General features: G+C 42.0%; 5 protein-coding genes across 9 annotated transcripts; 3 read left to right on the forward strand and 2 right to left on the reverse strand.

Moving 5' to 3' along the window:
* The first annotated feature begins 6,171 nt into the window (after nucleotides 1–6,171).
* On the forward strand, nucleotides 6,172–47,661 carry sema4ba (sema domain, immunoglobulin domain (Ig), transmembrane domain (TM) and short cytoplasmic domain, (semaphorin) 4Ba). Of its 3 annotated transcripts, XM_062562852.1 has the most exons (16): nucleotides 12,840–12,995; nucleotides 13,536–24,651; nucleotides 27,528–27,938; nucleotides 36,557–36,717; nucleotides 36,904–36,966; nucleotides 37,379–37,477; nucleotides 37,948–38,059; nucleotides 38,561–38,677; nucleotides 38,922–39,079; nucleotides 41,089–41,270; nucleotides 41,630–41,780; nucleotides 43,292–43,502; nucleotides 43,623–43,738; nucleotides 44,027–44,184; nucleotides 44,297–44,382; nucleotides 44,527–47,661. In XM_062562852.1, exons 3-16 carry the CDS (start codon nucleotides 27,830–27,832, stop codon nucleotides 45,297–45,299), a joined length of 2,496 nt encoding a protein of 831 aa, XP_062418836.1. In that variant the 5' UTR covers nucleotides 12,840–12,995; nucleotides 13,536–24,651; nucleotides 27,528–27,829; the 3' UTR covers nucleotides 45,300–47,661. The 3 variants fall into 3 exon arrangements, with proteins under 3 accessions (XP_062418837.1, XP_062418836.1, XP_037307299.2); XM_062562853.1 differs by lacking the exons at nucleotides 12,840–12,995; nucleotides 13,536–24,651 and adding an exon at nucleotides 6,172–6,495; XM_037451402.2 differs by lacking the exon at nucleotides 13,536–24,651.
* Nucleotides 47,662–48,147: 486 nt separating this feature from the next.
* rasef2 (RAS and EF-hand domain containing 2) lies at nucleotides 48,148–58,329 on the forward strand. Of its 2 annotated transcripts, none has more exons than XM_037452691.2 (17): nucleotides 48,148–48,588; nucleotides 49,978–50,130; nucleotides 53,832–53,922; nucleotides 54,192–54,287; nucleotides 54,577–54,654; nucleotides 54,735–54,850; nucleotides 54,951–55,019; nucleotides 55,566–55,647; nucleotides 55,768–55,841; nucleotides 55,941–56,130; nucleotides 56,223–56,321; nucleotides 56,750–56,894; nucleotides 56,979–57,060; nucleotides 57,158–57,272; nucleotides 57,370–57,483; nucleotides 57,592–57,668; nucleotides 57,737–58,329. In XM_037452691.2, exons 1-17 carry the CDS (start codon nucleotides 48,278–48,280, stop codon nucleotides 57,837–57,839), a joined length of 1,995 nt encoding a protein of 664 aa, XP_037308588.1. In that variant the 5' UTR covers nucleotides 48,148–48,277; the 3' UTR covers nucleotides 57,840–58,329. The 2 variants fall into 2 exon arrangements, with proteins under 2 accessions (XP_037308588.1, XP_037308589.1); XM_037452692.2 differs by having other exon boundaries at nucleotides 48,149–48,588; nucleotides 55,771–55,841; nucleotides 57,737–58,328.
* Nucleotides 58,330–58,336: 7 nt separating this feature from the next.
* Nucleotides 58,337–78,755, reverse strand: fkbp16 (FKBP prolyl isomerase 16). The gene is made up of 8 exons (XM_037452694.2): nucleotides 77,987–78,755; nucleotides 77,596–77,765; nucleotides 77,124–77,212; nucleotides 61,484–61,701; nucleotides 59,640–59,815; nucleotides 59,324–59,401; nucleotides 58,720–58,860; nucleotides 58,337–58,639 (listed from the first exon to the last, which is right to left on the reverse strand). Exons 1-8 carry the CDS (start codon nucleotides 78,411–78,413, stop codon nucleotides 58,553–58,555), a joined length of 1,386 nt encoding a protein of 461 aa, XP_037308591.2. The 5' UTR covers nucleotides 78,414–78,755; the 3' UTR covers nucleotides 58,337–58,552.
* Nucleotides 78,756–80,565: 1,810 nt separating this feature from the next.
* Nucleotides 80,566–107,454, forward strand: LOC119195922 (RNA polymerase II elongation factor ELL). The gene is made up of 12 exons (XM_037451245.2): nucleotides 80,566–80,745; nucleotides 83,337–83,384; nucleotides 92,030–92,157; nucleotides 92,616–92,770; nucleotides 98,192–98,433; nucleotides 99,080–99,204; nucleotides 100,576–100,690; nucleotides 102,143–102,599; nucleotides 103,063–103,126; nucleotides 103,492–103,663; nucleotides 103,775–103,819; nucleotides 104,331–107,454. The coding sequence occupies exons 1-12, from the start codon at nucleotides 80,608–80,610 to the stop codon at nucleotides 104,439–104,441; spliced, it is 1,800 nt and encodes a 599-aa protein (XP_037307142.1). The 5' UTR covers nucleotides 80,566–80,607; the 3' UTR covers nucleotides 104,442–107,454.
* A 45-nt stretch (nucleotides 107,455–107,499) lies between these two features.
* pex11a (peroxisomal biogenesis factor 11 alpha) lies at nucleotides 107,500–111,227 on the reverse strand. Of its 2 annotated transcripts, none has more exons than XM_037451246.2 (3): nucleotides 110,902–111,227; nucleotides 110,627–110,766; nucleotides 107,500–108,654 (listed from the first exon to the last, which is right to left on the reverse strand). In XM_037451246.2, the coding sequence occupies exons 1-3, from the start codon at nucleotides 110,955–110,957 to the stop codon at nucleotides 108,086–108,088; spliced, it is 765 nt and encodes a 254-aa protein (XP_037307143.1). In that variant the 5' UTR covers nucleotides 110,958–111,227; the 3' UTR covers nucleotides 107,500–108,085. The 2 variants fall into 2 exon arrangements, with proteins under 2 accessions (XP_037307143.1, XP_037307144.1); XM_037451247.2 differs by having other exon boundaries at nucleotides 110,651–110,766; nucleotides 110,902–111,223.
* Nucleotides 111,228–121,217: the final 9,990 nt, after the last annotated feature.

A 121,217-nucleotide genomic window follows, 5' to 3' on the forward strand; every position in this document is an offset into this window, starting at 1 on the left:
TTACAATACATTGCAGATGGAACTATTATTTTTGTAATAATGAAAACAACAAGTAGTTACGTTTAAGCTTGGGCTTGAACCTTCCACATGTATTCCTTTCTGGCCACTTTGTTTTCTTATGGGATAGAAAGGGAACAAACTCATAGACACAGAGGATTCAACATAGAGTAAATTCAAAATGTGTAAAATCTCAAAGCTGCAGGGACGGGTATCTATTTTCCATCATTTGTCCCACTTCTGTAAAAATACAAAGTACCCTCATTCAATGTTGATTGGAGCTGAAACAATAAAGTGCTAAATTGATTGACAGAATATTTTGATAGTGGGGGAAGTCAAAATAAACTGCACAACTGGTTGTAGTTGGCATAAACATATTTGCTTTTCCTTCTCATTTGATGTATTTAAGCCTGTTTCTATAACGTTTATGTACGTACATACTTGTATGTTTATCTTTGTGGGGAAGCATTTAGATCTGTGGTGCGTCAGCGTGTGTGTGGTTAACAGCTAACCACTGGGAATAGGGAATATATGGGTGGACTCTGGCTCCCAGATGTGCTCATAGCATTGGCATAGTCAAGCAGCAATTTTGACAAATTTGTTGTGATGGCTAACCTTAAATATAATCACTGTCCTAACTAGTATACAGGTCCACTGACGGCTCTTGCGTGAAATCTCAGATGACCTTTTGCAGAGGTTGAATAGCAGCATGCGCTTTGAGCACTGGTAGGCAAGCACTTGTCACGCAATCGAATTACCACAAAGAAAAGACTTTGTGTGGGCACTTCATACACACACACACGCACGCACACACATACTCGTGTTCCTCCTTTGTAGGGCCCGAACTTATTTTACCCAAATGTGGGATCCACCCTTTCTGGCAGTGCTACAACATTGTAAAAAATCCAGTAAGATGAAAAAAAAATCTATATAATTACCATCACTTTAATTTGTTAAAATTCAGAACTTTTTTTCTCTTGCTAGTTTTTTTGTCACTTTGTGGGGTTCTGTTTCTAACATTCAAAACTTGCGAGTCCCTCTTTCACACACACATACACAATCCTAGTTTTAATATCTTAGCAAGACAACCATTTCTAGACTTTGTATCTTCGCAAGACACAATGTCTTCTGATGGAAATAACATGTTTACATATTTTTTGTTGCTTATCAAAGACATTGTAGGGCTCGATGTCATTGTAACCAAAGATCATCATAAGGTATATGGGGCATTAAATTTCATTAATATAATGAACTCCAGCTCAACACTACTCAACGCTTTCCTAGTACCATTTCTCAAACGACATTGCATAAAATAAACTCCTTAACACATAATATGTTCTCTTGTCTTTATTAACTTAGTAAAGTAAAAGCTAAAATCTCCCCATGCGGGCGTTTGATTGTGGGGGCGCGGAATAGTTTCAGTTACTCATTGGACAATTGTTCAGTGTTCAGAAATAAAAGTCACTGGGACAAGATTAACTTTATCATTGCCTACAAAGAGGCCTCACAAGAAGAGACTGTTAACACTGTCAATATGACGGTGCATCAGCAAGTTCACACTTATACTTTCGTCTCAAAGTAGTGATTCTATATGCCTTCCAGTCTCGCATTCGGAGAGCTTCAGGGTCTGCATTAATGCACTGTTGACACTCCTCTTTGCCTGGAACACTGTTCATGGTAATGCATCTCCGTAGATGCCGGTTCACCGCTGCCGCTTCCTCGGGTGTCCAGGTTCTTTTGATAGCAGTTTGTTTACCTAAGTAGACATAAAAGGAGCACAGAATTGACTTGTTTAAGAATTGTACATTTTAATTGCCACTGAAACACTATTGCATCGATCATCAATTGCAGTAATGAATTAGTTGGAATTTGGATAGATTGTAGTTCAGATTACTGTATGCTTTCAGACTAGGGCGCAATTAGTCATTATAAGAAATGACTCCAAAATACATATTGATCTATGTTTAATAAAACAATTTCATCCTTGGAGCTCCTTAGTGCGCCATAGCATCGTCTCCCTACTGTACTGATTGACTATAGAACCTGAGGTTAGATCCTGAAATGTGTTGTTAAAAGTATTAAAAGTTACTTATAGTTTGGACAAAACGGAGAGCCCCATAAGGAGTGGACTAGAAACATGTGTGTGTAAAGTTGGAACCCTTCAACAACATTTTTGGGGCTGCAGTGCATCATGTTTAAAATACCCCTTTTAAACATGCATCAGCTCAGGAAGTGGACAATTACCCCTGTAAAAACCTGAGGTTAGATCCTGAAATGTGTTGTTAAAAGTATTAAAAGTTACTTATAGTTTGGACAAAACGGAGGGCCCCATAAAGGGTGGACTAGAAACATGTGGGTGTAAAGTTGGAACCCCTCAACAACATTTTTGGGGCTGCAGTGCATCATGTTTAAAATACCCCTTTTAAACATGCATCAGCTCAGGAAGTGGACAATTACCCCTGTAAAAACCTGAGGTTAGATCCTGAAATGTGTTGTTAAAAGTATTAAAAGTTACTTATAGTTTGGACAAAACGGAGGGCCCCATAAAGGGTGGACTAGAAACATGTGGGTGTAAAGTTGGAACCCCTCAACAACATTTTTGGGGCTGCAGTGCATCATGTTTAAAATACCCCTTTTAAACATGCATCAGCTCAGGAAGTGGACAATTACACATGTAAAAACCTGAGGTTAGATCCTGAAATGTGTTGTTAAAAGTATTTAAAAATACTTATAGTTTGGATAAAACGGAGGGCCCCATAAAGGGTGGACTAGAAACATTGGTGTGTGTGTGCGAGGTTAACTTTAAATTATTTAGAAGGAGATAAAGACAGGAGGACCCCATAAAGGACAGACTAGAAACAAAATGTGTAGGGTTGTTATGGGTCTGTTCCTTCAATTTAAAGTCTACAGAATAACCCAATGATGGTTTCTGACGGAAAGCTATAACACAAAAGCCATTTTGACACCATCATACCGTGATAATAGAATTGCATCGTGCAGAATTGCAGTGTGTACATTACATATTTACCTGGGCTATGGCTTCCTCTCCATTGGATTCCTCATGGGAAGACAGATTTGAAAGGGTGTCTTCTGTCTCTATAGCCACAGCAGGGGCCTCATAGTTTGTCACCTATAATTGAGATATTAAAAAAAGAACAGACTTAGAACTTCCCAATAGTATAGTTATCTCAACAACTCTGTCAAGAAAAGTGTCTGATTTACTCTTAACTATTGTACTGGCAACATTTATGTTTAATTTAATGATGTAAATGCAACATCCTTGTCTTTACTGACACAACCAAACCCTGATGGTTTCTCACCTGATATTAAAATAAAAAGCAATAACTAATATATATCAGCTATTATAGATCTGAGACTACACCATCAGTATCAGATACACTAGCTGAATTAATGAGCCAATTCAAACAGATTTCAAACTTTATAATCTCCCAGATTAACAAACCGATGAATCAGTAAACCTATAACCAACACACCTTTTGACGCGATGGCCATTGTGAATCACCACCATAGTTGTAATCAATTTTCCGATCACCAACTCTGAATCCCAGCTTTAAATCGAAAACCCAGACAAGTATGCTGTCAGCCAAGCGACACATATAAATGTACAACTATAATATTTGACAAAAGTGGAGAGGCTTAAAACATATATTCAGCCTGAAAGTAACTGCGTGCACACACACACACACGTCGTTTTAGCCAACCTTATCGGGATCTAGATGAAGCAGTGATATAATGAATCTATAAATTGACACACATTAGCACAGACAGTGATTTGTTGCCAGAAGTCTGTTTTTAAATCTGTTTAAACTGTGTTCCTTGGTCAGGATTTTGACTTTGACTACTTAGTATTTGTGTAATATTAACTACCGAACAAGAAAGCTCCACTTACTGATAAATGCTGTGAGTTGATCTCTTATTTCTAACATCACATTCTCTAGAGGAGGTTTTAAGTTCAGCATAAATGATCTTAGCAATTTACTGGGTAATAAGAGAATATCAGAAACCCAGAGTGAAACTGTTAGCCGTTACCCTGAATCCTGCTATATAGTACAGGGCCCTGGTTTCCTTAACACTTGTTATTGCAGAACCAAGTCTACAAACTAGATGAAAGCAAATAACAACACTATCAAAATGCACAAAGGAGAACATACACATTATTATCTACATGCTGGGATCAATTACCAAGGCTGAGTGTCTGACCAGTGCAATCCTTATATTATTCGGTCTGCATGGTTGGCATCGTAACTTCTGGCCCCATGAAAACCCCCCAAAACACAGCTATCTGCTTATTGAGCCCTTCTAGAAAATCCTCTAAATGATCACATTGTAACGTCTGCACACAACCCCACACTATTATATACACTGCAAATTATCCTTTAAAAAATCCTTTAACATCTTTTGAATGACTTCACACATCAAATCAAGTTTTACAGCACTGTTATCACGTCACGTCAGCTGTTTGAGATAGTTTGTTTACTCTCAGCGCTGCAACGCCAACAGACGTACACGTAAAACCCACGGGACAAACGGCGCAGATGTATACAGACACCGTCTGTTTCACGGAGGTTATCAGTTATGCATGTTTCCGGGCCTCCGGTTGAATTACATAGCCGCGAACGGAGTCGTAACTCTCCGTATGAAACAAACGTGTCCACCATCCTTTGCCGTCCTCAGTCAAACAACAAACCCAACTCATCAAAGCAGATGTATATAGACACCGACCCCCGTGTGTTAAGAAGTGACTCACGCTGCTAAAAAAACGCCGATTTCCGTGTTTCACGGAGGTTATCAGTTATACATGTTTCCGGGCCACCGGTTGAATTACGTAGCAGCGAACGGAGTCGTAACTCTCCGTATGAAACAAACGTGTCCACCATCCTTTTAGCAGTCATTTGCAGTCAGTCCATAACAATCCTTACTCACCAGCGCTGCACTCGTTATTCTAAGCCTTTGCAGTCAGTCAGACAGCCTAACTCATCAACATTGCATGCGTTCGTCTAAGCCACACTAACATGCTGTTGGACCCGCCCCACAGACATAAACAAAGCCTCCGATTGGCCGAAAGTGACGATCGCGGGAAAATCCTGTGATTGACAGTCACCCAAAGCGGCACACTTTTGCCGTTCAGAGTAACAAGATTACGGTTTTTGTGACTAAATAATGCGGCAGTAATCGCGTTGTCATAACAAATGTTAATATTATACTTATTCATCAGAAAAAATATCTTAAGTATAACAATGCTGTAGCTAACAGTTAGCATTTTCTGATCTAAAACTAACAGTAGAAGCTAGCAATATATAGCTAGCTAGCAGCTAGCAGCACCAAGAAATTGTAATTTACAGAATAAAGTGCTACTTTATTAATCCATTAATATACTGTGGGTACAGATTGAGAAACAGATAAAAAAAAAAGCAAAAACCTACCTTATTCTCTGCAAAGTTCCCAGTTGAGCAGCCAACACTGCATGGCTTTGGTATGCTGAGACATGAGATATCGCTAATGACTTCACGAAAAATCTCGCGAGATTTCATAGTGGCCCCTCATTGGCTGAACCCTTACACACACCAGGAAGTGTGTGTGTGTGATGTTATACCACCTTTCCAACACTTGGGGCACTAGTGAGTAAAAAATCCACACACACATCACACACACTTTTCCATACTTTCTGACTTTGTGAGACATGTGCTAAAAAAGCGACAGGCATGTCAGGGGAGGCTTGTGAGCCCATATATGATGATCATTCTAGTGGGGTCCCTCATTTTGGGCCCCACAAGGTTGCTGGGCCCCACAAGATTGGTGTTCTCCCTGTTACATGGCCCCACAAACTAACAACTGCAAGTGCGCACGCACACACACACACACACACACACACACACACACACACACACACACACACACGGTCTGTTTCCCCTGAAGGGATAAGCCACATTATAGTATACATCATATTATATCCATTCTGACAACAAACCCCAGTGATCATACGCAATTAAGAGCACTTGATCTGATTATTTCCCTGCTCTGCCTCTAACCACTGAGGGGCTTTTACAGTTACCAGTTCATGAATATTAGATTTGGATTTGTACATGCTCTGAAAAGAGCTCAGCGGTGACGGAGAGAATGCGGCTACGAGGAGCACCTCCCTTTTCTCCGTCCACTCCTCTCCCACCCTTGCACAGAGGCAGCCCATGATGTAATGTTCCTGCAGCTGATAGAGCAAACCCCTCTCCTGCTTTTTAAAAATATTTAATTCCCCTCCCTTTCCGATTTTCTGCTGCCGCTGCTGCTGCTCTCGCTGGTGGTGGTAGTGGTTGTGGATGCGTGGATGCGTGGATGCGTGCGTGCGTGCTTGCGGTGCCGGTTCAGCTGCCTCCCTGGGCATCTCTTGGGATCCCTGCAGAGCTTCTCCTCCTCTGTCACCCCTCGACACAGAGCCGCTCCTACATAGCACTGCAAGACCTTGTCCTCTGCTGATCAAAGGTAATCTTTCTGGGTCATGACAAATGAAATGTATTGTAAAAAAAAAAGAAAAAGAAAGGAAGAGGGCAGTAGAGAAGAGGAGAGTGAATTGGGGAGTGATAGGCAGAAGGTTTGACTGAGTGTCCAGTCAGCTGCTGAGTAAATTGGTACGGTCGCAGGAAGCTTCTTGTCGCCACGGTGCTGGATGCCATGGCAATTGCTCCCTCTGTGTGTGCATGTACTGTAGTATGATGTTGGTTTCCATGGTAAAGATGACACGGATCCCATGCTGGCTCAGAGGTAATTCAGCATGTGTTGTGGAAAGCTACAATTACGTTTTGGCGTGAAGTGGTTTCTCATCTCCTGTGGATCTTTTATCACAGATGAACTGAAGCTTTTTTGTTAATCCTTTTAAATATCACAGGAATGTTATACTTTTGGGGTAAAAACAAATTAACAATAGATTGCTTACTTCTTCAGAATACGTCTCACTTTGATTTGTCTGCTCGACAAAAACTGGGCGTGTGCAATGACATTCATGTAGCGAGATGAAGGATGCAGTGACTCTGAATGCAGATTTTTGAGTGCTACAGAAATGTAGCAATGATTTTCAGTGCGTTGCGTAGATGCTTTACCAACACTTTCATCATTGTCCTTCAACAGGATGTGTAGTTGTGGCAAAGGACCAGAGAGGGTTGGTTATAAATATAAAGTTGTGGATTTTTCAGGAGTTGTTTAACCTTAAATCTTGCACTCAATATTTCATGTCTCGTCTGCCCCACATGTAGATGGCCTCATAACTAATTTAAAACTAAGGATTTTCCTAGTGTTTAGTAGTTTCTCGTTTCCACTTCCTCTTTGTCTAATGCCATTTGTTCATCTCACCGGGCCGTAGAAGTATAACATTTCTCCTGTGTTGTAATCATCTAGATGGACTAATAACTCTCTTAATCACAATCTCATAAGCCCTTTGGGATCCAGATGTATTCTGGAAAAGTGTCCCAGCTTAGATTAAGTCAAGAGAAACCATGTGGTACTTTTGGGGTCATTTTATGATTTCCCCATAGGGACGGGATCATGTTTACAGTAAAGGTAATTGGTCTTTGAGACTCAGCAGACGCAGCATCCCGGAGATCATTACTCTTCTGCTTTGGATGAAAATGGGTTATCTTGCCACAGCACGTATGTTATTAATTGACAGCTGAAACTGAAAGCAAATATCCCACTGTCATTTTCACTAATATGCAAAAGTAGACGCAGTGGACTGTTATTACGGCCAATACTGCCAATTAGCTATGATTGTGTTTTTCTTTAAGTTCTTAGCATATTAAAATGAATATGTTGTGGTATATAAAATAACTGGAGACCGATTCTTTTGTTTTGTATTGTAAATCAATATTGTTTCGGCCCGCAATCAACAATTGTTTTCTTTCTCTGTTTAAGAATTTTTTCTTTCGCACATCAGAAAACTGACAAAATGGTGCTTTCCCTTTTTCTGCTTTACAATTTCTAAATGCCATGGCAACGTCAGCCTCATTTTGACAACTTAAAAGTCCCAAATTTTCTTGACAAAAAAACTATCCCATTTTTACGTCTGAGAAAATCAAACCATAGAATGTTTTTTGCTTGTATAATAATTTACCATTGACCCACATATTAAGCAATTAACAGCTTAAAGATATTTAACAAAGAAATTGTATACTAATAAAAACCAAGTTTCAGCTTTTTTCAATAGGTTTTGAAACAATGAATTAATTAATTCACCACTCTGTGGCACACAGAATGACATTTAGGTGTTAGTTTTGGGATCGGCCTCACTGGAAAGTTGAGCTGCCGCCCTGCAAGTGCAGGGCCTCCTGAGGAGCATCCGAGCTGTTCGTCTTGCTCTGTTCTGTTGAATTTCAAGCCAACCTACTTGCTTTGGAGCTTTGCCATTGGCTCTGGTTTGACAAATTGTTAATCCAATAAATAGCTTGGCAGTCAAAGACACTTTAAACATTTTTCTCTTGAAAAAGATGAACAGATCATGAAAGTATTGACAGAGAACTTGCCACATCCAGAAAAGGCACCTGACTGACAGCATGCTGTGATAAGTCACACTTTACAGTATGAGGTTGCTGTAGTCATGTGACGGGAATTACTGGGAAGTGCAGCAATGGGTTCAGACTAGTGAGTAATAAATAATATGGTGACATAGAGAAAATGAGCATGCATGCAACAGTATATAGGACCTGGGGTGAGTCATGTAGTTGGTTAAAAAGCTCTCACACACACTCCACAAGGGATTGCTCATTGGCATCACCTCCATGCCAGAGGGCACTCATCCCACAAACCCCCTCTGCTGGAGAGCCAGTATGTAGAGTAATGCTCTGCTTGTTTCATGCTATCAAATCACAGCTTCTCTATTTTCCCCGAACAAACAAAGCACAGGATGAAAAACCTCAACACGCCACATATCAACACCATCTGAGGAGAGCGTGATTGATCATATGCTACTTGTATCACACCACAGCCAACGTGCTGATCCTCTCACACTCAATATCTTAATGAGTCACTCGCCTCAATTTGAGGTCACTCTAAAGCACCGCCTCAGCTGGTGCTTTTTTTCTGACGGCTTAGTCACCCAAATAGGGTAAGATTGAAAATGTTTCTTATTTAGTTTAAAATAGGGTTTGATATTTGTGACTGTTCCCAGGCAATCATTGAAAAATGATGCTGTGTATCCAAACCCACCAAAAACCATTTAAAACATTTTCGAAACCAAAACGCTTTGTGTTTAAGCTGTGTAAGCTATGCAAAATTCAGATGTCAAAGTGGAAAAGGGCCATATAAAAGATTGCTTTAAAGTAGGGCTGTCAAAAATAGCGCGTTAACGGCGTTAATTAGCTGTTTGTTGTTAATTACGTCAATTTTTTTGACGCATTTCACGCATGCGCAGTGTGACAAATTATTCAGGTCAGTAAAGTGCCTCTTCCTCTAGGGAATGCACTTCATCCTATACAACACATTACTGCCACCTGCAGGCATATGTCAGGCCGTCAGGTTCAGCAAGTCGTTTGCGCCAGAGACCCGGACCCCGCCCCCCTCCCCCGGTTCTCGCGCAGCAGAACAGAGAAGAAAAAAAGCTCCGCCCAGCAGAGCTTTGCTAAGAAAAATAAATAAAGAGCAGCGCTGAGGTAGAGAAAAGACCATCGGAGAGACCCGTAATAGTGTTCTGAAACATGCGGAGGAAGAGAAGCCAATGCGATCTAAATCCTCCCAGGTATGGGAATATTTCACACTGAAATGGGGGGTGCTAGCGGATTTCTTTGCAGCGCCAGTCGTTCTAATCGCCGCGCTCGACTTCAAGGTGTAACCTTTATTATTGTTCGGTCTGAAACGGCGCGCCCAGTGACGGGTGGTGCAGCAATATTGTTGTTCGGGTGGAAATCGGGAGAAAGGTCGGTCCGGGAGATTTTCGGGAGGGGCTTTGAAACATCGGGAGGGTTGACATGTCTGGCCATGTCTGGTCATCGCAGCCCTGGACCATCAGGAGCACAAACTCACAGCAGAGTGGGATAAACTGCAGAGGCTCGAGACCCTTCTAGAGCCATGCAGGGAAATCAGTCTGTAACTTATCAAATTACATTGCTTTGATCCTTTCCTGGACGAATTAAAAAATCAAATATCAATAACATGTATTTATGTAAAAAATAATAATGATGATAATAATGATAATTATATATCTGTGTCCTGTTATTTATCTTTAGTATGCATTTCAGAAAGAAAAAATGGTTAGGATTCAGGTGTGATTAATCATGATTAATCCACTGAAAATTCGGATTAATTTGATTAAAATGTTTAATCATTTGACAGCCCTACTTTAAAGTTTTCCCCCCTGTCAGAGTCATTAGTGCCGGGTTTTACAGTGGCCTCTTTTTACATTAAGACTGAGGAAGAAAACCAGGCCAAAGGAGAAATGTAAGCTGCGTCAGGGAAGTTGTGACTTTGGCAGCAGTCTTGCTTTGCAACTCGCAGTGAGTTTCTCTACTGGGATTTTCTTTTACAGTAATAGGTAGCACTGCACAGATCGATAATCGATAACTACTGACAACCTGTGAGATGCTCAGCGGAGTTTTTGCTAAAGGGTGAAAAGCTTTCACTGTGCACTTAGTTGTCACAAGGTTATTGGAAGCCTAACCGTGGAAAACCAAAAGTGGATTTGCTTGCACAAACCAAGTGAACTACGCTTTTAGCTTGGCCTCACTTTTCTTTCACTTGAAAAAGTATGCGTTTCAACATATAGAACATAGGCACTACACTACTGCTGTAACACAAAGATCAGTTTAATGACAAAGTCAAAGAGTGTAATCGCTGAACACAGGAGGGATAACATGAGGCTGGGCGTTAAGGCTCGGGGCCGCTCTGCTGTTTTTAGTGCTCCTGTCGGCCTTAGTGACTCTCCATTTAGCTAATATGTGGAACATGAAGGCTTATCGCAGGGCTGTAATTCACAGACTGTTATTCATTCATATAGAATGCCCTGTCAGCACTTCTGCCAGATGTGTATTAAACATCTTAAGGAAAACAATAAAATTACAAAATACTGTTTGTATTTTTAGAACTTTGGATTTACAACTGAAAACAAATTATCATGAATACCAAGAATATAATAGTCTAACCACCCCTTGAAAATGTTCTCAAACCTTTCAAGCAACGCATTCTATACAATTTTAAACTATTTTTCCACTGTAGAAATGGCAGTATACTCAAATGTCTTCCATCTCTTAACATGGAAATATCTCATCATCCCCAAAACAGAATTTTTTAACCAGTTGCAACCAACGGACATTTGGGCTGTTTCGTGTTTGTAACAGGTTTGTGTTAAAATCAGGGAGAATGAAGGCAAGGAAATGCAACATTTTGAGAACAGCGAGTTTAACAAGGCAACGAGCAGTGAGCTGCACAGAATGTTTGACTGGACTGAGCCGTGTGCTCCTCATGCTCCATGGATTGTTTACAAAAGGCCGTCTGTATGACGCTGGCAGGTGATCCAAGTCAACAAGAGGTGTGTTATCAGTCCAGCAGGGGAGGGGATGTCTGACTGACATACGCTGTAAATAAGACATACACCGGGTAGCTTTTCTGTGGCAAAGTACATCTCAGATGACGGCAAGGAATCTAAACTCACAAAGCCGGCATTCAGAATCCCAACAGCGCAAGCTTGGCATCACGTCTCCCTCTTTAGCAGTTGCCTAAAGTGTATAATTAGCATATGCTATTTTAGACAGCGGCGTCCCCGTCTCAACACCCCGCTGTCTTACACCTTTCTATACTTAGCCTGTAAATATCTTTGGTTAATTTGGTGTCACTTCACTTTTGACAGGACTCAGTGGTGTAAATTCATTTTAGTGTCATCAAGCTTGCACGTCTGCTTTCGTTTTTACAACATTGAATAACACAATTGAGATTGTTTTAATAATATTAAGGCATAACAAGCAAACACGTATATAAAGCTTTTTTTGTAAATGACGCATAGAGGGGTTTGTGGTTCATGGGAGCTGAATGTTCCCTTTACAATGAATAAAACTGGGACTGGCTCATGCTATCAACTCTGCATTCCCTTCATTTTCCTTTTAAATCTAGAGTTAAATTTGAATCTCAGCAGATTTAAAGTTTTACTACTTTACACAGATGTTTACTGATAAAGACATAAGTGGCTAATTGATGATGTGTGATTTGGGAAAATCTGATTTCCTTTCCTCTGGTTGATTGGAGTTACTAGTAATCACAATAATTAAAGTCAGTCTTTATGGATACAGGCAGCGGGATGAGAGGTAAAAATCTGCAGCCCATAACAATGGAACCAACTCACATTAGAGCTAGAAAAATGAAAGGGTATACATTCAATATGATTTGTCTCATTTAAAAACCAAGCCTTGTGATGGTATGTTGCAGAAATACTTTTCTTGTGTAACCTTAAAATGACTCTTTCGCAATAAGTGGCAAGGATATCCTAAGAGTGGAATATCTGCAGTCTTGTGACCAAAATCACCAATCACCAATCACAAGAAACATCTGAAAAATGTATATGTGCATTTTAGAACAAGTCAAAGACTATTTTGTTCTTTTCACTTGCTCTTCATTGCCTCTGGACCATTAACCACTGTAACGTATCCTATAAAGGGCCATCACACTGCGCTGCTTTTTAACAAAATGAGCACTAGTCAATCTTACATACTGGTGGTTAAAGTGAAAAAGGAGTGACGCACAGCCTCGACAGGAGTCATCCGTGGCTGCTTCTGAATAGTGGGAGGAGCTCCCGTGTGTGGTGGGAGGGGCCTCGGTGTGTTGGGCGCCTGGAGGTAGAGCGCAGTGCGAGGCGGCGTCAGGCAGAGTGCGGACCAGCGGGCTCACAGCTGTCACCCGAGAGCTTTAGAAACTCTGGATTTTCTTCTGACAATTCATGGAGGAGGACTCTAAAGTTAAATCTTATTTTGATTTCTGCGGGAAGTTGTTGTTGCTCGGCTGCGTGAAATAGTGTAAGTACTGTGCTTGCAGAGACTACCCCCTGTGTTCATTAACTGAGTGGTGCTTTGGCTCTATAAATCATTGATGTGAGAACGCTGCAGTTTTGGTTACACATTGCAAAGCTGAGAGGATAACCTGTCATATCCCTGCTGGAGAACTATTTAAAGACATTTCATGACGAAGCCTGTGTGGGATTGGTGTAAGTTTCTCTCTTTAAAGGGAAAAGTGGGTGTGAGCGGACACAAAATAGACCTCTGCCCTCTCCAGCAGGTCTTTATCGCAAGGTGATAGCAGTGCAAAGGGTGTCATTACATACCAAGCTTCTGTGTGTGCTGCGCTTGTATTTGTGGGTGAACGTGTGTGTAAGAGCCACCCTTGCCATTAGAGATGTTGGTCTTGGACTTGTTCACTTTGGAAACACAGTTATTTACCCGGGTGTTTTCATATTTAAAGCTTCTGTGTGTGTGTGTGTGTGTGTGTGTGTGTGTGTGTGTGTGTGTGTGTGTGTGTGTGTGTGTGTCTGTGACTGGGACTGGGGCCTCTTTCCACAGATTGAAGCTTAGGCAAAGTGGCAGCCAGTGCACACACATGTTTTCCCAGCCTGGAAACTGTGTGTGAATCCAGAGCAGTGTGGAAAATCTGATGGGCGAGAGCAAGGACATAATTGTCCACACCAAGTCTTAATAGGCACAGTGAAATTAATTTTAATACAGCCACAAGACAGAAGCATCAGGTGTCATTGTGTGGAATTCTAATCTCTCACCCACACGCTGCGGGCAGCACAGATGAGGCTACTGTCAGGTGTGTGGGTGGTAGTTAATGGCTAGAGAGCATTAATGGAAAAGTTTGGTCAATTTAAAACTCGTTTTGACACGTAATGCCTTTTACTTGAAAGGCTCTCAGGCTCCTTCCCCAGTGTCATTAGAGTTTACAAAGCAAGTGTTTTGTGAAGAATTGCTTTTTTTTTTAGAGTTTTAGTGTTTGCATATCTTATACTTAAAGATAAATCCCAGTCTTGTCATAAAACATACAGATATGATGTGTTTTTATAACTGCAATTTGTTAAATTTTACTATTAATAGAACAACCCTTAACCTCAAATAAACAAATAAACTTATTTCCTGATTTGTGGGGAATTTCTTGTCTCCATCAGTTCTTTAAAATGAAAATAGGTATAAACCCACCCTCAGACACAGATCCTTGTGATCAACAAACAAACAGAGTTCATTTAGTGAGTGGTTGATATTTTTAGGAGGAATATAATCAGCCGTGCTATCTCGTTTGTGACAGAGGCCTTTTTGTTTTTTGGCCTCGTATATGGAGATTTATCACTCTGCTGTAGGAGAAAAGCCTGTCTGTGCTGACCTTGGCCTGCTGTTTTCTTTTGGTTTGATCCACAAAGAAAACAGCTGGCGGTTGCATTCTGGATACCAGCGGCCTTGACAATGAACTGCTTGTATGATGCTGTCAGGAAAGCTTTGGCTCGTTGGTAAAGCATGGTGCCCATAATATCAATACCGGACTGCTTTGAGAAAAAACATAAATCACAAAACATGGTGATGGTCACTTGCAGAGAAAGGATGAGTATATCATTGTTTTAAAGTTTTACTGGAACGCTAAATAATTTGCACACTGATGATTTATATGATCCAGGGCTGCTCTGCATCAAGTCTGCTGAAAAGAATTCAAGCAAATAATAAATCATGCTCAAAGCAGTGAGCAATCTGTTGCAGATAACTAAAATAAATCATACTGCATGTCACTGTTTTATCACAGGTGGATTCCCAATCCTGGACCCATATACACGTGGTTCCATTTTGTCAGCAAATATCCCAAGGGCATTTTCTCAGCATTATTTCTACTCTGATCCTTCTCCTTCATCTGTTCAAGTCGACTATCTCCCTGTAATTGCGCGCGTGAGGGAGAGACATTTTCTGGATTTTCTTTCAAATGCTGTTTTTCCCTCCATATGGTTTAGTGTTACGCATGTAAGTTTAGATTCCTAGGCTAGAATTTGTGTCACAAGAGCATAGCTCTGACTTGAAACTCGTACTGCTATTTCTCTCAAGAATTTCAAAGCATGTTTGTGTTAAGCATGCCGCCCAAAGATCGCGAACTTCCTTCAAGACCAGAGCAAAGCTTAGTGCAGTAACACATCAAGAGCGAGAGAGAGAGAGAGAGATATATAAAAACGACAATTGTTTTTAGCACAAACATTGTTTTTTGTTTGTCTGATAGTTGAGATTCAAAAATGATTTTGATTTTGGAAGTAGTCGTTGTCCAATGATCCAAAAAGTCTTTTTAGTAGCTGTTCTGAATCTTCAATAGTTTTGGACTGTGCTGACTAAAATGAGTGAGGGTCAAGAGCAGAGGAGGAGTAGGCAGTGGAGTGGCCATCCACTTGTAACCTAAAGGTTAAATACAGGCCATCAGGGAGTCCTATTACTGTGTACTCTCTGATGGGAACACAGCGGGTTCCTCTGTTTATTTCCAGTCCAGCACTATGACACGATATGGGAAATGACTGTGGCCATGGGCTGAGGCCAGATCTTTGTTTTTGTTTCAGTGACCAACATTCACCGAAAGTCATCTATGTATGAAGGGTTCCCGGATCTTGCCTTGTTTTAACTGTACACAATTCTTTGATAAGGCTTTAGGACACCAAGTGTTTTTGCATCTATTTCAGCGTTCGTTGTGTGATGGAACGCAAAAAAGTCATTTCAGAGTGTGTTTCCATAACATTTCCCCTCACACGTTATTCTTGCATGTCATATGTTCAATAAAGCCTATTTGAATCCTATTGGCTATGTGTAGGTCTGCACACCGCTGACACTGGACAGAAAGGATGACTGTGAAGTGCCACACGCAGCAAACGTGCATCAGGTTGTTGTTAGCGGTCGGATGTGTTTGTGTGCTTCCTGACATAAGTACGAGAGTAGGACTGATTAATGGGATCAGCCACCAACGGGCCTTGTTTAGCAGCCCGTCCCTCCCCCACCGCTGTGATTTGATATCTCTGAGCATTCCAGCTTGTGCCCTTTAATGTGCCAACGCTGCTGCTGAATCTTTCAGAGATTCCTGCCGTGACTCTCCGATCACACGTCTAGTTATCTCACTGTAAACAAACTGTTCTTCATTTTTCTTTATTAACAAGTCGGTTTCAGTGAAATTCTTGAGGCCCATTGCTTGTATTCCCTCTTCTGACCTTGGACACAAATAGTGTTGGGTGAGTCACATGCTTCTTAGTCAGACATCTTTGCTGAAAGAGAAACGTCTAGAGGAAGATGACAGGTGGGAGGAGTGATTTCAAGTTATTTCTAGATCCATAAAGGTTACGGGGGAAGGCAGGGGTAGTGTGAGTTTGCACCTTTCATCCCTTCCGAACACTTGTTCCTTTAATGTTGTGGAAGTATGCAATGTAACCTGCCCTGCGCCGTTTTGTGTTCGCCGCCCCCCCCTTGTTGATTTATCCCAGAGTTGGAATGCTAAACACTTCATCGCCGCAAAGTCTCTGTCAGATCGGACCTTTTCAGGGCAAAACAGGGAAAATCTGATTTTAGTTAGCCAGATGTTTAGTGTCTATGTTACACTTAGACATCATCCAAATTACTCATGACTAACCCTATGTTTGACTACTCATTAAATAATTCAACTTTAACTCCAATTTCTGAATGAAGGGGAAAATGACAATTATATATGACTCAATGAGAGATTGTCATGGGTCTAACGCATGGACTGTATATAAGAAGTGGTCATTGTCACGTCACCCATGTGTTTGTGCGCTGCCGTTTCGATGCCTCTAGTTCTGTATTTTTGCTGTGGCCATTGTGGCTTTTTGCCACCAGAAAAGATGACACTTCTCCAAAGATTTGTAGGAAAAAACCTCAATAAGAAAAAACACACTGCGTAGGTTTAAAGTTGTAAGACGAGAACGCAGACTCCCAAGACAGGACAATGCCAAAGTACCTTTCTCACTAGGTAGCTACACCCTAAAGCAACTCCTCTATTTCACTCAAAATAGGACCGTAAGCTACCACCATGCTGTATTTAAGAAGACTGCAAACAATAAATTGAGACCGTAAACACAGTTTGACTTAAAAATCAAGTCATGTTCTAGTAAGTAAGTTGTCTCTTGCTGGCTATTTGACAGAATGCGTGTTGAGGGCACTTCCACACAGCTTTACTTTTCAGAGCAGGACGTGGTCTTAATCACATTTGCTTCCTTGTCGGCCCTTTGCAGATGAGCCTTCAGTGTCACTACGCTTTCCTAACATGATACTCACTATCACTCGATACGTTGAACATACAGTGCCACCCGGATCAAATACTCAATTACTCACGCACCGCCCTACTTGAGCATACTTTTTATGAAGTGTTCCTGTTGAAATCTTGTACAGATGGATCTTTGACACTGTAACATGATCTCTCTTTCTCATTGATGCATTGCACCTCTAGTCCAAGAGATAGAAATAGAGATAGAGGAAGGGGGTTAAATGTAACAGAGACAGCAGGATAGCAGACTAAAAGCTTCCTGTGGCAGTACAGAGTGTAAGCCAGACATGGCAGACAGGCTGGCAGGGCAGATGTTTTAGGGGAGAGGCACAGTAGATCGCACAGTGTGAATAATTCATCATAAGGGATTGAAGATGTGATATATTAAGACACAGCACACAAGGCGTCTTACGGCCTCTTTCAGCACTTTTTGTGCAGCATGAGTGGCTGCAGGGCTCAGATCCCCTCTGTATCTCTGCTTTCTTTCTGGCAGTTATCCTGCAGAGTCTGGGCAGTCCAGGAGACAGTTATAGATGTGTGGCTCTTGGTCTAGCGAGGCCACGAGACATCTGGAGGGGATGAAGCTGTTCAGCATGCAGGTGCCGTTTAAGCTCACTAACTAACCCTGTCGGTGCTATCCTTCGCAGTATCACTTCTTCTGTGGTCACTGGTTTAGGTGACAGAATATATGTTACCTCGTCCATCTCTATTTTGACAGGGAGTAAATGCCGGATATGAAATTATGATCTTACACTTTTTCAGTGTCTTAACGGGACAATACTCCATAAAGTTGACTCTGTGGAATAAAAATGCATTAATATCTGCTGATAAGATAAAAGCGTTAACAGTCGGTATTCTAGTGTCTGTATTTGTCCTCTTTTGTTTAGTTGCGAGTTGTCATCATTCACTTGCCCCAGAGTAAAGTCAGAGTGCAGAAGGAACTTCAGTGCACCCTTTTGGGTTTGTGGAAATCAAGTGAGGAAAGATAAAAAAGGGTTAGAGGTTTACCAGCATGACTTGAATGTTTTCTTTAAACATTTAATCTTAGACATTTTTATAGAGAAATTCTAAATGGGCCTTCTTGTCTTAATACAGAATTCGTCCAAACCCTTTATTCTTTATTGAACTAAATCTGAAAGTAAAAAATAATGTTTTATCATCCAATCAATTGTGTTTTAGAACGTTTTGTCCATCTGGTGGCAACATCATTAACCATTTGTTACCCACGTAGTTGAAGATGTCTAAGGAGAGGTCACAGGCTCTGAAATCTCAGCATTTGAGTAACGGATCATTTCTTCTCCATCTTTCCATGACATCAGCTCCATCTACACGCATCCAGCTTTGAGGGCCTGGGCGCCGTGTGGACGTGTCAGGAGATTGTATCTCAGAATCACACGAGTGCATGAACTTCAAGGTTCCCTTTTCACATCATAAACACCGTTCCAGCTTTTAAAACTCTTAACCAACAATTTGGCACAAAAAAGGTTTTATTTTACTTGACTCCCTTTGGATGAACTACTTCATACCATGTGCACAGCGGAAGGAAATTATGCAATATATTATATCTGCCTGTATACCTGTATTCAAGCACACTGAAATCTGATGCTAATCCCCTTATTATGCCTCTCTGGTTAAATAGAACACTCAGCGGGCCAAAGATTCTACAATATGAGCCCCAAAAGTTTTCTCTGTGTTAGGCTACGTGCGACGTGTGATTAAACACAAATCAGAAAGGACATAAGGAGAAATGTTAAGTACGAACATATTAAATTAGATATAAAATGTGCAATGCTACCTTGAGAAAGTTGCCCTTGACAGCTGCATGTGCATTGTCTAAAGGGCGGTACTCTTGAGTGACACAAGCCCGCCCCCCTCCCGAATGGTGCAGCCGATAGGTCAAATCCCGTCTATTTGGATGTTGGTCAATGATTGGAATCTTTCCCAAATATCTGTGAGCTAAAGATTCACCAAATGGTTTGAATGACTGGGATACCAAGGCCTAAGTGACTCCTCAGGACTTGGAGGGAGGAATGTGCAGCTCACTATTGATCTTTACTAAGTGAGATCACTGCATGTGGGGGGCAGCCCGACCCACTCTGAGACCCCACATAAAGGCGACACACAACCCCCACAAAGATATTTTATTGTGGTGTATCTGCCTTATAGAGAGAACAAATTAACAGAATTCATGCTATATCAGCTATGAGGGAATATTAAGGATTATACATAGAGATGAGTAGTAAATACCACTGGTACACGAAAGCTGATTTTCTTCTTCTATTACTTCATGTCTTTAGTTCTTCCCATGGTTTAGATTTAGCGAGTACCAGACAGTCTTCACATGATCAGATTTTTGATTTCATCTTAATGTTGTTGGAAAACAGTACAATGTAATACCATCTGAATCCATTAAACTATGTCTCATAAGTATAATGTGACCATGAAGCGATGCTGGGTTCAGTGGCATGTTGAGGGAAGGGAATATATGCAACCAAGTTAGAAACATATCTGATACTATTTGTGTTTATTAACAAGTTGAGTACAGATTTCACTCTGCTCCTTGTAGAATGCCAATGTTGATGAAAATTACTTTGACCACAACTGGATTATCCTTGAAACGGTTCTCACAGGTGTCAATTGAATTAGGCTGTACAAAGAGTGATTGAACATGATTATATCTGCTGGGATGAACACACTGCTCCCTCTAATGAATCCTTGCTTTTGATTTTCAAAAGGGCCAAACAACATGACAGCTGTTTGGGATTCACACGGCCTTTAAATAAACAGTATTGAGTTTCAGTGGCACATAACATCTTGTTTGAAAAGCGATTCACATGTTTGAGGTTGCTTCCAGAGTTTGCAGCTATCCGGTGTAAAGACGAAAAGTATTACTATTCGTGTCTGATAAAGATGTACCAGCGTCTGCTTTTACAGTTACGGAGCGCACACCTGGGCTTTGGGTATCGGCCGATGCAAGTGTTTAATTAATCAGCTGGCTCAGTGTGCGGATTCCAGTGTGGGATCATTCTTCTGTGAGTAAGGCAATATCAGGCTTGACTTAAACACTAATGGATGGAGACCTGCCCCGTGTTGACGTAATACTTGATTCTGCCAATAACGTTGCACTAATCCACTGATCAACCATTAGATTATTTTATTAGCTGTTTTGTTAGATCTCAAGGATAAACTTAACGAGTCTGGGTGTAACACTGAATGTAAACAACTTATTTATTTACATGGGTCAACTAAACACCTCTGCAGTCAGACTTGTGACACCTTGAACATCGAGTCACCCACCAGTCCCAACTTTTGACTTGCATTGTCCTTCTCCCTAAACTCTTCAGTGTTATTTGAGTGGGGTCTGTGGTTGCCGTTGATTGGCATGTAGGGAAGCAGAACTTCTGAGCCTTTATCGGCCTCACGCAGTGATGGATGTGTGCAGCTCTTTGCCCAATGGCCTCTAGCCTGAGCTGCATAAGCCTCTAAGCTACTGGAATGTGTGCTGCGTCTTGCTTCGGACGCCAAGGGAGAGAGGCCACGTCACTTTGTTTACGCCTTCCATGAATGCAGCGCCAGCCTAATCAATTTGAAGCTAGTTACATATTTCAATGCACGCTTGTTGCTGATTGACTGGTGCATCATTAACATGGAACAAAATACTATTGTTTTACATTATCTTTTAGATAATAGACAATAATTAAATTTGAAGTCAACTGCAAAAAAGTGATGTGAAATATGCTGAATTCAAGGATTTCTTCGCATTTCAGAAATGTTGGCTTGTATTTTATTTTAAATGATTATTTGTCACGTTTTTATCTATTTAGTGTTTAATATATGCTGTGTGTTGAATACTATATCTATTAAACGCTATAGACGTTGGTTTGCATAATTACAAATAATGTCACAACAATTGTATAATTCCTTTAATGGTGTATTTATTATATTTTGACATAAAATAATATTCAATTGAACCTCTGCATAGCTGTTTATCATAGACTTATTTACTCTAACAAATGAAGATAATTAAGGTAAACAAGAAAAAGAGAGATAAAGTACCTCAGGTTGATGCCGTGTTATCAGGGGTTAATATTTCACTCCGGTGAATTCAACAGAATTTTATGGCAAACAAGTGGAGACATTTAGAATGAGAGTGAGTGTTTCAAAAGGCCTGACCTACTTAAAGCAGCCAGAGCAGAAACGGCTCCTCACATGTGTCTGTCAGACGGCAGGACACCTAAAGAAAAAACTCAGGCCCTCCATCTTAAACGGGATTTTACTGTATTTTATACATTAAACAATTTACTATGTGTTTACATTTCTTTCATAGAATATTTTGGTTTACAATCACACTTTCATTGGCTGGTCCAAACTACTTCACAACTTACTATGAAGTGACTTCTGTACATGACACTTCTGTTTATTTCCAGCATAATGCTAATGGAACGAAAACAACCAGTGTAGCCAATCTTAAAGCATTTTCTCCCTGTGTGTAAAGGAAAAACGGTCAAATACTGTAATTGCATTGCAAGAGATTCATATGTATATCTCATCACCGCCATGTAGTATTAGTCCTAAAAAAAGATTTTGACATAGAAAAGCCCTCAAAATGTCCTCCTCATCCTTATGCTGCCGCATAGATACACGTGAGACGTTAATTGTTAAGTTCGCATGCAGTGCTGAGAGGATTTTAATTTTCCAGCTGTAGCTGTTACTGAAAATGTAACCTGTATCAATTTGTAGGAAGTGTCAGATCATCACCTGGTGCTGCAACGTTGAGATTTAATTTGACATGTACTTGGAATGGGGAAATCAATTTTTAAGTAAAGTGAGGCACCAGGTTATTTATTAAAGACTGGTATACCCAAAGTCAAGGTATGGGTATCGGCACTCAAACATTTGGATTGTTGCCTCTTTAACATTTAGTAAGCTAATAAGAAGTGTAAAGAGTCTTAGAGGAAGAACCTAAAGATGAAGTCTAAACCTCTTCAACTTCAACTTTGTTCAAGTTAAACTTGACCAATAATCCAAGTATTGCTTGCACAGCCGTTGTGTTGTGTGTTTTATATGTCATAGTATAGATATTTATTATAGTACAAATAATTGTGGTATAAGGAAAGAGGGCCGCAATAGGGCTGGTTTTGCCAATCCAACAAAGGTCAGGATGTATCATGTTGCCTTTTTTATGAGCAATGTCAGAGATCGCAGCTGGAGCAGGATGCAGGGAGGACTCAAACGCAGGGTTTCCGATGACAAAGTGCTCTTTATTCCAAAATCAAGACGTGCACCAACGACGAGTGACAAAGACAATGACGCGACAAAGGACAACTGGCACACAGGGCTTAAATACACAAGGGAGGTGCAGGTGATTGGACACAGGTGGAATCAATCAGGCAATCACAGGACAAGGCAGGAAGTGTAGTCACCCAGGAACACAAGAGACATGAAAACTACAAAGTAAGACATAGAGCAGACCCAAACCGTGACAAGCAATACAGATCAGTTCTAATCATGGACTGAGTATCGAAATGCTACGGTGATTGATGAAGAAATCAGATGTCATTTGGATACTAAATGCATTCAAACCCTGAATGCTCTCTAAGATGTAGGTCGTGACAACAGTAACACCCACTGTAGAAAAGAAATAGGCCATTTCAGCACAATCAACAGGGCAGGCAGCTTCCTAAAAGTGGATCAGCTTACACTGGATTGTTAAAAACTGAAAATACTGCAACGAGAGAGAAAAGTACACTCAGCAAGTTTCTTACAAATGCCTCAGTGTTTACCGTGTTGAGGGGTTTATTAATGACAACACATGAATAGTTTTAAACCAGGTTTATGCCTTGTCTGATGTGTTTTGACAGGGAGACTTGGCTAGAGTGCCAGGGATTAGAGGGTACAAAGCCAAGCGAGGCAAAAGACCCTCACATAGTAGTGAAGAATTCATAGAATTCGTTAGTTAACCTCAGATGATTTCCATCTTCACAGATGCATACAAGTACCAAAAAACACATGTTGAGGTGCCTAGAAATACCTGTTATTGTCATTAGAAGCAGAAAAAGGTTTCTTTGCCCTTTCATTTGCCTCCCTGTCGTTCTTTCCCCTCTTGACTCTTAATGCACTGTTTCTGTCTGTCTCAGAGCCCCCGCTGCTCATTTTTCATCCACAGCATTGATAGTGTTAGCAGGCCCGAAGACAGACCAACTTTACATTTCATCAGCGAGCTGCTTCTGCTGGCTCCACATCTGTTATGGAAATTAGCACGGAGGGGAAATTGAATGAAATAGAATATCGTTTCAATTATATTCACTTCTGAAACCGGGTTGATTTAGGCACTTGTAAAGGTTTCAAAGGCAGAGGTGATGAAATATGCTCATCCACTTTCACAGCCATATAGTAATCTGATCTATCAATACATTTGTAGCGCCTGATAGCTTCATATTTGGGAAGTTTTAAGGAGCAGTGCTTGTGATGAAATTCACAACCTCTGACCGCGTGTCACAAACCCCAAGGGAGAAGCAAGCGTGATGAATTTAACTTCCCTGAACTGTTAAGTTCAAAATGTCCCTTATCTCTGTTCAATAGTTTAATAAGATTTTAATTAGGCAATTAAAAGTCTTTGGAATAGCATATGGTCATAATTACCGCTGTACGGTTCACTCAGGGATGAATGAGCCTTTAATTACTCTTAACTCGGTCTGGGGATTGGACTTAAAATGGGTCGAACAGGAAAAAGAGAGTCTTTTTTTTCATCTTCACAGTTCCCTAATCAGAAATACAGACTTCTGCATTAACGTTGGAGCAGGTTAGGTTGCGGCAGCTATTCAGGAATCCATTGCTATGTTTGTGCATAAAGTCTTGTTGTTCAGATCAGGTTGCACAATTCGTATGTAAGAAACGTGACAACTATTGAAGACATTATTAATGTTTAACGTTGCTAGGAACCACGAGTAGTATTCCTAATCTAAAGCAGTCAACTATGTAAACAGAACACGGTTTAATGAATACATCTATGTTTGAGGATTAGTCACATTAACGCATAGATGAGGCAGAAGTGCTGTAATGTCTTACTCCCAGATTGGTCTCTTTAGATCTGAATGAGTAGAGGTGCAGATCTGTGTCAACACCATATTCCCACAATGGTCACCTGTCACATCTGCCAGCCCGTCCACATGTGTGGGCCCGAGTCCTGCGTTGTCTGAGGGTTGTGGCGTAAGTGGCCAGCGTGCGTGCGTGTGTGCGTGCGTGTGTGAGTGTGTGTCAGTGCAGGTGGCTTCCTGGGATGGCGTGCAGGCCAAGAGGTCGTATTCATCCGTCAACACTATTCCAGTCAACAGGCTGTGTGTGGAATCCAGGCAGCCGTGACCCTCCTGCTCTACTCGGATGGCAAATGCTGATGTTGGTACCACCTGTTTCTGCTGCTATTAATAAGGCTCACAGGGTCATATAAGTAGTGCTGCAATTGGACAGTCTCTGCCATTCAGTGATATAGTGATATAAGGTTCTGTATACCAGGAATTGTTTCTATATTTGCAAAAGCGTAGTCTGGAAAATGATTACACATTGAGATATAATGAATTTCCCTCACTGTTCCCAGCCGAGCATTCATCATAGCTTCATTGAATGTTCTCTTCCCCTCTTCAGATAATTATTTTGACTTTACGGTCTCTCAGAAATATTGCTTATGCGGGTGATGGGCAAATGAGCAAATGGCCTGTCGGTCAGAAATGAGCCAGTTTTGTCTCACTTACACTCAATACAAAATGCACATTTGGGTCAACTTTGGTTCCCTATTTTTTTTTTAAAGCCCTAATTTTTCACTTACTGTGCCGTTCTGATCATTCAGGTGAGGGAAGAAGCCCTGATATGATGAATTCCTCAATCATTGCCATGCACAGATGCTTTGCAGGCAGCGTTGAGGTCCTGTTGAACTTTATTTGCCCCAGGTTTCGCCTCTCCAGCCACATGCAGGCTACCTCCCCCTCCCGCTGATTCATGGAACTGGTTGGTTTGGTCTCGGCTTTTACAGGAAACTCAGTTAACCTTCCTCAGAACAAAAAAACGCCCACTCTCGATTGCATTCTCGGTAAAAGACTTATGACATATCGGTTTTGATTGGAAGATCAAGATAAGCTGTAATTGTGTCACCTGGATGTAAATTCACCAGTGAGCATCGATCAAAGCTAAAGTTTCTGCCAACAGAATTGGTAATAAATGACTCAAACCAAACCCGAGCGTTTGATTTGAGCCTCAGTGTTTTATTATCTGTGGTAGGTAGGTGCGACAGAGATAGTGATTATGCTAACTGATCTGATGAGGCAGAAACGTTGCTGCAGGGGATGCAGAAAGAAACCATGCAAAGCATTAGGAGGAGATCATAGACAAATAGATGGGAGAGCATCGTCCATAGCTGGAGCACACTGTCACATCTGTGTTTGGAGTGAAAGGGATGATTCAGTTTATGCATCGTGCAGGAGAGAGCAGTGAAGAGCAGAGTTGCATATAGATTTTGTGGCTGTCAGAGGGGCCCTTGTTCTCTCACCACCTACCCGGTCGGATTCGGCTTGATGCATGCGGGACCTTCTTTTTCCAACTGTCACACAAACCCTGAATTAATGTTAGCTTCACAAACCGTGTCTCATTTTGAATTGCTTCCCACAAAGGACGATAATGACGCTCTTGCCCACCCTCCTCGTCGATTGCTTGTTACAGTCGGCTGACAAATCTCTCCAGCTGATGGCGGAGGGCATTATGCACAAAAAAGTTGTTTTAAAAGCTTTTGCAGTCACGACCATGAAGACTCACATTCCAGCCGCCCTTGAAACTCTTCAGTGTCCAGACTTGATCATATTTTGTATTATTACATTTTTCACATCTGGACTGCGCACCAGTGGTATTAGAAACAATGAATTTTAATATATTTGAACTCTGATTGACGTCTACATTTTTTTTTCAGAGACATTAAATAAAACGCGTGCTACAGACTATTTCAAACAACTTAACTCAAAGCAACAAGGCGCACTTTGTCCTTAGCCTCACTAAGTGTTCTTCAACCTTTTGGAGACTGCAAAAGAGAGCACGTCTGCCCCTATTTCTCAAAGTCCAGCATGTGCCTGTGCTGTAGAAATAACCCTCTTTCTGTCTTGTTCTCAGGCCTTTATCGCTCCTGCAAACGCCATCTTTCCTGCTGAGAGTGGGAGATGTCTATGTTTGTAATTAGAGTCCGACTGCTTATTGACGAGAGTCGGGAGCCCTTTGCTAGAAACCGGGAACCGCCTCACTCACTACCTTTTCACTATTGATTGAAATAAGCCGCATGAAAATGAATCTCCTGTTGGTTGCGTTTAATGAGGAGCTCCCTCTGGCAGTTGTAATGGAGTGATTGCAGCTGTAACAGAGATGTCTGTATTGAATTCTCCTTCACATCTAGGCTCATTTAATCAGCATTATAGGGACGATAGTTGTCTTGTGGCTTTGTTCAGATGTTTTCTTAAGAATTGCTTTTGAAGCTGAAGGGTGGGCGAAAAAACAGCAATTTTAGAAGTGAATTGGCAGTGATTGATTTGAGAAAATAACTGAGTTGCTGGCCTATGGAAATATTCAACCTATGTCCTTTGCCTTTTGGAATTCTTATTTCCAACTGCAAGCATTCATATCTAAAGGCTTGTGGGACCTACGGGTGTCAAACATTTTAAAGTATCAGGGGTTATTTTGTACAAACACCATATCACCACTCACTAATTAAACCAGGGTTCAACCAAGGAAAAGCGTGAGACAGAAACTCCTCTATTACCTGAGCTGTATTGGGTGTCGCAGGTACGTGCAGTTCTTTGAAGGAGATTTGGATACGGTTACTTTGACAGCCACCGACACATCAGGCAACCAGATCCAAGTGTTGTGCTCAAACACGTCCCATATTCTCTATTCTGTCCTTTTACAATTAAACTGTTGAATTTGATGTGGCATTTTGGATTGTTTTGTGTCACGAGAAAGACGTATTGTTCAGTTGTTCAGAATGGTACTAAAATATGAGGAACTGGAGGAGCCACCAATCATATTTGTCTTTAGTATTCAGCCGTACAATTTGTTTATTGCACAAATTGCACATTTTAAAGGTAATTAAATATGATAAAGAAGAGCGGAAACTGATTCATAATTTATGAGAGTAATTGCAGATGAGTTTGACAGATTCATGAATTAATTCCCCTTTTCTTTCTAGATCGGTAAAGAACTCTAAAATGCAAATGTATATGTTTTTACTCAATTCTTCACAGATCTCAGCTGAGACCCGGCAGTGCCGCGTTTGCATGGAGGCTGACCGGTGGAGACGTTCTGTCTTGTACTGAGGTCTCAGATCTTCCTTCGAGACCAGCATCATCCTCCGTGGGCCTCAGGGAGTTCCCCGGCTTCACCACAGTGCACAGGCCTCCCATTCAAGGAGCCTTGGGCTGCGGAAAGGGAGCGAGAGGGATAGAAAACAAACACGGCTTTAAAAAGACGCTCCTCATGAATTCCCCTAAAACCTGAAAGGCAATAACTGCAAGTTGGCTGGAGGTCCTACGGAAGTTTGAGGACAATGGGTATGGCTTGGCTCTATCTCACAGCCTACACTGTCTTCCTGGTTGGTTGCTTCCACGCAGCTGTCATGGAGAACGATGTCACGCCACGCCTCACCTTCTCCTACAGTAAGTTTTTAATTTAACTTCTAACTTCTGGACAGTTGAATTACTAAATATTTTCTTTTTGTACTGCTCTGGGAGTGTCTTTTTCACTATTTGAGCCTGTGAGGTCCCTCAGGCTTCAATGTCCTGGAATCTGACAAATTGAATGTCACCTAAATATCACAACAGAAACAGAAGCTGTTTTCTAAACTATTTACCATTTAGTGTTTCTACAATGCAACAAAGTAAAACTATTTTACCTTCACGTCCTGGCTACTGCACGGATTATGTAATCCCCAGTGGTGTCCCTGTTCATTAACTCTGTTAAGTAAAACGAAGCAAAACACTTGATATGCGTCACTTGTAGGAGCTAAAAGGATTTATATGGGTGAAATCGTGTTTGTCTACACCATAATGCTTATAAATCCCTACTGTGAATAGCAGGGTCGCTCTGTTGAGTACCTACAGGTCAGACATAATTACCAAATTAACAGGCCTATTGTGCTGCGATTTACTGAGGGCAGTCTGACATAGTCTGACAAGCCCTGAGAATTATTGCTCTTTTTTATTGTGTATGGCTGTGTCTTGTTGCAGAACGTCAGTACAATCTTGATAACACATATGCCATATGTCATATTTAATCTTTTAATATGGAGACATTGTTGAGTCCTGTGTGTTGGATTTCTGCACAGTATGATTGGATGAGTTTTCTTGGTAAATGGTTGCCATAGCCACTAGTGCTAAGTAGTGATTGCATCATCACTGATGCTATTATTCACTTGATGTAACATTGCACTTGAGATGACAAGTTGGACTTTGTATGTGTATTGTGCTTTGGCATCTCCATGGAACATTAAACAAAATGTTGGATTATGAGATAAATAAAGGCTTTCAATCATTGAACTGCGGTTAGTGAGTCACATCGATGCATCACAAGAGTCTCATCGTCAGGGTTGTGTTGATGGATATCTCTTACTAATCTATTATAAACACGGATAGCAATGGCAGAGTGGGGCTGTTTTTTGATCCGGGTAAGCTTTTCAAATAGGTTATCCATCTTGCCTGCCCGAGCCTGTGCCTTCCCTCACGAAGGACCTCTATAACCAACAGGTAATCCCTCTCACCTGCCACCCTCGACAAAGCCCACAGCTCGGTCCCTGGCGGAGCGTTTCACAACAACACACCATCACTCACTCACTGAAAAGAAGCTTTGCGTTCACACTTCTCTCTGTTCGGATGGAAAGATGTACTTTGGGGTCCTGCAGCTGTTGTTAGACTCCACAGTAAAACATTCAAAACCCACATGCCAGTAGCCTGGATTTTAGAAGGGACGAATGTGCTTTGGATGCAGTATGAGGCTAAGCAGGGGAGGAGCTAACCAGACTAACCCCTAACCTCAGTCACCGCCTTTTTTAAAAATATGATGTATGTCGCCGTAACTTTGATGAACAACCATGCATATTTCCAGGGAGTGATTGTATCAGGTCCCTTTAAAGGATATAAAAAAAAGTCTGATCGGTTTTCAATTGTGAAACAAAGAGCACGCTTCATCCCGCTGATGAAGATCACCTTGGCCCGGTGGTAGAAGTTGTCTTGCTGTTTCAATGTCAGTTCTGCTAGTCTGACATCTTCCAGGCTCGTTTTGTCACATTGTGCTTTCAGTATCAAAGCAGAAGGCAGAGCTGTGGCCCTCAGGGACCTGGACTTCATACGGCAAGAAGCCGTCTACACTGGTCATGGTTTCTGGTCCTCTCTGGATGTCAGTTAGCTTGCTCGGTGGTGTAAGCGGGGCCGGAGCTGCTTGGCTGCTCCTCATCCTGTAACACTTCTGTATATCTAGACTTCCCCATCTCTTCTTTCACGCTCCCAATGTCCCCTGCTCCCCGCCTCTGCCATAATGAAGAGGGTAATCCCCCGTGAATAATGAATGGGGGATTTGTATGTGTTATGGTGTGAATGCTTTTGTCGTTACGCACCTATCAGGATGGATCATGGGTTTAAGTAGAGCCTACATCTGCTTTCCTCTCTGCTTTTGTTCCAGGCTTTGATGGCTGGCTTAGTGGGCTGGGACACTACTTAAAGACACACCTATAAGCTGTTTATGTTGCCTGTCTTTGCCTGTTGATCGGTTCAACCTTCTGTTTAGACATTATTATGAGTGGCCATGCAGCCGCAGCCACACTGGGAGTAAATAATTTCAATTATTCAAAAGCTGACCAGTGCAATCAACCACTTTCAAGTAATTCAAAATGACAGCAGTGTTAAGTGAGATAACAGCACTGGGCTGCTGCCACAGTGCTGTTATCTCACCATTGTTAATGGTATTAAACACTGTTATTTACGAGAAAGTAACAGTAACTTTAACAAGGATTTTTCTTGCTTTTACATGCTGCATTTTATATCATCTTTGTTTTTATTAACTGAATAATTTTTGTTGGTTTAACGGAAAGTGGAAAAAATAGTTACTAGGTAGCCTGATCCAACTCCCGCACAGGGCACACTTCATTGCTTTTAACTTTAATTTTTTGTTTCATGAACTTAATTGCAATTACTTTGAAATGAACAAGGAAAACCAAATTCACTTCCTGTGGTTATTATATATCCTGTTTTATAGATTCACCTGGCTCAGAGGAATGTCAACTGACTTATTTGTACTTAAACGTAGAGCAGTAATGACAGGTGGGGCTTCCACGATGCCGTAATATGTAACACTCAGTAATGCACTGCTTGAGTGGTTGACCTGTCTCCCCTCAGTGATTGTTTTCAATCCATCATAAAATGACAGGTCATTGATCCTGATATTTCAGATGTTCAGCAGGACACAGATGAAACTCAGCAGACCCTGTGAAAGCACTTTCCTTGCATGTTCATTTTCAAGGTTGTGAGGACAGTCTTTCGGCTCCTGCTGTAAATACACATCATGGAGGCAGGTCAGAGTTCTGCTGTGCAGTTAAAAAACATGTCATGACCTCATGTTCAGTCTTTGTTCTCGATGCTCCCGCTTTGCTCAGAGTAAGGGGTAAAGGGTCATGGTGAGTTCCTAAAAACCCGCAGCTGGTTTACACTATTCTGGTTAATCCGTGGGTCAGTTTGTGTTGCTCCCTGACCAATAGATTTCCATGGGAAAATAGTTAGTTGCAGGCGCTGTTACTAAGTACAGGTTTTATTAGATTTGGAGGAAGGTGTTTTCTTTGAATGCTAACATATTAAGAAGTTTTAATCTCCTCAACAAATTTCACCACCAGAGCCTAGAGCCCATTACTGTGTCGATACGTAATGCACAGGCTCTATTTGTACACTCATTAATGGGCATTTAGTATGTGGAGCATTTACAATATGACATTCCAGCCTCTGTTTCCTGAAGCTGTGTTTAAATTTTCTACTAATCTCAGCATCAGCATGGTGCAGTGGAGAATGAATCCTGCTAACAAGGTGCAGTCCTAAGAGTTACCATTATAAACAGCAGGCTCACAGCTTGCCTAATGCATCGCCTGGTGAAGTGACCCCCTCGGCCTGTTGTCTTAATGCCTTCCAGATGCTTCAGTCTCTGTCCTTCAGGTTCCCGGGGCTATTCTCCCACACAATTACCCATTCAGCAGCAGCTCTTAATTAGTTTGGAATTACTTGGGGATAATTCAGTTAGCACTCCAATGGGGCCTGTTTTTTGTCTTGATGTCACCAGACAATGCAGCAGTAGTGGTAACTCTGGTGGGGCTCTGACACGCCCCTGGTGGGACTCTGTTGGCACTGCGCCTTCCTGACCCGGCGGTCAGTGCCTCCTCCCCGACGAAGGGTGGTGGTCACTTATTCTCAAAGCAAGTGTACTTACGACGAAGGTTAATCTGTTCTGTCTCAAAGTTAAGTCCTTGGACAAGTACAGTGGTCGGATGAAGATAAAGAAAAAACGGTTCGGTTCCGGGTGTCTCTCTAAAGTTTTTTTTTGTTCTTTTTTTTCCGCAAGCTTTTTATAATGTTGAGATGTCCAAGCTCAAATGTTAATCCTTTCTCCCTCAGACAATCCAAATTGACATAGGGAATACATCTTTGCCTGACCTTCTCTGTTGTCCCATTGTATCTGTGAGACGAAAAAGGAAACCTGTCTGAATGTTGGTGCAGATGAATTAAATAAGTATGGTTCTTTTAATCAAAGAAGTATCAAATCCAACTCTCTTCAAGTCAAAGGCTAGTTAATGACTGTTTGAGTATTCCTCAATGGTCTGTGGATACTTTGAAATAATTCTGTCCTGTGACAATGTTTTACCTTTCAGTCCTGGCCAGAGGCCTTATGATTTTACATTTGCATCCATGCAGTCTGTTCTAGTCAATGCGGTATCTCTCTGTGGTTGTTTTCCTGTTTTAGAGATTATATAACATTAATTATCAAGAAATGGAAAAGGACTGAATTCATATTTCAATATCAGATGAGTCCTTTCATTAAACAGCTTCTGATTAAAAGTTAGATACATTGTAAGGCGAATGTAGGTCATGTTTTTGGTCAGAGGATTGTAAAGAGGCCCTCTTACCATCCTCAAAGATGAGTCCTTTTGCTTACACTTCATCTCAATTCCTCCCTGAGCAAGCCGCCTAACCCCTAATTGCTCCCCAGGCAAAAATGTAATGCATGGGTTATAATGCAATGTATGTCGCTTTGGATAAAAGCGTCAGCTAAATAACATGTAATGTAATGTAATACAGAGGTGGTCCTTTTTATCTATTCGTAAACTACGACCAACACTAATCTACCTGAAATAAAAAACTTTTACCAAATCCCTGGAGGTTCGGGAGCTGATAAGAATTTTTAATGTATCCATATCTAAGAAGAAGTGTGCTAATATGCAGCCTTTATTCCAGTTCCAGGGTTGCATTCCTTTGACACTCATACAGTATATTGTATTTTATTTTAGTCCTGCAGAAAGTAAACAAGGGATGCTTTAAGATGCTTGGAAGTATGGAATGAGGAGTCCATGAAGCCGCTCCCTCATACCGCGGGGCACTGATTGAATGGGCCTGTTATAGTTGCCCTACAATGAAAGACAGTTAGATCTCTGTCACCAAAGGACAAATGACTGCACAGTTCCCCTCTAGCGGAGATGTTACAAGCTTTTAATAATCCTTTTTTTTGCACACAGACCCATCAGGAAATCAGATGTAAAAATGTAAAAGGATCCTTTAAGCCCAAAATAATTACTCTTCCCCCCCCTCCGAGAAAGAAATAGATTAGCAAGCCAGTCTAGGCGAGTATTTAAATTCATTTAGCTGTGTAATTTGCAGAAATTACTTGTAATTACTTAATAATGGCAATGATCTCACATTGCTTCCAGCTGCTAGAAGTTGAACTACTGAGTGTGCTGTTCATGCACTTCAACAGGGGGTCAAAGGGCGGCTTTGAAACCAACAAAGCTGCCCTCTCTGGGTCAGAGGTCTAGCAACGGCCACGTGGAATGGTGTAAAGTCCTCCAGCTGTGCCTGTGGGTTCCCTCTTTGGGAAGTGTGAACAGAGGGTCATATACCTGCTTGACCTGTGTTTCCATCATCAGTCAAGCAGCCAAGTGGAAAGGAGTTCAGTTGTTTCTTGTCGACACTTAAGTTACATATTATGTGATACATTTTTAAAAACAGCAGCGGTTACTTTGAAGATAAGTACAATTTAAAATCTACATGTATAGGCTAGACAATAGGAAAAATATGATAAAACCAAACAGCGATGTAGTTAATCCAAAAGTGATATCCCCTCCCAAACAATAATTAAGGTGGCTATAAGGATTTGAAAAAGTTGTGTCTTTTCCTTAAAAAATGTCCCAGAAAACAGGGACGTTCACAATTCACAGACCACATTCTTTAGTGGAAAATATTGTCTAAAATAGCTCCATCGTTCCGGAGTTTTTCAATTATAATTGTTTAATGCACTGAAGAAAGAAATCTTTCAGAAAGTATCTTCGTAAGATGTTGTGCCATTAACACCATCGTTGATTCCCCAGGTCTCTGAGTTATTCCCTAACTTTTCTCATTTAATGATTACTCCGGTAAGTTTGAAATCATTTTCATACGTATCAAAGCATTCAGTGACCCGTCCTGTACAGAACCATCTCACTGAACTTGATTCAGTCAGCGGCATAGAATCACTTCAATAATCACATGAAGACGGTACACTTCCACTACTGATGTTCTCCTTCCCTTGATCCTTCTATATTGCTCTAAAAGAGAAACATGGTGGTTGCTTTGACATTCAGAACCTCCTTTTCGGTCACTGTGAAAAGGCTCATGTTTCATTCTTCAGTTGTAAACATCTAATCATTATTAAAACACAAACACAAAGAAGACAAAAAGATCTCACAGAGAGAAGATGAACTACGGCTGTGCGTAGTTCTTCTCTAGTAGTTGACAGGCAGGTGACTTTCTGCCGCCGTGTCTCTGTGGCTGCAGCACGCAGAAGCTGCTCCTCCACCCTCAAGTGCTCCCTCACGTCTGTTTCTCCCTTTTTCTCAGGGATAAACCTCAATCAAACAACGAGAGAGAGGGGCTTCTTGAGTACTGTGGCATATGAGGAGGGGAGAGTAGGGTGAGTTCAAGGAGGGAGCGTCATCAGCTTGCGATGGGGGTATCGTTTTGGTGTTTAACAGTCCGAGCCGTGTTTCGACGTCTCGCTGTCCGTCTGTCTGGGGTTTGTGGTCTCAGGATTGTGTTGCTGTTCATGTCGAGAAAATTTAAAAGTCATCCGATCGTCAGACAGCGCTGCAGCAGGAATCTTCTTTGTTGCCTTCCCTGAGGAAGTTTGTGAGTCCACGTTTATGTTTGTTATGTCAGAAAATAATGAGTCCTCTCGAATTGCTTGTTAGGTGGGGAGGGACTAAATCCCAGACTTTTTAAATAATAGTAACAAAAATCCACACATTTCAGAGGCTGGAATGTTTAACATATTTGCTGACCTGAATGATTAAGTGATTATGGACAACACAGGCAAAGATGATGCTAAAAACACCATCTAGAAGAAAGCATTGTAAACAAATAGGTCTTCACTGAAGATGATTAATGTTTTCTTGACTTTGTGAATGGAAAGCTTTGTGTGGTTGCAAACCCTCCTGGATCTCTTTGATGATACTCATTTAGGGGTTCTATGGTTTTTCGTAGTCTGCTGTGGTCGTTAAGTTGAAATCCCTCAAAGCTTTTGTTTTGGTTCAGGTGTTGGCCAATGTCTCTCGTTGTGAATCGCTGTTAAACTTCTCAAGACTCCGCTGGGAGGTAAAAAAAGGGTCCGGGGGACTAAACGGCACAACCTATTTATCCAGTGATAATAGTGAATATTGTCCCAATGGGTCCATGTACTGTACAGCACAGTAACAGAGACTCTTGAGGTTTTACCGACAGATTTAACCACGGTCTGTTGCCATGGCGATGGATGTCTATTAACACATAGTTTTCCTAAGGGGGAGGAAGTCTCAACCTCCTGTACTTACCCACTGAGGCGAGGTTATATCAGGTCACATGTACTGCTGGGTACAGGCTACATAGTGTGCTTATTATACAACTTAATGACACCTTACCCTCTCTGGACTGGATTAGTTTTATGCCAGGAAGCGCTATAATTGTAATTATTACCACAAGCATCTTTGGTTGTAATCCAGTAGGCAGGTACACTATCTTGAATTCTGAGATTGGCATCTTTTTGGCGATTTATCATGAAATAGGTCCGTCACATTAGTTTAGTTTTTTTGGAGGGGAATTATTCTATATACAGTATACATTACAAAAGACAACATTTCTCTGCAAACATATAATATTAGATTACCTTCTTCAGAATAAATGTGCCTTCGTCTGTTATTTCTAAAAGTCTAAAAGACTAAATCAGTTTAGTACACATCAAGTTCCTAACAGCTCTCTGCTTCTGTTTATGCTGGCGTGCAATTAAGGCAAGTTGTGCAAGCTGGGCCAGCAGTGAAAGCCACCAAGCTGCTGCAAATCTGAGATACACAGGGGCTTTCACAGCCGTGATTAGGAGGGTGGATGATTTAACCCGTGGCTTTACTTGGTGGTTTGGAGAAAATAGTTACTTACTGCAGGTGAAATATGAGAAATGACCCCTGAGGAGGAGCTGACAGGATTCAGAAGTTGCAGCGGCACACAGAAACACAGACACGTTGATTTGTACTAATCAGTATTCATTCATCACACATCAGGGCTCATTATATACATCACGTACCCGGACTCTTAGCTGAGCTGCAGAGCTGATGTATTCAGTATGTAGCCCCACCAAGTCAAAGTCGAAGAACAGTGTGAGTAGTGAAGCTGAGTGAAATCACCTTGATAGCCAACAAGAATTATGTTTTAGGAGCGTCCTACAGATCTGACATGAAAATCCCCAATTTGAGTCTGGCGTCCGCCTCGCTCCCCTCCTTTCCTTTCATCTCTGTGCTCTGTACTGTCTGATGAAGGCAGACATGCTTAAAAGGTTTTCTAAAAGAGTATATGATATGAAAAAAGGTATATGGGTGTAATTCATGAAATCTAAATTCTCGTAAAAGCTGTTTCATCACCATTGACACACTATGCAGTTGTCGTGGGAAACAAGGCGACTCGGTGAGTCTTGCCAGATGGATCATCCACCACTTACACAATATTTTTATTTTCTTTGTGTTTCTGTCCAGATGCGAAGGAGAGGACAACCAGAAATGTTTCACCCAGTGGAGTCTTCAACTTCACCTCTCTTCTACTCAGCAGAGAGGACAACACGCTGTACGTTGGCGCAAGGGAGATCCTCTTTGCTCTCAGCCTCCCCGACCTCAGCGCCATCAAGCTACGAAGAAATGTAAGAGCCAAGCGTCCGTAAACACCAGCATTATATACAGTATATTGTATCAATAGGAATGCAGTTATATCCCAGAGGTACAATGTGGAAATGATTATGTCCCAGAAGTCCAATGTGAATTGAACCCACCTTATTATTCTCGTGTTATACCTCCAGTATTAGTGTGACAGCGTCTCTTTTCTGCAGCTCACGTGGGAAACTCCAGAGAGAAAAAGAGAAGAGTGCAGTTTCAAAGGCAAAGACCCGCTGGCAAGTAAACTGTTTATATAAAAGCTCAATTAGCTTAACTCAAATGGCCTAAATTGCATTAACATAAGTAGAGGTTCGCCTCGCTGGCCAAGTTGACCATTGTTGCAAAGCACTTTTGCGACAGACCAAGGGAAAAACCCTGGAAATATCCTGTCATGTTGTAACATTCCATTACACAACTACGGATTTTTCCTTTCCTTTCAAAGAAACTTAACCTTACTCCACTACCACTTTCAACAGTCAGACACAGAATTCTGATCACATATTTGTGCGAGGGGAGCACAATAGTAGGAGCAAGGTTTGGTGAAGTCTGCAGATCATTTGTGTTTTATACTTTTAAGTATGATAACAGCTGTAATGAAATGAAATTGAAATTGTTTTCATGACATTCTTTTCTGTGTTTCGAATGCAGACGGATTGTTTCAACTTCATCAAGATTTTACTCCGTATGAACAGCACTCATTTGTATGTGTGTGGAACATACGCCTTCAGCCCCACCTGTGCTTACATAGTAAGTGTTTATATGAACCACCCACATCCGCTGCATCGACCCACTGCGTGCAACCTGTGTCATTCCTTGTTTTGTTTTTAAAAGAAGCGTCCCTGGTGCTTGCCTTCATATGTGCCGTTAGTTCATTAAATTCAAGAGGAAGAGCATCTGATATGTTGTGCATGTGGCTTCCTGCCTCTCGGCTCACTTAGCAGCTGGCAGAGGCCCAGCTAGACACAATGTACTCCATGTACATTATTTCATTATCTCCTGTATAAACAGATCCAAATATTCAATGCACGTAAACAGGTTGTATAAGGATTGACCCAGTTTGTGCCCTTTTAAAGCCTTTTAAAACTGTCTACAAGCATACGGTGATGACCTGTGTCTCTTTAAACAAAGACTGACTCCTCACTGCAGACAGAAGGACGGCAATCACTGTCAGAGCAGGTTACAGTGTGACATTTGATGTGTGTGTTTGTGCTCACCAGAACACTGCAGACTTCTCCCTTGTCAAGAATGATGCCGGTGAGATTGTTACAGAAGATGGACGAGGCCGCTGCCCTTTTAACCCCGACTACAAGTCCACTGCTATCATGGCTGGTAGGTACCAGAGGCTTTGATTGAAGTCCTTCTGAAGCGAACCTTAGGACATCTTTAATATCCGTAATGTGATGTATTCCCCAGTGAATATTTGAGTGGTGTGCAGTTAAGAGATGGACAAAAATCAAGCGTATTGGGCTGCTCAGAAGTGTGCGGGCTTAGAATGTGGCGTGATATAGACTGTTGGCTCCACAAAAACACAAACACACAAACTTTTGCTAAAAGCCTACATGGATGGATGATGTCATGATACTTGTGGTTGAAATTGGTCTGTACTAGCGTATCTGAGCATATTTCATATTTTGTTTGTGTAAAATACAATTTTGGGTTATTCTTTGCATATATCAACTAAGTGTGCAATATATATATATATATATATATATATATATATATATATAAATATAACTAGGGGTATAATCTCTGGATTTCATCACTGTATGATGCAGCGGCCCGTACCCTCGTACTGAGCGCTGCGATCATGCTGCTCTTCTTGTGTTGCAGACGGAGAGCTGTACGCCGGTACAGTCAGTAATTTTCAAGGAAATGAACCCACCATTTACAAGAGTCTAAGCCAAGGAACTTCGCTAAAAACAGAAAACTCACTTAACTGGCTTCAAGGTAAATTGTGTTGGAAGGAATGCAATGCTTTTTCATTAAATCTTCATAAATGAAAAAATATATATATTATTTGATATCTAGATATATGGCCGTCCAATAATGTTGCCAGATATGCTGTATAAGAATGGAGTTTGACAAATTACATAGATCTGCCTAAGAGTCACTTTTTCTATTGAATGACATTGGATACCTACATTTCACAAACTGAAGGATGAATGCATTGTTCCTGTCGTCTTTCTTTCAGACCCAGCCTTTGTTGGCTCTGCCTACATTCAGGAGAGCCTGCCCAAAGGCAACCCAGTGGGCGATGACGATAAGATTTACTTCTTCTTCAGTGAAGCAGGAAAGGAGTTTGATTTCTTTGACAACACCATTGTGTCCCGCATTGCTCGTGTTTGCAAGGTGAGGAATGGCTGGAGGCTGATGGTCTCTGTAAAGGGAACTTTTTCCCCTTAAGCAACATATCCTGACACCCCTTCACCTCACTACCGGGATCTATCAGACCAGCGAAAGGGGGTTTGTTAGTGTATTTGTGCATTTCATGTTTTTTTTGTTCCTATACAGACACATGCCGTCGCCTGAAAGCTTCGTAAAGCTTTTTTCTGGGCAGGATCTCTTGTTACAGAAAAACATTCCTGCCACATGTTTCCCCTCTATTTGATTATTTTTCCCCAAATACTCTCTTTCCTCGATTCTTATCCTGTTTCACCAAATATTTGTGTTCATACAGGACTCTGCGGCCAGGCGAAAACGTAGCATACTGTAGCAACCAGTTCCGTGGGCAGAATTGGATTGTCACATGTTGAAATATTTTTAACTAAAATGCAGACCTCACACAGTCATTCCTTTCTTTACAGTTTGTCAGTGTCACCAGACGGTGACGTACTTGGACATTTGTTTGAATTTCAAACTTGTCTTGTGACGTAGTTTTTGTTTCTTTCTTGACATTTCTTTCATTATTTTTTTATCACAACTTTTGAAAGAGCCGGTTTGTTTTTTTGTGGCTGATTGAGTTTCAGTCAGACTCTACCCACAGCTTTTTTCTTTTTCTTTTTCTTCATCTCTTTCCATCCAAAATAAAACACTTTTTTAAATATTGACACAATGATACAGTCTTCTTGCATGTGGTTAAAATATTTGTTTGATATAGTATCCTGCTACAGAATACCCAACAGCAAATTATTGATAATATGTCACTTTTTGGGAGAGTGCTCGTGGACATATAAGGGATGCTTAAACAAGGGATTAATGAATGGGATGCATCTGCTTCAATTATTCAGAAGTTGGTTTAAGCACAGAGTGGCATTAAATTGAAAAAAAACGGGTCCGGCCAGGCGGACTGGAGAATATCCTGTATGTTGCTCATTATCTGCCTGGGTTACTGCAGTAAGTAGTTGCTTCAGAAGCTCAGCATTGGTCATGTGCCCTTCCCCCTCTGATCTGGGGCTACCATTTAGTCTGATTAATGTCATTCTAAAGTGGACCCGATTGAAGTTTCACGTTTAAAGGCTTTTACGTGGTTTAGATCATTTAGTAGTTTTCTTTGGTCCCCTGGACATTTTTAATTCTACTCATTTCTTCCAGCAGTCAACTTTCATCTTGTTAGATCTAAGACTGTGAGCAACCCGGAATAATTGTTTCCATGGACTGAATGTGAACAGACAGTATGGTTGCTGTTAAATGCGTAGTCTTTTTGCAGGAGTAGGCTTTTGTTGTTTGTTTGTAAAGCATTGGTAGCCATCTTTGTGAGGCTCGTAACTCCTTGTGGGTTTTATTCTGTTTTACAGCCATGCATCACACAATGTAGAACTTTTTCACATTGACGTTCAAAGAAGTAGTTGCATTCCGATTTGCACAGCTATCCTGTCGTACCCTTGTGTAGTCAAATTAGTCAGCATGTCTGGAGGTCCTGTGTCCCACACCACTTTGAAGGCTCGTGCCGAAGGCGCTGAATCACAGCGGTAGTGTCAGTAAAGAAGGATTGCCGGGGAACAAAGCGCTGTTTTCTTTTTCATTTAAAAGCATTTGCCCTCCCTCAAAGCCCCGAGTGATGATGTGTATTGTTTTCATGATCTACAAGTCTGCTGCCTCTGGGTACCGCTATGTTACTTTAGCTCATGATTTTATAATATGAGGTTAATGTTTTTTATTTCAAAAAGCTCAACCTCTGGAAATATTTGGGTATCTGTACATCATGGTATGTGAGGTATGCCACATACCATATGGTGCACATCATTATTTAATGACCTTTACAAGCCTGTCACATCCAATCATGTCACGCTTGAGTATCAAATCAAGTTTTTGTTTCAGAAGAATTTTCGTTCTCCTCAGACAGGTGTCAATCTTATATTGGTGCACCCTCTACTGGCCACATGTTAAACAGCTCCGCGCCTTCAATATGTGTGTTGCAGGGGGACATGGGAGGTGAGCGGGTTCTGCAGAAGAAATGGACGACCTTCCTGAAGGCTCAACTCTTGTGCTCTCTGCCGGGTGATGGCTTCCCCTTCAACATTATCCAAGATATGTTTGTGCTGACACCCAGCCCCGACGACTGGAAGAACACTGTATTTTATGGAGTCTTCACGTCTCAGTGGTGAGGACCGACCTCCACTACTTTGATTAATAATTCACCAAATGAATGTGGTGATACCATCAGATAGGTTATGTAAATATGGCATGGGCGAGGGATTCTTTGTCTGATGAATTCCATCGAAATGCTCTGATCAAAGTGCAGAGAGGAGATGCTTTGTGTCAGATTCAGCTGCTAGTTACCATCTTTCGTCCAATGGGCAGTTAAACACGGCCGCAGTGTTTCTGTAATCGGTTAGTCTTGTAGAGTTTAGTTTTTTTTTGTAAAACATTCCCTCTATAATCTCTTTACTCGATTACTCAAGATCGGACTGTAATAAATATCACTCAATATTGTTGAGATCCTTGTTTGTGTCTTTTAAGGTATAATGGCGCCTCAGGAAGCTCTGCAGTGTGTTCCTTCACCATGGACCAGGTGGAAAAGGCGTTCAGTGGGCGGTACCGGGAGGTCAACAGAGAGACTCAACAGTGGTACACATACAATCACCCGGTCCCTGAGCCTCGGCCTGGTGTGGTGAGTGAATACCTGCTGCCCTCTATTGGACAAATAGCTGCCAGTACTCAGCAGGATGTCATGTCAGATTACAGTTTTTCTCGATTGTTTACACACAAATACTGGTACTTGACACACAATGACCACAACATGTAACTCATGCACCAACCCCCTGAACCAATTCTGCTAAACTACAAGCACAATTCTTGCTTTACACTCAAATTGCAGTTCTAAAACACACTTTTTTCAAAACACTACACACAATTCTCTGCATTCTCTGCACAATTTTCATGAAGAAAATTTTGTTTTCACAAGGAAAACACTGTCATTCAAAATTCTAAAGTCAATTGTCCTACTGAGCACACTGACACGTCACATGGGCAAACACCGGTCTCACAGTGTTACAATTAGGAATTAGAGCTTTAGCATAAAAGGGCAAAAGGTGAGCTCTTCTGTTTTGGAGCAATGGATGCCAACATTAGAAACAGAGCCAGAGGAGCGAGAGTAAGAGGAGGAGGACGAGGAGGAGGACGAGGACGAGGAAGGCCAAGGACCGTAAACTCTGATGAGATCCGAGTCACTTTGGTTGACCAAAGCTATGGAGGAATTCTTTTCTGCCTGGAGATGGAAAGTGTTTGACCGAAATCCACAAACGCATATAACCCTTCTCTAAGCTATGGAAGACGCATGTGGAGATAAAGCAGTTGATGCTTTTCATGGCTGGATTGGACATGCTGAGCGATATTTCCCCCTCTGCTTGGCCAGTGAAAACATTGCTTGTGATGTGGATGAGGTTCTGTGGAACAGACCGGAACAGAAGAAAGGATGCAGCATAGTTTTTTACTGTAACTTATACAGTAAATTCTTCTGTTGTTTTGTATGTAGACCACTGTATGTGCAACTTTGTGTTGGTTGGGATGTACACTGTGTGCATTGTTTTCGTGGGGAAAATAAAATATATTTTTTACTGTGTATTTGTGTGTTCTGAGTATAAAAACAATATTCTAAAATATTTTACAACACATATGTATGTACTCTCTGTAGTAAGTGTAACACTGAAAAAAAAAAGGTCAAAGTCATTATGATGAATGGAGAAGTTTTTTTCCATTGATCATAGTGTTTTACATTGAGCACATCAGTGTTCAACTGGTTCTTACAAAAGTCTATGCATTTGATGGTTTGTGTTTGTCATTTGAAAACAAAATACCATTTTGAGAAGAAATTACATTGTTTTGAATGTAAAGTTTAATTTTGCAGGAGTATTTGCCCATTGTGTGTGTGTTTTTTGATTTGTGTGTAGAGTTCTGAGAGTATGAGGCATGATTTAGGAAAATGTGTGTAAACAATCGAGAAAAACTGTAACAAGCTTCATACGTTCCCCCTTCTGCTCACCAGTCAGTCCTAAACATTACTGTTGTTTTCATTTCCAGACCAGGCAAACTAAAGAAACATTGAGGTGCTGCACAGCTGCGGGATGTGACTTTATACAATGTGATTGGATGTTCCTAATGGACTCTATTTTGCTTTCACAGTGCATCACAAATGCTGCCAGGGAACAGGGCATCTCCTCCTCGCTACACATGCCGGACAAGGTGCTGAATTTCGTCAAAGACCACTTCCTGATGGACAGCGTGATCCGCAGCCAGCCTCTGCTGCTAAAACGTAATGTTCGCTACACGCAGATCGCCGTCCATCTTGTGCAGGCAATAAAAAAGGCATATCATGTGATCTTCATTGGCACAGGTAGGACACCCCTGACCCTTAATCACACAATCATATTTTATTGAATAGTATAATTTCTCAATATTCGTTTAATATAAAGAATTAAGTTTAATCTAATCTCAAGTTATTTCTGCCTTCTAGATGATGGGAGACTTCATAAAGCCATTAATGTCAACAACAAGATGCACATCATTGAGGAGATGGTGCTCTTCCGTGATAGCCAACCAGTACAACACATTGAGCTGGACACTGAAAAGGTATAGTGGAATGCTGAGAGGAAACTGTCCCAGCTTGTTTTATAGAGCTTTGGCATGGTGTGTAGAAGGAGCAAGGTCAGTAAAGGCATTCATGGCAGTTAGCAAATACCCTGAGCCAAAAAGATTAGCAGCCTAAAACAGACCTCATGTCCAATTAGCTCATTAAATGCAACATTTGCCTTAAGGCATGTGTTGCATTTCAGACAGAAAACATTTTCAAATAAATAAATAACCCTTTGTTTGGGGCTCGTCTTTTCCGTCCCCTGCTTTGTCATCTCTCCTCTACAGGGTCAGCTTTATGTTTCATCGTTCTCTGAATTGGCGGCGGTCCCAGTAGCTAACTGCACTAATTATCAGAGTTGCGGAGAGTGTATTCTCTCCAGGGATCCGTACTGTGCTTGGAACGGGAGGCAGTGTGTGGATGTCAGACAGGCTGCAGACAGCAGGTACGCATCCCTCTGCTCAACAATCTACTATTGAACAGATAGAGCTTTTGAGACAAATGTGTCCATCACATGTAAACATTAGATGGTTTCTGATTAATGACATGTGTTTCAGTGCCTTGCAGCAGGACGTAGACAAAGCTGATACATCAGCTATTTGCAACAAGGCGAGCCAACGGTCAGCCAATCCTCCACCTACACGTAAGTGAAATACTGTTATAGTTCACTCTTGAGTTTCGATTAAAAACATGCTCATTTATTATTTTGAATTCTACTCCAGACAAGGCATAGAGCTTATTTCACACTGCATCTGAAACCATCCACGTCTGCATTGACTTTCCACAGGAATGTCCTCGTGCCAGGTGATCGTTATCCCAGCCAACACGTTCAAGGTACTCCCTTGCAAGCTGCGCTCTAATTTGGCTGAAAGGCGCTGGGAGTTCAGTGAGAGTGCAGGTCACTTCCATTATCCCAGCCCACAGGGGGGATTGGTGGTGGTGGCTCAAGCTGACAGCCAGGAAACCTACGAGTGTTGGTCGGTGGAGGAAGGCTTCAGACAGCTGCTGGCAAACTTCTGCGTGAGGGGCGAGGCCAAGCAGCACGAGAGCACCACCCCGTGGGGGCGCTCCCGTTCGCCGCAGGTGCCCCAAGGGAAGAGGACGCTGCCGGAAGAGGCCCGCTCACCGCAGATCAACACCAAGACCTACTGGAATGAGCTAATTGTGGTGTGTTCCCTCCTGGCGTTTTCCCTGCTGGTGTTCTGTCTATTTGTGGTCTTCAGGAACCGCAGTGACATGAAGTCCATGCTCAAGGAGGGAGAGCGTGCCAACATGACTCAGAAGAAGCCCAGAATAGTGGGGAAGCCAGCGGAGAACTTGCCGCTGAACGGCAACGCGATCCCGGCGTCCGCGTCGGATCACAAAGGCTACCAGACCCTCAACGACAACTACATCTGCAGCACTCCGCCGCACGAGTGCCCATCGCCCGACAACAGCAGAAGCTTCTCACAACCGGAGAATAAGCCTTCGAATTTGAGAGAGAGCCATGTAGAGGTTTCCCCCACATGCCCACGGCCAAGAGTCCGACTGGGCTCCGAGATTAAAGACTCCATAGTTTAGAGGGCTCTCCGCTGTGTGGAGGGACTCGCCGTGGAACTGAGAGGAGAGAGTGCACTTGCAGAGAAAGACAAAACCCCGACAGGAGGGAAAACCGATGGTAATTGAACTTTTCATGGAGAGACATTTTATGTCACAGATTTTGCACTTTTTGTTCTGTCCCTATGGTCCATGTTCTTTTTATTTTCCTTATTCGAGTGCATTTAAAGCACACTGAAGATGTTCCAGATTGCCTTCAGACTTTTGATGCTGTCACTACGGCTCAAATAAATATTAACAAGTGAGGAGGTGGAGTCACTACTAAGATTCAGTGATTTAGCTTTACCTCTCAGTCCGTCCAAATAATCTACTGGTAATGCTTTGAAAGGCACAGTGATATTCAAACATGTTCCCCCCCAACCACTTATAGTGTTTAATGTTTTATTTGCATCCTGTTATCTGGTAAGAGCCAACCCTTTGCTGAGGTCATGCATTATGTACTAGACTGTAGCAAGGTAAGCACTCACACCAGATTATCTACCAACTACCAGTGGCAGGGGGGAACAGAAATAGATTTGTTTTTTGATGGCTAATTTGCATTCACAGAAGTATACTGATTATTTAGGCTTGAATAGAACACTGCAACAGAGGAATATTTGAGAGTAAAAGGGTTGTGCTAAAAGACTGAAAAGGTTTAACAAGAAAAACAATTATTTATAGAGAGAACATTAACATTAAGTCACCTCAGTGTTTTAGAAATTCTTACCACCTCAATCACTCGCACACCAAAAACACAAACATTATATGAATCATACGTTAAGACATTCTATACTATGTTTTTAAGTAATGGTATTATTAGTGGATACAAATATTCTTCCGTGGAAGCCTGAGGTTTTCTTTCACCAAATGTGATAAAGAGAAGAATGTCATTCCAGGTATTATCATGCTGCATGAGATATGCAGTCTATGCAAAGCAAATAATGTGAAGTAGACATTAACCTCACCCCGAGACTTGGTTAGCACCAAGGTGTTGGCGCTGTTAATTATTTTAGGATCAGTGGCCCTGCACACACACACACAAGCTGTCATGACAATAACGTTACGTATGCAACAGATTTGAGATATTTTGCTGTATTTTAGTGCAGAAATAAAAATAAATAAATAATACACCTATTCATAATCTGATTCAAAGAGCACATCTGTATAGCCTCAACTTTTATGTGAATTCAGCGCTTGCTTAAATGGTTTTTAAAGTCAACCATAAAAGCAATAATTTTGTCATCCAGTAATAAATATAATTGTGCATTTTAATAATAATCTTGATTAGTCATTTACCTAATTCACAAATAATAAATTATACACCATGTGTTTTGTCTGTCATGTGTTGGAATAACTTAATAGAATTTTAAACCCTAGTCTTACTTTGATGTGAGCCCTAGTCTTGTTATGTGGCCAGCAAAATGAATATTTCGTAAAAATGCAGGAAAGGCATTCTCCATAACTCATAGGATGCAGAGGATTTGCACATTATGTTGAAAAGCCTTAGTATAATGCAGGTTATGGATTTGATAACAAATCTTAAACGGATAATGCCTTCTGAAACAATAATCAAGAGTTGTGCCTCTTGGAATGACAAACGAAGCAGATAGTAGTGCTGTAGAGTCAAACGCCACATTGTAAGTGCGACAGGACGCTCAGACACGAGACAAGAGTGAAAAAAATGAATGAGTGGGATGAAATACTGTCAAGTTTGTACAGTACATGCTCACCAGGTGTTTGTTTTTTATTTAATTTTTGTCAGTGGCTTCAACGTTAGTCAGGGACAAAATTGTATTCTACAACTGTAGCACATGAAACACCACTGGCTTGTTTTAAAATACTGAATTATTGATATGTAATATGTTACATTATATTGTAAATGGCACTGAAAAAATGACTCAAAGACTGGTCAACTATAAAGGTTCAAGCTTAGACTGTTATTAAAAACTAAACAAACGGCAGCTTTTAGTGAAGTGGCTGTCAGAACAATATACAAATGCAGAAGAAATACTAAGTGACAGTGAAATATGTGCAGGTACTGAACATGCTTTTATTGAATACAAGCCTAAAATATTAATGCCACAGTGAGAGTATCGTTGTGTGTCATCTCTTAATAAACCACTATAGTCTGGCCTTTTATTTGTGACAGTTGCTCAGACTCTTGTCACCGTGTAAGAAAAAATATTTTTTTTATGTAAAATTGTTTTGTAAATTCAGCTGCCAATGTAAAATATTGTGAATTGTATTTTTTTGTATCATACATCACTAGTGTTTGTTTTTTCTTTTGTATTGTATATAAAAAGCACTTTATTTTTATTTTTCAAATAAAGATCAAATGGATCATTTATTTTTATTCCAGCGTCCCTTTATTATATAAAGCCCTACTGTTTATGCAGATAAATCCCCTACATCACATCCCTCTGTTAAGCAATTTGAAAGTGTTGATATTCCATTGTTCCTGACCTCATCAAAAAGGGTGGAGTCAAAAGGTGCAAACCAAGGGGAACAAAAAGGAGTGTCTGATAAAACCTGCACCACACACCTTAAAGGTAAACAGAGGCTAGCGTTTGCGTACCTGTGTGTGTGTGTGTGTGTGTGTGTGTGTGTGTGTGTGCGTGTGTGTACAATGTATGACAGCCGCACGCAGTGATGACATCCAACTCTTGACGAAACCAAATAACTACACGGTCGGTGGTTGCTGGGGTCACCTGACAGAGCCCCGGAGGGGCGTGGCACGTTGGGAGCGTTGATGCGGATGGGTCCCGCCCACACTCAGGTGTGGACCAATGAGCGGCTGGAAAACAACCTCCGTGAGACTTTAGCGCGCGTTGTTTTTTTTCTTATTTCAGCTGGCACGCTGCCGAAGTCACCTCGCGAATGAAGTCGGGCTGAGTTTTAACTTGACATTTTTTATATATTTTTAAAAATATTTTTGAGTGTGTTTTTTATCTTTAAAAAATAATATGGAGCGCCCGAGCCTCGGGAGATTATTTTCTGCGTGCGACGTGAACAAGTCCGGTAAAATAGAGTACGATGACTTCACTGTGGTCTGCCGGGAGCTCAACGTCTCCGAAACCGAGATCAAATCCCTGTTCGACAAGTTCGACCCGGACGAGGACGGAGGCATCGACTACGGCAGGTTTGCGTCCAGGTTCCAGGAGGTCTCGGAGACCCTGGACTTCGCGTCCCTCGGCGCGGGCTCGTCCCGGGGCCAAGGCAACCCGTGGGAAGACTTTGAAAGCAGGATAGATGCTGAGGCTTTCCTCTCCCAAAGGTAAACTCACATCCGGGGCCTCACCGCAGGTAAACCAGAGAACCGTTTGTTTGCTGTCGGAGAACTTGTGGCTGCCGCGGAAAAAACAGCTGATGTGGCACCTGTTCCTGGAGCCATTTTCTTATATCATTGACCAGCTGAAAATACGCACTTGTTCCATTGTTTTTTCAAGCGTGTCGGATTGTCCCTGCTGGTGACTCATAGACCCACGCCACTGTTACATTGAGTATCCTTAATGCTGCGTCACTTTGAATGCAGACATATCTGTAATGCAAACAGTAGCCAACGCCATTTGAACACCAATGATACATTTTGTTAGTAACTCACAGCGGTGTGTTCTCATTGACACTTTTTCCCCAAGTTCAAATGACGAAAGGACAAATCTTAACTCCAGTTGTGGCGGTTAAGGCTTTCCAAGAGCTTAACTTGGGCCCCGGAGGACAAGTTAACAGGTGATCAAGTAATGAGCCATGGTCCGGACAAACCATCAAAGCAGGATAGAACACCAGAGAAACTATTAAAACAGTTAAGATCTAGAGAATGAAAGCATCCTGTCATTCGTGCTTTCTTTTTTTTGTATGGTTACTTTTAAACATCAAAGATGGCTGTTGAAAACATAAATTCGATGTGTTCTTGCAACATTTGGGTGGGACAGATTGTAAATATTTGTCTCCAGTTGTTTTGGGCCTTACTTTTTGTGTGTTTTAGGTCATAAAGTATATTTTCCTCATTACGTCTGTAAAGTGAGTTTTTTTTGCTTGTTTGCCGAATAGTATGATGTTGACTATTTAGACAAACTGACCTTAATGTTTTTTTTTCATAAATTGTTGTTTCTGTTTACGTTTGTTCGATTTTTATACAGTGTTTTAATTCTACATTTGACTGCTTGTTTGTTTGATCTCATTTTTTGACCTTTACTTGCAGTGGAAGTCGCAACCACAATTTTAAATCGCTCTCGACAAATTGTTCGTGAGCGGTTGTCAAATAACATTCTGTCCTTTTCGTAAGTCCCAACATTTACAAGACTGACGCGACAAAGCTCCCTCTTCCATTATCAGCCCTGGAAAAACGTGTTTTTAGATTTCCAAGGCCAACCAGGCATTTTAGTTGGCATGGTCAATCAAATAATTCTTATCGTTGAGTCATAAGTCATGATAATACAAATTAATCAAATATAGTAGTAGTATGCGAGAAAATATGTATTTGAAATGGTCGGGGGAATTTATATTATACGCAAAAAAAAGGTCAAAGGTGTACACCATAAAATGCCACAATTGTAAAGGCCTGAACAATGTTTCATTAAAAATCTACAGTAAAGTACATGCAATAAAATAAAAATGTATAGAACGTCTGCGAGCAAACAAGTGACTATTTGTTCTTCTCCCACAGTCTCCGGGAGCAGCTGGCTCATCTCTATCAGACCATTCACTCTTCTGCGAACACAAATTTGCTGCAGCAGTATGAGGAAATCATCCACTCGCTGATCAGCCAGAGCCAGGACAACAGACTTGAGTGTGAACAGCTGGAGACCAGTATTAAGCGGTGAGGGATAGCTGTCAGTCTTTGGACTACGTGAGGTCCGTTCGGTTAAGAACACATGGCCTGTGAAACGGAAAAAAACCACATGATTATGAAGTAAAAGCCTATAATTGTAACCACATCACACAACTGTTAATGATGATTACAACTTTGCTCATGTGGCTTTAATGAGAGAAATGTCATCCAGTATTTTCATTTGAAAGTGGATGTTTACAATGACTAAAGTAAAGAATAAAGTTTTTTAGTTTTGTTAAATTTAAACTGCTGCCCTCTTGTGGCTGTAAACCATTGAATCGGTGGACAAACCTAAATTGAGTCCACTGCATCTACTCTGATTAACTGCTTGATTTTAAAGTCACCTCATTAGATTTCAGACCATTAGACTAGAGTACAGAAAAACATGGAACAAGCACACGGGTACAGAGCTGACATATTGCCGTAGTTTACATGGTTTCGTGCCGTGTTTTGGGACACGGGACCAACGTAAATCAAAGGTTTTTTTCTGTTTTTTTCGCCTCCAACTAAGCCTGAGCCTCGACCTTTATACCAGCCAGTTGACTGGGCCCATCTGCCTTTTGGGGTTTTCTCTGTTACGGAGAATTAGATTAGCTCAAAATAAAAACAGGCATATTTACTTATTCTCTGTGATTTGTCACTGAGCAATGCTTTCCGTTATTTGAGTCGATGTAAATATCGGTTCAAGTCTTAATTGCTATTGAGCCCCTCTGTTGCTGTGACGTAGTATACGTCCTGCCAGCTGGCAAATTCTAGGAACATAAAAATATATGATTACATTACTATTATATGAATACTTACATAACTATGATTATTGTCATTTAGCTGACTCTTTTATCCAAAGCGACGTACAATAAGTGCATTTCCACATAGATACAAACTCAGAAAACAAGTAACACGAAAGTACATTTTTCATCAAATAAGCAGTTACAAAACATGTTATAGAAAAGTGCCATTATAAGTACAATTTAAGTGCTATCATTTGTTAGTGCTACGGTTTGCTAGTGTTTTAGTCAAGGTAGAGTCTGAAAAGGTGTGTCTTGAGTTTTCGACGGAAGATGTAGAGGCTCTCTGTGGTCCTGATGTCATCGGAGAGCTCATTCCACCATCTGGGAGCCAGGACAGCAAAGAGTCGCGATCTCGTCGAGTGATTTTCTCTCAGTGAGGGAGGAACAAGCCGCTTGGCAGATGCAGATCGAAGTGTGCGGGTTGGGATGTAGGGTTTCACCATGTCCTGGATGTAGACTGGTCCCGATCCATTCACAGCATGGTACGTCAGTACCAATGTTTTGAACTGCGGGCAGCTGGATGCGGGCAGCTACTGGTAACCAATGAAGTGAACGGAGAAGCGGTGTGGGAGTATTTCGGAAGGTTGAAGACCAGTCGAGCTGCTGCATTCTGGATGAGCTGCAGTCGTATGGCGGTACCTGGGAGACCCGCCAGCAGAGAGTTGCAGTAGTCAAGGCGGGAGATGACAAGCGCCTGAATCAGTACCTGTGCCGCCTTCTGAGTGAGAAGGGGTCGTATTCTCCTGATGTTGTAGAGCGTGTATCTACAGGATCGTGTCGTCGCTGCAATGTTGGCAGTCAGGGAGAATTGGGAGTCAAGTGTCACGCCGAGGTTCCTGGCACTCTGAGTGGGCGTTAACACGGAGTCGCCGAAGTTAATGGTCAGGTCCTGGGTGGGGGAGGTTTTTCCAGGGAAGAAAAGTAGTTCGGTCTTGTCGGGGTTGATCTTCAGGTGATGAGCGGACATCCACTGGGAGATGTCAGTCAGACATGCAGAGATCCGTGCCGCCACCTGAGTGTCCGAGTCGGGGAAGGAGAGAATTAGTTGGGTGTCGTCGGCATAGCTGTGATAGGAAAAACTGTGCGAGGGAATGACGGAGCCAAGGGAGTTGGTGTAAATTTAGAAGAGGAGGGGACCCAGGGCGGAGCCCTGAGGAACTCCAGTTGTAAGGGGACAAGGTTCCGACACTGATCCTCCCCAAGTTACCCGGTAGGTCCAACCATCAAGGTAGGATGAGAGAAGAGACAGCGTGGATCCTGTGACACCAAGTTCCTGAAGGGCGGCGATAAGGATCTGGTGGTTTACTGTGTCGAATGCTGCAGAAAGGTCCAGTAGGATGAGCACGGAGGAGAGCGAGGCGCCTCTAGCAGCGTGGAGTTGTTTTCCGTGACAGCGAGGAGAGCAGTCTCTGTGGAATGTCCCGCCTTGAAGCCTGACTGGTGGGGATCTAGGAGGTTGTTACTATGGAGGTAGGAGAAGAGTTGGTTGAAGATGGCTCGTTCAATTGTTTTGGACAGGAAGGGAAGGAGGGATACCGGTCTGTAGTTGTTTACTTCCGAAGGGTTGAGGGTGGGTTTCTTCAGAAGTGGGTTAACTCTTGCTTCCTTCAAGGTGTTGGGGAAACAGCCAGATAACAGAGCATTGTTAATGAGACATGTGAGGAAGGGAAGAAGATCAGGGGCGATCGACTGTAGGATATGGGATGGGGTCAAGGGGGCAGGTGGTGGGACGGGCAGAGGTTATTAAGGTAAGGACTTTGTTAGGGGACAGGGGTGTGAAACAGGGAAGTGAGGGCGATTGGGGCGAGGTCTGTGCGATATAACTGGAAGGAGGTGGGTTGGAGAAGGAGGAGCGTATGTCATCTATTTATCTGGTAAAGTAGGTGACAACGTCTCCTGGGAGAAGGGTGGAGGGGGGACTGGGGGGTTCGAGGAGGTTAGTGAAGATGGAAAATAGTTTTTTGGGGTTGGAAAATGAGGACTCAATTCTGGATTGGTAGAAAGCACTTTTTGCAGCGGAGATGGAGGCAGAAAAAGATGACAGAAGCGACTGAAACGCATGCAGGTCATCAGGTTGTTTGTATTTTCGCCATTTCCTTTCAGATGCTCGCAGAGTGGCTCTCGTAGCACGCACCGGTTCAGTCAGCCACGGAGCTGGAGGGGAGCTGCCAGTATGATCAGCAATCAACAATGTTTCTGTGGTCACACCTAGTTCTAGCAGTACTGCATTTGGTCAGTTTGCATTAGAAAGATATACTCTTAGAAATACTTAAAGAGTTACTATAATATCTATAATCTCAGTGGTTATTGATATTCAAGCTACACAGTAGAAAGTGATTTTATACAGTACCATTTTATATTTTTATAATGTCAGTTTTGAATAATTTACCTTTGAGGAAATCTTTCTAACCTGCTTTTGTTAAACTTTCTGTGGTTCAGTAACTACGCAACATGAAAAGGTGACATTCCTTCTTCAAGGAAGTAAGAAGACATAAATATGCTGCTCCGCTTTGAGTTTAGCCTTATTTATTTAGATATATTGCAAGCTTTTGTAACTACGTTTCCACTACATTTAAATTATCAGACCCTTTGAAATATGGGCATTGAAGCTTAAACCAAACAAAATTAATACCATGTGAGGTATTTTTGCTTAATTTGTGTAACCGACAACATTTAGTACACCTGCGGAGCCTCTTCCTTCCTCCACTCCGGTTGGTTCGTGTGTTGCCTAACGACAGCGAAGAGGTGACAACTGCAGGACGTTTTTTGAAGTCTGGTATATTTGAGAAAATAGATAGAAGGTGAATTATTCCGGCAGTATCGGACTCCCGATTGGATAGCCGGCTCAGCTCCACTGCTTCGGTGAGACCAAACTCGAGCGTGCTTTTCTGCGTCAAACAGAGCCGAGGAGATGAACAACAGTCAGCTGTCAGAACTGGAGGAGGACCTACAGCAGCAGCTGGCCAAAACCGAGGAGAGGGTGAGAGACGAGGTAAGACCACTGCTAGTGCCTTTTTACCTACACAAGGGGAGATGAATCAAACTAAATAAAACTGCAGAATGAATTCAACGGCGCACTGAGAAACTGCCAAGTGTCCCTTCAGTGGCTCCTGTGTGCTACCTGCATGTTGGTGGTGCAGCGCATGGTATCCGGTTACAAGACTCCTCACAAAGATCCTTTGAATAGGCAGATGAAAGCCCCCTCTTCAAGCCCTGAGCCACTCTGCACCTTTTTTAACTACTTTGGTTTCATGTTTGTAGGAACGTAAAAAAATGGAAGGAGTTATGGCGGGTGTGCAAAGGAAGCATAAGAACGAGGTCATGGACCTGCATGCAACTGTGGACAGACTGTTAAAGGTAGGTTTTTACCCCGCAGCATGCATTTATTTTTATTCCTAGGATTCTGTGACTGGAAGGAGAGGAGGTTTTTAGGTCCAGTTTGTGAACCGTGCTAGTAAAATTATACTATTGGTAAAAATGGAACCTCATTAGTTGCAGATTGCAAACATCAAGCAATTTAAAGCAAACATTTCCATCTACATTTGACTAAATAAAACAATTGAAACCTAATAACTGTTTGGTGTATAATTAGGAGATTATAATTGCAGGTCTTTTAACAAAATGCTTGTAAACGTCTATTCTCAAGAGCCAAGAGGATTCTGAATTCAACCATTCAAAGGAGGAAATGGAAACGCTGAACAGACGTATCAGTGACCTCTCGCAGGTACTTCATGCCACAGTTGTCACACCGAGTCGAATGTATGTCGCTTAGTCGTTCCAGTTATTCACCTAATCTTCTCACAGCAAAATGAGGACCTGCGAACTTCTCTGCTTCAAGCCCAGACGGACAGCGCCGTGCTGCACTCGGAGCTGGACAAGCTGAAGAACATGTACGCGGACCAGAAAGCTCAACATAAAAGGTGAGGCAGTGTATTTGAGCTCTGCTCATGTCTGTTAACAAAGTGTAATCCAGCTTCCAGTAAAACATCAACAGCACACGTGGCTTTCATTCCTTTACAGAGAAAGCGATGAACTGAAGAGGATGGTTATGGAATACCAGTCGTATTCAAACCAGATTCAGATTCTCCAGTAAGTCACTTGTCTGACGTGGACCCCTTTTTTGGCAGAGTATAAATCAAGAATGCAGAGATTTGGTTATTTTATAGTAGACTGTTTCAGTGTAATAATGAACATCCTTTACTTTGAAGGTATGGTAATCCTCATTTCCATCGTTTATCTAGACAAGGTGGATAGCTTGGTTTTAATTGCTCAGGCTTTGAAAACACCAACCTATAGCCGATTAAATTGCATAATAAATGGTTTGTAATAAACTTAATTAATCAATGTCTTTTATTCTGGAAACTAAATATAAAAAGAATATACTTTAAGGAACATTTAAAGCTTGTTCTCTGTACAGCTACAGAATAATCTGGAAAAAAAAGGGGTATTTTATTTTTAAAGAATATGCTTATCAAAGTTAAGTGTACTACCCATTGACATACCTGGATTACCAGAAGATCAGGTTTTCGTCTGTTTACTGGACAATGCCAAGTGCAAGAGGTGGAGAGTAAAACTAAACTAGTCCCGTCTGTTAAATACCATTGATTTGGTCTGTTTCCTTGAACGCTTTATTAGGGAAACAAACAAAAAGCTGTATGACAGTAACGACGGGCTCCGCTCTGCGTTGGCCAGCGAAGCGGTTGCAGCTAAAAGGAGTGTGAGTCTTTTTTGTTTCCTCCTCACCCACTGGCTCTCAGTCAAATGGAAACATGCAGTAAATCGCTTTGGCTGGTTCCAAGTGTAAACGTTTCCTCCCTAACATTCCTTATCTGCTCAGCAGCTGTCTCCTCAAAATGAAATCCCAGCTCGCAGGATGAAGCCCCTCCGACAGAGCACGCTCAACCACGGCAGGTATATAAAGTTCTTTTTACACACTCCTGTGAATCTGCCCATTTGATCTTCCCGTGAATTAAATTGTCACAGCTAAAGCAAGTGTGTCGGCGCTTGCAGCCCGGAGCAGGATCCCAGCAAAAGCAGCTACTCTCATGTTGCCACCTGGGCCGATAAGTACCTGGACAGTGGCGTCTCCCTGCCGATGGACACAGCGGAGAGCTCGGGCAGTGACTACGACAGCGACGACGGCGGGGCCTCGGTGGAAACCATGCACCACAGTTACTCGTGTGTCCCGTCCGACGTGGAGGTGAGGAACGCACGCCGGGTGTCGATCCGGTGGGTCCGGTAATGCCGAGCTGGAAGTTAAAATGTGTGGGGTTTTTTTTTATTCCGTTGCAGATATCTGAAATGAAACCCGAAGCTCCAGAGAAAGCTCGTAGCAAGGCAAGCTCCCTTGCGTCATCTCTACGGAGACGTTTGTCAGCTTTTTCCACAAAGGTACAATGACTTTTTAATGCAGTGTCTTGTAGCCCCAAAGGAAGGTAGAGTTTACAAAGTGTGTGGCGCTCTCTCTGCGACTAATCATCTTTCGACCTTTTAATAATTAGACTGCATCCAGCAAGTTGGGAACAATTGAGCTGGTTTTAAGTCTATTTATTTCAGTAAACATTTGAACTTCCTGTGAAAATGGGGCTATTGAAATGCTGTACAGAGAGTTGTATACAACACAAAGCTATTTTTTCCAAATTATTTTGTAGTTAATCAACTACTGACACTTGATCTTAACTCCAGGTCTACTTACTAGGTTTTTATGGAGGTTTCCTCTACAGCTTTATCAGCAGATTGAGTTTGTTCAGATGAAAACTCACTGTTTTAACGCCACGAACACGAAGAATACATGGTTATCTTCTGCTGCGTTTCCAAAGCCGTTAGAAGCCGACCTCTCGGAAACCACAGAGCCCGCCCCAATGTTCCGCCTGGTTCTAGCCGGAGACGCGGGAGCCGGAAAGTCCAGCTTCCTGCTGAGGCTGACGCTCAACGACTTCAGGGGAGACATTCCGACAACGCTGGGTGAGTGCTACACAAAACACGTTGCGTTTCATCAGACACATTGTGGAGTTCAGATGTTTTGAATCTACTTTCTTGGTTCTGTAGGTGTGGATTTCCAAATTAAGAGGATGCTTGTGGATGGAGAGAAAACGAGCCTCCAGATCTGGGACACAGCCGGGCAGGAGAGGTATTGCACCAACTTTTTTTTTTTAATCAAAGAAGTAGCAAAAAAACCCCTGTTCTTTGAAGAATGGAGGAAATGGCTGTATTTCTTTGGGCCACAGGTTTCGCAGTATTGCAAGGTCTTACTTCCGTAAAGCTCACGGAGTCCTGCTCCTCTACGATGTCACTTCAGAAAGCAGCTTCCTTAACGTCAGAGCGTGGATGGAACAGATCCAGGTAACTGACCAAATGCTGCTTGACAAACGCTGGGAAGAAAAATGCGGCACCTTTAAAAAAGGGAGTAAAACTTGGTGTCCTTTTTGTTTTCATACAGGAGTCCACGGAAGACAAAATCCCCATGTGTGTTATTGGAAACAAGGTGGACCTGAGAGAGCAGCTCCCAGAAGGCAGCTGTGTGAGCAGTTTGCACGGAGAGAAGTTGGCCAAGGTGCGTAACCGTTCATTCCACCGGAAAAGGAAAGTAGAGACGCCCGGGCCTCCCCAGGTGTCCAAATAAACTGACTGCGGTCCGGCATGTTGATGCTTTTGCTTGCAGGCGTACGGCGCCTTGTTCTGCGAGACTAGTGCAAAGGAGGGAACCAACGTCGTGGAGACTGTGCTTCATCTGGCGAGGTAGGATTCCACAGAGAGTTATTCTCCACAAGCCACGGCAACACTTTGACTGGTTTTCCTTTCCGCAGAGAGGTCAAGAAAAGTGTCAAACTGAGGAGGCAGTCGGGCTCTGCGGTCCGACTAAGTCCATCCAACCCAAAGAAGACTCTGAATGCCTGCTGTGGACTGTAGAAGGTCCATATCAGTAGATACGATGGCGCAATGAAGGACACAAAGTGGTTTATATTTTGTGACAAAGGCAGATTTAACTTAATATTTAACTTAATATATTTTCATAAATGTTACTTCTGATCAAAATCAAGATTTCTATTGTTTGAAAATTGCACAATGACAAATAGAAATGTACGTGTTGTAATCATGCTTACTTTTGTTGGGGTTTTTATTTATTTGGTAGTAATTTTATTAATTAAATAAATAATAATGTTTTATTTGAGACTCATGTCAGTGTTTTTAAATGAATGTACCAGTTCTTAAGAAATCAAATGCATTTTTAACATTTTTATTAAGCATCAGCGTGATCAATATTACATTGCAGGTTCAAAACCTTTAATTATTGGAGCACTGATCAAATATTTTTAAGAATTGTGATGTTGAAAATGTCTGTTTACTAAGATTACATTCAAAACAAAAGTTCCTGGATCCCTTTTGTTGTTTTTATCACTTTTCCAAATAAAACAGACATCTGGAAAGATCTGGTGGTATTTACTTGATGCTTTACTATGTCAATTTTCAATAATACTGGACACTTTTTTTTTTTTAGGGTTACGGTTAACTTTTTCCTACAAGAAATACAACTTCACAGTAAAAAAAAAAAACTCTTTACAACTCAATTAATGAGGACTTGAGAACATGACAATTCTTCAAATTTCATCCCGCAGACGACTTCAGTTTCTTGCCGTCAGGATCATCGACGTCACTAAGCTGCTCAAGGCTATGACCAGCGCTCCGAGTATAAACTTCCAGGATATTCCCTGAAATGTAAGAAAGGAGTCAGTCAGAATCCAGTCTGCTGCCCATTACAATAAAGCATCGGAGACACTTTTGTTCTTACAGATGCTTTCTTCTTCTTCGAGGAAATCAAAAAAGGTGTGATATTCTCTCCGAGCAGCTCCGCTGGTTTAGGTTTCCACCCTTGAGTATCTCTGTCTCCTGATTGCCTTTTGACGAGTTTAGATAACTCAACGTGGATCGCCTGGAAACAAAAACAACCATTTAACAAGCGGTAAAAAACGCAGCTTTTTCTAGTTCTTTTGATGGAGTAAAGAACCATTTATATACTGATCTAAAGGGCTGCAGTTTTGAAAATATCCACCAGGGGAAAGCAGAGGTCTGAACACAGACTTTCTAAGAAGTTTTTGTTAAGATTTGACTTCATTAACAAATTCCATGTGAATTATAGAATATATACAGCCATACCATTTGTCTTTGAAGATGGTTATCAAGAATATTTTATGACATGGGTAACAATTTTAGAATAAGAGTGCATATTTTCTCGGTCACCATTACTTTGTGTTGATTGGTTTATCCAGTAGCTGTAATAGTAAATGCAGCCTGTTGTTATAGTGACCTTTTCCTCTGAGGGATGGACGGGATATCCCATCAGATTTGAAGGAAACTGGTGAGGGGGATTCACTGGCTGACCCACATAATCTCACCTTTGTGGCCGGCTCCAGTTTCAAGGCCCTTTTTAGCACCTCCATTGCCTCTTCGTATTCCCCCATATCTGACTGGAGCTGGAAGACAAACCCATCCAGTGTGAGCAGGGCCGCTGGACCCATGAATCAAATCAAGCAAAACGCAGAGCAATAACATGGCAGGTGTTTAAAAAAAAAAAGGATTAGATCTAATTCCACATTAAACAGATTATTAGTTCTTCCTAGGATTCTCCCTGTGACGTATGGCTCGATAAAGATCAAATTAGATGGAGGTACATTGTCTCCCGGTAATAAGACAGCCGCGCGGGGCCCTCACCTTTCCCAGCCTGAAAAGGGACTTGACGTTATTTGGCTCGAGGGTCAGGACGTCCCGGCTGGTGTGCAGCGCTTCGTCGTAGCGCTCCAGCTTGAGCTGCGCGGTGGCCAGGTTGTTCAAACACTTCACCCGGTAGTCCCGCACCTCCTCCTCCTCCTCAACCTTCTCGCCGCCATCTGTGCAAAGACCGAGACAAACGACCTCTGACTTCAGCTCCGCTATGGACGTCAAACGTGAAGCTCTTAATTGGTGACACAAAAAACACTTTTCGTGGAGATTAGTTATTTAATCTTGCGATTTGCAGAATATGGAAAATATTTGGTCTTTCGAAGAGAACTCCCATCGGGTGTCATAAGAACAGTTAACGGTCTGTTCTATTATTTAGATGGATATTGTATTACGGTGAGAACATCTGTATGGTTTCATCATTAGACCCAAGAATGTACAGCTGAATACAGTAGTCACCGCAGTAATTTCATACAAAGGAATTTTTACCCTTGGTAATGGGTGGTAAATGTCAGCACCTCTTGGAGCACATGTGTGTGGATGCACAAGCTTGTAATCACACCTTTATTATAACATTCAAGTTTAAAATAGATCAATTACTTTCGGGATGTGGTTTTGAGTGGGATTATTTAAGAACACTCACATTACTTTTCAGTTGATTAGGTAAATCTGTAAGCCATTTGCCTATTTACACATGCAGCAGATACAGAACATACATATTATTTCAATATTGTTTCATAATTACACAATTCTTTTCGTTTTAAAAGGTTTTGTGGGTTTCATGATTTAATGTGTTTTCACTTACAGCTATGGCATCTTTTTTAGGGCCTGAGCCGACTGAAAGTCGGGCGAAGCCCAATTGTTATTAATGCTTATTCTTGCAAACTATTTGTCAGAGACATGCTACTTTACAATCATTATATAGTGATTACCTTTATTGTGTAATCATTTTATTTTAGCATTGTGAATATTTATAATTGCTTTAAACTGTTACAAGATTGTGCTAGGCAGATTTTTAATGATTTAGTTGTAGTTAATTGTGCATTGGCATCATAAAAGGTATTATCAAAAAGCCTTTCTTAATTTTTTTTTGTTTGTAATGCTGTTAAAATGCTTTAGAATTTAATCCCTACTCCCTTTAAGATGGAAAAATGATTGTGACAAGTCTAATGTTAATGCAAGTAGCTGCACATGATACAGGTTAATCATTTGTAGTGGTTTATAATTTCCACATGTGATGAACGATTCTAGTAAAATATGTCTGATGGGCCCAAATGACTCAAAAAGAGTTAAGATGTTATTATTTTTTAAATGATCTTCTCATCCACTAACTACATGAGCTCGTCGCCCTGATCAACCTCTCTCCTCAGTGCCACACCGAGTTCACTCACTATCATTGAAGCATTATGATGCAATCCATGTTTTTCTCCTCATTGTTCAGTCCCATTTCCCTCTCGGGCCCTCCCTGGCTCGTCAATGATTAGAACGATTAAGGAGGTGGAAATCATCTGAATTTTGGTTGGCTTTGATTATGCAAAAGAATTAGCAAGAGCATTTATGGTGGCGCCGGGCTCAGATAGCTGTGGCCCTGCATGGTGACAGTGTGATTAGTGTGTTGGCAGACTGCAGGAGGGCACTAAACAGTTATGTCATTATGGGCTCAGATTGATGTGATTCATGTAGAACCTTAAGTTGTGTTTTTATATTTTGAATGGATATGTGCGTGAGATCATTTGCATCTGTTTTCTATTTCCTTTCTGTCTATTTCCCGTGAAGATAACATTGCAACACATTTCTGGTAAAGACGACAGAATAGAAATATATTTAGTTCTGAAGACCTCTTCTGCATGTGGTTAACACATCCAGAGCCATAGAATAGGCTCTGACAGCAATGCTGTATTCCTCCCTCTGGAAATGAAAGTTTCCCCGCTCTCGTTTCTGGTTGCCAATGCGGATGCGGTCTGCGATGGGCAGAGTTAACGGGTCCGGTTTCTCACTGACATCCAGCAGCTGGAGCTGGTAGAGTAACGGAGCCCAAGCTGGAATATCAGGCTCCCTGCATGTAAACAAAGACAAAAAAACAACACTTAATCACTATCACAACGGGGCAAAGACTGAAAGAGCCGAGAACATCAAAGATGAATTAAATCAATCAAGAACTCAATCTGAACATTGCAAGCTTCAAGAAAAGCAGACATAAGCAGGTCAACATCCTGCAGAAACTCAAGGCTTTTTCTAACTTGTGTATGAACTTTGATGACTGTGTTCATAACTGTGTTACGTTGATGGTGGCCGTATTGATGCATCTGCTGTGGTTGCATCAAAAACTACAAAATCAAGTGATGACTCCTTTTAGCAGAGGAGTTGAAATATTTCCATTTGGATTAGCACTAAATGTTTGAGGTTTTGTATCACAGCCTCTTTTTAAATGTTTTGACGGTAGTTCAACAAACATGTGAGCTAAATACAAAATAGTGGGGATATCACAATACAAAGTGCATAGGTATCTGGTATCTGGTCTCTTTTAGTCGCTCTCTGTGTCCATTACATTTTACTGTATCAGCTGCCAAAACAACACCTTTAACTCCGGCTTAAAAGCAGACAAGAATCTGAAATCGGTATGAATCTGTGAGCCGGTAAAGGCTTCAGTTTACCCGAGTGTCACTCAGAAGGAAAAGTTCATTTGGTTTTCAATCATCTGGCTCCTGTGACCACATGGTGCACAATGGTCCATTATCAGTTACTCTGTGGAGGCTCTGGCTCCAAAGGGAGCGAGTGAGGGGGGGGGGGGGGGGGGGTGTGTGAGTGTGTGTGGTGTAGGTTTGTAGGTAGAGAGAGAATTAGAGAGGAATGAATGCAATGACAGCTTGAGTACATTTTTGAAAAGCTAGTGGCCCGAAGAGAAAAAACTATTACTAGAACACAGACGTGATTCATTATTTGTTCACTGTAACAAAAAACTAACAACATGACCATAAAAGTTAAAGGGGATCCCATCAGTTTGATCAACAGTAATAATGCAGAAGGAAGTCCAGCTTCCTGCAGATCACACCCAGTGACTGCTGGAGTGCGTTTTGTCAACTTGAATTATTCAAACTGGTTGTGTCAATGGAACATTTTATGTCCCTCTAACAGAATTAGTTGTGTCACCAGTTACTGGAAGACTGTGGGATCAGATTACCTTTTCACCTCTCCTCTCTGGAGACCTTGTGCACTGTCACAGGCGTGTGAAAACAAGCCACTGAACCGAGGCCTGAGAAACCTGAGTCGGATCCGTGAGCACTGGACAGGAGAAAGTAGCGTCGAGAGCCACTAGCATATAGAGCCGTCAATAAGTAGATGCAGATCTTTTAGTAGCGACTTGTTTTTGCATACCACTGCATGTTATTAAGGATCAGGGCCGAATTGCATAACGGACAGAGAACAAGACAGTTGATTCGTCTTTGAAGGACAGACAGCACACAGCTTAGATCGCACCAGGTAATGTCTTTCTAAAAGGGCCTCATGCTCCACATCTGCCGATTAGATACAGATCCGTCTAACGTGCTTATGTTGTGTGTTTTGTTGGTTTACCAAGAATGTGAAATCTCCACTAAATGATTCACGGTACTGCTTGTGCAGCACATGGACATACTTTAGCTGCGTGTTGTCCATGCATGCTTTAATTTGCCCATATCTGCAAGTATTATGCAATATTCGGAGAGCTGCGCGTTGTGTCACAGTGTGCAGCATATAACAATCGCACACAGAGCGCCCTGGCTACTGCATTGCTGCAGATTAAATGGACTTCTGAGAATTCACCTCTAAAAGTTAACGAATAATGCACACTAAATATCTGGGCTTTGGAACAAGTACATACTGACATTTATGTCTTAACCAGGGCAGATGCAGTGGAACGAAAATCCTAGCTCTGTAGTATGTGTAGGTGAAAGAAAAAGTCTAAAATACTTTTTAATAATCTGTGAAATTTTGAGCTGGTAGCATTAGCAATAGTAATTTATCAATAAACCTTATAAATTATTTATTTATTGTTAAACAGAGAAAACAGCCACTTCAGTGATGACTCACACAGCAATGAGTCATTTAGTCGCAGGCACATCCATATGTGCCAACTCAGAACTTCATCACAAACAATGTGTTATCCTACAAAGGAAACACATTCTGTAGACATACTGCCTTCCAGCCCGACACATCCCTTTCCATGCAGTATTCAACAGCTTTGCGGCGTTACGCCTTCAAACCGCAGTATACAGAACACAGAGTTAGGATTTAAGTATGAAATCAAGTGAATCACTGACGGTCAAGCATCCCCCGAGAGAATAAACAAAATGGGCACGACTGGCAACTAATCTGAGAATGCATTGCGCTGACAGATCTATGAGGTTAATGGCGTCATGTGTGTCAGTGGTGATTAGCGCCACAATGTGCGCTTTGCTCATCCAATAAGCCCCCTGGGGCTTTATTAGTGAAAACAGGAAGCCAAGGCGGGTCATCAGGGGAGATACCTCCACAAGATCCCAGTGAAACTTCAACCTGCAACTTAAGTTTGGGCTTGAGTTTTCCCAAGAAGAAATTATCACCTGGTTATAAGTAGTGGATCATTTAGTGGAAATTTCACATTCTTGGTAAGCCACCAGAACACATGACATAAACCCTGAAAAACAGTATATAGTCAGTCAGAGGAAAATGAGTCAGGTGAACTACAGAATGTAAACATCTGATCTACATTTACGAGGCCCGTCGTGTCTTAAGACTGACTGAAGGGATCCCGTTAAAAGAGAAAAGTTTCCCTCCTCTTGTGTTCGTATGTGGCGATAAGGACGAGAAGCTTTTCCGTCCGGTGTCACGGGAAGACATTCATCATAGATGTGTTGTGGCTGAGCAAACTCCCCCGTCAAGGTGTACGATGGTGCCGATGACTCACCCTGTTATCTGTCAAGCATGGCCCTCGCCGCTCTGAATGAAAGGAAAAACTCCAACCGAGGGAAAACTGTGGTTACTTTGACGTCACGCCTCTCGTTTCAAACGAGGGGAAAGCCAGTGATGCACCTCAAACCTGTTTCCATGGTTACAACCTCAGATAGTGCAGTAATAAACTGTGATAAATGTGGTGTGCACCCTGTATGATAATACTAAATCCAAGAGGATTTATGAGGTTGTTGATTTTTTTTTTTTTTACTGCAGTGAAAACAGGTCTGCTGCTGACGTTCAGTGTTGTCTGTTCTGACTCTTGGATGGACACACCGCACCAATACCGTCGAGCAAAGGAGCTTAGCTTTAATCCGGGCATTGGTGAGACATCACAGCTGTTTTTCCTCGCTCGCTGCAATTCTAGTTAATTTGCAGAAAAGAAAGCCTTGCACAGGGGAATATTGAGAAACTAACAGTGTTAGACCCCTTCGGCTGCCGCCTGCAGCATGTGCTTTCCTCTCCTTTTTGTTTTTATTTCCTCCTTGGGCAATGAGCCAATGAAACTGTGCTTGCAGGGATCAAGGGCAGCTACTGCCTACCTCCTGGTTGCTGAGCATCTCAAAAGTCCCCATATAATCGACAGCAGGTTTTCTTAGCCTGTTAAAATGAATCCAATCTCAGCCCTGGACTACCTGCAGGGTATATAGTGGCTGCTTAAATAGTGGGGATATGCAGTTTGCATTCCATTAAGCAGACCCGCTGGTCACATGACATTATTCAACCTAGAAAACATACCATACCATCTGCAGTAGGCAGCGCAAAAACCAGTACAAGTGCCTTATTTGAAACGGGAACGTGCAAGTACAGCAAACATGGGAGAAAACCATTACAATCAAGTCAAGTTCATTTGTATTGAAGTGGAGTTGCAGATAGTAGGTAGTCCATAGTAGATAGATTGTACATAGTCTCTGGTAATGTTTGAGGAAACAGTCAGGAGTACCGTATGGGAACAAAGAAATGTACTGCTGTGGACGGGGGCGGCAGAAAGTTACAGTTACAGTTTGAGAATATTACTAGTACATGTATATTACTACTGTTAGCGGGGATTGAGATGAAAAGCAGCCCTGTGTTAATACAACACACACAGTGCTGTGGGAGCATCTTCGGGTATCAGTGAGATGGTTGATGAGTTGGAAGAACAACAAAAACATTGCATAGCAGTTTCTTACACTGTGAAACAATAACTACCCTTTTCCCGATGTTAGCGAACAGTAGAGGCACTCTGTCCTCAAAAGGTACAAAGACCATTTTTTCAAATCAAATAAAAATCCTCTCTCATCTCTCTGCTGTGAATGAGTAAATGAGTGAATGAATAAAACCAAAGCTTTTGCCTGACTCGCAGATGAGCAGGACAAGCTTCAGTTTCTACCTTATGCAATGATCTGAAACCGCTCGCAGGTTTGGGCTCTGATCTGTGGCTGAATCAAAAAAGTCCAAAGCTTTTGGTTTTCATTATGGTGGATGATAGCAATCTGTCTTACATCAAAATACATCTCCTGAGGTCATTATCTAGAATATCAGCCATGCTTTAATCCGTGGAAGATGTCTTATCCAAGGATTGACTCTAAATCCGAAATCAATCAATACGAACAAGCAGACGTCTCTGAGGTGTGAGCAGCGCTGTCAAATGGTCATTTCTCATGCGGCCGCGGGGACTGGGGTTTGGTTTCAGTGGATTCTCAGCGGGGTAAATGTGAAGCGGTGGTAAACGGCAATGACAGCTCGGATCTTTCTTTGCACAGACGTTGGGTCTACTGATTACACAAAACCAATCTCTGCCAGTTTAAGGTTTCACTTGTGAACTTCAAAGCTTTCTAAGTTCTCACAAATTCTGAGCTAGGAGCCAAAAATCCTGCCCTTTAAGAGATGAAAGTCATCTTTTTCCATTACGGTTATACTACACATAAAAGATTTGTCTACTTCGGGGGACATATGAATCCCTGAATTTTGCAGGAGGATTTTGTTCCTTCTGTTTCAACCCAGTCTCCAAAAAAAGCGTGAAATGGCTACGTTGGTCCACCGTGATAAACGTAGTCATGTTACGTTTTCCCCCAAAATAACGTTACTATGTTACGTTTCTTTTGGCCCATTCATTTACATTGCTTTGCAAATAGGTCACGTGACTATCAAGTTTCCCGGTAGCGAAAAGAAAAACATGGCGGACGGTCAGCATAATCTCCGTGAAAAACACAATATTTTAAGAAAGCATCAGCATTTGTATGCATTTCGATGGCATTTCTAGCGAGAAGTATGCGTTATTCTTTCATAATCTTCTATCAGAGACTGTAGAAGACCTTCCGTTTATTCGTTTCTGCGAAGATTTGAGTGTCCCTTTGGCAAAGCGTGGCTACGCAACGCCTTTAACGGCGCATTATTAAAAAAACACTTCCAGTGGGGGCGTTACCGTAAAGAAGCGTTCAGCCTTAAAGCCACTAATCGCCAAACAAAACAAACTCAAAGCACTCGAATCACATTATGACTTTTTAAACATAAATTCCGTTATTTTTATGAGTTTTCAATGAAAGAATGCATCATTTCCGGGGGTAGGCATGCCCGGGACATCCCGAATTATGGGCAATTTTGATTTGTCCAGCTTTTTGACAGCTCCAGTCCCGACTTCCAATCACAGCCTCCTAAATCAATGACGCGCCTAAAACTCTCGGATCGAACATTACGTCTTGTTTACATGGGAAAGGGGGGCGGGGCTTCGCCCTCAGAGCGGAGCGTCATTTCTCGCTCCACACGTCTCCTCTTTTTACTGGCCAGGAAAACGGGCGATCTATCCCACGTGGGTCTGGCTCCATTCCATTGGCTCTGACGAATCCATAGAGAGGCGGGACTTATAATTTGCCCGGCAAACGGAGAGATTTGAGCTGCATTGCTTCCACTGTGCGTGAAGTGGCCGTGAGGCCTCCACTAAAGTCTCTCTCTATTTGTTCTGCTTTACTCAATAAAAGTAAAACCTTTACAGATATACTGTCCACACACTAGGCTAACATAATGGAGACTTCCAGGCTTCGTCCTTTATGTTTTATGGGGATAAAGCCCCTGTAAGTAGTTTTTTCCCAAGCAAATCTGAGTTTCTTCTTTTTTTGTGTGTCCCATACAAATATCAAAATATATATACTGATTTTCACATCCAAACACACTCACTTATGTTCCCTTTTATCATGACAACAAGAAATTTCAAGATATACCTTTTGCTTTCATAAATCATACAGTGTGTAAATGCCCAGCAGTGTACGGTCCGGGGGCCCCTATCGGGCCACTTGTTAGATGGTTCGATTAGTCTATCACTACTATACTTTGATCTGACGACTAATTTGCACATCATGCTCGTACCGGCATGGCTTCGCCCTTCCCAGGCATAGTTCATCATCTTCCGGGGTCCTATAGCCAGTGTTGGGAAAGTTTACTTTCTACATTAACTAGTTCAAAGTTTAGTTTACAAATTTTAAAAAGGAACTAGTTCAGTTCATAATTCAAAATATTTGAACTAAGTTCACGGTTCCAAAAAATGAACTAGTTCAGTTCTTTTTTTCCATACGTTGCTGCGAGCTATTTTTTTTTTAAATTATTGCCACAGCCCAGAACCACAGACAGCAATTATTTTATCAGTTTTAACACTGAAGCTATGCATCAGATTTAATCTTCTTATCCAATTTGAATCCTTATCCAACCAGGGTTTACATTAGCATTGAGGGGACAGCATTTCCCTAATGATTCTTTGATGCTATGTTGCTGTCTATTCACTCCACACTAGCAGCAGTTGCAGAGTTTACCCCTACACTACATTCTCAAACACATGCTGCTTAAATGGTCTTTTTTAAATAAGGAATTATTAAAAGAAAAACAGGACAGTAATCATTAAGGTGCAAATGTTTGCAAAGAAAGGTCAGATTCCTCCCATCCTCACCGACCTTGTCAGTAACTTCATAAACTCTTTAAAATTATTATACGCCGCCTCTTTGCTACACTTATTAATGCGCGTTTATGGTGTGTTTTCTATAGAAATCTGGTACCCCATTGAACGATGTTAAGCTGAACGAACGCGCCGTTCATAGACACCAGAATGAACGAGAACAGTGACGTTCATCGGGCATTAATACAGTACGTTGAGTTCACGTTCGCCCAAAATATCAACAAGTTTATGAACGCGTTCAGGCACAACACTGTCCCAAAAGGGCCGGGATCGCACCTCACCCAGCATGCCTCGGCCTTCACTTTTTTCACTACAGAGTTTTGTTGCACCCTGTGACTCCGGCGTTAGACTCCTTCGACTGAGTTTTAAGATGGGTTGGATGGGTTACTGACTAAAATTTATGCCCCCACCCCCTAACTGCCTCAGGGAAACTTGTAAATATAATAAGTCAAATAAGTCAAACAAGCAAGTTGTATCTGGTTTAACCCTTTTATTCCTGTAGGCGTTTTTTAGGTCTCATGCTGGAAATTGCATTTACACACTAAAACTAGGATAACGCATGTCTGATGATAGTGACAGTGAGTCTGTCGATCAAGATGAGGATGGAGACATAGTAGAGGTTGAAAATCCTCCTTGTTGAACACCCCACAATACATTCTGTGCTCCCTCTGGCATAACATTTCTAATGATATCATGTCCCCCCCTTCAGTATTTTAAGACATTCTTCAGGTTATTGTAGGCCAGTTGAATGTGTATGCCATAAAATTTGACACAAACAAGCCCTTTAAGTTTACATGTTTTGTATGTGGATTTTGTACATACAGTGTTGGTCATTTCATTTCTTTGTTTAATATTTTTGAATTTATGTTTGAATCCATTTGTGGTTAATGTGCTCAAAATGCACTACTTTCTTAATGCTTACATTGCTTGTTTGACTTATTATATTTACAAGTTACCCTGAGGCAACAGACCTAAATCAAGTTAGGGGGTGGGGGCATATATTTTAGTCGGTAACCCATCAAACCCATCTAACAAGTGGCCCGATAGGGGCCCTCGGACCGTACACTGCTGGGCATTTACACACTAAAACTGTATGATTTATGAAAGCAAAAGGTATATCTTGAAATTTCTTGTTGTCATGATAAAAGGGAACATAAGTGAGTGTGTTTGGATGTGAAAATCAGTATATATATTTTGATATTTGTATGGGACACACAAAAAAAGAAGAAACTCAGATTTGCTTGGGAAAAAACTACTTACAGGGGCTTTATCCCCATAAAACATAAAGGACGAAGCCTGGAAGTCTCCATTATGTTAGCCTAGTGTGTGGACAGTATATCTGTAAAGGTTTTACTTTTATTGAGTAAAGCAGAACAAATAGAGAGAGACTTTAGTGGAGGCCTCACGGCCACTTCACGCACAGTGGAAGCAATGCAGCTCAAATCTCTCCGTTTGCCGGGCAAATTATAAGTCCCGCCTCTCTATGGATTCGTCAGAGCCAATGGAATGGAGCCAGACCCACGTGGGATAGATCGCCCGTTTTCCTGGCCAGTAAAAAGAGGAGACGTGTGGAGCGAGAAATGACGCTCCGCTCTGAGGGCGAAGCCCCGCCCCCCTTTCCCATGTAAACAAGACGTAATGTTCGATCCGAGAGTTTTAGGCGCGTCATTGATTTAGGAGGCTGTGATTGGAAGTCGGGACTGGAGCTGTCAAAAAGCTGGACAAATCAAAATTGCCCATAATTCGGGATGTCCCGGGCATGCCTACCCCCGGAAATGATGCATTCTTTCATTGAAAACTCATAAAAATAACGGAATTTATGTTTAAAAAGTCATAATGTGATTCGAGTGCTTTGAGTTTGTTTTGTTTGGCGATTAGTGGCTTTAAGGCTGAACGCTTCTTTACGGTAACGCCCCCACTGGAAGTGTTTTTTTAATAATGCGCCGTTAAAGGCGTTGCGTAGCCACGCTTTGCCAAAGGGACACTCAAATCTTCGCAGAAACGAATAAACGGAAGGTCTTCTACAGTCTCTGATAGAAGATTATGAAAGAATAACGCATACTTCTCGCTAGAAATGCCATCGAAATGCATACAAATGCTGATGCTTTCTTAAAATATTGTGTTTTTCACGGAGATTATGCTGACCGTCCGCCATGTTTTTCTTTTCGCTACCGGGAAACTTGATAGTCACGTGACCTATTTGCAAAGCAATGTAAATGAATGGGCCAAAAGAAACGTAACATAGTAACGTTATTTTGGGGGAAAACGTAACATGACTACGTTTATCACGGTGGACCAACGTAGCCATTTCACGCTTTTTTTGGAGACTGGGTTGTCTGTTTAGATAAGCAATTTAATTTGAAGTCAGATAAAGAAAATTAAAAAAATTCCCAGAAAAAGAGTTTGGCATGACGTATTAGTATCATCACCATTCTAAAGGGTTGCTGATGGACTCCCTTTGAGGTTACACAGTTGTAAACATTACATTTTGTGATCACGAGCTGCTCATTGCTTTGTTTATGACATTCAGGTAGGGGAATAAATGTCATGGAGAGATATTGATCAGAAATTCATTTCCCTTCCAAGTCGGAGCTGTCACACATGCGTGTGCCGAAACCAGATTACTCTCACTGAGAAATGTCAGTGTCTCGAATGTTGTTCTGCAAATTGAGTGCCCAACAAACGGACAGCAGCTATCACGCTCCCTGACAGATCATTTAATGAGATGCAACGTTAAAGCAGCATTTGCCACTGTACAGACAAACCTGACCTTCGTGTCTTTAATGGTGGAATTATCTGAGAAGTCATTTACAAGCGCATAAATTATGTGCACATGTTGGCTTCCTGATGTTGGGTACACGAAACGAAAAAAAACATCATTATCATTCATTCACCTCTGTCATATCACTGCCCCCGAGAAATAGGACTGCCTCTGTATGTGTTCGTTATCTAACCAATAAAGATCCAGCTTCCTTCCAGCAGCAGCCTGCTCAACCTCCTTGTGCAGCCCACGAATCAATAGCAGCCCACTGAACTCCTGACTTATTAGTCAGGTTGTCACGGAGGAGCAGCCGGCGCTGGCTGGCTGAGTAAAAAAAATGTAGCGGGGCCATTAGCACAATCCTTTAGTCTCGCTCTCTTCGATGGCTGAGCAGAGCAATGAGACACGCAGCATCCATCCTCTGGAAGAGCTGTGTTTCTGAAGAACGAACTCTACTTGAACAGAGCCAGTGGTTATGACACAGGTCACCATTGAGAAAGCACAAGTAACACAGCATAGCAGAAATTTCAGTCATTTGCTGTTTGTGTTTCTGGCACAGATAATGACAGTATGAAACACAACCCCAGTGCACCTGATCCCGTTAGTGCCATTACCAACTGAGAATTTTTCATTTAGAATGGAGTTTACTTGGTAAATTAGTTGAGCTCAATCATCACACATCTGATTTAGATTTTGCATGAGAGCGTGGGTGAGTCGTCCAGTGATTAACTTCAAGAAGAATATTTTGAAAGCCTATTAGACATATCTGTGTGTGTGTATCTGAAAATACTGCTGCAGACGACTGATGACGGAGCAGTGACGTCTCTGCGAGATGACTCACGCGCCACGTCCCTTCTGACGGTACCTCTTCTTCCACACACACACACACACACACACACACACACACACACGTGCCCCTTGTCTCCATCCTCTGGCTTATGTTGCGTGCCTCCACAGCAGCAGCACCCCACTGATCTATTCACGTATGTTCATTTCCTGAGATAAACAGTTGTCACTACTTGTGCTACATGATACATTTGGTATCAATACAGAATCATTTTAAGTATATGTGTGTCGAAATTGTTTCACTTTATTCTCCCAGTCTCCCATGTGCTCCAATTCCACTGGGAAAATGCTATGAATACAAAGCCATGGACACATGAATAAAACAGGAGAGTCAAGGCTGGTTGATGCTTGAAACAAACTAACTCCTATGTTCTACGAGTCTATATAGCTGTTGACATGCAAAGGAGCGTGACGCAATAACTGCTAATAAATATAAACGCCATCTTTCAGCGAATATAAGACCTATGCATGAACAGTTATTAAAATAGTTTTGAAAGCAACATAAAAAGGGGGTACAGTCATGCACACTTTGAGCTAGATGCTAAAATCAGCATGCTAACATGACACAATCACAAGGCAGAGCTAAAATTCTGTTGCTAAGTAGTGCTAAGTAGTACTAAACAGCTGATGCTGATAGAAATGCCATAAACCCAAATGATTGGGCTTGATGACAGGGCTGGAACAAAGTGCAATTCCTCCCGAGGGGGGGGACACCAAATGGGTGCGTGCAAAGACTTCTTGCCGAGCATCCAGTAAGCTCAAGCCACACATGTCTTCATCACAGTGGTGCTATGGAACGATGGGTATAGGGCTAGCTGGTAAACAATAATGCATCAACAATACTTCAAAATACGTTTCGTAGTACATTAATAAAAATAGGGAGCTATAAAAAATGTTGGGTTTGGGGGAAAGCCGCTACAGCTGGTTTGTGCTGATTTGCTGATCTCCAAAGATTTTATATATTTTAGTTTGGACAACTCTGATTGATGTCCTGTTCGCTATTATTTGTTGCCTTATGTAGCGTTGTTTTGACATTTAACTGCACAATATTGAGGGTTTTAATTACATTAAAATAATGCATGTCTAAAACACACAGACTGCAATGATTGATACATTTTAACAAAGCAATGTAAAATTAAAGCACCTCCACATACAGAGCTCCAAGAGTTGTGGTATCGTAATGGAAAAACAACTTTACTCCACCAGTAAAGAGTTATTAATACACTATCCACCTTAAATTCAATAAAAGCACATTTCAGTTGAGGAGATTTACTGTTCCACTAGATACCCCCTGACCACACAAAGCAGAACTAGATATAACTGAGACCAGTGCTGTAACATGACTGTCGATGAGAGAGATAAGTCTGCTGGCGGGGGGGGGGTAAACATCCAGGGAGATTAGATGCACAGTTCAAACACTGGTCTTAGTGGAAAAATAATGTTGATGACAGCCCAAAACAACCCATGTAATTTTTGGAATTTGGAAAAACAAAGAGTATTTTGATCAGGGTCAACACATGAAGCTCCAGACTAATGTGGCCGTGGCCTTGGCAAAGACGAGAGGCAGAAGAGCCTAAGCCTGATTTTATCTGGGGCGTGCTACAGCTGTCGCTGCTTGCTGGTTGCCGCTGGAGCTCTGGGTGGGGCTTCTTGTCAGCCTGCAGCGTCGGCAAAGAGACACGGAACACACGGAAGGAAAGAGCTACAGTCAAACTTGTTTAGGTCACATGACCGTGCAACATGTTGCTGCTGGAATCCGGGCTCAATGACACACACAGTTACTCCAAAATGGTGAAGTTGCACTGAGAGGAAACGGCAACGTTAAGCAGAATGCTTCAGTTTCTCGCTTTTTTTGTTTTACACAGCTCTCAAAGGTCAGATTATTAATTTGACCAAGGCGGTGATACAACGTGAGTCACACTACCGCCAGCACGGTGAGGAACTTCACCTCACAGATCTCATAGCTGGACAGCATGCTTACGTATCTGGACACAGGGGGAGGAGGGCTCGTACACATAAGTGACAGACACCAAGACAACTCGGTGTCCAGTGAGTCACTGTACCTGTCTGCTGGCGAGCGCTCCATGTAATGAATGGCGTTGCCTCTCGCTCTGTAAATCTCTTGGCCTGCATGCCTTTCTCCGCTGTCAAATCAGGAGGGAAGTAACAAGTTGTTCGAGACAAATGCTCCGTCTCGTTAAACACAAGATATTGAATCTTAGATTTATGAACAATGCATATATATATCAACACTTCCAATCGTGGTGGTGGAAAGGGTCGGAGGACACTTTAATCTGTTTGTTCACACCATGGATGTACAAGAAGAATGTCTCTTTCCCAAAGTAGACTAACTGTGGGGCAAATTGCCATATTCACATATTTATATATGTACAATAGTGACAATATTCTCCATTTTTATCTTTTTTTTATCTTATTTTACAGAATATCACTTGTGGTTGCACTAGACTTCAGGTTTTATCATACATCTCACACAATCCTATTGTGCAACATTAGAAGGCTTAAGTCGTTGACACTGTACATCTGGACTTGGATAAAACTATTAGTTCAACTATGACAAAACCCAGAGGTCGAAATAACTTCAGTTCAACATGTGCCACTGAGGTAGTTCTCATTCGTGATTTAAAGTACACCAACACCTTTGCATTTGAGCAGCGAGATTTAAGCCTCCGTTTGTGTGTTGACAGCCAAAGCTAACCTCATCATTTCTATTCTTGAAAGTTGTTTTGTGGCGTTTCACATATGGCTAAAAAAATCATTTATTCCCAATATAAAGCCTCGACCCTTTGACCCTTAACGTTGTTGACTTTGGGGTGGTGCAGAGCTGACAGTCATGGAGGCTTTAGAGGGGGTTCATGTCCACCACTGCTCTCCGTATGTCTCGCTTTCTTACTATCAAATACTTTAATCTCACAGGAAACACGTCAGAGATTCTCACTGTGGATTCAGTCCCCACCTGCTTCTCCGTTGTAATCCATCAGGTAAAAGCTTCAGACCTTTAAGGGGGTTTTGTTGTTTCTGTATTCATATTTTCAAGGAGTTACTGCTCTACAACACGGACAGATTTGTACACTGTACTGATAATAATAATAAGCACAATAATAATTGTGAAGTGCTCTTGAAGTGCACCACTGTTTGCAACAGGCAACTGACAGACTTCAATCAATGCCTCTGTTAGAAAAACGCAAATAGGCTGATGAGATTTCCCTCATCGTGTCTGGTCTCACAGCACAGACGTGCCGCAGTTGAAACATGATTGACAACTGCCTCAGGTCAGCAAGGTGATTGAAGATAGAGCAAGCAGGCCGTTATCTTAGCTTAAGACAAAAGAGTGGAGACGGGTGGAAAGTCCCAGAGTAAATTTCTTAAAAGGTATCATAGTTTTTTTGTTTTTGGGGAATTATTAGCCGCAGCCATTGAGTCTCTAGAAAAAAATAAGGTTTATAGTTTAAAACAAATAATTAAATCAAAATTGGGTACTCTCTAGTTTTCATCAAGATACAACATGGTTATTGAAAGAGCCGCATTTAGCCATTTTTCTTGTTCTTCCTCATCATGCTAAGGTAAACTGGCCTGCATTAAAAAAATGGCATATATAACTTCAGTGAGTGGGGAGAATTGCATTGAGAGCACCAGCTGCCTCTGTGACACAGTCACGTTTAAGGAGTAGGCATATGAAGCTCTGACTGTCTACCTTCTGGGGCATGGCTGAATTTGACTCCACAGCACACAACCCTAATCAGCTGCTTAAAAACAATCATTAACTAACCTCCCGTTGCCTCCTTCTTTTCCTCTGCCTCCTTCTCTAACAGACAACAGAGGGCAATAGTCTAGACGATCTCTCTCTCTCTCTCTCTCTCTCTCTCTCTCTCTCTCTCTCTCTCTCATCCCGCACGCCCCCCCCCCCCTTTTGCAACACAACCTCCAGCACATTTGCACATTATATTGTCAACATCATGTTCAGGTGGAATGTGTTTTACTTTCAGTAAAAATGGAGCCAAAGTATTAATTCAGCCCTGAATCCTGCACCCTTTTAAGGCTTTTACGGCCACATGACAAATGTGAGTTCATGTTTGTTTTCATGCATTACTCCTCTACTCTGTTAATGGTACAGCATGTCCTACATGCAGCTGAATGAACAATTTCATATAACTGCTCAGCAAATGTCCTCTAAAATGATAGCAGATTCTTTATTTATTTATTTTTTGCCCTGGCGCTTTATATTTACAACGCTTTGTGCAGTGCACTAACGAGAGCATACGCTTTTAATCTGGTGTGTGTGGACTTGCGTGTGAACAGTGGCGTTGAGTTGATATAATTACTTTCAGAAATAAATGTTTGGCAACATTTCAGCTGTTTACAAAAGAGTCTTTTAACAGCCATAACCAGCAAAAGTAATTTGCTACAACATTATAAACCAGCAAATCAATTAAATAAAATTGAACACATTTGCTTTTTTGTTTTTTCCTCTTGTCACATACAAAAATCCTTTGATGTTAGTATACAGAATCTCATCAAATCACTGTTGTACATTAACATCTCCTTCTCACGTTACGGTTATCTTAAGTAACCATTAAAACTGTAAAGGGTGTAAAGGGTCTTCTTTAGTAAGACACCAATCTCCTCTGTGTTTATACTGGCTCTTTAATGGCCTAAAGGGTTATAAACCTGAGCCATTGGCCGTTATATAAGTAGTATCCTCCCATAGGTTGTGAGGTTACAAGCACGCCATTCATAGGCTGCCTGTGAATGGTGTTTGGAGGAAGCCATCTGCTTTTGTTTATGGTTCATTAACCTCCTGGACTACCAGGCTGCCCCCACAGCAACAGGTACACGAAGCCAACTGGAATAAAAGAACAATAGAACTGACCCAAAAAAATAGCACTGACTTGTCTCTGCTTCAACATACTCCTCAATTCAATATTTCACCACTAAACAGCATTAACTAGAGGATCCTTACCGTCCTAAGAGTCCATAGGCATACAAAGAATCCGCCAGGAGTAATGTGATCTCACCCTTTTGCATGGACATGACACACTCCTCCAGCGCCTACAGGTGTCAAAACACAACATGGTACTTAGAGGACTGACTTTTAACATTATTGCACTAAATCATTAATCATATCAAGCATGTGGACCAGCTCAATAACCGTGATCTCCAAGGGCGACAAGTGTGATCTTGTGTAAAACGCTGTTCCCACAAGATTAAACATGATCGATTGATTTTGGTTGATCTTGTGACTTTTCAGCTAGCACCACCATGATATTATATTATTATATTCTACAAATATCTCCAACAGTGTTAGATGCACTTCATGTTTTGTACTAATTAGTAAATGCTAGCATGCTTGTGCTGAGATGTGGTATTTGGCTCAAAGCACCATTGCATCAAGACAACCTCCATGCGACCCAATAAAACACCCCAAGATTTACCTGGTTTACATCCCCCTCTCCAATAACAAGGGCGAGCCTGCAGTCCTTCTCCACCACGGTGCGGTCCTCCAGGACACATTGCATCTTCACAGTAACTGCTTGGCCCCAGGTGGGGCTGAGTGTGTCCGGGGCCCCGAACTCCACTACCTTCTTTCTCAACAGACGATCCTCTGTGTGGGGCAAGAAGAGAAGGTCATGCTGGAGGAAGCGGAGTTAATCTGCATGTTGGTGGTAAACACATGCTCATAAACTCGCCATGCTTGAATTCATCCCCAATTGAGGTCAATTTATTTCTTTCGTGGTCTGAATGCAAACTAAAACATAACGTTTGGCTTTAATTCAAGGTGAAGCACTAATTACAAACGGATTATCCACTAAAATGCATTCTCACCTGTGATGTCTTGCCAATCGTCTGCCACAAACAGGTCTTCAAAGGAGGAGGAGATCCACTCAGCCGTCACACATTCTGGAAAGAGACTCTCTGCCGCGCTGTCTCTCTCCAGGACATCATCCTCCGTTGACGGCTCTTGAAATCTCACAATCTTCCAGCTGTTTGTTTTTCTCAGTTTCCTCTTCTCCTTGCATCCCGTGTCTACACTTTTCTCAGGGTCAGCGGGGGCTTCTACCTCTACGTTTTTACTCTCATCGTCACAGCTCTCCGTTTTGGCCGGCTCCTTCCCACTCAGCTCCTTGCCTTCCTCTGCAGGCCCACAGGGCAGCTTGGCGGGACTGTCTCCACCAGCGAGCTGGTAAACGGACTCCCTCACCTCAGGCACGGCAGGATCCTCGCGCTTCTCACGGCATGGCTCGGTTTCCATTTCACTGCCGAGGAGCGATGGACGCCACCTGCATTAGCCTCCAAAAAGAGATGATCCTGCTAGTCGGAGCCAATGTTCCACTCGCGCGCAAGTTAGTAGTTTGGTTGTGAAACCAACTTCTGCCACCTTCAGTCTCTCAAACTAAAGAGAATATCTCCCAGAGGTGAAAATCCATGTTGTGTTATATTAAATCCAACTCAGAAGACATCCCTAAATCCTGCCTTCGTGCGTGTACAGTTTTTGGAATAAGCTTTTCTCGCCTGAAGTTTTGTGATTTCTGTTGTTCTGTTGCTCCTTGACCTCCTCTTGCTACCCCCTTATGCCAGTCCTACGTAGTCCAGTGATGTGACAGCGACCAAAAATGATCAATGTTGAGAAACTGCAGCGCAAAAAAAAAAAAACGCAGTCCCAGTCAGCAGACTCGTGCATTGGTAATCTGCAGGATTAGAAGAGAAAAACCTAATCTGCCAGAACGTCTGTAAGCTTCTTAATGACTTCACCGGCGTGCCCCACAACACAGTTTCCATGAATGCACTTGACCAATAACATCTCAGGAGATATGAAATTCCTTTGAGTTACATTGAGAGATCTTTATTTTTGCTTTTTAGTAATTGACACCATATTAATTACCCGCAGCCTGTCAAACTGAAAGTAGAAAACAGATTTAGGGTTCAAAACTATAAAATTATCTTAACTTGAGTATAGTTAATTTGGACATTTCACAATTGATCTTAAAGAATGAAAACATCCGTTTGTTTTTAACCCATGAAGGTAACTTAATTATTTTCTTTAGTCAGCTTTATCCAGAAATGTAATTATATGTTTTTCTAATAGAGATAAGTGTTGAACTATTAAGTACTTAACTACAAAGGTTTTTTTTTATTATCATTATTGCATATTTAAGTGCAACTCAAATGTAAAAACATCTATGGTTTAGTTGGAGTGCAAGCTAATCAAGTTAGTAATTAAGTTGTAGGTAATTAATTAAGACGCATCACTCATTAACATAAAATCTGAAGTCTTCTGGCCCAAAGCTTACGTTTAATAAAAAACATCCTGTTAACGAGGGTGATGAAATGATGTTGGTTAAAGACATGAATGGACATTGAGAATGTGTCATTTTAAATAACAAAATATCACATATGATAACAAGTATATGTTGGTTGTGGCACTGAGGGAGCAGATTACTTTAGATAGAAAACTTCTATGCAGCCATATGAAAGAAAACAGCTTTTCTGTGGGGCTGTTTAATCTACAGCCAAAGCATGGTGTCTATCAGAGATTAAGTTAATCCAAATTCCATATTTGGGTACTTTCATTAAACTGTTTTTGACTTATTCTCTCCTACATTTAAGAGACAAACAACCTCCTTTTCATACATACTAGTTTAAAACAATATTACACTTCAGATGAATAGATTCATAATTTTATACAAATTCTTTATACAAATTTCTGAAATGTGATGATTATATCCAATTCTAAGACTGTATTTTTTTGCTGTCTATTGGTTTATTGTAAACTGAATATCTTTAGATTGTCGACTGCTGTTTGAAGAAAACAAGAGATATTAATATGTTTTGAGTATGGCATGTTGTGACCGGCATATCTTTTACAGATATTTAGATAATACAATAAGCCTTTTAAACACTTAAAAGGTTTTTTTGTAAATACTGCAAACCCATTATTTGCTACATGTAATATAGTACTTTTATATTGTTGATTGTATTCATTGGAACGCTACATTGTCCACTTCTTACAGCACCGACATATTTCAGTAATAAGTAATGTTTTAAATTGGTTTGGCTTTCATTGCAATGATTATACAAAGTTTCTCTACACAAACAAACATGAACGCTGGCATAGATGTCTCACTCAGGTGCGATAACGCTTTCTCCCTGGTGTGTCATGCAGAAACACATCGAGTGCAGCCTTTTAAACCGGTTGGATTGTATCTTGGACCAGAGAAAGATAAACGACGCATGAACCACCTACATGCTGGAAACCCCGAGGGCACAAATGGACAACTCGTACGTGTGTGTGTATGTGTGTGTGTGTGTGCTGTGAAACGAAAGTAGTTTTGTTTCCACACGCTATGTGCGTGCGTGTACGTGTGTATGCGCGCTAGCCCCGCCCACAGCCTCGCTCCTCCGTGACGTAGCAGGCACCATGTCGCCAATAGTCGTCAGTTGTAGAAATGGCAGCGTTGAGACAGGAGCATCGGTATGGGCTCTCCTGTGGCCAAATCAACAAAAACAACCCGAATCAAACTCTTTTTCACGTCAAACTCACGGACACTGCCATCCGGACCCTCGAAGCCTACCAGAACCTCAAGGTAGGAAAACAGTATCGTGTTGAACTTTGGAGCTTGTGTGGGGTTTTCCTTTTTTTCAGCTATATTTTCATTTTCTTGAATCTTCTCTCAACTATGGTAACTGTATAATCGCGATTTGGAAAAAAAGCCTTTTTTTATCTTCTCTTTTTCATATAAAAAAAAAAGTTGGGGCAGATCACGTCGACAGAAGCGTTGGTGGTTGATACAGGTTTTGGGTTTTTATACAGCAGAGAGAGAACCTTTATTATTTATGAACATATATTTAAAAAATCCATTAGGCTTTAATGAATGAAATTATTTTATTGCCCCCCCCCCCCCCCCTCCTCTAAGACCTGGATAAAATGTGTTTTGTGCGGAAAAGGAGAGGCTCAGACTCTTTTCAATTATGCGTGTCTACTTGTTTTTCCAAGCGTAATCTCCCGAAAAACCAAACGGAATGAAAGTTCCCATATGAGAGATTAACAAGTATGCCCTGAGCTTTAGCAGCGTGTTGTTTTCATCTGCTTTTCCACACATACATTGAATCTGAAATGCATTGTTTTAGAGTACGGGCGACTACGAATGATTATCAGTCATTTTTTTTATATTCAGCTTGTTTTGCTCACGTGAATAAATCAATGAAAAAGCTATCAAGCACATTATTCGAGTGCTCCGAATCAGACGGTTTTGTCACTGCGACGATCCATTGGATTAGACCCAGATAATTTAAGTTTCTCCAAATTGTCCTTCCCAGAGCAGCGTTTGATAAATCACTTTAAGCCCCACAGTTATGATTGCAGCTAGAGATCCATATTGGTTTTTTTCTAGTTTTTAATTTGCAAGTGTTGCCACAGGGCAGAAATGACCTGGATATGAGACGGTAAAGTCCACATCGGGCTCGGTGGCAAAGCTCGACAAGTTGTCGCTGTGCTCCTGTGTATTATTGTTGTTTGCCCTTTACACGCCCTGGAAGCCCGCCCCTCTGCGCAGCCCATTGGTCCGCGAGGCGGAGTGAAATCCGGAGCCTGACAGCTTCCTCCAGGCACGAGAGGGGTTGCTGAAAAACTTTTTCCAAGTGAAAGACCACTCCACAAAATATTGTTGTGGCCCGCTGGACCCCCACTGAGATTTTGTCCTCAGGAATCTCTCAGACTGAAATACGTTGCTTTATTAGATGGGATGTATTTGTTAAAATGAAATACCCTTTATTGCAAATTAAGGTTGCAACTAACAATGTATTGGCATATTATACTTCTCAAGTTATGGAAGGAGTTGTTTGGTCGATGAAATTACAGAAAGAACAGGAAAAAAGCGATAAATGTTCTTATTTAAAAGTCAAATATATGAATTCACTCATATAAGACTCAGAACTTTCGAATACTACACTTCAGAACCAGTAAAACTTTGACCATATGTTAAAAAAAATAACTTTAACAATCAAGAGATTATCTAAATAGATGCTAAGTAACGTTCTGCTGATTCATCAATTTTTTTCATAATTTTCGTAATTTTTGTTTTGTATAACAAACAGAAGCTGTTAATTCATCTTCTATTAATCCTGTGATTCCTTAAACTTTACTACTATCTAATGAGACAGTCGTTTTACAATTATTGAAAGTGATTCTTTCGGGTTGCTAGGTGGTAAAATATCCATTTGGCTATTCATGTTTTCGATTTTAGAATATTGCATTTAGTATGCATTGATAAATGTACTATGGTCGAGGGTATTGGCCAACCCCAAAATTTAAATTCTTATTAATACAAATTACTAATACATAACCTATAACTGACATCTATAAATCAATTACACAACCATTGTAAAATGGCCTTCAATAAACAGTGGTAACAATTAATTGGCATATTGTTTCAGCTCCAGTGAACACTCAAAATATCCCAAAATTGTTGGAATATTTTTGGTTGTGATAAAAAACAGGCTCCCTACTTGTGATAAGCCCCATGAGTGTGTTGATAATAAATATTACTCCATTCAATATTAAAACTATGGAACGACGAAGAAAATCAGTTCTCTTCGATGGGGAAGACATTTCCCCAAACAATTAATAATAAATCAAGAGCGCTGTCTATCACGTGCTCAGCTGTACTTCACAGATAAATGTCTCAATCTATTAACTATGCATCATGTTGCCCTGAAGGCATGCTATATTTTATGATATCAATATTTATTTATCAGTTTGGTAGAAGAACAATGTGGTGTTCTGATGCGTAACACGGTGTTCTTGGTGGCACTACAGTTGTAAACCACAGTGCAGGGCTCGTCAAAAAATGCATTAAAAGAAATGTTACTTTTGACTTTGGATTGATTTTAGCTTTTATTGACTTGTTCTTTTAGAAGGAAAATCAGCTGAAACCCTCAAACATGCAGAGTCAGTTTGACTGACAAAACCTAACTGGTCTGTATGAATTGATTAATCACACATTGCTCTGAATATTATGGAAACCCCTCGACTGTAGACATCCTATTTAGAGAAAGGCACTGAGTGGGGCTAGAACAATGGCAATATAGTTTACTCATAATGTGTGAGCTGTCCATTAGATTAGACATGATTCCTGAATGCGTTACCATTTTCTACTTTTTCTCTTTCTTTCTTCAGGCATCACTATCAAATCAGCCAGCGATTTGCTTCAAGGGGAGCCAGGGGGTAAGATGTTTTGCATATTCTCCTTAATGCCTGAGCATGTGAATGCTCTAATTGGTTCTCATGTGCTGTGGAGTGCACTTGTGACAGTTCTTTTGGACATCTTATAGCTTTCTTGAGCATTTGATATGCGCATGGAAGCAAGTAGAAAATCCACGGACTGTGGATCTATTTGGTTGGATTTTGTTGCCGGTTTTCTTCCTTAAAAGGGTGTTGAAACATCCACATCTGAAGGGAAGGTGTCACTAATTTGCTCAGCTGTACATTGTCGTGTTAACTAGCCTGGACACATAGAGACAAAGTACAGAATACACAAAAATACATGGCACTGAAACCCCGAGGGCATTCCTGTAAAGTGTCCGTTAAGAAGAGGGATGCCGGTGTCGGGCCAGGTTGTCCGGGTCACTATTACACGCTGACTCTGCCTGCTGGGCTCATCCACATCTACCACAAAACAGGCCCGTCTAAAAAGAGCCATTCTAATCCCCGCAAGAGCTGATTGCATTGACGAAAGTGACTTTGCACTGTACACAAACGCCGGCCCTGTGCGCTCACACAGGCCCTGGAAGCCCAAAGACAGGGTACGCTATAACCCCAGGCTGCCAGCCAGGTTACTGGGTCAGGCTTGCAACTGGGGAAGCTTTGTTCAGGAAAGGGGGAGGAGGTATAAGGGGGTTGGCGAACCCCAGGGAGCTCCCACATCTCTATGCTGACATGAAAGATTTGAAATACGGGAATGATACATGAGCGGTGGTATTTTTTTTTTTTGCTTGGCAGGAATGCTAAACGTGTGCAAAACACAAATAATGCAAACATGTAATGAAACATCTGTAAAAACAAGCCGCAGATTAACCTGCTTATGAGAGGTTTTCTGTGAAGAAATGTTAAGTGAGTGCAATTTAAGTGTTCTTTAATCACTGAATAGGATTTGGTGATTATATCACGTTTGGAACATTACATATTCAAATTGCTTTGCGGAATTCAAGCACAAGCTCCCTCCCCCTCTGACAATGGTCCCCGAGCTGGACGATTGGGCATTAATGAGGTAGCTGCAACCATTGCTAGTGGGGGAGGCCGGATTAAGCCGTTAGTGGGGGGAGGTTGTTGGTGAACATGGCAGTCTGGCATAAAACAGAACGAGGAGATAACCAGTTTGTGCGTCTCTATTGTGGAGGTGTACAGCGCCACAGATGAAGCCAGTTTACGCAGCTAATTTTTTATCCTGCTCAAGCTCATTTCTTCCCCAAAAGCAAGCACGAGCGTCGGGAGGTCACGCTTGTGTGGTTGGTTGGTCGGTTGGTCCATCACAGAAGCCATGACTGTCTCTCTCTGATCTTTGTCATCGCTCATGATACATTTCCTGTCAGCGGGACACTTTCAGGGCCACAAAAAAATGGAGGAATTTTTTAAAACACTGTACTGGCAGCTCTCCAGGGCTCAGCGGTATCAGGGGCCAAGACTCCTATCACGAAAGAGCATGCCGAGGCTTTTCGGCTGCCATTCACTCCGACGCTGTGATATTTAGCCCTACTATTGTGTGTCTGCCGAGCTGGTTATCATATGATGAAACACACAAGCTCTCAGAAGCTTCTAAAACATGTGCAGGGCTACTGTGAAATTTAAAAATTACAATCTAAGAAATTGAAATTGAGCTAATCTCTTTTTATACAGGCATAAACTCAAAACTAAAAGTTATTGCGGGAAACTGAATAGGTTCGATCAATAACTAGCGTTTGGCGAAGTGTAATATATATTATGAAAAGAATTTCCCCTCGTACTGCTCATTTTCTTTTAGTAACAACAACACAGCCAGCTTGTTGGCATGATCTGTATCTGTTTACTGAGAAATGAAGTCAATTTTAGTTATGTATCACATACAAGCTGCAAGAGATGTTCTATCCATCACTATAGTTTTACACAGCTTTTTCTTGATATTTCCAATCAAACATCTGTAGGGGTTACTGAGCACTTCAACTCACCTGTTACACCGCAAAGTTGTGCCATTGAGTTATTCAGTATTTCTTTGTACCACTGAACATAACTTTTAAGGTGTAATGCTGTTTCGGTAAACATGAATATTACATTTTGTTGTGCTGTGTCAGGTGTGAAAGCAGTTTAATTTCCTCCTCCTCATAAATGTTGAACTGCAGTTGCCAGAGCAATTGTTTATCTTCATGGCGCTGTCTGTATTCATGTCCACAGCTGTCACATGAAGGCAGTGGTGTCGGGATGAGGGGAAAGCAGAGGTGCTGTTAAAGATATTCTCATGGCGACCGTGTGTAAAGGCTGAGCTTCCCCTGGGCTACCTCCCACCGGCCTGCTTGATTATTTTGCCATTTCACCCCATGTCTTGGCTGAATCCTTGTGAGACTTCAGGGCCTCTATCTCACACGCGGCTGCTCCGACTCTACCCCCCGCCACCTCGCCGCTTTGCTTCGCCTCCCGCTCGCTCTGCAAATAAGCTTTTGCAGTGTGCAAATGTGTGTGTGCGCACATCTTTTTTTCTCATTTTTTTTTCTTTCCTGGAAGCTAATTAGAATAACAATAACAGGAATGTGGTTTGAGAGCAGTCTTCTCCCAGTGGCATAGCAGTGAGAGGGAGAGTTGTCCCACGTGTTTCTGAAAGGGCACACGCCGCTCTATTCATCCAGATGTGTTAAGCGAGGCAAAAGTCTCTGTGTTCTCTGCTCGTCTGAGGCAGAGTTTGTTTATGCAGAGTTATTTGGCTTTTCACATCATACAGTATATTTTAGGAACAAACCTCATGAGATCCTTTAGTTGAAGAGGAATTTTCTTCACTTAGCCCCTCTGTCATTATTGTGCTCTTTTGCTTTTCAAAGTATGCCAAAGTGACCATGCAAGGTTTGGGTTGAGTATTTTATAGTATTTATAGTTGCAATAATGCTGTTAAAGATTAGAAATAAATGACACAAATAATTGTGTGATGAAAACCACTAAGTGCAAAAGGAAAAAACACATGCAGTTGTGCTTTCTTGTTTTGGCTTTGTGTTGCTTGTTTACATTCCGTGCTAATTCGGAAACATCAAGACGAAAGAGGGAACGATCAGCTGGGGACACTGGAAAAGGCAGTGAGAAAAAGATCTAAATAAGAACTGCTTTTGAAAAGGTTAGATTGGCTTGTTATCCCACAAGTCAGGCAGGAAAGGCTTGAAAGATCCAATTCAAACAAACCCTTAAATATTTCCAGCGAGCACCAACCTGGTAGCTTTTTTAATATTCACATAATTGTATAAATCTTTCAAGGGAACAAGGCCCCATTTTGACATCTAAATATGTTCAAACAAACATACATACATATTAAATATTTAGATTGCTCTAAGGAAGTTGCCATTTAAATGGCTTCTGATGCGGTCCATTTTTAAATTAAACAGTACACACAGTAAACGCACTGGAATTCTTATCACAAACGTTTTATTCTTATATTTGAAAAATGCGACACTACAGAATATGAGCAATACCAGCATGCAAGTAAGCATGGCAGTGTTTGTGTGTACAGTAGAGAGACAGCTTACATCCAAGAGGTTGAAACTAACACCAGAGAGCTATTCTTAACACATAGACCTCGTATAATCATTTATTTGTTTATTCTGTATGCTGTATTTATAAATGCTTTTTGCCCAAGGGACGGGGACACTTTTAACCTCGGAGCCAACCCCTTGAAACATCTGTCTTTTCTTACACCTGTATGATACTGAGTCTGTGGATTTGAGCACAATGAGTGCACTATTTGGCCCAGCTTTTGCCACCTCATTTTACACATCACACCTCTATGCTTTTTGTTTGGATGTGCCTCTCTTATGTCCTATAGGTATAACTCTGCAGGTTTATCCGGTTTGGAAATACATTCCAAGACACAATCTGCAAACCGTAGAAGCATTTCAGATGGAAAAGTCCAGTAATTTTCCGTAAGTTTAGCGCAATGCTCCACGTGGTTTGTGGGATTTCTGCTGTGAAACAGGCATGCTATCGTGAAGGGAAACACATTACTAGTGTCAGTGTATGCGAAGTCTAATAACTAGCGTGTAATGGGAATATTTCCTAACCGCCATCATCTAATGTCAATTAGGCACGGTTAAGATCAGGCTTTTATCTATATTGCAAATACAGCAAACAGTGGCCTAACATTTAACATTTGAAAAAAAAAACTCCATCCCCTAAAGAGGAAGACACCTACCGTTAGGAGCGATGGGCAATCGGGGGAAGGGAGACAGTGTGTGTTTGTTAAGGTTGACAGATTAGCCCCAGCCTCTTGGAAAAAGACTGATTCTGCTTGGCATAACAGGCGGTACCTTGGGGGATGCTCGTCAGTTGCCCATCCCCATATCCCCACGCTACGCCCCCCCCCCCACCCCCATTTTGCTTTCCTGTCTCTACCAACCCCCCTCAATAAATAGATCCTCAAGCAGAGGAACCACATCCAACCAAGGCTCACTGGAAGCTCGACGTAGACTGGAAGTGGGGACGTCACATGTTTTGTTTTTAACAAAGGAGTCACGAGGAGATTGTTGATCACACGGCAGATAGATTGGGGACAGTGAATTGGCATGAATGGTTTTTCTGAGACCCCGCACTGACTTGTCTGACACTGTAACGTGACTGATGGTTGTTATCATTATGGAGCCCGTTATGTGATGTTTGATCGCAACTTTGCACCAGCTCTGAATGTAAATAAAGAGAAACACTTGCTCACGCCCGGGATCCATCCCCCTCTTCTCTGCCGACTTGCTCATCACATTCCTAAAGGAAGACTTTTCAGGGCCGTCCCCTCATGCATTGGTTCTACTGGGAGTCATCGCCGCCCACTGTCCCCTTCCTCCATTAGGACTCGAACCCCCCCCCCCGAATCCCTCCCTTTACCCTCCAACGACACACAGCCACACGTCCCCGCTGTTCATGAATAATCCAGGCGGCCCGGCAGGCCATTGCACTCAGCTTTGTGGGGGAAGAAGCTAGAACAAAAGACGGGCAGCTCACAGAGCAGCTATGGCTGAGTAGACTTCGATGAGAAGACAATGGTAACTAGTATCAGTGCAGACAGGGGCAGGGGGCAAAGGCTTGGGAGTAAATCACGTATCCAGGCGCCTGCTCCCATCTGAGCTTTGCCACGCCAAAAAACCTTTGCCTGCGCTTCCGTCCGGAGAGCGAAGAAAAGGAAAGACGGGGAGATAATCTGTCCCCTAGTCTTCCCCCTGTGGATGTTTGGACTGGAGCGAAGAGTAGATCTCTTTTAGGGAGGCGCTTTTCTTCCGCGCCGCAGATCGGGGTTAAGACCTTTGTTTTAATCTCATCAAAAGACGAGCAGGTTAAACGTCGGCGGGGGTAGTCAAAAGACAAAGTTTTACAAGGACGTCAGCGATGGTGTCCTTTGTCCTCGTTCAACTGCTGACCCCCTGCCAAGGCTTTCTGTTCTAGTCCAGTTCACACCTTACAACAGCCTGAAAGTATTTGACATCGGCCAACACACGGGGCCTGAAGTAGCACATGTGGCAGGGCTGAGGCCACAGAGGCAGTTATTGTGGGGGGGGGGGGGGGGGGGCACACTGAGGAGGTGTTAAGGATTGTCCTGATGCTATTAGGTTGCTTTTACTGTAACTGTCCAACGGCTCGACTTTACTCACAACGTGGTAACAAGGCGGCGCCGCTGCGCCCAGGTCTCGGTTATACATTTCATTTGAAAGACACACTCTTATGATAATAATACCTCATTAGGCTTTTCTCATATTCATTAATCATCAGATTAAAGGATTCACACTATCATTACTATAAAATGGAGCATAACCAATTAAATTAATTATTTCACTGGGTCAGAGCTAGACAAATAACCCAGATTTCATAATTATTTCCATAATAATTCAAAACTACAGTCGGAATAGATATTCTTTAAAAATGTAAATGTCTTTTAAATAAATACTTGAGTATATTCAAGCATGTAAGCATAACATTTGAAATGCACTTACTTATAGGAATAAATGCAGTGTGAGTTATTTATCTGAATAGATGTGTTTAGACAACCCACAAGTCCTCTTCTAACTGACTCTACTGGAAGTATATTTTTGAGCTGTAACTACTGTTAGCCAGTATTACAGCGTCCATGTGTACTTATTGAAACGAATATTTAAACTTAGGATTGCAAGTTCAGTGTTTTTGCTTTGATTTCTTGTTTGCTTATTGATAATTGCAGATGGGGATTCCAAAATGTTTGAGTTGCGGCCTTTGACATATGGGTTCAGGCCACTAAAGCAAAACGAGTGACACATAATTATCATTCTCTTCTTGCTACTATTACACAACAGTTTAGTGGCCAATGTCTAGTCAAACTTGTCTATGATTGGTTTAACAGCACATTTTTACTGGGATGTTTACATTAAATCTTAAACTAGACATCCATGCTATCCATTTCCCTGTTTCCAGTCTTTTGGCAAAATTGAGCATACTAGGAAGTTGGCTTTAGCATTATATTTATCATACAGGCATGACATGAGAGTATTATTCCTCTAAACAAACTCTCAACAGAAAGCGAATGCGAGATTAGTTCCTGTCTGACGTTGGACTGACAGCCTCTGCTTTAGGAGTCAGAAACTGGAAACTAATGGGTTAAATGACATATGGTTATGAAGCTGGAGACGGAAGCTGTGAATAAAACGGGGTCGACCTCTGAACAGTCTGACCTGAGTGACATCGATTAGAATTAGAATGTGAAGTGTGCGGTGGTGTGGACGGGGGGGGGGATAAAACTAATGCATGACTGGAGGGGGTTCATACTGCTGCCATCGACTGAAAGAGGGGAGGTGGTGGCACTATTTTGATGCTAAATGTGTACACGTTTGCTCTTATCTCATCTTGGGCTAGCTTTTGTTTTTCGCAGGATCTCTCTGCAGGTCGACGTCGATAACATGAGTGACTTGTTGCTTCTATCTGTGGTTGAAGTTCCTACTACTTTACTAAAGTATTAGGTCCTGAAGACAGGGCTCGCCCCTGCTCACTTCGATGCTTTTTTGGTTGATTTAATTAGCGTAAAAACCCAAAGCAGACATACGTGGGACTCGGCTTTACCACTTCACCAGAACGGTCAGACATAAATAGGTCAGAATTAATGGTCAGCTGTGCGTCTCAAGTGTTCGCGGCCTTGTGAGCTTCTTGGCGTTTTGTGTTGACATGGGTGGGCTTGTGCGCATGAAGGAAAGCTGGAGGCTGATGGGGGTGGGGTGAATGGCATGCATTTGGGTTTTAGAAGAGGAGGAGGGGTGCCGAGGCGAGGAGCTGTTTGTTGGCTACGTGCTGCTGCTGCTGCAAAAAAAAACTGCTTATGGCTCTGCTGCATGACTGGGCATTTGTGACAGCTATAGTCCTGCCTGCCACATCTGCCAGGGACACTGTGCTCTCAGCAAGTCAGTTTATAATCAATCACTTATAACTGATAACTAAAGTGGCAGCTTCAAGTCTATCTGACTGGGATTGTTTTCGAGACCTGCAGTGGAAAAGGGTCCTGTGTGGTTGCAGCCATCTCACGTTAAGAAAGTCTATCAGTGCGCATGTATCCACGCTTGTAAAGAATAGGATGCTAATTATTGTGTATCTAGGACAGATCAACAAAAGTACTAAATTGTCTTTTTTAGGACGGGAACACAGCTGCAGGCATCGTTGAAAAGAGCCCCTGCTAAATGAGTTTTAAGGGACAAATTACCTGTTGGTTAATGAGTTTCCATGTTGAACTGTCTTTTTGGTGGAAATAGGTTTTTGGGTCATTTTATGTAAGAGGTTTTTGACTTCACCCTGCTGGTTTGTTTGTTGCTAGGGAGCGGTGGACAGTCTGTGATAGAGGAGGTTAACGTCTCAGTGAAAAAGCTGTCTGCTATACTATTGTTATGTTTTGCCTTTCAGACAGGCTCCCCCCACGACTGGCTACAGGTCATCATCCCTGACCTGGGAGGTGCAATGTAGACTCTGCGATTGGCCCAAGTGGAAGATTATTTAGGTCACAATTTTTTTGTGGCGAAAAATCGAAAAGAAAACAAAAGACAGTGAGTCGGGGTTGGCTCTAATCAGTTTCAATGAAAAATCTGCAGGTTTGTTTTCCCCATTTTGAGATGACCATGAATCAGATCCGGTTACATCTGGGAAAAATAAAACATGCTCATTACACAACACACCACTCAAATTAGCAGTGTGAGTGGACGCCGTACTCTGAAGCATGTGAAAGTGAGGTCAGTCATAGTTAAAGACGGGTGGGTCGCAGGACATTTGATTCAATTTGCCAAATCATTTTGCAGAATTTATATGAAAGACTACATTCACTTAAACATATTAACAGTATCTAGTCCACTTTAGTATTAAGTATTCATGATGTGTGAAACATCATAAAACATGGTTGTGATTTATGAAAAGTATATTGGACGTCATAGATCATTTAAAATTATGTGTAAATCATTTCAGGGCACAAAGTTACTTGTCTCACAATTTATAAATAAGACTCATTTTTAATTGGGTCTCGATGAACTGCCATTTTTCTAAAGTAGGTCTCCAAGTGATAAAGCACAGTGCTAGAGAACACTGTAAAATGACCACAACTTGCCTCCTTGTAAACAGAGATTACTAAAAGAAAATGTTCTCTGTATTTCTCCCGACAGTACGTTAAGATCCCGGCGCCGACACCAGAGTCTCCTGATGAATTCAGAGTCTTCTCGTTCTACCTTTCCAGCGACAGCAAAGACAAACCTCAGTCCAGCTTCGACTGCATTCACCAGTATGTCTCAGGGTAAGCTGCACTCATAACTCTTCCCACAGTCAAACACAGATGTAATTCTGCAGTAAAGTTGGTGTCGGACCGGCTTCTCTCTTCAGTGCAACAACGGCCGCTGACAATGTCAGGCTATATTCAAACAAGACTGCAGTAACACCAAAAGGCGCCATGTTGCAACTGACTACACAGGTTTGACCAGTAATAATTGAGAACAGAGAAGTAGTAACCGTGGCTGCAGTGTCAGAGGATCAAAGGATAGAGTTGTGCCTTTCTAGTCGATTTATAACACAGGACTAGACTTTACAAGCTAGGCGCAAGTCACAAGACCGCTTGTCTTTATCAGAAACCATTTGAACGGTTTGTATGACAGCAAGAATCTTCACTGCGTTTGGCAACTGGTCCGTTAATTGAGCCGAGCCAGATTACATGCAACTGTCTGAGGTTTTCTCTCTTCTCCTTTCTCCCACCCGCAGGGAGGGCAGGGATCATCTGGAGGGCCAGGGCAGCATTCAGGATAAGATCACAGTGTGTGCCACCGATGACTCCTACCAGGCGACCCGGGAGCGCATGTCTCAGGTGGAGAAGGACATTTGGAGCCGCTCAGCAATTGAGATAAAGCCGGGACCAAGTAAGCTTTGGCTTAATAGCTGTATCTACATTCTGGTGCATCTTCGGGCCTCCGTGTCTACGTAGCAGACTTCATGCACGTAGGGATCAAGGAAAGATAACAGGAGAGTTCCCCTGTTCACAGAGAGCTTCTAAACCATTGCTCCTTCCCTTTTGATCCTATTGATAATTGCCATATGGTGTGGAAGTTCACATAATTGATCAAAGGGCTGCGTTGCAATTATTAATGCGAGTGGGATGTCTCTGTCTTGTAATTTTCCTTTCATTCTGACCAGATTGCTCAGGCGCTGTGCCAGCTTGCCTGCCAGCACCATTAATGGGATTGAGTTTGCCAGAAGTATGCGCTAACAGTCTCATGTTGATGAAGTTTTGCTTAAAATGTAATTGCACTGACTGGAATTTGATTAATGTTTAATTGATGACCTCAATTATAGTTTAACCTGGAATGATTTGCGTCTTGGATTGAGATTTTCTACTTGGATGTCATTTTTCCTATTCACTGCCATCATCTTCTCTTCACCTTTATCCTTACATTCATTTTCAATTAAATTGACCATGCATATAAATGATCTGATATATATGCTTTACGACATTTAGATGTCCTGTGCGGATTCAAATGCTTGTGTGAATCATATTGTATGCATGATCACATGTTCTGAAGACCAACGCTACTAATTACTGCTGGAGCTATGTCACTCTTTTGCTGCCGCTCAGAGGCTTTTACAAAATAATCTTAATTTGGCAAATACATGCACTTAATGCAGCTGTAAGAAAAGTTAAAAGTTAAAAGTATGCAGTTACAGGCATCCCATTTTACTTGAACGTGTCATTTTCCATTCAATTCAATTCATTTTATTTTGTATAGCCCAAAATCGCAAATTACAAATTTGCCTCAGAGGGCTTTACAGTCTGTACACATGCAACATCCTCTGTCCCGAAACCCTCACATCGGCACAGGAAAAACTCCCCAAAATATGAAAAAACCCTTGAATGGGGAAAAAAGGGAAGAAACCTTAGGGAGAACGTCAGAGGAGGGATCCCTCTCCCGGGATGGACAGACTGCAATGGATGTCATGTGTACAGAATCAACAATGTAAAAGATGTACAATACATTCAATTTCTCTAACTGAAATGATACAAGTAATTGCAAGTAGCAGAAGAGGTGTACGGCAGGACCACTGCAGGGACAACCTCCATCAGATCGAACCACCATCCACAGAGGCTTCTGTGGGGAGGGAGAGCAGAAAGATGTTGGTTTTTGATGACAGTAATATGAATCATATTTAAAGTAATGATGATGGCAGCAGCAGGTGTCAGCAGAGCCATGAGCCAGCAGTCAGAACCGGGGTCCGCACGAAACTATGATCCACGGAGACCTGCTAGGCGAGAAAGCACAAAAAACTCCCGGAAAGAAGCTTAATTAGTGATGTACATTAATAAAACAAAACATGGATGATTGTGGGAGGAGAGAGTGAGAGTGTGAGAGTGAAAGAGGGGCTCGGTGTGTCCTAAGAAGTCCCCCGGCAGTCTAAGCCTAGAGCAGCAGCGGCTGGTCCAGGCTAACCTGAGCCAGCCCTAACTATAAGCAATATCAAAGAGGAACGTTTTAAGCTTTATCTTAAATGAACTGACCGAGTCTGCCCCCCGGACTGAAAGTGGAAGCTGGTTCCACAAAAGAGGAGCTTGATAACTGAAGGCTCTGGCCCCCATCCTACTTTTTAAAACTCTAGGAACCACAAGTAGCCCAGCATCTATGGAGCGTAGATGCCTTGTAGGGCAATACGGTGTAACAAGCTCTTTAAGATAAGACGGTGCCTCACCAGCAAGTGCCTTGTAGGTGAGGAGAAGTACCTTAAATTCTATTCTTGATTTAACAGGAAGCCAGTGCAGAGAAGTTAATACAGGAGTTATATGATCCCATTTCTTAGTTCTTGTTAATACACGTGCTGCAGCATTCTGAATCAGTTGGAGAGGTTTAAGCGATTTACAAGAGCAGCCTGATAACAAAGAATTACAGTAATCCAGTCTAGAAGTAACAAATGCATGAACTAGTTTTTCTGCATCACTTTGAGACAGGAAGTTCCTGATTTTCGATATATTCCGTAGATGAAAATAGGCAGTCCTTGAAGTCTTCTTTATATGAGAGTTGAAGGACATATCCTGGTCGAAGAGAACTCCAAGATTTCTGACGGTGCTGTTGGATACCAGAGCAGTTCCATCCATAGAGACTGTATCACGTGACAGCTGACTTCGAAGGCGCTCTGGGCCTATCATGATAACTTCAGTTTTTTCCGAGTTTAACATCAGGAAGTTGCAGGTCATCCACGTTTTGATGTCTCCAAGACAGTCCTGAAGTCTAACAAGTTGGTTGGTGTCTTCTGGCTTGATCGATAGATACAGTTGAGTATCGTCTGCATAACAATGGAAGTTTATGCGGTGTTTTCTGATAACGTCGCCCAAAGGAAGCATGTACAGGGTAAATAGAATCGGTCCAAGCACAGAACCTTGTGGGACTCCGTGACCAACATTCGTGGTCCTCGATGATTCACCGTTCACAAACACAAACTGGGATCGATCCGATAAATAAGATTTAAACCAGCTGAGTGCAGTTCCTTTGATGCCAATCAAGTATTCCAGTCTCTGCAGCAGGATACGGTGATCGACAGTGTCAAATGCAGCACTGAGGTCCAGCAATACAAGAAAAGATACAAGTCCTTGGTCCGATGCAAGTAGAAGATCATTTGTAATTTTCACCAGTGCCGTTTCTGTGCTGTGATGCATTCGAAATCCTGACTGGAAATCCTCGAACAAAGCATTGTTTTGTAGAAAGTCACATAATTGATTCGCGACAGATTTCTCCAGGATCTTAGCGAGGAAGGGAAGATTAGAGATGGGTCTGTAGTTAGCCAACACCTCTGGAGCTAGGGTAGGTTTCTTCAGAAGAGGTTTAATTACAGCTACCTTGAAGGACTGTGGTACATGTCCTGTCAACAAAGACAGATTCATATTATCCAGTAGGGATGTGCTAATTAACGGAAAAACTTCCTTAAGCAGCTTAGTTGGAATCGGATCCAGGAGACAAGTGGAAGAGTTGGATTTCAAAATTGTAGAAGTCAGTTGATCAAGGTTGATGGAAGAGAAACCATCCAAGTAGGTATCAGGGCCCACGGCTGCATCCAAGGATCCTACATCCGCGGACGGGTTGGCTCCGGTTGGGGGTAGTAGACCATCAATTCTCTCTTTGATAGTCAGAATCTTATTATTGAAGAAGTTCATAAAGTCGTTACTACTGAGGTCCACAGGAATACACGGCTCGACAGCGCTGTGACTCTCTGTCAGTCTGGCTACAGTGCTGAAGAGAAACCTGGAGTTGTTTTTATTTTTCTCGATTAATGATGAGTAATAGGATGCTCTTGCGTTACGGAGAGCCTTCTTATATGTTTTAACGCTGTCTTGCCAAGTTAGCCTAGATCCTTCTGATTTGGTGGAACGCCATAACCGCTCAAGTTTCCGCACAGTTTGCTTTAGGTTCCAGGTTTGAGAGTTATACCAAGGGGCGAACTTCCTTCTTGTTGCCATTCTTCTTTTGAGGGGAGCAATACCGTCCAGTGCCATTCTCAAAGAGCCTGTGGCAGTATCGACAAGATGGTCGATTTGTGACGGACTGAAGTTTTCACAGGAGTCTTCTGATATCTTGAGACAGGACACTGAACTTAGAGCAGAGGGAATGGTTTCTTTAAATGAGGCTACAGCGGTGTCCGATAAACATCGACTGTAGAAACCCTTGGCAGGAGGAGGAGATTCTGGCAGTAGAAATTCAAAGGTTATCAGACAATGGTCGGACAGGAGAGGGTTCTGTGGAAAGATTGTTAAGTGTTCTATCACAATACCATACACAAGAACCAAGTCGAGGGTGTGGTTAAAACAATGAGTTGGTTTGTTTACAGTCTGACAGAAACCAATTGATTCCAGCAAAGAGAGAAATGAAGTACCAAGGCTGTCGTTATCGACATCCACATGAATGTTAAAGTCACCCACTATAATTACCTTGTCCGTTTTAAGGACCAAACTCGTTAAGAACTGTGAAAATTCACATAAAACATTTCTGTTCTCTTGGACGCCAGAGAGGGAAACAAACGGGTCATGATCCCAGTTTCTTGTGCCGTGGACAGTAGACAGTGGTTATGTGGTGACTGAAGGTCTTTTTATGTTGCAGTAATGCTATACTCATAAAGGAACAAAAATCCATACACTAAGTCTTAATTACAGGTTTCAGAGTAGAAGAATGTCCATAAACTATATAATAATGTATGATTTAAAGTTCAGTCGCAACAGGGGAAAGAAGCCAGACAAACGGACACCCAATGTGCACACATTTCAGCTGCCTAACTCCTTGTCAAAATCATATGTTTGAAGTCATTCATGTCCTGCGTAAGCATATAGATACATTATTACAAACTGTGGTTAATTTTCTTGTTTTGTTTTTCATAAATCCCTCCAAGTATGTCAGTTAACTGAGACATCATTGTCATCAATGCAAATATAAAGAAATCAGCGGTTGCATTGAGAGGGGAAGGCTTCCCAAGCTGCTTCTAACTACTGACATCCGTTGTAGTTGCAGCTTATTTGAAATGTGGCAGTACGGGTTATTTCAGTGCAGTAGGGATAGTTGCATGCCATCACCTGGTTCAAGGTAGATGTATGAACAAACTCCTGCAACACTTTAATATTTTGCACAGTACTCTATATTTAAAGTGACTTTGTTTGAATTGTACAAGGAACACTGACCACTGCTAAAAATACATTCTAAAATGTACAGTACTTGACCTATATCAACCTCCAAAGTATGGCTTAAGGTTGTAAGGAGATTATAATCTGTGGATATCTATAAGCACCGCCTGAACAGGTCTAACTGCAAAAGGAAAAAAGGGCCTCTGTGTTAGTTGCTCTGGTTTCCGGACTATTCTGTTTACTCAGCAGTAGGCCACCCCTACGGTTGACCCCTTTTCACTGTTCTCCACTCACAACAACACTTCACAGAAGTGCCCAAGGTATTTTCATCAAGCTTTTTCAAACGTGGATAAAAGTGTTGCTTGTCCGTAAAAAAGATGGTATGACAACAGAGCGATACAACAGAGACAATATGTATTTGTGCGTCTCTTTTAAAATGTAGGTGTGATTTGTATGACTGGCGCGAAGACTGGATTAGGAATGTTATGTTGGCTACGCTGTTCGAATCCGGTTGTCAGATCAGTTACAATCTCTCGGTCTTCTCTAGTTTTCTCAATTGTGGCAACAGCACGGCCATTCAAAACAGCTTTAAATTAGTGCACTGATCACGATTGATTCAAAAACTTGCTGGTGCCTTTTAAAGAATCAGCTGTTGAAACTCTGCCATGTGTCCCTTTTGTTTTGATCTTAGGTAAGTGCGTGAAGGTCCAGAGGAAACAGGGTTTGGTATCAGGCTCAGATAGCAACAACAAGCACTCCCCCAGCAATAAGAGGAACCTGGTTCCCAGCCCTGTGGCACACCGGCCCTTAAGGGATCGCATCATTCATCTCTTGGCCTTAAAGCCCTACAGGAAACCTGAGCTGCTACTGTGGTTGGAGAGGGAGCGCTCCAGTCCAAAGGACAAGGCTGACCTGACCTCCGTGCTGGATGAGGTGAGACATCCGGCACATTGCTATGCCAACTCATTCGATAATTGAGGAAATATACTCAGAAGGAAGGTAAAATAAGTGTACCAAAAATAGTATAAGTTGATATCAGGTCAAGGATTGCAACTACCAATGTAAATTAGTCCCTAATTGGGGTGGTGGTGGGGCATGGAGTAGCATAGCATGCTGGGAACTGCAAGGTTGGTGGTTTGAATCCCTGCTGCTCCGTGTGCCATGTCGAAGTGTCCCTGAGCAAGACACCTAACCCCGAATTGCTCCCCAGCCAAAAAATGTAATGCATGGCTTATAATGCAATGTAAGTGCAGTTAGATGACATGTAATGTAAATTGCTATTTTGCTAATTCTACTAATGACCAGAGCACCGCTGTGCAGCTATCAAAAGGTAAAGTCTAAAATATTGTGTATAAAATATTTGAGTGTCTCACTGCAGTCATGAAGTGCAAACTGTGCCTCCCCTGGTTTCAGCAATTAGGACTTTGCTTTAATTCTCTTTGAAGGAAAAGATTGTGTTTTGATAGTGAGGGGTGGGGTAACTCCAGCTGGGCTCTGACTAATTTCAGAATTGAAAGTGGTGGTGCACTCTGATCTCTTTTTGTGTATTTATTAAGATGGGGAACTGTTTGTTTTTTAGGTTGGTAAGCTAATCCCTAAAGACCAAAGCTACTCCCTCAAGGATGAGCTCTACAGAAACGTCCAGAGAGAATGGCCCGGATATCTAGAGGAGGAGAAGCAACTCATCCATAGGCTCTTGCTCAGGTGGGTTTTGAGTTCGCCATGATGCACAGATTTCATTGTTTTGCTTCACAGAGAAAGTTGCAATCACTTGTTTTTGTCCAGTTAGACGAGACGGTCGAGTTTCATGTCGCACAGCTAACCTTTGACATTATATACTATTCAGCACCTTTATGGCCGACTAATTAAAACATTATTTCAAGTCTGTGCAATCCATACTAACACAGATGTTTAGAGATGGTACTAATAGATGGTCTTTGTGCCTTTTAGACAGAGTCAAGCTAGCTGTTTCCAGTCTTTGTGCTAAACTAATCACCTGCAGGCTGTTGCTCTGCATCTTTTCATCCAACTTTGTTGAATCAATACTGCAAGTTTATTTTTTTTAGAGACCCATTTGGGCAAGAGTCTAAGGGATGGATGCATTTTGAAATCGCTGGCGTTATTACAGAAAGGCTGCTTAATTAATATTGAGGTCTGCATAGATCATGTTGAAAGGGGGAGCTTCTAGTTCGCTCCTTTTCTGCACTGATGAATCACTTAATGGACACATCAAAGCAGAGGGAAATATTTCCTGAACCATATTGCCAAATGGTATTAGAATAGAAGGTTCACAGCAGCAAGGCAGAGCTTTTAAGGGTGATTTTCATCCTCTTGTACATTTCCTCTGCCTGCCAGTGAACATGCAGGCCATGTGCTTCATGAGCGTTTTGGAAAAAGCTCAAATCCTTTTGGCTGATTGCACAACCCCCTCTTTTCTCCACCCCTGCTAAGCGCAAAAAGCTTACAATTGTAGTCTTTAAATTGTTTTTTGATAGAACTATTCTACACGGTAAATCGAATAAACTCTGTAATTGCTGTAGTTTATTCATTTGTTGGAGTAGATTCCTCTTGTTCTCACGTCTTTCATTTCACTGAGAGTAATGTCTAATTGTTTCCAAGTCCTCTCACACTGGCGATGATTAAGGTTGCATGAATCCATTCTGGGGTGTGACTTGTAGAAGCGTCTGTTTGAGGAAGGAGCTGTAGGAAGCAGATTACCAGAGAGGAGGGTTTGGTCCTACAGAGGTTAAATCTGCTGCTATTGTTCTGCTCATTGGATGTGTTTAGTATCGGTGCTTGCCTCGTGTAGACTGCATCACCAGAGAAAACACAAACTACACAGACTAACCTTCCAAAAACTTTTGATACAGTTTAAAAGATCATTTATTTTATGTCGTTGATGTCAAACTGTGGAGAAGCTGCCCCCTGCTGTCTTCTCTCTGACAAGCCATGTCCTAATACATGATGAATGTTCAACTCAGAAATCTATAACCTACACACTGCCCTTTTATGTTTAGCTTCACAGGCCTCAGTCAGTGTCCGACTAAAGGTGCTGTGTTTGGCGTCTTTCTACAGGAAACTTCAGCCACTCGGCAATAGCCAGTTGAGGAGTCCCCAGTCCAACCATTCACTCCTCAAAACTCCCGGGGACTCTCCTTCACATCTTAGTCCTGCCAAGAGTCTCCCCGTGGTAATTATTATCACCTTGAATCATTTATATTCTTCTACTCTCTCTTACTTATGTGACTGAAAACAGATACAAACTGCAATATTTTTGTAAAGTTTTCATAGTAAGCAAATATATTATGAGATAATGTGGGGAAATTACTCATTCCATTAGAGTGTAACACTGTCATGTGTCTCGTACGATAAATAAAGTACCGTAAATCCTCAAATAAAGACCGGGATTCAATTAGTGGCCGGGCTTCAGATAGTAGCCAGGGGCGTGGTCGATACAGACAAATAAAGGCCGGGCCCCAAATACAGGCCGGGGGTAAAAAAAAAAGTTTTAAAAAAAGTAATATTTCATAAATACATGTTCTCCTTATGTTTAATGTTATTGGCTAATTTCATGGACTGTTGGCAACAAAAAAAGACATTTTACCACGTAGGCCTACTAGGCGAATTTGTTATTGTTCATGAAGGCGCGTCTCATCCATTGCTTCAAAGCGGGCCAGCCATGCGCCGCTGATAGGGATGCGCTGGCTCAGCTCCGGCAGCAGGGGAGAGGAGAACCGCACGCAAGTAGCCCAGGACGAGGAGAACAACTAGGAGGAGCTGCTTAATAATGAACTTGTTGTTCTCGATGATGAGGATGGGAAAGAGGATGTTGAGGGGGACGCCGAATAGCTGTACAGATGTTGCCTCATTAGGCTACTGGTGAGCTTCGGAGGTAGACCTATTATGTTTAGATGTAGATCTATTTTGCAAGGTACATTTAGTTCGGAGTTCCTGGCCATTTGGTTTAATTTTGGTTGTCTCCTGTTCGTTACGTTGACACTGCAAATAAAGCGCTATACGCGCTAAACTTTTTTTTGGGCCGAGTGAAATTTTTGACTTGCTTGATTGTAATTGAGAACATTGGAAAATATCTGCAATTAACAATGTATCTTAAGACTGACGCTATGGTTTATTACTGATTCATTTCTAAATGGTTAGTCTCCAGAAAGTTGATTAGCTATAGGTCTACCGGTTTCATTCTACCGGTAGCCTATCGGTAAATAGTTGCAGGAAGTGCTGAACGCATATGCAATGAATGATATTAGCCTACTGTAATTATGCCCATTATTTTATTTAAATAATACAATTCTATAACAGAACATACCGGTAAGTAAGGAATAAAGGCCTGCCCCAAATACAGGCCGGTGCGCTGTGCAGCCTCTGTAAATAAAAGCCCCGGCCACTATTTGAGGATTTACGGTATGTGAAAACCAGCTCAACATGCAATGTGACACATTATTTCTTGACAGGGGTCTTTAGTCAATCCTCTCATCCAACTTCCTGCAAAAAAATATAAAAATATATATATATACACATATATATTTGTAACTATTCCTTTAAAATAAATATCTATTCATGTACACAATACAGGCTGTCAGGAGTAGATCTAATCATTTACCATGTTCACCTTTTTCCAATGTAGAAACGTCCATTGCCCTCAGATTCATCCAACTGCCAGACCCCCAAAAAACAAAGACTATTAGACCAGTGTTTGCCTCTGTATTCGCCGTCTCATGCAGAGTACGGCACCAATGGGGCTCTTAGTTCCTCCAGTCATGGAAACTCTAGAGTACAGATTAAACTGGAGTTCGACAAAACCAGCAATCATCTCCAGGGGAGTCCAAACGGTCTGTACTCGCCACACAAACTCAGCGGGTCATCTGCTATTCCCAAACTGGAGAGGACAGGGCCAGCTCCTACTACAACAAGCCCTAAGCCCCCACAAACTGACTCGTCCCTTTGCACTGATCAACAACCTACCAACGGACAACATAAGAAGAAGAGGTCCAAAAAGCACAAAGACAAAGAACGAGAGCGCTTAAAACCAGACTGGATTGAGAAAAGCCCGAACCTGAAGCAGAACCGAGAAAATCTTAAAGGTAAATGGCCTTAAAACCATGAAACTCTGTCTGTATTCTGCTGTCATGGGTCTGTTTCACTGTTATTTAGTTGGGCCACAACATTATCTTCTTTACTTAAGCAAAAAGAAAACAGGTTGGAGTCAAAGTTGCAGCTGGAGGCCCATATATTTACATTTCAAAAAGCAGTGAGTGTCTCTTGGCACTCTGTCAGCTCTGCAGTCCTCCCTCCCGGCTCCAGTCTGTTGATGATTGACCGGCAAACAGCTGGGTGACCTACGGTCCAGCGACTCAGCAGGCAGCGTTGCCTCCTACTCTGGGGCTACAGACGTCATTGCTTGCCTTGGATCTCATCTCTTATCGGAAGGAGTGATGAATTATTCTGTCAGCTTTGATATGATGGCTACATCATTGAATTTGCATTGGCAGATTTCCCTAACCGTTTTTCTTTCGATGTCTGTGTGTTTTTTTTTTCTATTAACAGACCAGGAAAGAGAGAAAACACCTGTCAATCGGACCTCCGCAGAGGAACTTCCCGACTATTTAATGTGAGGTTCAAACACAATCTCTGCCCTGCGTTTCATACAAATCGAAAAGGGATTTGCGATTCAGGAATTAAATCTAATTGATTGTCCAATTGTCCTCATAAGTTGTTATTGATATCGGTCACTGTGAAGTTTAGGTTTTAAAGTCTAACCCACTGTTGTTGAGAGGAGAAACCTCAACTTGTCAGCTAACATTTACATGAATAGAGTCAGAGCTTTGATCTTATGTCTTACATTAATACATCTGGGGAACACATCTTGGGGTTTTAATCAGTGACGTGTCAGGCCTTCGGCCCCTTCTGCAGTACCATCTACTGGGAGAAGTTACAAACAACGTCTTATGGGTTGTTTTTTGTTTCGTTTTTCAGAAAATACAGCGCCATAAAAGCACTGGAGCAGCGCCAAGAGTATAAAGACGACTTCTGTGCAGAGTATGACGAATACAGAGCTCTCCATGATCGGATTGGGGCGATCACAGAAATGTTTGTTCAGTTGGGCTCAAAGATCAACACCCTCTCTCCAGGAACACAAGAGTACAAGGTACTGTCTGGACCAGGAGTCTCAGGCCGCTGCGTTCCTGATCCAATACCAAACGATGAACTGATCAGATACATGGCAACCCTAACACTGCCTTTTTTATTATCTTTTCAGCTTATGGAGGTCCAAATACTACAAAAGTACCGCAAGTATAAGAAAGTAAGAGTTTTCAAATAAGCATAATCTATTATCAATATTATATTTACCATAACAGTGTAATGTGACTCGCCACATCACTTAGATTTTAGACTTATTCTTTTTGATTTTATTAATGGAAAGAAATATAAGTAATTCTGCCTCTGACGTGATTATATTAATAGCTGTTACCTGAGAAACACTTCCCTGAGACAACGGCTTTTGTTATCTATCGTGTTGTGTCCTCTGGTGAGCCTCAGTCATCGACTGTTTTGATTTTGCAAGAAATCTGGCACTTACTTAACATCAATAAATGAATAATTCAGCTGCCGATACATCATGTCTTATTATTCCATTATGAGTGAAGTCGAATTGAATAACGAATTGATGAGAAAAATTATCCTTATGTAACAATTTGGCGGCTTTGATTATGCCACAAAAACACACAAGAGACATTTATGATGCTATTCGAAACATGTATGACACTGACATACGTTACCTAAAGCTCACCTGTGCCTCCTTTTTATCTTTTCAGAGGTTTCCTGGCTATCGGGAAGAGAAGAAGCGATGCGAGTTCCTCCATCAGAAACTGTCGCATATCAAAGGCCTGATCACAGATTACGACCAAGCACAGGGACTCTCCTAGTAACCGGTTTCTACCCCTGCAGGGGTAATATGACTGGACAAAAAAAAGACTCCTAATGGACCCAAAGACTTCCCAACTTGGTCCTGCAGTCGCTGAGACACTGTTCACTTTACTTCTCCGAGTGTAAATGGAATCGAGGAGCGAGGTTCTTTTTCATGAGTGGTTTTCGACCACCGACTCGTGATCAAATGTTGCCCTTTAATGTTACTAGGATTATTGCTGGATTTTCTTCTGCTGTAAAAGTGAAAGCCAAATCTATTTTTCTGAAAGGCAAAGCAGATGTGATCCTTCCTGCTCAATTGCATTTTTATTTGATCCTTTATGTTGTCGGAACTAGGAAGAAATGTGTTTAAAAAAACAGAGTATTAAATTAATGGTACAATCAATCATAGGTGGAAACAAATGCTACTAAAGTCTTTATATTTAACACACAAAGGAATCTATTCATTTGCTGTTTGCTGACCAAAAGTCAACACCTTCAGTCACTTAATTGACCTTAATTGTCCGTTTGTAACAATGTATCCTCCTTCAGACCAAAATGGTATCTCCCTTCAGACCAAATGCTTACACAATGTTATTGGCCATGGAAAAAATGTTTAAAAAGACACACAAAAAAGATCCCAAAATGAACTTTGAAGCAATATAAACAAAGTCCTGTGGGCTTTGACCATAAGGAATTTCACCATGTAGCTTTCTGCCAACGTCCTATGTAATTTCTAAGGAATGTTGGAATGTCACAAAACCACTCCTCCCAGTACCTGAATGCTGGTTTCAAGATGGTGATTGTGCACATCTAGTTAAATTCACCCACATGTAGCCTATCACAAACTGCCTTTTCTTTATCAACTCCGTCAAGTGTTGTTTACTGGTTACAGGCCCGTAAGTAATCATGCGATATTTATGCTTAACGACTACAAGCTCTATGAAACTTAACCCTTTACTTTACATGCAGTTTTAAACAAAAGAAGCTTAGAGGGCATTTTATCTTGTTAACGCATCGATTCACTACTACTTTGCTTGAGTTAAAGTATTGGGATGGATTGCAGTGGAGAGGCCCACGGGTACAGCGAGCACCACTTGGGTTCACTTTGGTGCAAGGAGCAGGCCAACCTCCAGAGGCTGCTAGCAACACGTTTGGTGAGACCCATTTCAGACTTTCCCACATCTGAAGAACCCCAAACTGTACATTTATTTCTCCTTGTAATTAGCTGTAGCCTTAAGTAGGAAATAGAGATCAAATTTCAGTGTTCTCTGTTTTCTCTCTGACATTTGCATTAATGTAGCTGCCCTCACAACAGTTGTCTTAATGATGGCTCAAAATATGAGATGATGAAGCTAATATTTGCCTTAACATGTATGCCGGACATTTCCAACATTTCTCAGACCTTGCCTGTAAATGTCTCTTAAGTTTGAAGGAATTTCAGTTACTGGATAGTTGTTACTGGCTAGTCGTTGTTTGGTCTATTGATTTTCTTTGTGTGTTCGTGAATCGGTTTCTACTTCTGTCAGATAATCATGAACTGTTGAGGAATATAATTTAATGTTTAATCCAGTCAAGCACCACTATCAAAAGAAAAAATCATTGCACAATAATGTGCTCTTCAATGAAAATACTGGGATTATTGTCAAATATTTAACCGCTTTTTTGAAAGACGTAAATGTACTTTTAACTTTTTTACATTTGGTTGGTTACTTCTGGTTTGTTTGAAGGATTTGAGACTAGCAACAGTTGTTGTGTCTTGGCACATATGAACAATTTGAGGAAAGAAATATTTATTAGCACTGACTATTTGAAATATTAGAATTGTTAGGACAGATTTTGACCTTTTAAGTATCATAAAAGCTAAAAATGCTGGATTCTTGAAACTCCAATACAACTACAGACATATTTTGGCTGTGAATCTTTTCTCGGGACCAGAGGTCGCACTATTTTACAAATCTTTTCTCAGTATGCTGTTTGACGAGCTCAGCGAATGTGCCACAAAGCTCCACCCAGCTAGAGGAAAAGGTCTGATCAGTCGTAAAGTATAAAAAGTACAGTGTTTGGTACTGGAACTGGAAATCCATGGCTGCAATTATTTTAAAAAAAAGAAAAGAGCACAAGGCCTGCTCTGATGAACAAAGTAATTTATTTGCTCCACGGAAAGTTTCATTCAAAACAGAAAGATACTGAAACAGCGTTTTGAGGCTGTTGGGATGTCAAAATATCAGTCTAATCAGTATGAAGATACCATTCATGTTAATATAATGTTTCGGGGAACTAGACTCTTGGTGTCAGAGGCCCCTCAAGTGCTAACTGTGATGTTGTTGTTTTTTACTGTTGAGGGAGCGAACTACTGACTGTGCCTTTTTCATTCAAAGAGCAGCATGTAACTATCATTGGTATTCTGGAAAGAAATCAACATTGGCCAACAGTATTTACACATCTGTAGTTTCACACTGGTGCCAATTTTCAAAGTGCTTTTTTCAACGTTTTTTTAAATTTGATTTGATATGAGATGCCTTTAAAATGTACAGTGTATTCACACTTACATTTTGGAAGCATTTTAGAAATGTGAGGTTTTCTGGGACACAAATTAAACAGCATTTAATGTAAGCTATTGGGAAGTATATTTGGAAGAATGAGTAGGATTTGGTTTGCATTTTTTTCCAGCCCAGTAAACTATCTACACAGATGTAATAATGGTAAATTGAACTGGTTTGTTGGTACTGGAAAAATGGAAAACAATTGTGTCAAAAGAAATGTGAAATCAACTATGTTGCCTATTATTAACCCCTGCGATTGATCTACTTAGAACAAATGAGTGTATTTATTGCTTTGTATGCATTTGTCCTTTTATGGGATTCATCTTCATTCTCTTCAACAAAACTCAAAGTACGGTTAAAGGGAAATTGAATATATTTTTGCAATTTTTGATGGTGGATGATTTATCAATCATCTTCTTGAGAAAAGCTTTCAGAAAAACAGGTGTATTGTTGTCTCTGTCTTAATAAATAATAAAGCTCTTTTGAATTCAACGATTTAATGATGCCTCAAGAGGGCAGTGTTCAACTGAACGGTTTCCCATTCATCCCTGCAGTTACATCGTAAACAAATTATTTTCCATAGAAGTTAAAGGTTTTTCATTGGTTGTGGCACTTATTTTGTCCGTGTCAGAGATTAAAAAAATAACATCCAGCAATATATTAAGAATGTATTTGTAATCACATTATCAGGGGTGTTTTAGCTCATTAAATTAGGATCACCATATGCTTGCATAGTAAACTTGCACACAATTTCATGGTCACAGTTTGGATTTCAGGGACATGGTATTGTGCAGGCTGACACACAGTCACTCTCGCACAAACACTTGGATACAACAGAGCCATTGATTGTGTTATTGGTAACGTGTATTTTTCCTACAATGGCTGCCTGCTATTATTTGTTGAGGTAAAACTTTGAGCAGCCTCTTCTTACAGAGCAAAGAAAAGAAAAGTGTAAAAAAGCTACTAAAGTGGTTACAAAAGTGCTGGTGTTGGAAAAGACAGGAATGCACAGTGGTTTTACTTAGAATCTTAAATTATGAAAAATTAACAATACTGCTAGGTAACCCGTTATTAAATGTTGAATCTCCAGTTAGTACGGTGTAATTGCACCCTTGTTGTCATGATTTAAGTGTTAACTTGGGCTCCAAGAGGGTTACAATCCCAATAACTGAGGACATCAAACCACAGAAGCCCACCACCCCTGGATTGGACTTATATATACCCAACCTGTCTAGGGGAATGAAGAGGTCACATGCATTTTTCAGCATGTCCAAGGCAACGGCGGGATGCGATTTTAGGCTCTCCAACAGCAGAAAGAGAAACGCATCCAAGTGAGGAACGACAGCTTCAGCCACTTCACAACTCTCGCTGAGATGCGCCTCCATTTTCTGTCTGAATTGTTTATCTTTCGCCCTCTGTGCCATTAACTGGAGGACCACATAAACATCTCTGGTCAGACTCATGACCAGCGAGAGGAAGTAGCAGCGGGAGGAATTTAGGCTCCAGCGTTCCTTGTTGATATCACGGATAAGACCCACACTTCTGGCCCAAAGTACATTGTCGAGGAGAAAGTAGAGGGCGCGGTTGAGGTTGGCCGCAGTGAGGCACAGGCTCAGCACTCTGTCAGAGAGCTGCAGGGTTCGCTTGGCAGCCGCAACGGAGTTTACTGTGTTCCCCAGCCTCAACACTGATAAAGGAGGAAGAAAGAGGGGCATTAGAGCAATGTGTCACGTCAACATTTCACAGCAGCGGGCTGCTAAGGAGAGCAGTTAAGCTAAAGTACCAGAGTTAAGCTAAAGTACCAGTCAAAGGTTTGAACACACCTTTTGAATGGTACTTCATATTCTCCTGTGGGGGAAAGTGTGCGCTCGTCACCTTCTCAGCATTTGTGTACCGTGGTTGGATATATTAGACCAAAGTCCAACATGCCGATTATGATTAAGATTATTTTTAATTCTATATTCCTCTGGTTTCTTTTCTTCTATTTTATTCGGTAGATTTAAATTCTATATGAATGTTTTGAACATTGCACTGTGTTATTTGTCTTGTTGTCCATTGTTCTACTGTCTGCTGTAATGCACTAACCGCCATGTCAGATTCCTTGCATGTCTAACATACTTTGGCAATAAACGTTCCTGATTCCTGATTCAAAAGCGCAGTTCACAAATCCTCATCATCACTACGATGTCCACGACTCATACAGTCTTGCCTAAACCGGGGTAAAGTCGGACCAGTTAACTCGCAGGTATGTGTTACTCATGCAAAACTTTACAATGCAAAAGCACCACGTCTAATACTTATTCGCTGTGCATATCTGAAGAAACCTGACTGGGATATATTAAAGTACTACTAAAATAATAGAGAGCCCTTCCCTGAAAAGTTCCTTCACACACACACACACACACACACACACACACACACACACACACACACACACACACACACACACACACACACACACACACACACACACACACACACACACACACACACCTTCAGTGAGCCATGAATAACTTGGTTATTTGTATGACGTACATCTGTATTTTGAATAAAATTAGATCGATCATAGAACTATTGCAAAAAGAAGATAATTCAAAGCACAATTTTAGAGTTACTATTGAAGAGAAGATTTTTTGGGGGGGACTTTGCTCGTGATGTTTTGTCTGTGCCAAACGAGGAGCCAAACATTTCCCATGAAGCTGTTGCTGACGGGCTGCCTGGAATGGCTTAACCGGAGGAATCGGCGTCACCTTTGATATTTGTTGTACTTTTAAGTGACACAAACATTTTAGCACTTGAAGCTATCTTTGATTAACGAAGACTGAAGGGTCAGGAACGAAATGCGACGTGCTTTATCATTTATGGGGAAGAGACAACTTTAGTTATCTCTCTCGGTTTTCAAATGTTGACACCTGCTTGTCGCCACAATTACTGAAGCCAGATGGACCAGATATGGGAGGCAGGAGAGCCCTGTGACTGCCACTGATGCACAGAAGAGCTCGGTTCACTTTGACCCTGAGCGCTTAAAGATTTATGGAACAACTTGCACATATTTCAAGAATGCATCAATCCGAATATAATGGTAAATTGGAAAAGTAACCTGCCATCCAAACTCATCACATAGACCAAACTAGAACCTCTTTATAAAGTTGTATTAAAATGTAAAATACATCACAAGTCTTTTCGTAGCAGAACAAAATGAAAAACAACACAGATTCAATTATAGAATGTCAGAGTTCAAAATGTTTCGGCGAGGGTTGTAAAGTAAACCTATCTGTGCGCTGTCAAGGCCGGTTTAAGTGTAATCAGTTAGAGCCTCAGTGGGAGCCGGTCAGTGTCTTTCTCAGCTCACACGTGGACATCCAACAGACTCCAACACAGCCACAATCAGCAGTGTGTGGTACGCGATGTAAGACCATGACTGACTGATATAGATGCCACAGAGAAGACTGAATTGCCAAAGAGCACTCAACTTGTCAACGTTTAGAGGAATTGGTACTGCACTTTAACTGAACCGGATTAAATCTGACCCTCACACACTTTTCTTAACCTCTTTCAGTAGTTTGGTAATGTGCTGCATATAGAGAATAAAAGGTATTTTGGTAGCCACAAACAATTATGGCAAAACATGAAAAATTTAACCCTCCCTCTCACCTTACCGTCACAGGTAACGTTAAACTCACATTTACGTCCAGCGCTCATGTTGCTTTCCAGACTTCGAAGTTTCGCCACAAGGTCCTTTCTTTCCGAGTGGTTTCGTAGTATGTATGTAGACAGTGCACATGCGTATTGCACTGCCCTAAAATAAATAAGACAAATATTAAGAAGACGTAGAAAGTTGACGTTCACTGAAATGCCGTCTGCACTTTTTCTGTAAATACAGGACGAGGTGGACAGTTTGAAAGCAGGTCAAATACACTTTCAAAAGTTTCACCTGAATATTCGGTCCCTTCCTTGGCTTTGGTTCGTGAATCGTACCACCGCGTCCATGGTTAAATCGAACAAGGACAGCTTGTTCTTGTCAGCTAATAGTCGCACCCTCGTTCAGACACGTTACCCGGACAATGTGCTAATGTCGGCAAGCGTTACTTGTGTTCACTTTTATCAATTTTAATGTCGGCAATGGTGCTTCACCTCATGTCGCCGCTTGAAACTCAACTAGATAATCTGAATTGTGAAACTTCCTGCACGTTTATACTTAAATCAGACAATTTCCTAGTGGGTTAGCGGAACCGAAGAGAGTTGAGCCAAATGTGCTTGTTTCACTACGGACGGCTTTACAAACGGACGAAAAGCCGAACGGGTTTTGCTCACGGACCAGCGCGTTACCCTTGGTTACTGTGGACATTTTCCTGAATTGTAATCCCACATAAAGGCCTTGGCCGTTTCTCAATATGCGTTCTTGTGTGGACTTTTGTTCTCGTGGACTCGTGAAACGTCATCAGTCGCAGCCCGAGTACTGTTCCAATTCTCAAGTCCGCATCTGGCCGAGAACGGTCATAATACCCGGATGTGGCTCGCCCCGCCCATTTTACCGGGCATGCATCGGAGCAGGCTCGTCTGTTCTTGTGAGAGACATATATCCCAGAATGCATTTCACCTCAGCAACAGGCAACAACGACAGAGGAAAATAAACACAACTTTATGTCGAAGTTTATAAATACTACTTTTTTTAAGTAACGTAATGTAATTTTCTGACTGAATAGAAAAATGTTTAAGTCAAAAACTAAAATAAAAACGTATTAGCAAGACCAGCTGACGTGGTGACGTCATCAAGTCAGCTGCTGTTCCAACTGCGGAAATGACCGTTCTCCGTTCTCCCGAAACTGCGAGTCAGGACTCCCGAGTCTGTCTCCCGAGTCTATTCTCGCGGGAACGCGAGTCCGTTCTCGCCGTCTTAGGTATTGAGAAACGGCCCTTTTCTCTCTTTATTAGGTACCCCATGCTAGTAACGGGTTGGACCCCCTTTTGCCTTCAGAACTGCCTCAATTCTTCGTGGCATAGATTCAACAAGGTGCTGGAAGCATTCCTCAGGGAGTTTGGTCCATATTGACATGATGGCATCACACAGTTGCCGCAGATTTGTCGGCTGCACATCCATGATGCGAATCTCCCGTTCCACCACATCCCAAAGATGCTCTATTGGATTGAGATCTGGTGATTGTGGAGGCCATTTGAGTACAGCGAACTCATTGTCATGTTCAAGAAACCAGTCTGAGATGATTCCAGCTTTATGACATGGCGCATTATCCTGCTGAAAGTAGCCATCAGAAGTTGGGTACATTGTGGTCATAAAGGGATGGACATGGTCAGCAACAATACTCAGGTAGGCTGTGGCGTTGCAACGATGCTCAATTGGTACCAAGGGGCCCAAAGAGTGCCAAGAAAATATTCCCCACACCATGACACCACCACCACCAGCCTGAACCGTTGATACAAGGCAGGATGGATCCATGCTTTCATGTTGTAGACGCCAAATTCTGACCCTACCATCCGAATGTCGCAGCAGAAATCGAGACTCATCAGACCAGGCAACGTTTTTCCAATCTTCTATTGTCCAATTTCGATGAGCTTGTGCAAATTGTAGCCTCAGTTTCCTGTTCTTAGCTGAAAGGAGTGGCACCCGGTGTGGTCTTCTGCTGCTGTAACCCATCTGCCTCAAAGTTCGACGTACTGTGCGTTCAGAGATGCTCTTATGCCCACCTTGGTTGTAACGGGTGGTTATTTGAGTCACTGTTGCCCTTCTATCAGCTCGAACCAGTCTGGCCATTCTCCTTTGACCTCTGGCATCAACAAGGCATTTCAGCCCACAGAACTGCCGCTCACTGGATGTTTTTTCTTTTTCGGACCATTCTCTGTAAACCCTAGAGATGGTTGTGCGTGAAAATCCCAGTAGATTAGCAGTTTCTGAAATACTCAGACCAGCCCTTCTGGCACCAACAATCATGCCACGTTCAAAGTCACTCAAATCACCTTGCTGATGCTCGGTTTGAACTGCAGGAGATTGTCTTGACAATGTCTACATGCCTAAATGCACTGAGTTGCCGCCATGTGATTGGCTGCTTAGAAATTAAGTGTTAACGAGCAGTTGGACAGGTGTACATAATAAAGTGGCCGGTGAGTGTATATATATATATATATATATATATATACACTCACCGGCCACTTTATACAGTATATATATAATATCAGTCATAAAATAATTAGCATTTATCATTTTAGGAGGAGGAGGTTGGATACAGTAACAAAAAATTAACTATTATAAAAAAATATTAATGCTGTCACACTCCGGCTGGGGCATGCTGCATTGAGGACTCAGGCGCAGAGTTTCTTCAATCAAAGTGCTCTTTATTCTCAAACCAAATAACGCGCTCCAACGACGAGGGACATATAGACAATGACGCGACAAAGGACAACAGGCACACAGGGCTTAAATACACAAGGGAGGTGCAGGTGATTGGACACAGGTGGAGACAATCACGCAATCACAAGACAAGGCAGGAAGTGAAGTTAACCCAGGACCACAAGAGACATGAAACTTCAAACTAAAACAGGAAGCGAGGCCAAACCGTGACAAATGCACACACACCTACCGTTTGTCTTGTTACTTCAAGAGGCTGATAATCAGTGTAATGGTCGTCGTACAGCAAGCTGCTGACCACACATCAAAGATCTTACAGAGAACTATAAAATAATTCATATGTGGAATTTTTTTATTCATTATTATTATTATTCCGAGCTTCAGAGTTTCTTTGAAGCTGAAGTTCTGGTGCCGATTTAGAGTCTCGATGACGGTCCCCTCTTGTCCTTTAATTAAAACATCGTTCGTTTTAATGCACAATGATGGACAATAAACAAGCTGCACTCTGCGGATACAGACAAAATGTTAAAGTTACATTTAACCATGAAGTTATGAATCTAAACTCTGTCCTCAAACACGTTACCGGTGAACAACATCAGTCTCAGACACCACATTAAAACTTATGAAGACTCGTTATAGTACAGTTAAACCTCATGTATAACCGCTATGGAGACGTGAAAACCAGCGGAGCATTTCACAGAAGACTCGCCGAAAACAGGCTGTTTTCTGCGGGCTGAGATGAGCTGACCGCCCGGTGCTGGAGGGTCTGACGGTCCGTTAACTACACTTCACATCTCCATCTACGGGGCACATTGTTACGAAGGCTGAATGTTGACAAACCGACCGCAGAAAAGTTGCTTTAACAACTAACTTCAGTCATAAAATTACATTACGTTACTTAAATAAAGTAGTATTTATAAACTTCGACATAAAGTTGTGTTTATTTTCCTCTGTCGTTGTTGCCTGTTGCTGAGGTGAAATGCATTCTGGGATATTTGGCTCTCACAAGAACAGACGAGCCTGCTCCGATGCATGCCCGGTAAAATGGGCGGGGCGAGTCACATCCGGGTATTATGACCGTTCTCGGCCAGATGCGGACTTTAGAATTGGAACAGTACTCGGGCTGCGACTGATGACGTTTCACGAGTCCACGAGAACAAAAGTCCACACAAGAACGCATATTGAGAAAGGGCCAAAAAAAGAAACCAACATTTTAAAGCAGGGCTGGACTGTTAATCTGGCATACCGGGTGGGCCGGCCTATAATTTTTTCTATAGTTTTTTTTCGACCGGCCCATAAAGCATGGACAGCGGTCCATTGGTTCATTTTCCATACTGACACTGGGCTGGCCCAATCATCTCTTAGCAGGCTCCACCCCTCCCTCTCCGTGTGTCAGTGTCACGGTTTGGGTCTGCTTGTCTTATTTTGTAGCTTTCTTGTGTCTCATCTGGGTGAGCTTCACTTCCTGTCCTGTGATTGCCTGATTGCTTCCACCTGTGTCCAATCACCTGCACCTCCCTTGTGTATTTAAGCCCTGTGTGCCTGTTGTCCCTTGTCGCGTCATTGTCTATTGTTAGTTCCCGTTGGTGCACGTTCCGTTCCTAATAAAGAGCACTTCTGGAAGAATTCTGCACCTGAGTCCTCCCTTCCGCCTGCACCAGGATCCCATTCTGACAGAATGACGCGACCACAAAAGGACTCAGCAGGTTTCGGCTCTGACAGCCCTTTTTGGGGAACTCGCCTCGCTCGTGGGGGTCCACGCAGCGTTCAGCGGGCTGCCCGGCGCAACACCGGCACCGGTTTGCCAGCGGACTCCTGGAGCGACCTGGGGCCCGACTACCTCGACTTGAGAAGCCCATTTTTTCAATGGAAAACAAATGTCGTTGTTGGCCCCAGAAGCTACCAGGAGGAATGCTTCAGGCTCCGGGATCTCCTTAATCCAAGGAGAAGGAGCCCGGGGGGGAGGAGACGACGAACCCCCCGAGTCCCGGCCCCCAGAGTCCTGTCTCCGCCCGTCCCGGCCCCCAGAGTCCTGTCTCCGCCCGTCCCGGCCCCCAGACGCCCGTCAGCGCCCGTCCCGGCCCTGAGAACCACGCCCCCGGTCCCGCCCTGAGAACCACGCCCCCGGTCCCGGCCCCGCGGCGCCCGACCATGACCCCTCCCTCCCACCCTCTTGGGACCGCCTGGAAGTCGGTCCTTGAAGGGGGGGTGGGGTCAGGGGTGGGGCCGGAGCCCCACGCCATGCAGCCGGAGCCGCACAGCTCGGCGCCCCCCGCCACGACGACGCCGGAGCCGCACCGCACGGCGCCCCCCGCCACGACGACGCCGGAGCCGCACCGCACGGCGCCCCCCGAGACCCTGAAGCCCGGTCGCCGTAGCGGCCGGCCCCCCGAGACCCTGAAGCCCGGTCGCCGTAGCGGCCGGCCCCCCGAGACCCTGAAGCCCGGTCGCCGTAGCGGCCGGCCCCCCGAGACCCTGAAGTCCGGTCGCCGTAGCGGCCGGCCCCCCGAGATCCCGAGGTCCGACCGTCATCCCGGCCGGAGGGACCCGGCACCGTGCCGCCGACCCTTGGAGTTCCCTGGGCGGCCGGGGGTTGTCGGGTTCCACCGCCCTCCCTCCCTTGTCTGTTTTTCTGGGTTCCACCCTCCTTTAGGACCGTCTGGAATTCGGTCCTTGAGGGGGGGGTTCTGTCACGGTTTGGGTCTGCTTGTCTTATTTTGTAGCTTTCTTGTGTCTCGTGTCTCTGGGTGAGCTTCACTTCCTGTCCTGTGATTGCCTGATTGCTTCCACCTGTGTCCAATCACCTGCACCTCCCTTGTGTATTTAAGCCCTGTGTGCCTGTTGTCCCTTGTCGCGTCATTGTCTATTGTTAGTTCCCGTTGGTGCACGTTCCGTTCCTAATAAAGAGCACTTCTGGAAGAATTCTGCACCTGAGTCCTCCCTTCCGCCTGCACCAGCATCCCATTCTGACAGTCAGTCCGATGCATTCAGTGGCTCAGAGCCAGAAAGAAATGTGTGGATTAGGATGGAGAAACAAAAACGTAAGAGCAAGGGGGATGCGGAGAAATTGCGGGCCAAAAAAAAATCTAGAGGTTGATGCCTCAACATGTTAAAAAATAACCGACATGTTTAGTGCTGTAGCTTCAGTTGTCAAAACTACTACAGTACCTGATGACATGTTGCAGAAACAGCAGGTGAACATAGCATGGAGGAGGAGAGGTGACTAGCCATAGCGATAGGGTTGCCAACTCTCCCAACCCCAAATCAGGGACACTTTCGTGGGCTGACAGGGGGGGGTGCTAGCGGTCGGCGGCCGGGCTTGCACAATGAGCAGCGCACAACTTCACAACAACCCGGAGTATTTTGCGCGTCATTGACTTAGGAGGCTGTGATTGGAAATCAGGACTGGAGCTGTCAATCAAAATTGCCCATAATTCGGGATGTCCCGGGTAATACGGGACGGTTGGCAACCCTACAGAAACAGCAGGTGAACATAGCACATGGAGGAGGAGAGGTGACTAGCCATAGCGATAGCGGTGCTTGCGACTTGCAGGCAGCAGAGGAGATTGTGCATCTCTTCTACCAGATCTTCAGACTTCCAGGAGACTTGAAATCGGATTGAGTATATTTTATTTAACCAAGCTAGTCTGCTAAACTTGTTGTTGCTTGTGCTGTTTTTAAGTGAAACTTGACTGCTACTGCTTTATATGTTACAGTTTCTTGTTTTAAGCTAACTAGACTGCCAGTTGTTGTTATTGTTGTCCACTGATTAGGGTGTCAACGTGCTTGCTGCTTTGCATTTGGACGAGTTTCGGCTGAGGGCAATCAACCTGTTTACTAACGACGGGGGAGTGGTCAGCGCAGCCGTGTAGGGTTATATTCGGAGTTCTGGACTGGAACTGATCATTGTGCATCTCTTCTACCAGATCTTCAGACTTCCAGGAGACTTGAAATCGGATTGAGTATATTTTCTTTAACCAAGCTAGTCTGCTAAACTTGTTGTTGCTTGTGCTGTTTTTAAGTGAAACTTGACTGCTACTGCTTTATATGTTAGCCAGCTGCTCTCTCCTCTGCCTTCTCCTTCAGCCACACACCCAGACCCACTGGCAGGGGTGGCGGGACAGGTTTATTGATTTCACCCAAATGGACCTTCTCCCCGTACCCCATACCTTCCCCCACCCTACTGTCTTTTGAATTCCATGCTGCACTGTACACACGAATTAGTTGACTTTATTCGCAAATCGCGTGGAAACCCGTTGCCTTATCCCACTTTAGTTTTTACACCAGCTGAAACTAGAAATGTTGAGTTGTATTAATGTGGAACCGTAAGCTTTTACACCAGCTGAAACTAGAAATGTTGAGTTGTATTAACATGGAACCGTAAGCTTTTACACCAGCTGAAACTAGAAATGTTGAGTTGTATTAACATGGAACCGTAAGCTTTTACACCAGCTGAAACTAGAAATGTTGAGTTGTGTTAACATGGAACCGTAAGCTTTTACACCAGCTGAAACTAGAAATGTTGAGTTTACTTTACTCGCAAATCGCGTGGAAACCCGTTGCCCTATCCCACTTTAGTTTTTACACATTTATTAGTAGTGTGTACTCAAAATCATTAGATAAAACTAACTATTATGACTTGTTATTGAATAACTATGATATTAAACATTGTTTCAATTAAATTGGATTAAAAAAAACAAACACTTGTAAATGCTCCAATGCATTTTACTTTTAAGAAAAATGGCCAAACACAGCTAATCTTATTATGAAAAACTTCACATCAGGTCAACATCAACACGGTCAACCTAAAATGATTAATCTGAAAAAGTTAAATTTCAAATAAATTAAAAACAATTCTGTGTGTGGGTGTTGTCCGTGTTTGTGGGTTTTGTCTGTGTCTGTGCTGTGTGTGTGTGTCTGCATTTTATGCGTCTGTTTGTCCACCTGTTTTACAGAAAATAAATACGTTTACCCCACAGGTAAGAAAAAAAAATTGTCAACAGTTTCATCTCTTTACATTGCAAGCTGATTTTTCAAAGTCTGTAGCTCTGGCTTTAGGTCAGTGTGGCCTAACAAGAGCAATACCTGTTGGATGAACTGAAATGTGAGCTTCATAGACTTGGGGTAGTTAAGATGGAGTGCATACAGTCCAAACAGAATGCACATTGCTTTTGGCAGATCTTGAATGTTGTCCATCACGACTTCTCCCTCAATGATGATTTTCAACGAGGCTGGACTGAGATGCTGGGAAGATGTGAGCACAGCACCTTCACGCTCAATAAGAAGTATCCCAATGTCAAGGTCACGAAAAGAATCGTCATCGTTAGATTCCTAAATAAAGAAAAACAGAAGAGAACAATCATTACATTATATTTCTCATTTGAAAAAAAACTTTAATCAATAGAAGAGTGTCATGGTGAAAAATAAACAATATTAAAAATGATAAGAAAGCAAGAGCTTACTTACAAAGCCTGCTTTGAAGAAGTCTGTGGGGTTGTCCCCAAGGATGATAGGAAGCCCTCTGAGCACTTGTGTCTGGATCGCAGTTGGCTCTGTAGTCTTTTGGGAATTAAACAGTTAGATAGCTAAAATGAAAAACAAATAATGATCTCTAAGAAAGCTTAAACAGGCAGAGCAATGTTTGGATACAATTATACACCTAATAGGGTAGCAGTGTGATATGATGTTTATACCTAATCTAAGAAAAACAATGCCAAGTACATCATGTGTATGGACTTACATCGGTCTGTTGTAAAATATGTGTCTGACTGTCCAACATTCCCTCTTGGATCGAAATAACTCGAGGAGACGAGGAATGTGCCGGTCGATGCTCTCATAGAATTCCGTCTTGAGGTTCTTGCCCACAATCCTGCTGAACTCCATGAACACCTGAAAAATACAGAGAACAATAAAAATCAGAATTTAGATCAACTGAACTATACAAGGCAACTAAGCCATCTGCAAAGTAGTGCTGTCCTGACAAACATCCATGAATGTCCTTTTTATACATGCATTCTGTACATGTGCATTTGAAAATCGATTTTTTTTTTAAAATTACATTTGTATACCTGCATTTATTTCATAAACTCGAGACTTTCAAACATTAACATGCCATTTATTAATATGTATTCGTGTCAAAATGAAATATAATAATATATCTTGCGTGTGGCGTGACAAATAGCCGTCGGTCCCATTTCTAGCAGGCAGTGTGTAAGATCTATCCGTTTAACATGGGAGCCTAAATATAAACAGACACGCCACGCAGCCATTGTGTAGAGAGGGAAATGCGCTGCAAGTAGCTGTTGACGGTTGAATAAGTGATACAGTCGAGCAAACTAACAGTATATGAGCCGTCCTCAGACTGTTAACACTAAGTTAACTTTAAGTTCAGCTGACACTTTTTTGAGTAGCTAGCTAGCTAGTTTTAGCAATAAGCATGTATTAACACCATGCCCAGGGGCCTGTTTCAATAAGGAGGTTCAACCAACTCTGAGTTAAAACTTGAACTCTGAGTTGACTTACCCTGAGATGGGAAACTCTGAGTTTTCGGTTACAGAACAGCTGAAATGAGTTAGTTCAATCAACTCTGAGTTGACCTACTCTGAGTTAAGCGCGTGCACCACAACTATAAAAAGCCATTATCAATGGAGCGCAGATATTACGAGTCACCATGGCAACAGCGCCAGACAAAAAGAGGTCTTCATATTTTTCACCAGCAGAACTGGATGTGCTTATGCAAGCATATGGAGAGTACGAACATATATTTTAAAAAAAAGCAACACGGCTGCAGCGGCGAAGGACAGAGAGTTAGCTTGGGAGAAAATAGCTGCTCGAGTCAATGCGTAAGTTTACATTTGAATTACTGTTATACAGTGTTGTGTGTAATTAATTTCTATGTAATCTAAAAACTGTAATTTAATTCCGTAATTTAAAGTAAAATCTGATGTAATTGCATTAAATGCTGCATAAACTATAAAGCAATTCTGTATAAAACAATAGTGGATTTAACATCAAATTTTAAAAGATATTTTTTCAAGAATAATTCATGCAATTGTATAATGTTTATTTGAAAGCATTAAAAGTGCAGTTTCTTGTCTCTCCTTGTATTGTTCAAGTGGTTGAAGTTGATATGGGATTTAGAAAGTAATTAGTAATAAGTAGACCAATACTTTCTAGAGATAGTCATTATTACATTAATCTAATTACACTGTTGAAGAAGCCAGTTGTAGTTAGTAATATAAGTGACTTGCCCAACTGTTATAATATCAGAAGTGAAACTGGAAGAACAGTGTGTTATTCAACCTAATTTTAATTTTCATGTAGGTGCAATCCTGCAGGCATTAAAAGAACATGGCAGCAGCTGAAAATGAAATATAAAAACATAATTCAATCAGGTAAGGCTTGAACATATCATGGTTGTAGTCTACCTGACTTTACAAACATTTGACATATAAATAACTAAATAGCATCCAGTGTCTAGCAGTGCAGCAGCATTTTTGACATGGGTCTAAATGTTCATTCTCATTTGACTACTCAGCCAACAGAAAGAAGGCAGAGGCGTAAGAAACGTAATGCATCTGCTCGGATGTTAGAGCACGGCCGCGATGGCTGATGTTTCTGATGTAAGGATGGATGAGATTATGGATGTATCTTATTGACTGTAAAGAAAAACGGTACCGCTCAAATAAAAATGAATATGGATATGAGAAAAAATTCACTCTGGGTCTCAAAATCCTCTCCCGACGTAAATGCAACTCCCTACGGATTAATGCAGCCTCTTCATCCACAGGATCGTCCATAAAAGGACATGCCATTTCATTCACTTGATTTGATGCGCTCTGCGTGACTGAAATGTGCGCGATGAATGAATACCGAAAGAATGAATGAGG

This window comes from Pungitius pungitius, chromosome 6, assembly GCF_949316345.1.
Source record: "Pungitius pungitius chromosome 6, fPunPun2.1, whole genome shotgun sequence".
Taxonomy (NCBI): domain Eukaryota; kingdom Metazoa; phylum Chordata; class Actinopteri; order Perciformes; family Gasterosteidae; genus Pungitius; species Pungitius pungitius.

What these genes read in the sequence shown, in the direction of transcription:
- rasef2 (XM_037452691.2), top strand. Translation starts at nt 48,278, where the DNA reads ATGGAGCGCCCGAGCCTCGGGAGATTATTTTCTGCGTGCGACGTGAAC. An exon ending in GTATCAGTGACCTCTCGCAG is followed by an intron (nt 54,655 to 54,734) that starts GTACTTCATGCC and finishes ATCTTCTCACAG; the next exon opens with CAAAATGAGGACCTGCGAAC. An exon ending in CAGAAAGCTCAACATAAAAG is followed by an intron (nt 54,851 to 54,950) that starts GTGAGGCAGTGT and finishes ATTCCTTTACAG; the next exon opens with AGAAAGCGATGAACTGAAGA.
- LOC119195922 (XM_037451245.2), top strand. Translation starts at nt 80,608, where the DNA reads ATGGCAGCGTTGAGACAGGAGCATCGGTATGGGCTCTCCTGTGGCCAA. An exon ending in TGAGATAAAGCCGGGACCAA is followed by an intron (nt 92,771 to 98,191) that starts GTAAGCTTTGGC and finishes TTTTGATCTTAG; the next exon opens with GTAAGTGCGTGAAGGTCCAG. An exon ending in CAGGAACACAAGAGTACAAG is followed by an intron (nt 103,664 to 103,774) that starts GTACTGTCTGGA and finishes TTATCTTTTCAG; the next exon opens with CTTATGGAGGTCCAAATACT.
- pex11a (XM_037451246.2), bottom strand. Translation starts at nt 110,957, where the DNA reads ATGGACGCGGTGGTACGATTCACGAACCAAAGCCAAGGAAGGGACCGA. An exon ending in GGAAGGGACCGAATATTCAG is followed by an intron (nt 110,767 to 110,901) that starts GTGAAACTTTTG and finishes TATTTATTTTAG; the next exon opens with GGCAGTGCAATACGCATGTG. An exon ending in GTTTAACGTTACCTGTGACG is followed by an intron (nt 108,655 to 110,626) that starts GTAAGGTGAGAG and finishes CTCCTTTATCAG; the next exon opens with TGTTGAGGCTGGGGAACACA.
- fkbp16 (XM_037452694.2), bottom strand. Translation starts at nt 78,413, where the DNA reads ATGGAAACCGAGCCATGCCGTGAGAAGCGCGAGGATCCTGCCGTGCCT. An exon ending in CGATTGGCAAGACATCACAG is followed by an intron (nt 77,766 to 77,986) that starts GTGAGAATGCAT and finishes TGCCCCACACAG; the next exon opens with AGGATCGTCTGTTGAGAAAG. An exon ending in GCCTATGGACTCTTAGGACG is followed by an intron (nt 61,702 to 77,123) that starts GTAAGGATCCTC and finishes GTTTACATGCAG; the next exon opens with GGAGCCTGATATTCCAGCTT.
- sema4ba (XM_062562853.1), top strand. Translation starts at nt 27,830, where the DNA reads ATGGGTATGGCTTGGCTCTATCTCACAGCCTACACTGTCTTCCTGGTT. An exon ending in ACGCCTCACCTTCTCCTACA is followed by an intron (nt 27,939 to 36,556) that starts GTAAGTTTTTAA and finishes GTTTCTGTCCAG; the next exon opens with ATGCGAAGGAGAGGACAACC. An exon ending in AGCCAATCCTCCACCTACAC is followed by an intron (nt 44,383 to 44,526) that starts GTAAGTGAAATA and finishes GACTTTCCACAG; the next exon opens with GAATGTCCTCGTGCCAGGTG.